Source organism: Ascaphus truei, chromosome 11, assembly GCF_040206685.1.
Source record: "Ascaphus truei isolate aAscTru1 chromosome 11, aAscTru1.hap1, whole genome shotgun sequence".
In the NCBI taxonomy this organism is placed as follows: Eukaryota; Metazoa; Chordata; class Amphibia; order Anura; family Ascaphidae; genus Ascaphus; species Ascaphus truei.
This window is the reverse complement of record NC_134493.1, coordinates 58,124,262-58,268,440: the sequence shown is the minus strand read 5'-3', so window position 1 is coordinate 58,268,440 and position 144,179 is coordinate 58,124,262. Positions and strand designations below refer to the sequence as shown.

General features: G+C 49.0%; 3 protein-coding genes across 4 annotated transcripts; all 3 read left to right on the top strand.

Annotated features, from left to right (window-relative positions):
• Positions 1 to 9,982: 9,982 nt before the first annotated feature.
• LOC142463611 (uncharacterized) lies at positions 9,983 to 26,712 on the top strand. Of its 2 annotated transcripts, none has more exons than XM_075566562.1 (10): positions 9,983 to 10,194; positions 11,678 to 11,936; positions 12,484 to 12,672; positions 15,394 to 15,545; positions 16,144 to 16,411; positions 16,738 to 16,974; positions 17,361 to 17,512; positions 23,057 to 23,323; positions 23,580 to 23,816; positions 26,463 to 26,712. In XM_075566562.1, the coding sequence occupies exons 3-8, from the start codon at positions 12,498 to 12,500 to the stop codon at positions 23,144 to 23,146; spliced, it is 1,074 nt and encodes a 357-aa protein (XP_075422677.1). In that variant the 5' UTR covers positions 9,983 to 10,194; positions 11,678 to 11,936; positions 12,484 to 12,497; the 3' UTR covers positions 23,147 to 23,323; positions 23,580 to 23,816; positions 26,463 to 26,712. The 2 variants fall into 2 exon arrangements, with proteins under 2 accessions (XP_075422677.1, XP_075422676.1); XM_075566561.1 differs by lacking the exon at positions 26,463 to 26,712 and adding an exon at positions 24,635 to 25,097.
• A 3,303-nt stretch (positions 26,713 to 30,015) lies between these two features.
• LOC142463609 (uncharacterized) lies at positions 30,016 to 69,570 on the top strand. The gene is made up of 11 exons (XM_075566560.1): positions 30,016 to 30,173; positions 42,916 to 43,200; positions 43,893 to 44,087; positions 45,716 to 45,753; positions 47,866 to 47,928; positions 49,334 to 49,405; positions 49,923 to 49,994; positions 56,192 to 56,287; positions 59,226 to 59,321; positions 62,266 to 62,337; positions 68,600 to 69,570. The coding sequence occupies exons 2-11, from the start codon at positions 42,939 to 42,941 to the stop codon at positions 68,612 to 68,614; spliced, it is 981 nt and encodes a 326-aa protein (XP_075422675.1). The 5' UTR covers positions 30,016 to 30,173; positions 42,916 to 42,938; the 3' UTR covers positions 68,615 to 69,570.
• Positions 69,571 to 74,630: 5,060 nt separating this feature from the next.
• Positions 74,631 to 127,017, top strand: LOC142463608 (uncharacterized). The gene is made up of 11 exons (XM_075566559.1): positions 74,631 to 74,736; positions 86,418 to 86,463; positions 89,543 to 89,675; positions 90,142 to 90,426; positions 108,826 to 109,020; positions 110,058 to 110,080; positions 118,316 to 118,396; positions 118,687 to 118,740; positions 120,747 to 120,833; positions 125,218 to 125,292; positions 126,555 to 127,017. Exons 4-11 carry the CDS (start codon positions 90,165 to 90,167, stop codon positions 126,678 to 126,680), a joined length of 903 nt encoding a protein of 300 aa, XP_075422674.1. The 5' UTR covers positions 74,631 to 74,736; positions 86,418 to 86,463; positions 89,543 to 89,675; positions 90,142 to 90,164; the 3' UTR covers positions 126,681 to 127,017.
• The last annotated feature ends 17,162 nt before the right edge of the window (positions 127,018 to 144,179 follow it).

The following is a 144,179-nucleotide window of genomic DNA, read 5'->3' as shown; positions in this document are numbered from 1 at the left end:
GGTATATAAATATAGGAACGGTAACTATCAGCACAGCTACAACGATATAGCTATGCATACCCAGCAGTTGTTATACATACCACCAGTTGCCAATAGCAGTAATTAATGTAAGTATGCAGCGGGTCGTCTGCCTGAAAATGACACCTAAGCAAGGCAGGATATTAAAAATCCTGAGTAAAAAACAAGAAAACGAGCGCAAAAAAGATACTGGGAATATAAATAGGATACTTATAGTCCCAATGTAAAGATGTAGCAGAAACTGGTGGGTGCAGCAGAGGGTGATAAGGGGGTTCTTCAACCACTGAGGATGGTGTAGGGTCGGAGGATCCAATGCGCCCTCACATCCAGGGGATGTAGAAAAAAGAGAGAAAACACAATAGTGTAATTCTGTATATATTCGGTATAGATAGAGATGGGAATGCACTCACATTTAGTAAGGTAAAGCAGGCATCTCGGTTAATCAGTTTAACCAGACTGTAGTAGGGAAACGTTGGGAGTCAGGATACTTCTTATATAATCTCTGACGGCAGGATATTCCCAATATCTCACGGGCAGCAGGATATTATGCGGATATAGAGAAATAAACACACATAGTGTAATACTGTATATATTCGGTATAGATAGAGATGGGAATGCACTCACATTTAGTAAGGTAAAGCAGGCATCTCGGTTAATCAGTTTAACCAGACTGTAGTAGGGAAACGTTGGGAGTCAGGATACTTCTTATATAATCTCTGACGGCAGGATATTCCCAATATCTCACGGGCAGCAGGATATTATGCGGATATAGAGAAATAAACACACATAGTGTAATACTGTGTAGCCCTTTTTCTAAACCCTCCCCAAGGAACTACTGGTCGCTGTATAACACCTGCGGCTCCAGGAGATCTGAGCCTCCGCTAGCTGGGAGCCTGGGGTAACACTCATACACTTACTTAGCGCGGCGCCTCCACTTACCCAGGATCCCCGTGATGTGAGATTCCCCTGGGCAAGAAATACATACACACACATGTAATGCAACCAACTTTATGTAATATGATAATGCATGGCAGCCTTATCACTCTAACATGCAATTAGTAATAACACATATCCTAATAACTGGTACTGTCCTTATAACGGTAGTGGCTTAGCCACCCTCTTAATGAGTACTGTATCAGTCCCGCTACCGCCTGCTCCACACCGTGTCCGTGTATGGTACTATATGGTATAGGGTCAGTCTTGTAACCACTCGCTCAGTGTCCCTATAAAGTGTTTAGCCTAAGGCGGGATCAGCGCCTGATGACCGGTGTTGGTGCACTTGATGATATAATACCTGCCGAGCACTCCAGTGCTCGGATCTGCAACTGCTTCACAAAGTATCCGTCGAGTTCCGGCCCGACATCCAGGATCCACCATCCGGGGAGACCCCACCAAGATGGCCTCTGCAACTGCAACGAAGAGCAGCGCCCAACCTTCTGCACGGGTACGCAGCGTCAATGGAGTCCCTATCTGACTCCGTGAACTAACGTGACACTCGCTGTACTATAGGCCGTCCCTACAGCACAGCAACCTTGGATGGCTTTATTGGAAACTCCTAAGGGCCTACGGGGTAGCCTATCCTATGCAGGTGGGTCACTGACCCCTTGCACCCACACTACCTCTCTCTTCACCTCCCGGATCCCCTCTGACTACTCAACCTAAACCTGCAGCAAACACACTGCACTCACACAGTACCTGCAGCAACCGCACTGCACTCAACCGGTACCTGCAGCAACCGCACTGCACACACACTGAACCTGCAGCAACCCACTGCACTCACACGCTGTGCCTACTTGTCAGCGCTCACAGCACTACCAGCCGTGACACTGACAAGACTGCACACTCACACCTAAGGGCAGAGTCCCTAACCTAGGGGCCGTCCCTCAGTACTTACCCACTACCCTGGTGGGGATTGGGGCCTGCCTGGGATCTGGGGAACCTTACCTGGTGTAGGAGCCACTTGCTCCCTACACCCTTCCTTCCCCTTCCTGCTCCCAGCTTTAACTGCCTGCTCCAAAGCCCGCGAAATGTATATGCTCCTCCAGGGAATCCTGGGCCCTCATTGGCCACCATGAGGCACCTGGTGCCTGCCTCCCTATGCCTCCTGGGAGTTGTAGTCCCGTGGAGGCTGCTATAGCATTGGGGCCGCGTGCGCGCTTCTCCTGCGCATGCGCGAGTCTCTAAGGGCCGCCGCAACTCCCTGACTGTCCCTGCGCATGCGCGATCACTCCTACGCTCGCGCAACCTGTCATGGCGGCCCCCGCTAGCCGGGTGCGCCGCCGGGACTCTGAGCGCTCCAAGCGCTCCCTGCACTGGCCCCCACCTTCGTGCTGTGCCGGCGGGTCTGTCGCTGCCTCCGGCGGCACCCGCGATCCCTCGGCACTCTGCAAGGGGGCTCTCAGAGGAGGAAAATAGACCGGGGCTACACTGTATATACAGAGATATATTCTATAACTATATAGTGTATCAACTCACATTGTGTGTATAAGTAATACGCCTTTAGGTTGTTAAAGTAACCAACTTTTGATGTCTTCTGGAATCACAGGGAATATCCCAGGCAAAAAAGAGGAAAAGGATGCAGGAGAAAGTGAAAAAAACTGTATAATGAATAAAAAAAGCACTTATAGAGCTGTAAACATAAACAGCCTAAGGTAGTCCAAAAAGGGGGCTTTCTGAAGAAGTCCATTCGGACGAAACGCGTTGAGGCATTTTTTGGAGCCAACTGCTGACAATCTATAGACCTTGAGGAGCTGTCTGAAGCTCTGTACCCCTCAGTGTGGTATCCTCGGGTGCATGGCCAGCACAAGGTTTTACTGAGAGTGGGGTCACATGTGTTTTGGACTACCTTAGGCTGTTTATGTTTACAGCTCTGTAAGTGAGTAATGTCTCGGTAAGTAATGTCTCGGTGAGTAATGGCTCGGTGAGTAATGGCTCGGTGAGTAATGGCTCGGTGAGTAATGGCTCGGTGAGTAATGGCTCAGTGAGTAATGTCTCAGTGAGTAATGGCTCGGTGAGTAATGGCTCGGTGAGTAATGGCTCGGTGAGTAATGGCTCGGTGAGTAATGGCTCGGTGAGTAATGGCTCGGTGAGTAATGTCTCGGTGAGTAATGGCTCGGTGAGTAATGTCTCGGTGACTAATGGCTCGGTGAGTAATGGCTCGGTGAGTAATGGCTCGGTGAGTAATGGCTCGGTGAGTAATGGCTCAGTGAGTAATGTCTCAGTGAGTAATGGCTCGGTGAGTAATGGCTCGGTGAGTAATGGCTCGGTGAGTAATGTCTCGGTGAGTAATGTCTCTGTGAATAATGGCTCGGTGAGTAATGTCTCGTGAGTAATGTCTCGGTGAATAATGGCTCGGTGAGTAATGGCTCGGTGAGTAATGTCTCGGTGAATAATGGCTCGGTGAGTAATGGCTCGGTGAGTAATGGCTCGGTGAGTAATGGCTCGGTGAGTAATGTCTCGGTGAGTAATGTCTCGGTGAATAATGGCTCGGTGAGTAATGGCTCGGTGAGTAATGTCTCGGTGAGTAATGTCTCGGTGAATAATGGCTCGGTGAATAATGGCTCGGTGAGTAATGGCTCGCTGAGTAATGGCTCGGTGAGTAATGGCTCAGTGAGTAATGGCTCGGTGAGTAAAGGTTCTTATTCTGTAAACGGTGAAACAGAGTAGATCCAAGAAGGATCCAACAGGTTTCCCATATATTTTGCACTCAATGCTGGAAGAAATATGAAGACAACAATGGTCTAACGGATAACATTACTGTCAATCGGTCTACTGACCCATCGGAACCGGAGAAGTGGGAATGCCGCAGTAGTTTGCTCTGTATATGCACAGCCCTTTCATCTGCCATGTTGCCTGAGCATATGATATTCACACATTATTAGGGTATAAGTACACCCTTTGAATCCTGCTATTATCAAGATTTTACATCCCTGAGCAGGAACTATTATAGTAATGCTTCACTGAATGTTCTGAACCCATTGGGGTATATCTACCCTCACTAACAGTATCTCTATTTTCCACCCCACTATGGGGAATTTTTATACTGTACATATGTTTTAATCTTTTGAACGATACTTGATGCAATAAAATGTATTATTTTCCTGAGTTTTCCGGTTCCGATGGGTCATTAGACCGATTGACAGTAATGTTATCTGGTAGACCATTGTCGCCTTCATATTTCTTCCAGCATTGAGTGCAAAATATATGGGGAACCTGTCTGATCCTTCTTGGATCTACTCGGTCTCACTGACATTCATCCCCTACCCACCAGCTTCACCTTTCTACTACACTATTAGGAGATACTTGGTGTGAGCGGGCTGATCTATCTGTTTATTACCTGTACACAGTGACACCGCGTGTGAAGCAGGGGAGCCTGGTTCCATGTGACACTTTATCCCCCTGTGCCGCAGACACCAAAAACATAGATTGTAAGCTCCACGGGGCAGGGACTGTATTAGTAAAACAAATCTATGTGCTGCGTCCCGCTTGTTATACTGTCATTGTGACGCGCTTTGAAGTCCATTGGGAGAAAGGCGCTATATAAAATAAAGTAATTATTATTATTATTCATAACATTATTATGATGATGTGAAGTTTTCCCAGTAATTTAATATTCTATCAGAGAGGAGCCTGAAATACTTTGCATGCAATGAGTTAGGGACCCCTTCGGGCTGGTACCATTGGGCCTCTCCTCCCAGGATAACCAGCTGTAAATGAGACACTTATCTCTGCCTATATCACCCGGTAAACATGTCAATAAATGGTTATCTGCCCAGTGTCCACCACTAGGCGGCGCTGCTTCCCCCGTATGAACGGAAGAGGCTTTTGATGGGTCTCACGCGCAGGAGAGACGGCGAAAACGGACCCGCAGCGGAACGGCCGCGTATTTCAGCGAATCAATCTAAAAAAGGGTGATCCGCGGTTTGCCGATTTTTATTATCAGGATCAATACACTCCGTGGATTCCGCAATCCGTGGACGGGTTTGTAGATTCTTTCTGAATCCACGGATAATATTCTACAAACCCGTCCACGGGTTGTATCCAATGGCGGTTATTGATGAATCCACGGATTTGGGTGGGTTTTCCCATTTCTACCTCTTAGTAATAAACCCTGGATCTGCACTCATAATATAACGGAAAGGAATGGCGGACTCGCGCTTCCGGACTCGCGCTTCCCTTCCGGACTCGCGCTTCCCTTCCGGACTCGCGCTTCCCTTCCGGACTCGTGCTTCCGGACTCGCGCTTCCCTTCCGGACTCGCGCTTCCCTTCCGGACTCGCGCTTCCCTTCCGGGCTCGCGCTTCCCTTCCGGACTCGGGCTTCCCTTCCGGGCTCGCGCTTCCCTTCCGGGCTCGCGCTTCCCTTCCGGGCTCGCGCTTCCCTTCCGGACTCGCGCTTCCCTTCCGGCCTCGCGCTTCCCTTCCGGCCTCGCGCTTCCCTTCCGGCCTCGCGCTTCCCTTCCGGCCTCGCGCTTCCCTTCCGGCCTCGCGCTTCCCTTCCGGGCTCGCGCTTCCCTTCCGGCCTCGCGCTTCCCTTCCGGACTCGCGCTTCCCTTCCGGACTCGCGCTTCCCTTCCGGACTCGCGCTTCCCTTCCGGACTCGCGCTTCCCTACCGGACTCGCGCTTCCCTTCCGGACTCGCGTTTCCCTTCCGGGCTCGCGCTTCCCTTCCGGGCTCGCGCTTCCCTTCCGGACTCGCGCTTCCCTTCCGGACTCGCGCTTCCCTTCCGGACTCGCGCTTCCCTTCCAGACTCGCGCTTCCCTTCCGGACTCGCGCTTCCCTTCCGGGCCCGCGCTTCCCTACCAGACTCGCGCTTTCCTTCCGGACTCGCGTTTCCCTTCCGGACTCGCGCTTCCCTTCCGGGCTCGCGCTTCCCTTCCGGACTCGCAGACTCGCGCTTCCCTTCCGGGTTCGCGCTTCCCTTCCAGACTCGGGCTTCCCTTCCGGACTCGGGCTTCCCTTCCGGGCTCGCGCTTCCCTTCCGGACTCGCAGACTCGCGCTCCCTTCCAGACTCGCGTTTCCCGCTTCCCTTCCGGACTCGCAGACTCGCGCTTCCCTTCCGGACTCGCGCTTCCCTTCCGGACTCGCGCTTCCCTTCCAGACTCGCGCTTCCCTTCCGGACTCGTGCTTCCGGACTCGCGCTTCCCTTCCGGACTCGCGCTTCCCTTCCGGACTCGCGCTTCCCTTCCGGGCTCGCGCTTCCCTTCCGGGCTCGGGCTTCCCTTCCGGGCTCGCGCTTCCCTTCCGGGCTCGCGCTTCCCTTCCGGGCTCGCGCTTCCCTTCCGGCCTCGCGCTTCCCTTCCGGCCTCGCGCTTCCCTTCCGGCCTCGCGCTTCCCTTCCGGCCTCGCGCTTCCCTTCCGGACTCGCGCTTCCCTTCCGGGCTCGCGCTTCCCTTCCGGGCTCGCGCTTCCCTTCCGGGCTCGCGCTTCCCTTCCGGGCTCGCGCTTCCCTTCCGGGCTCGCGCTTCCCTTCCGGACTCGCGCTTCCCTTCCGGACTCGCGCTTCCCTTCCGGACTCGCGCTTCCCTTCCGGACTCGCGCTTCCCTTCCGGACTCGCGCTTCCCTACCGGACTCGCGCTTCCCTTCCGGACTCGCGTTTCCGGACTCGCGTTTCCGGACTCGCGTTTCCCTTCCGGGCTCGCGCTTCCCTTCTGGGCTCGCTCTTCCCTTCCGGACTCGCGCTTCCCTTCCGGACTCGCGCTTCCCTTCCGGGCCCGCGCATCCCTTCCGGACTCGCGCTTCCCTTCCGGACTCGCGCTTTCCTTCCAGACTCGCGCTTCCCTTCCGGACTCGCGCTTCCCTTCCGGGCCCGCGCTTCCCTACCAGACTCGCGCTTTCCTTCCGGACTCGCGTTTCCCTTCCGGACTCGCGCTTCCCTTCCGGGCTCGCGCTTCCCTTCCGGACTCGCAGACTCGCGCTTCCCTTCCGGGTTCGCGCTTCCCTTCCAGACTCGGGCTTCCCTTCCGGACTCGCGCTTCCCTTCCGGACTCGCAGACTCGCGCTCCCTTCCAGACTCGCGTTTCCCGCTTCCCTTCCGGACTCGCAGACTCGCGCTTCCCTTCCGGACTCGCGCTTCCCTTCCGGGCTCGCGCTTCCCTTCCAGACTCGCGCTTCCCTTCCGGACTCGCGCTTCCCTTCCGGACTCGCAGACTCGCGCTTCCCTTCCAGACTCGCGCTTCCCTTCCGGGCTCGCGCTTCCCTTCCGGACTCGTGCTTCCCTTACGGACTCGCAGACGCGCGCTTCCCTTCCGGACTCGCGCTTCCCTTCCGGACTCGCGCTTCCCTTCCGGACTCGCAGACTCGCGCTTCCCTTCCGGACTCGCGCTTCCCTTCCGGACTCGCGCTTCCCTTCCGGCCTCGCGCTTCCCTTCCGGACTCGCGCTTCCCTTCCGGGCTCGCGCTTCCCTTCCGGGCTCGCGCTTCCCTTCCGGGCTCGCGCTTCCCTTCCGGGCTCGCGCTTCCCTTCCGGGCTCGCGCTTCCCTTCCGGACTCGCGCTTCCCTTCCGGACTCGCGCTTCCCTTCCGGACTCGCGCTTCCCTTCCGGACTCGCGCTTCCCTTCCGGACTCGCGCTTCCCTACCGGACTCGCGCTTCCCTTCCGGACTCGCGTTTCCGGACTCGCGTTTCCGGACTCGCGTTTCCCTTCCGGGCTCGCGCTTCCCTTCTGGGCTCGCGCTTCCCTTCCGGACTCGCGCTTCCCTTCCGGACTCGCGCTTCCCTTCCGGGCCCGCGCATCCCTTCCGGACTCGCGCTTCCCTTCCGGACTCGCGCTTTCCTTCCAGACTCGCGCTTCCCTTCCGGACTCGCGCTTCCCTTCCGGGCCCGCGCTTCCCTACCAGACTCGCGCTTTCCTTCCGGACTCGCGTTTCCCTTCCGGACTCGCGCTTCCCTTCCGGGCTCGCGCTTCCCTTCCGGACTCGCAGACTCGCGCTTCCCTTCCGGGTTCGCGCTTCCCTTCCAGACTCGGGCTTCCCTTCCGGACTCGCGCTTCCCTTCCGGACTCGCAGACTCGCGCTCCCTTCCAGACTCGCGTTTCCCGCTTCCCTTCCGGACTCGCAGACTCGCGCTTCCCTTCCGGACTCGCGCTTCCCTTCCGGGCTCGCGCTTCCCTTCCAGACTCGCGCTTCCCTTCCGGACTCGCGCTTCCCTTCCGGACTCGCAGACTCGCGCTTCCCTTCCAGACTCGCGCTTCCCTTCCGGGCTCGCGCTTCCCTTCCGGACTCGTGCTTCCCTTACGGACTCGCAGACGCGCGCTTCCCTTCCGGACTCGCGCTTCCCTTCCGGACTCGCGCTTCCCTTCCGGACTCGCAGACTCGCGCTTCCCTTCCGGACTCGCGCTTCCCTTCCGGACTCGCGCTTCCCTTCCGGACTCGCGCTTCCCTTCCGGACTCGCGCTTCCCTTCCGGACTCGCCAATGTATCCAAAAAATACCCAACAGCGATACAGAAAGATCCGAGCACACAGGGCCGGCGTGGTAGGGTTACCATCGGTGCCACTGCACCGCGCCCGTGGCTACAGAGGCTTTGCGCTCTGTAATTAAATGGATTTCGGGGGCAGAGCGCGGGGCCGCTGTAACGCTCTTACCTTCGCGGTGTCTTCCTGCGCTGTCCCTCATCATGACGCCGTGATGTCAAATGGGATCACGTTGTCATGGTGTCATGATGAGGGACGGCACAGGAAGACACCGCGGAGGAGAAGGTAAGAGACTTACAGCGACCCTGTGCCTCTCGCCCCGCACCGAGCGCCGCCATGTTACCCGCCGGCCCTGGTCAGCAGGCACAGTGTGTGTGTGTGTGTGTGTGTGTGTGTGTGTGTGTGTGTGTGTGTGTGTGTGTGTGTGTGTGTGTGTGTGTGTGTGACTGTGTGTGTGTGTGTGTGTGTGTGTGTGACTGTGTGTGTGTGTCACTGTGTGTGTGTGTGTGTGTGTGTGTCACTGTGTGTGTGTGTGTGTGTGTGTGTCACTGTGTGTGTGTGTGTGTGTCACTGTGTGTGTGTGTGTGTGTGTCACTGTGTGTGTGTGTGTGTGTCACTGTGTGTCACTGTGTGTCACTGTGTGTGTGTGTGTCACTGTGTGTGTGTGTGTGTGTGTGTGTGACTGTGTGTGTGACTGTGTGTGTGTGTGTGTGTGTGTGTGTGTGTGTGTGTGTGTGTGTGTGTGTGTGTACTTCTCCGGCACTTGTGTGTTCTCATTTTTTCTTTAATGTACATACATAATGCATCTCTCTGTTCCTCTCTCACTCCCTCTGCTTCCCACCCCCTCTCCTCCTCTTTCCCACCCTCTCCTCCTCTTTCCCACCCCCTCTCCTCCTCTTTCCCACCCCCTCCTCCTCCTCTTTCCCACCCCCTCTCCTCCTCTTTCCCACCCTCTCCTCCTCTTTCCCACCCCCTCTCCTCCTCTTTCACTCTTTCCCACCCCCTCTCCTCCTCTTTCCTTTCCCCCTCTCCTCCTCTTCCCCCCCCCCCCCCCCCTAGGCTTTCTCTCCCCCCCCTCCCCCGCCTCTATTTCAGGAGGTGTGCCATTATTACCCTGCCAGTTACTATATGCAGAGAGATTGGGGGACTGACAGGACAGCAGCAGGGGAGGGGAGGGGAGGAGAGGGGAGCGTGAAAGAGGGGAGGGGAGAATGAAAGAGGGGAGAGTGAAAGAGAGGAGGGGAGGAGAGAGTGAAAGAGAGGGGAGAGAGAGTGAAAGAGAGGGCAGAGAGAGTGAAAGAGAGGGGAGAGAGAGTGAAAGAGAGGGGAGAGAGAGTGAAAGAGAGGGGAGAGAGAGTGAAAGAGAGGGGAGAGAGAGTGAAAGAGAGGTGAGAGAGAGAGGGGAGAGAGTGAAAGAGAGGGGAGAGAGTGAAAGAGAGGGAGGAGAGAGGGGAGAGAGTGAAAGAGAGGGGAGAGAGTGAAAGAGAGGGGAGAGAGTGAAAGAGAGGGAGAGAGGGGAGAGAGTGAAAGAGAGGGGAGAGAGTGAAAGAGAGGGAGGAGAGAGGCGAGAGAGTGAAAGAGAGGGAGGAGAGAGTGAAAGAGAGTTGGAGAGAGTGAAAGAGAGGGAGGAGAGAGTGAAAGAGAGGGAGGAGAGAGAGGAGGAGAGGGAGAGAGAGGTGATGGAAATAAAGGTGTATTTCTAAGAGGAGAGTCTGCGCGGTGAGTGTGTGCGGGGGGTGAGCCGGCGCCATGGCAGGTAACAGGTGAGCACTTCGGGGGTTATTTCCTGTGTATAGAAGGGGGTTATTTCCTGTGTGTATACGGGGGTTATTTCCTGTGTATAGAGGGGGGTTCTTTCCTGTGTGTATACGGGGTTATTTCCTGTGTATAGAGGGGGGTTATTTCCTGTGTATAGAAGGGGGTTATTTCCTGTGTATAGAAGGGGGTTATTTCCTGTGTATAGAAGGGGGTTATTTCCTGTGTATAGAAGGGGGTTATTTCCTGTGTATAGAAGGGGGTTATTTCCTGTGTATAGAAGGGGGGTATTTCCTGTGTATAGAAGGGGGTTATTTCCTGTGTATAGAAGGGGGTTATTTCCTGTGTATAGAAGGGGGTTATTTCCAGTGTATAGAAGGGGGTTATTTCCTGTGTATAGAAGGGGGTTATTTCCTGTGTATAGAAGGGGGTTATTTCCTGTGCATAGAAGGGGGTTATTTCCTGTGTATAAGGGGGGTTATTTCCTGTGTATAAGGGGGTTAGATGTTGTGTCACAGAAAAGGAGAAGGGACCGATGTACACGAACAAGCACAGGTTCGTGCGCTGGGGACAGCCTGCCGCGACCCCGCCGTGGGGACAGCCTGCCGCGACACTGGGGGCCAGAGTTTGCCTTGGCCATTGTGGCCAGATTGCCCCCCACACCGGCTCACAGCGCCCCCCCCAGCACCGGCTCACAGCGCCCCCCCCCAGCACCGGCTCACAGCGCCCCCCCAGCACCGGCTCGCAGCGCCCCCCCAGCACCGGCTCACAGCGCCCCCCCCCTGCACCGGCTCACAGCACCCACCCCCTCCACCAGCTCACAGCGCCCCCCCGCACTGGCTAACAGTGCCCCCCCCCCCCAGCACCGGCTCCCCCCACAGCGCCCCCCCCTGCACCGGCTCACAGCACCCACCCCCTCCACCAGCTCACAGCGCCCCCCCCCCCCCAGCACCGGCTCACAGCGCCCACCCCCTGTACCGGCTCACAGCGCCCCCCCAGCACCGGCTCGCAGCGCCCCCCCAGCACCGGCTCACAGCGCACCCCCCCCCCCAGCACCGGCTCACAGCGCCCCCCCCCCCAGCACCGGCTCACAGCGCCCCCCCCCCCCCCAGCACCGGTTCACAGCGCCCCCCAGCACCGGCTCACAGCGCCCCCCCAGCACCGGCTCACAGCGCCCCCCCAGCACCGGCTCACAGAGCAGCACGAGGCTCATTGGACAGAGACACGTGACGTCATTCGTTGGCGCGAATAAGTAAGGTACTTTATATGCCAGTTTTAACCATTGTTTGTTACACCTTTAATAAGGGGCGTACGGCCCGAAACGCATAGGGGCATTTTTACTGTATCAGGGGTCTGTTATAATCCAATAAAGTTGTTTTCATTTTTGTAATGTGAGCCTCCTCCGGATTTATTTGGGGCTCTGCTCGGCCCTGTTTTTATTTTTGGCTTGTTCTCTCGGTAACACTGCCGCTTCCTCCGTGTCCCCTGCAGGGACGAGCTGGTTGTGTATATTTTCTATGGCTCTTCGGAAGTCCATCTCCAGTGGCTGTTGCAGCTGCTGAGTACGGCTCCCTTCCAGAGGAAAGTGAAACAAGTGAAGTTCCTTCCCATCGCCAGGAATGCAGGGACGACTATGCAAGCGGTTCAGTCGCCATCTTGTATTACACCTTGCTGGATGGAAGGATCAGAGAGACAGACAACAGATTTACTCTGTATGAATACCTGCTGCGTTCTCTGTCTGAAAAGCTGGGTGAGAATATGACAATAACTCAACGTTATTTCATTAACGCTAAGATTTTTGCAAGCGGAGACCAGACCTAAAAGTGCGTTTGAAACGGCCTTTTCTGTTGTGCCCTATATAATCTGCCCCTCATATTGCAGAGGGACGCTAAGAACAAAGAGACCTGTGTTCTAATGTCAGTGAGAACAGTGCCTTCTTCCCACGGATTTGGGACATAGTGGCAATCAAGACTTGACATATGCCCCATAAAGTCTGGTAATTTATATGCAACCTGACACAGTAACGGAGGCAGAACCCATTGTCCTGGCACAAACAGGTATACATATTGCCTGTTCATCCCGTCCCTCATATTGCCGGGTGGATACAGAAGGGACTTGCTGTATGTCTTATTAAATCTGACCCTGCCACTAAATACAGTCACACGGGGACTCTACGGACCACTATTCGGTGACATCTTTGCGTCTTGCTTTATTTCTCCCCCCCCCCCCATTCCTTAGTGTCAGATACATGTATTCGCCGCATCGCATGTTCTAACATTGCGCTCTATGTTCTGAAGGTCGGGAGAAGGTGATGGTGATGGTGGATGATGCCAACGATGACGACGTTGAGAAGGGCTCACGCTTGCTGGAGTTTCATCCCCCCATCAGAGAATGTTTCTCACAGCTGCTCACCCTCTCCCAGGAGGATAAAAAGAACGCTGCCGCCTCGAGGACTAAATGTGGCCAGATCATGGCGTTTATAGAAGGTGCTACTTTTTACAAATTCTGCCAATGGTATCTGACCCCAATCCTGGCGAGATGTACCCTCTTCGGTACCTTGGTGACTGGTGTCCAAACTCAAGCAATACATTTCTCACCTCCATAACAGCCCTGCAGGGGTTAATCTATTAGAGGTCTAGGTCATGTGGTCACAGCTGTTTTACCATGACCAAATTACCGCCGGCACTTTGCCGTGACTCACCCCACCGCCGAGACTTGTCTCCCCCTCCCGCTTCACCACTAAGGTAAATGTCTACCCCTAGCCCTTACCCTAAAACCCTTACCCTAAGCCCTTCCCTAAACTCTTATCCTATAACCCCTACCCTAAGCCCTTACCCTAAACTCTTATCCTAAAACCCCTACCCCAAGCCCTTACCCTAAACTCTTATCCTATAACCCCAAGCCCTTACCCTAAACTCTTATCCTATAACCCCAAGCCCTTACCCTAAACTCTTATCCTATAACCCTACCCCAAGCCCCTACCCTAAACACTTATCCTAAGACCCCTACCCAAAGCCCCTACCCTAAACTCTTATCCTAAGACCCCTACCCCAAGCCCCTACCCTAAACTCTTATCCTAAAACCCCTACCCCAAGCCCCTACCGTAAACTCTTATCCTAAAACCTCTACCCTAAGCCCTTACCCTAAACTCTTATCCTAAAACCCCTACCCCAAGCCCCTACCCTAAACTCTTATCCTAAAACCCCTACCCCAAGCCCCTACCCTAAACTCTTATCCTAAAACCCCTACCCCAAGCCCCTACCGTAAACTCTTATCCTAAAACCCCTACCCTAAGCCCTTACCCTAAACTCTTATCCTAAAACCCCTACCCCAAGCCCCTACCGTAAACTCTTATCCTAAAACCCCTACCCTAAACTCTTATCCTAAAACCCCTACCCCAAGCCCCTACCGTAAACTCTTATCCTAAAACCCCTACCCTAAGCCCTTACCCTAAACTCTTATCCTAAAACCCCTACCCCAAGCCCCTACCGTAAACTCTTATCCTAAAACCCCTACCCTAAGCCCCTACCCTAAACTCTTATCCTAAAACCCCTACCCTAAGCCCCTACCCTAAACTCTTATCCTAAAACCCCTACCCTAAGCCCTTACCCTAACCTCTTATCCTAAAACCCCTACCCCAAGCCTCTACCCTAAACTCTTATCCTAAAACCCTACCCCAAGCCCTTAGCCTAACCTCTTACCCTAAAACCCCTACCCTAAGCCCTTACCCTAAACTCTTATCCTAAAACCCCTACACCAAGCCCCTACCCTAAACTCTTATCCTAAAACCCCTACCCCAAGCCCTTACCCTAACCTCTTATCCTAAAACCCCTACCCTAAACTCTTATCCTAAAACCCCTACCCTAAACTCTTATCCTAAAACCCCTACCCCCAGCGGAGGGTCCGTCTGCTGTAAAACGCCGGCGGACAGTGCTTTATTTATGGGGCTTAGTTCAAAAGGCACTCTCAATTATTCAATGAAAAAGACATGTATATACTATGTTATACAGAAGCGCTTTCAGCAGAACTAGAGAGAGTGCAGAGAAGAGCCACCAAATTAATAAAGGGGATGGACATTCTAACTTATGAGGAGAGGCTAGCTAAATTAGATTTATTTACATTAGAAAAGAGGCGTCTAAGAGGGGATATGATAACTATATACAAATATATTCAGTGACAATACAAGGAGCTTTCAAAAGAACTATTCATCCCACGGGCAGTACAAAGGACTCGGGCCATCACTTAAGGTTGGAGGAAAGGAAATTTCACCAGCAACAAAGGAAATGGTTCTTTACAATAAGGGCAGTTACAGTGTGGGATTCATTACCCATGGAAACTGTGATGGCAGATACAATAGATTTGTTCAAAAAAAGGTTAGACATCTTTTTAGATGGGAAAAGTATACAGGGATATACCAAATTAGTATACATGGGAAGGATGTTGATCCAGGGAATAATCCGATTGCCAATTCTTGGAGTCAGGAAGGAATTAATTTTTCCCCTAAATGGGGTTTTTTGTTTGCCTTCCTCTGGATCAATAAGTATAGATATAGGATAAAGTATCTGTTGTCTAAATTTAGCATAGGTTCAACTTGATGGACGGAAGTCTTTTTTCAACCTCATCTACTATGTAACTATGTAACTATGTAAGTTACTAACGCCTTTTAATGCTTTCTTCAGACATCGCATCCGTTCCGTTACATGCAGTAATACTGAAGAGATACCGGCCTGTTTTAATAACTAGATTTTTCATGCAGCAATCTTTTTACTTAACTGAATTACGGGGTCTCCGGAGCTGTGCCGGGGGTCTCCGGAGCTGTGCCGGGGGTCTCCGGAGCTGTGCCGGGGTCCCCGGAGCTGTGTCGGGGGTCCCCTGAGCTGTGTCGGGGGTCCCCTGAGCTGTGTCGGGGGTCTCCGGAGCTGTGTCGGGGGTCCCCTGATGCAAGATATTTGTCACTTTTTTTGTGTGTGCCAGTTTTGACACAAGGAAATTACCAATCTGGCTGTCGAATGACAAATATAGATGCTGGGCCACCGACGGTGATCTGCGGTAACCTGGAATCTACCAGCCTGGCTGGCGGGCAGCTGGCCCGCTGCTTGATTAATAGGTGGGTGGAGGATTCTCGGACATTAGCCGACCATGTTCTGTTTTGTAGAAGCAAATGGCCTTAATGGAACTCATAAAAATATCAACTTTTGGTCTTTCAGAAAACTGGCACAAATATAATCTTCATGAAGAGCGACAGACAAATATGACCAAAGACCGGACCCAAAGCCCAGCATTGGGAGGCGATATTAAGGGCCCTGCACCCTCTGGAGCTGCACCCCAACCCATGGAGGTTACACCTCGGATGCCAAAAGTAACACAATATGAATGTTTAGACCATGGCTGTTACACGGGGGAATTACTGGCTAGCATGCGTGTAACATTGTAACGTTATTACTCCAGCACTGACACAATGTTTAGTCGTGGGCATGTTTTTTATTTTTAACCTTACATGTGTGTGCCTGTCATACATGTGTGTGCCTGTCATACATGTGTGTGCCTGTCATACATGTGTGTGCCTGTCATACATGTAACAGGAGAAAACGGATACAAGCAATGTAACTCTTAACCCTAAAAACTCCCAGCTCCATAAAACCCCTTCCCAAATCTCCAAAGTGCAGTCGGGAGACGCGGTTTCTAAAGGATTCTTTAATAGTTTCTCTCTCTAACCCATTTTCGGGTTGTTTATTTTCCAGGTCGTACATTTACTGTTCTGTACATCCTAATGTTTATCGAACAGGCTCTTGCGGGAAATCACTTCTCACAGGAAACCTGGAGCAATGTTTAGAATTGTTATGCATTTGAGAACAATCACTTTTAGTGTGTCTGTGTGGGAGGGGAGAGGTCCCCGTGCCAAAAGCCATGGGGATTAAGGGGGTCATCTGGAATGTGCCGGAATCTTGTCTTTTCAGATACATTTTGGGATCTTCTCGAGGACCACAAAGGATAAATATGGATGGATGACGGAGCTGCTGAAATCGGAAACCTTCAAGGACTCGGTAGCAGATGTCTGTGATATCTACATCTCCAACGCGTTTCTTCAGTTCACAGAGAAGGTGTCCCGCTCCCAGTGCACATTCGCCATCCTGTACCACACAAAGGATCATGGGAGGATCAACATCACAGATGTGACAGATTCTCTGTATGACAAGGAGCTGAGATATTTATCGGATACATTAGGTAAGAGACTAATATCTTATACAGAGTTTATTAGGGTTGGGGGACGAGCACCCCTGCCATCACACAATTAGTGTTTCACCACCAATACTCTGCATAATAGTGAGCATCTCCATGAAATCTCTGGTACCAAAATCTACTGTACTAGATATTTGGGGCAGTAATCCATTATTCCCCATTGTTATTGTCCTGTGTACATGGTTTATAAGTTTTTGTCCTATGCGTTTTATGCCTTGCAGGGAATGTCCTTATGTGAAAGCTCTGTTAAGATCAGTGTGTGCAGTTTCAGCCGAGAAATGTATACTGTAACTTATATGTGCTTTGTGTAGGGAAGGAGAACGTCATTGTGGTGGTTGATGACCTGGAGGACAGCAGCTCCGAGGAGAAGAGACGGATCCTGCAGAATCAGCCCAGTATTGGGAGACTGGCCCAGGAGATGTTCCTCTTCAGTGAGAGAGAGAAGACATTGTGTAAGAGGAATATGATACAATGTGGGCCGTCTGGTTCTGATGGGGACGACACATTGCCAGGAAAACTGAAAAGCATCGAAAGGCTGCTGGCCAGAGGTGAGCTTGGCACGTCCAGGAACAGTTACATTGTTTGTTTGGTTGTGATGGTAATTTCGTTTCCTGGCTAGAGAGCAGAGTCATGGTTATGTATGAAATGTTTCTCTGGCTGGGAGGTCAGGTTTTACGGATATCCCTGCTTCAGCACAGATGGTGCAGTTAACGTCTTTATGTCATGGTTTATGTATTGTTACGATGGTCTGATAACTGGTGCTGCGGCCTTACCACCAGCTTATGTTTGTGTCTGGTGTAAGTTATTTAAATTAATGCAAGTTTTGTTTAAAGTGAATGCATCACACAGTTCCCATGTGCTGTTCTCTCATTCTGTTTGTTGAAGCAAAGAATGTTCCAGAACTCATAATAACCATGAAATGTTGGTCTTTTAGCAAAATCTCCCCAATATAATTTTGATGAAGAGCGACAGACAAATATGACCAAAGACCGGACCCAAAGCCCAGCATTGGGAGGCGATATTAAGGGCCCTGCACCCTCTGGAGCTGATCCCCAACCCATGGAGGTTACACCTCGGATGCCAAAAGTAACACAATATGAATGTTTAGACCATGGCTGTTACATGGGGGAATTACTGGCTAGCATGCGTGTAACATTGTAACGTTATTACTCCAACACTGACTCAGTTTCATGTTTTCATTTTTAACTTTTACATGTGTGTGCCTGTCATACATGTAAAATGACAAAACAGATACATGACCGTATCTTATCTTTGTCATGTAATTCTCACCCTAAACCGCTACATACAATCACTTCCTAAAAGTCCACCTCACGCAGGTGGCAGTGAAGCATCAGCATGCACTATTCGCTTAGACTGGAAGAAATCATTGTGTGACACAGGTGTTAGGAGGCGCATTTCCCAGCATGCACTATTCGCTTAGACTGGAAGAAATCATTGTGTGACACAGGTGTTAGGAGGCGCATTTCCCAGCATGCACTATTCGCTTAGAATGGAAGAAATCATTGTGTGACACAGGTGTTAGGAGGCGCATTTCCCAGCATGCACTATTCGCTTAGACTGGAAGAAATCATTGTGTGACACAGGTGTTAGGAGGCGCATTTCCCAGCATGCACTATTCGCTTAGAATGGAAGAAATCATTGTGTGACACAGGTGTTAGGAGGCGCATTTCCCAGCATGCACTATTCGCTTAGACTGGAAGAAATCATTGTGTGACACAGGTGTTAGGAGGCGCATTTCCCAGCATGCACTATTCGCTTAGAATGGAAGAAATCATTGTGTGACACAGGTGTTAGGAGGCGCATTTCCCAGCATGCACTATTCGCTTAGAATGGAAGAAATCATTGTGTGACACAGGTGTTAGGAGGCGCATTTCCCAGCATGCACTATTCGCTTAGACTGGAAGAAATCATTGTGTGACACAGCTGTTAGGAGGCGCATTTCCCAGCATGCACTATTCGCTTAGACTGGAAGAAATCATTGTGTGACACAGGTGTTAGGAGGCGCATTTCCCAGCATGCACTATTCGCTTAGACTGGAAGAAATCATTGTGTGACACAGGTGTTAGGAGGCGCATTTCCCAGCATGCACTATTCGCTTAGACTGGAAGAAATCATTGTGTGACACAGCTGTTAGGAGGCGCATTTCCCAGCATGCACTATTCGCTTAGACTGGAAGAAATCATTGTGTGACACAGGTGTTAGGAGGCGCATTTCCCAGCATGCACTATTCGCTTAGAATGGAAGAAATCATTGTGTGACACAGGTGTTAGGAGGCGCATTTCCCAGCATGCACTATTCGCTTAGACTGGAAGAAATCATTGTGTGACACAGGTGTTAGGAGGCGCATTTCCCAGCATGCACTATTCGCTTAGACTGGAAGAAATCATTGTGTGACACAGGTGTTAGGAGGCGCATTTCCCAGCATGCACTATTCACTTAGACTGGAAGAAATCATTGTGTGACACAGGTGTTAGGAGGCGCATTTCCCAGCATGCACTATTCACTTAGACTGGAAGAAATCATTGTGTGACACAGGTGTTAGGAGGCACATTTCCCAGCATGCACTATTCGCTTAGACTGGAAGAAATCATTGTGTGACACAGGTGTTAGGAGGCGCATTTCCCAGCATGCACTATTCGCTTAGACTGGAAGAAATCATTGTGTGACACAGCTGTTAGGAGGCGCATTTCCCAGCATGCACTATTCGCTTAGACTGGAAGAAATCATTGTGTGACACAGGTGTTAGGAGGGGCATTTCCCAGCATGCACTATTCGCTTAGACTGGAAGAAATCATTGTGTGACACAGGTGTTAGGAGGCGCATTTCCCAGCATGCACTATTCGCTTAGAATGGAAGAAATCATTGTGTGACACAGGTGTTAGGAGGCGCATTTCCCAGCATGCACTATTCGCTTAGACTGGAAGAAATCATTGTGTGACACAGCTGTTAGGAGGCGCATTTCCCAGCATGCACTATTCGCTTAGACTGGAAGAAATCATTGTGTGACACAGGTGTTAGGAGGCACATTTCCCAGCATGCACTATTCGCTTAGACTGGAAGAAATCATTGTGTGACACAGGTGTTAGGAGGCACATTTCCCAGCATGCACTATTCGCTTAGACTGGAAGAAATCATTGTGTGACACAGGTGTTAGGAGGCGCATTTCCCAGCATGCACTATTCGCTTAGACTGGAAGAAATCATTGTGTGACACAGGTGTTAGGAGGCGCATTTCCCAGCATGCACTATTCGCTTAGACTGGAAGAAATCATTGTGTGACACAGGTGTTAGGAGGCGCATTTCCCAGCATGCACTATTCGCTTAGAATGGAAGAAATCATTGTGTGACACAGGTGTTAGGAGGCGCATTTCCCAGCATGCACTATTCACTTAGACTGGAAGAAATCATTGTGTGACACAGGTGTTAGGAGGCGCATTTCCCAGCATGCACTATTCACTTAGACTGGAAGAAATCATTGTGTGACACAGGTGTTAGGAGGCACATTTCCCAGCATGCACTATTCGCTTAGACTGGAAGAAATCATTGTGTGACACAGGTGTTAGGAGGCGCATTTCCCAGCATGCACTATTCGCTTAGAATGGAAGAAATCATTGTGTGACACAGGTGTTAGGAGGCGCATTTCCCAGCATGCACTATTCACTTAGACTGGAAGAAATCATTGTGTGACACAGGTGTTAGGAGGCGCATTTCCCAGCATGCACTATTCACTTAGACTGGAAGAAATCATTGTGTGACACAGGTGTTAGGAGGCGCATTTCCCAGCATGCACTATTCGCTTAGAATGGAAGAAATCATTGTGTGACACAGCTGTTAGGAGGCGCATTTCCCAGCATGCACTATTCACATAGAATGGAAGAAATCATTGTGTGACACAGCTGTTAGGAGGCGCATTTCCCAGCATGCACTATTCGCTTAGAATGGAAGAAATCATTGTGTGACACAGCTGTTAGGAGGCGCATTTCCCAGCATGCACTATTCGCTTAGAATGGAAGAAATCATTGTGTGACACAGCTGTTAGGAGGCGCATTTCCCAGCATGCACTATTCGCTTAGCATGGAAGAAATCATTGTGTGACACAGCTGTTAGGAGGCGCATTTCCCAGCATGCACTATTCGCTTAGAATGGAAGAAATCATTGTGTGACACAGGTGTTAGGAGGCGCATTTCCCAGCATGCACTATTCGCTTAGAATGGAAGAAATCATTGTGTGACACAGCTGTTAGGAGGCGCATTTCCCAGCATGCACTATTCGCTTAGCATGGAAGAAATCATTGTGTGACACAGCTGTTAGGAGGCGCATTTCCCAGCATGCACTATTCGCTTAGAATGGAAGAAATCATTGTGTGACACAGCTGTTAGGAGGCGCATTTCCCAGCATGCACTATTCACTTAGAATGGAAGAAATCATTGTGTGACACAGCTGTTAGGAGGCGCATTTCCCAGCATGCACTATTCACTTAGAATGGAAGAAATCATTGTGTGACACAGGTGTTAGGAGGCGCATTTCCCAGCATGCACTATTCGCTTAGAATGGGAGAAATCATTGTGTGACACAGGTGTTAGGAGGCGCATTTCCCAGCATGCACTCTTCGCTTAGAATGGGAGAAATCATTGTGTGACACAGCTGTTAGGAGGCGCATTTCCCAGCATGCACTCTTCGCTTAGAATGGAAGAAATCATTGTGTGACACAGGTGTTAGGAGGCGCATTTCCCAGCATGCACTATTCGCTTAGAATGGAAGAAATCATTGTGTGACACAGCTGTTAGGAGGCGCATTTCCCAGCATGCACTATTCGCTTAGAATGGAAGAAATCATTGTGTGACACAGCTGTCAGCAGGCGCATTTCCCAGCATGCACTATTCGCTTAGACTGGAAGAAATCATTGTGTGACACAGGTGTTAGGAGGCGCATTTCCCAGCATGCACTATTCACTTAGACTGGAAGAAATCATTGTGTGACACAGCTGTTAGGAGGCGCATTTCCCAGCATGCACTATTCACTTAGACTGGAAGAAATCATTGTGTGACACAGGTGTTAGGAGGCGCATTTCCCAGCATGCACTTTTCACTTAGCATGGAAGAAATCATTGTGTGACACAGGTGTTAGGAGGCGCATTTCCCAGCATGCACTATTCGCTTAGAATGGAAGAAATCATTGTGTGACACAGCTGTTAGGAGGCGCATTTCCCAGCATGCACTATTCCCTTAGAATGGAAGAAATCATTGTGTGACACAGCTGTTAGGAGGCGCATTTCCCAGCATGCACTATTCGCTTAGAATGGAAGAAATCATTGTGTGACACAGCTGTTAGGAGGCGCATTTCCCAGCATGCACTATTCGCTTAGAATGGAAGAAATCTTTGTGTGACACAGCTGTTAGGAGGCGCATTTCCCAGCATGCACTATTCGCTTAGAATGGAAGAAATCATTGTGTGACACGGGTGTTAGGAGGCGCATTTCCCAGCATGCACTATTCGCTTAGAATGGAAGAAATCATTGTGTGACACAGCTGTCAGCAGGCGCATTTCCCAGCATGCACTATTCGCTTAGAATGGAAGAAATCATTGTGTGACACAGGTGTTAGGAGGCGCATTTCCCAGCATGCACTATTCACTTAGACTGGAAGAAATCATTGTGTGACACAGCTGTTAGGAGGCGCATTTCCCAGCATGCACTATTCACTTAGACTGGAAGAAATCATTGTGTGACACAGGTGTTAGGAGGCGCATTTCCCAGCATGCACTATTCACTTAGCATGGAAGAAATCATTGTGTGACACAGGTGTTAGGAGGCGCATTTCCCAGCATGCACTATTCGCTTAGAATGGAAGAAATCATTGTGTGACACAGCTGTTAGGAGGCGCATTTCCCAGCATGCACTATTCCCTTAGAATGGAAGAAATCATTGTGTGACACAGCTGTTAGGAGGCGCATTTCCCAGCGTGCACTATTCGCTTAGAATGGAAGAAATCATTGTGTGACACAGATGTTAGGAGGCGCATTTCCCAGCATGCACTATTCACTTAGCATGGAAGAAATCATTGTGTGACACAGCTGTTAGGAGGCGCATTTCCCAGCATGCACTATTCGCTTAGAATGGAAGAAATCATTGTGTGACACAGCTGTTAGGAGGCGCATTTCCCAGCATGCACTATTCGCTTAGAATGGAAGAAATCATTGTGTGACACAGCTGTTAGGAGGCGCATTTCCCAGCATGCACTATTCACTTAGACTGGAAGAAATCATTGTGTGACACAGCTGTTAGGAGGCACATTTCCCAATGATTTCAATAAAGATTTTCACTAAAACACATTTCTCAGGTTGTTACACGGTATTTCCCAGTCATACAATTACAGAACTGAAAGGTACGCTTTAAACTCATTCCTTTGTATCGATCCTATCATTTCCTAGTATTTCCCCCATTCTCACAAGCTTTCTGGCTCACAAAGCCCTGCAATACGTCACAGGAATTAATTTATAAGGGAATGTTTACAATAAAAAAAAACTGTGTGTGTGTGTGTGTGTTCTTAGGGTGGGGGGTAGAAGAAGTGGATTATTTGTTGTAATGTTTCAGAATCTGTTGTCTTTTCAGATCAGAGTTGGGATCTTCTCAAGGACCACAAAACATAATTATAGATGGATGGTGTCACTGCTGAGATCGAAACCTTCAATGACTCGGTAGCAGATGTCTGTGATACCTACATCTCCAACGCGTTTCTTCAGTTCACAGAGAAGGTGTCCCGCTCCCAGTGCAGATTCGCCATCCTGTACCACACAAAGAATCATGGGAGGATCAACATCACAGATGTGACAGATTCTCTGTATGACAAGGAGCTGAGATATTTATCGGATACATTAGGTAAGAGACGGTTACTGTATTCTGGAGATTAAGAAAGCGCTGGAACTCCGAAGGTAAAATTGTATCATCTGGAATCAACTGTACTCTGTAAACCTCCAAATGAAAGCACAAGCGTCAGTTTACATGTTTTTGTGCCACACGCCTATTCTGCAATATTGTGATTGTCCTGTAAGGAAGTATTCATTAGATTAGAGTGTGTGCAGTGTGACCAGTACTCAGAATTTTTTTTAGCGATGCCTCTCTGTGCTTTATACAGGGCAGGAGAACGTCATTGTGGTGGTTGATGACCTGGAGGACAGCAGCTCCGAGGAGAAGAGACGGATCCTGCAGAATCAGCCCAGTATTGGGAGACTGGCCCGGGAGCTGATTCTTTTCAGTGAGAAGGATAAGAAATCTCTTTTCATGGATACGTTAGCATGGGGTCATTTTGACTCTGAGAATGAAAACACAATGTCGGGAAAAGTAAGCAGCATCAGAAGACTTCTCACCAATGGTAAGAACGACGTGCAGGGCCATATTTACTAATACAATGGGGTGTAAGGTGTCTAATGGCAGGAGATGGCTTAGTCACTATGCCCCTTAGTCTGTAGCACGAGAGGTTTCTATAATACCTTACCATTACTCTATCTCTTCTTGCCTCAGTTATTATCAAACAAAGAGTAATGCAACGCACCGGGGAAATGACGCTAGAATATAACACTCAGTGTGTGTCAGTGAGTGTGTGTGTGTCAGTGTGTGTGTGTGTGTCAGTGTGTGTGTGTGTGTGTGTCAGTGTATAGAAACATGGAGAGAAGGGGATTCTGATAAACAGTCAGAGCAACTTGTATTCCCCTAGTGTTGATAGAAGACTAATGGGCAGTACAGTCTGCAAAGTGAGCTACTGAGCATTGCTTTGGACATGTTAATTATTGTCTATATCAATTCAGGGGTGCTCAACGCCAAGCCTCAAAAAACCCCAACAAGTCAGGTTTTACGGATATCCCTGCTTCAGCACAGATGGTGCAGTTTTCCACTGAGCCACTGATTGAGCCACCTGTGCTGAAGCTGGGATATCTTTAAAACCTGACCTGTTGGGGGGTCTTGAGGACTGCAGTTGAGCCCCCTGGTCTATTTAATGAGTTTTGTAGTCCCTTAAAATCCCCCCTGAGTTGAAAGCTGATACTGTGCCTCGGAATTATTGTGACTTAGTATCGGAGTTTTACTGACAGGTAAACAGTGCATTTATCTGTATTTGCCCCAATGTGAGCGCACACGTGTCCTGTGTGGGTGTCCAGAGATCAAAACTGGCTTCCATTTATTTAATTCAAACAGCTGCCCTCCAATCTGAGCGACACGATGCTTCCTGACCGCATGGATACCAGCCCCCTCCAGGTGAACGATGTACTGTGGACCGGTCTCCGTACACGCTGGCGCAGCCCGAACCCTCCTTAACGGGAATAGGGGCTTTCAGTCGATCACGGTGTGATTAGCTACTTTGGAGCATATAGCATTATCTCCTATCTGTACTAAGTCTAAACGTCCTTTGTATATACAGTGAATTAATGCAGTGATTAATGTCCTGTACAGAGGGGCCTTTCACATTCAAATATTATTAGTAAATTCTGCAGCTCATCGCATTATATACATTTCCATTTGTTATTGCCACAGATCAGTTAGATAGCGCAGCATTTAATCATTAAGCACTTGTGTCCCAGGACATTCTGGAAAACGAGAGAACTCTGAATGTATTATCTCCTTGTAAAACATTTTATAAATAAATACAAGTATACCTGTATTGTGTTTCCCATTCATCCACCTCTCGCTGTATGCAGAATCCCAAACATTACCAGAGTCTTTGGATAAACAGTATATTATTTGCTGAAGGGAAGATCAATGAACCTGTGTTCCTGTGGTGATTCACAGCTGGCTGTACTGAGCTGCTATCAGTCGCACAGTGTGGCCATGAAAGTGTGGTGGCCAAAAATTGATCACAAATCACCCGAAACCTACAATCACAATTAAAACATATTTCCTGATTCACCATAATAAGGTTTGGTGGGAATAGATTTTTAATCACAAAAAAATGAAGATAATCTACTAATTGGGCGGGTCACTTACTCTATGCAAAAGGTTAAACATTGGCCCATGGAACCACCAATGGTCTTCAAAGACTTTAATGGTGGACCCCGAAGACGCTCTCCCTGCAGCATTCTCAGCACAACCTTATCTGTGCCGAAATACAGTATTTTATCAACAATTCCATTATTATATAAATCCATGTTATATATTATATAATAGTATGTATATGGATCAGCACAGCTACTGTAAGTGTACGGATGCTGGTCCTCCAAACAGTGACCCCTGCAGTGACACAGGGGAGTTATTCGCATTGAGAGACTGCCCATCGCCAGTCACATTGTCCTCTCGGTGAAGAATATAAGAAATTGTGAGACATAAATATTGTAACATGTGGACCATCTGATACTGATACTGAAGGCCCATTGCCAAGACCACAGAAGAGCTGCTGGCCGTAGGTGAGCTTGACATGCAGACCATTGAATGATGGAGCTTTAGATTCATTTCAAACAGCAGTATTCCCATCTTCTCTGGTCACATTCGTTGCCCGGCTCGCCCCAGCAGGGAATGCCCGGCTGGCCCCAGCAGGGAATGCCCGGCTGGCCCCAGCAGGGAATGCCCGGCTGGCCCCAGCAGGGAATGCCCGGCTGGCCCCAGCAGGGAATGCCCGGCTGGCCCCAGCAGGGAATGCCCGGCTGGCCCTAGCAGGGAATGCCCGGCTCGCCCCAGCAGGGAATGCCCGGCTCGCCCCAGCAGGGAATGCCCGGCTCGCCCCAGCAGGGAATGCCCGGCTCGCCCCAGCAGGGAATGCCCGGCTCGCCCCAGCAGGGAATGCCCGGCTCGCCCCAGCAGGGAATGCCCGGCTCACTGTAAAATGTCCATTCCAATGGTTGTTGTTCCAGAATCTTTTCCTCGCGCAGCTTTTCTTCATGTACACGTACAGTTTGGTGTATTATAGACTCATTTCCAGTATTCCATTTCCAATGCTGCAGCATCCGTGTCGTAATACAAAACGTGTACTAGAAATGGCATACACAGGAACATGATAAAAACTGCTCTTTGGTTGTGTGTTCTCTCTCCACAGGCCAAACACGTTTTGTGGGAACCTTTCTGCCGTCCTAACTTACATCTGCGAGAAGTTTCACCGAATCAGTGTGGCCGCCATCTTGGATAAAAAAAAATTTAAGACTTAAAAAATATCAGCACCAGGATTCTTGATACAGAACTGTATAATAAAAATGTATTCTGTTGCAACTTGTACTACATTTTCCAGACAACGTGCTGGAACCTTTTTCAGAGAAATGAAATATTAAAAATGAAAATTAATTTGGTAACCGCGGTAACAAACACTGTAAATGTGTTACATCTGACAGATATTTCACCAAATCAGCAGCACTCATGTAAGTTTGCAAACCACGTCACATTGTGTCGCCTTTTTCTGCAACTTTAACACAATCTCTGTGAACGTTCTCTTTACCTCTCTAATATGAGGTCTTAATAGACAGGTCAGTCACAGCTGCCTTTCAGGACTTGCTATTTAAAGGTGGGCGGGGTGAGCTTGGAAAGGAGGCGGCGCCTGGTCCACAGCGACTTAGAAACGTCGCCCCTTTTGTTTGCTGTGCCTCTACATACACTTTGAGGATAATAAGGAGACCCCTTTATCTCCCTGTGCCTCCCTGCCCTCCCTGTGCTTCCCTGCCCTCCCTGTGCCTCCCTGCCCTCTCTGTGCCTCCCTGCCCTCCCTGTGCCTCCCTGCCCTCCCCACGTATTCTGCTTTCTCTGAATTCAACCAATACCAACGTAGCAATCAAAAACAGTCATTCACATTAGTAAAGAGGAAGGAGAAACCTCACATCATAAATACAATATATGGTGAACAAACACCAGCACATGCTAAGTGACACCTGCAGGATCATGCTACAGGATAAAGCCGCGGCCCCTACTCCCCCAATCCTGAGAAACCCCAAAAAACAGGGGGAAACAAGCACATCAACAAAGCACCAACTCTGAGAATAATCGGTGCTCAAAGCATAATGAGCCCGAGCATCTAATAGCCACTGCACACAAACATTGACCAACGTATAAGGGGGCGCTGTGGCCCTCCTCCAGGCCCGGTCCCACCTAGAAGGGGTACTTCTTCTGTAGATGATTCCTCTAGTTCGGCCAGAAATGTTACACAGCTCCGTTCCCAGACGTGAGGTCACTCAGCACCCACTGATCTTTCCTGGCGCACCGCTCGGCCTCACCTCGTCTCCGAGTCCAATGTTCCTATGGAGGGTCTCACAAAATCCACTACCCTCCGACTTTAAATATCGGCGCTCGTGTCTGACATCACAGTCAGTCACGTTACTGCCTGATGGATCAAGCGGAGGGTATGTATGTATCTGTGTGTGTATGTATGTGTGTGTGTATATGTGTATATGTGTGTATATGTGTATGTGTGTGTGTGTATGTAATGTCTTATTTATATAGCGCCATTAATGTACACAGCGCGTCACAGCAGGAATACACATGGTAATCATATAAATAAATAATACAAATAACACATTATGGGAATAAGTGCTTCAGACTTAAGCATTAACATTTAGGAAGAGGAGTCCCTGCTCTGAAGAGCTTACAATCTAAATGGTAGGTAGGAAGAACGTACAGAGACTGTATGAGGGCATTCTGGTAAGTGCGTCTGCAGGGGGCCAAGCTTTATGTATCGTGTATAGTATTAGCCACAGTGCTATTCATATGCTTCGTTAAGCAGGTGTGTCTTAAGGTGGATACAGAGGGTGCTAGTCGGGTATTGTGGGGAAGGGCATTCCAGAGGTGTGGGGCAGAAAGTGTGGAAGGTGTAAGGCGGGAGAGGGCTTTAGATACAAAGGGGGTAGAGGGAAAACATCCTTGAGCAGAACGCAAGAGTCGGGATGGTGCACAGTAGGGTATTGTAGATCTCCCTAATCACTGCCGGGACGCTCTTCCGGTTACCATGGGGATCCATGTCGCTCCGCCATTGGACATACGCTGTCTCCACGTCACGGAAAAACGGGCTTGAGTACCGTCATGGATTTCCACAGTAGCGCAGCGGGGCTAATGTAGATGCCAGTGTGGTCAGCCACGGCAGCCATCATTCCCTTCGATGACATAAGACCGGGAAAACATAATTATAATATCAGAAAATCTACCCCAAAACCCCGCATTACCAACCTCTCACACCCCTCCAAAACCAGAGGGAACGAAGTATTTCTACTCTAAATAACAGCTGGTATATACTGTATGTGTTACTAAAAAAGACACTAAACAAACAATGTCTAAAACCTCTTATTTCCCCTGACTCTAACATAATAAAAAAACGGGGTGCAGTGTGTTCCACAAAGAAATGTCATACAGAGGAGGGGTCTGTTAATGCCTCCACAGAGGCACACTGCCACCCTCAGGCTCTGGGCACAAGGGGGCAGAAGAAAGCAGCATCACGAGCATTAAGGTTTATTGAGTTGGTGCTGACTCTATTTCTGTATTATCTGAATTCACTTCCACTTTCATTCTGACTCTGCCATACATGGCCTTTGGACACAGAGAGAGATTACAGTTTAGAGAGAAGAGGGGGTCACAGGAGAAAGGAAAGGCGAGAGCAAGGAGAGGGAGGAGAAAACACAGGAAGGAGAGGGAGAGAAGCGAGAGGACCGACCGACCGTGAGAAGGTGAGAAAGAGGAGGCAGTCAGTTGTGGAAGAGAGAGGGGGAGAGAGAGAGGGGGAGAAAGAGAGGGTGGAAAGGGAGAAGGGGAGAGAGAGCAAGAGAGATAGAGTTCGAGAGAGAGTGGGGGTTGGGGAGAGAGGGGGAGCTGGAGAGAGAAAGAAGAGAGAGAGAGAAGACTAATAGAAGACAACTCAGGAAAGCTGAATAAGAGAGAAGACTCCTAAACCGCCCGTCTGTCTCCGGTGTGCCAGGTACAGTACAATAATACCAGGGCGGTTATAGGGAAGTCACAGAGACCGGGGAACCTGGGAACAATATTCTAAGAAAGAAGTTTGCTGCACAAAATAATGGTTTTCTTACAAGACACATTATTGTAAACGGAGGAAAATAGATACAGAATTAGTGAAACGCTGGTGTAGCCGGGTCACCTGATGGCTACTATTCTGCCCTTGTGCTGGCAGAAAACCCTGGTACAATCAGGTTGCCAGTAGTTGATATGGGGTTTGCCGCCTCTGAGGAGCTGCTCTTGAGTGACAGCGGGAGGCGGTGACATCAGCCCTGGGCATGACCAATCATGAGACAGATCTGGTGCCCTCCTCCTGGCTGTACTTGAGGGCAGGGCCGCCCCAAATTCAGTAGTGCCTTTGCCCACTTGAGAAAGGCAGGTCACACAGTGGAGAGGCTGATATGGGGCCTTCTCCAGTCATCTTCCCTCCGGGGGAGAGTGAGTGTGGACCATACCTCTGCCTCTGCTAGGGAGGTGGGGAAGAGTTAGGACGGCTGCGGGTGCCCTTGGCCTGTAGTGGCAGTCCAGGGACCATCCTTCAGTGGTAGCTGAGATGTACTGCAGCGGGCAGCCTGCCTTGTGACTGTGTTGTACAGAAGATAATAAACCGTTCCTGTTTGCATATACCTCCTGCCTGGTGTGTGACCTTATGGGGGAGGGGGGGGAGGTAATAGTTCTACCGTGGGGGATCACCTTCAGTTCCTGCAGCCTACGGCAGATGGAGGCGCTGCACTACTAAAGAGATATGTGGGGTATGAACCCCAGAAGCCTGTTCCTGTGTCCCCACTAGCACCGGCGGACGACTCAGCCCTCCTGTTACCAGCAGGTATATGCACCATACACCCTGTAATGGCCAAATCTCCCACCGGGTGTGGGAAACACCGCTACACTGGTATGATAAATTCCTCATGGGAGCGCTTCCTTAGGCTGAGTCCCGGCTGGCGCTGAGCGCGCTCATGCTTAGGGTGTCCTACAACTTGCGGCCGCGCGAGCGGGGGGTGGAGGGGGGGCTCAATTGTGGGCTATCGAGCAAGCGGGAAAGTTTATAAATTTTATTTACAAGAGCGCCGAGCGTGTGTGCCCACGCATTTGCGCGCATCGCGTGAGCGTGAACTTGCATATATATATATATGCGTGTAACCGCTCCAAGCGCCGCGAGCTCAGCGCCAGCGGGGACTCAGCCTTAGTCTGTTCTGATGATGAGTATAGAAGCTCACACATACAGGGAACGCAGAACCAAGGCCCTAAATGTAGCGCACAAGGAGAACCAGAAGAAAATGTCTCTCTAAGCCTCAATTCCCCACCAAATACAAAGATCCTTCACATCTGACACACCCGGTACGGGCGGAATCACCGCACAGGGGCTGCAGTGCATTGCGCTGCATGTTATTCATATTCCTTTCAGGCACAGAAAGGGTTAAAACAAACGGATTTCTCATTGGTCGAACTGGTCTAAAAAAATATTAGCCATCAAGAAGTTTGTTAGGTAAAAGGCTAAGGGGCCTGTCATGGTAATATAATATTATCCTGACATGGCCTCGCCACTGAAGTTTGGTCAGTTCTGTGCATTACTGATCGGGCCGGCAAGTTCCTTCCCAACGCTATGAAATTTGTGTAAAAACGGTATTCACAAAAATCGCAATTTGTTTTAGCGTTTGTTAAAAAAAAATGTATTTGCTCAGCGAGTGATATTATCTTAAGGTTCTGACTATGCTCCAGCAGTCTCCCTGCACAGAGAGAGCCACAACTCCCTGCACAGCTCTTACAGGAGATCTCCCTGCGCAGAGACGCATCTCCCTGCACAGAGAGAGCCACAACTCCCTGCACAGAGAGACGCTGCACCTCCCTGCACAGCTCTTACAGGCGATCTCCCTGCACAGAGAGAGCTGCATCTCCCTGCACAGAGAGAGCCACAACTCCCTGCACAGCTCTTACAGGCGATCTCCCTGCACAGAGAGAGACGCATCTCCCTGCACAGAGAGAGCCACAACTCCCTGCACAGCTCTTACAGGAGATCTCCCTGCACAGAGAGAGCCACAACTCCCTGCACAGCTCTTACAGGAGATCTCCCTGCACAGAGAGAGCCACAACTCCCTGCACAGCTCTTACAGGATATCTCCCTGCACAGAGAGAGCCGCAACTCCCTGCACAGAGAGCTGCATCTCCCTGCACAGCGCTCACAGGCGATCTCCCTGCACAGAGAGAAGCTGCATCTCCCTGCACAGCGCTCACAGGCGATCTCCCTGCACAGAGAGAAGCTGCATCTCCCTGCAGAGCTCTTACAGGCGATCTCCCTGCACAGAGAGAGCTGCATCTCCCTGCACAGCTCTTACAGGCGATCTCCCTGCACAGAGAGAGCTGCATCTCCCTGCACAGCTCTTACAGGCGATCTCCCTGCACAGAGAGAAGCCGCATCTCCCTGCACAGCTCTTACAGGCGATCTCCCTGCACAGAGAGAGCTGCATCTCCCTGCACAGCTCTTACAGGCGATCTCCCTGCACAGAGAGAAGCTGCATCTCCCTGCACAGCGCTCACAGGCGATCTCCCTGCACAGAGAGCTGCATCTCCCTGCACAGCTCTTACAGGCGATCTCCCTGCACAGAGAGAGCTGCATCTCCCTGCACAGCGCTCACAGGCGATCTCCCTGCACAGAGAGAAGCTGCAGCTCCCTGCACAGCTCTTACAGGCGATCTCCCTGCACAGAGAGAAGCTGCATCTCCCTGCACAGCTCTTACAGGCGATCTCCCTGCACAGAGAGAAGCTGCATCTCCCTGCACAGCTCTTACAGGCGATCTCCCTGCACAGAGAGAAGCTGCATCTCCCTGCACAGCTCTTACAGGCGATCTCCCTGCACAGAGAGAAGCTGCATCTCCCTGCACAGCTCTTACAGGCGATCTCCCTGCACAGAGAGAAGCTGCATCTCCCTGCACAGCTCTTACAGGCGATCTCCCTGCACAGAGAGAAGCTGCATCTCCCTGCACAGCTCTTACAGGCGATCTCCATGCACAGAGAGAAGCTGCATCTCCCTGCACAGCTCTTACAGGAGATCTCCCTGCACAGAAAGAAGCTGCATCTCCCTGCACAGCTCTAAGGCCTCGGTCCCGCTGCGCTCGTTGGCGCGGGCGGCCACACGCGAGTTCCCCACCAGCAGGGGAATCCTGCGGAGCCGGTCCCAGTCCCCCCTGGCTGCACAGCTCACTACACGCTGTGGCGCGTCAGCCGCTATGGGACACAAGAAAATGGTGATCCCTAGCGTTGACGCGTCACGTGGTGTGGCTGTGAGCCAATGGGGAGGGGAGGCTTCGGGAGGAGGAGAGGCTTCGGGGAGCGGGGAGGAGTGTGGGGGGAAAGCAGCGCGAGTGCCTGTCTGTGTGTGTGTATGTGTGTGTGTGTGTCTGAGTGCGTGCGTGCGTGCCTGTGTGTGTGTATGTGTGTGCTTGAGTGCGTGAGTGCCTGCCTCTGTCTGTGTGCGTGCGTGCCTGTCTGTGTGTGTGTATGTGTGTGCCTGAGTGCGTGAGTGCCTGCCTCTGTCTATGTGTGTGTGTGTGTGTGTGTCTGAGTGCGTGAGTGCCTGCCTCTGTGTGTGTGTGTGTGTGTGTGTGTGTGCCTGTCTGTGTGTGTGTCTGAGTGCGTGCGTGCCTGTCTGTGTGTGTGTATGTGTGTGCCTGAGTGCGTGAGTGCCTCTGTCTGTGTGTGTGTGTGTGTGTGTGTGTGTGTGTCTGAGTGCGTGTGTGCCTGTATGTGTGTGTGTATGTGTGTGCCTGAGTGCGTGAGTGCCTGCCTCTGTCTGTGTGTGTGTCTGAGTGCGTGCGTGCCTGTCTGTGTGTGTGTCTGAGTGTGTGTGTGTGTCTGAGTGCGTGCGTGCCTGTCTGTGTGTGTGTGTGTGTGTGTGTGTCTGAGTGCGTGTGTGCCTGCCTCTGTCTGTGTGTGTGTGTGTGTGTGTGTATGTGTGTGTCTGAGTGCGTGCGTGCCTGTATGTGTGTGTATGTGTGTGCCTGAGTGCGTGAGTGCCTGCCTCTGTCTGTGTGTGTGTCTGAGTGCGTGCGTGCCTGTCTGTGTGTGTGTCTGAGTGCGTGCGTGCCTGTCTGTGTGTGTGTATGTGTGTGCCTGAGTGCCTGCCTCTGTCTGTGTGTGTGTCTGAGTGCGTGCGTGCCTGTATGTGTGTGTGTATGTGTGTGCCTGAGTGCGTGAGTGCCTGCCTCTGTCTGTGTGTGTGTCTGAGTGCGTGCGTGCCTGTCTGTGTATGTGTGTGCCTGAGTGCGTGAGTGCCTGCCTCTGTCTGTGTGTGTGTGTGTGTGTCTGAGTGCGTGAGTGCCTGCCTCTGTGTGTGTGTGTGTGCCTGTCTGTGTGTGTGTCTGAGTGCGTGCGTGCCTGTCTGTGTGTGTGTCTGAGTGCGTGCGTGCCTGTCTGTGTGTGTTTATGTGTGTGCCTGAGTGCGTGAGTGCCTGCCTCTGTCTGTGTGTGTGTGTGTGTGTGAGTGCGTGAGTGCCTGCCTCTGTCTGTGTGTGTGTGTGTGTGTGTGTGTGTGTGTGTGTGTGTGTGTGTGTGTGTATGTGTGTGCGTGTGTGCGTGTGTGCGTGTGTGCGCGTGTGCGCATGTGTGTGTGTGTTAGGGTGACCATTCGTACCGGTTTTACCGGTACAGTCCCGGTTTTTTGAGGCCTGTACCGGTTTAAGTCTGTCCCGGTTTTTGTCCCTGGTCCCGGTATTGCGGTGCAGCGGCGGTGAGGAGAATGCGGCGGCCGGTAAGTATTGTCTATGTGTGTGTGTGAATGCTGCCGGGGGGACTGAGTGATGGAGAATGCCGGGGGCGGGACTTAGAATGCCGGCCGGCCCGCAGGGGATTGGATGAATGATGATGCCGGGGGCGGGACTTAGAATGCCGGCCGGCCCACAGGGGATTGGATGAATGATGATGCCGGGGGCGGGACTTAGAATGCCGGCCGGCCCGCAGGGGATTGGTTGCAGGCAGGTCAGAGGAAGCCGGGGGCGGGACTTCAGCTTTGTGCAGAGCACACGTGTCTTCCCAGCTTCCTCTGTGCACGTGAGTGTCACCCTTCTGTCCCGGGTCCCAGCCGGGGGGGGACGGGGGTAATAGGAAGTGTTAGCGGGGGTGCGCCTGCCTTTTTACCACCTTGTACCTTTGCCCCCCCCGGCGCTCCCAGCATTGCCCCCCCCGGCGCTCCCAGCATTGCCTCCCCCCCCCCCCCGGTGCTCCCACTATTGCCCCCCCGGCGCTCCCACTATTGCCCCCCCGGCGCTCCTACTATTGCACCCCCGGCGCTCCCACCATTGCCCATCGGCGCTCCCAGCTTTGCCCCCCCGGCGCTCACAGCTTTGCCCCCCGGCGCTCACAGCTTTGCCCCCCGGCGCTCACTTCCCCCCGTCCCCTTGGTGTGGGAGATGGGCTCGGGGGCGGGCAGTGGTTGCTGCGCGGTCACGGGCGGTGCAGGGGCTGGCGGGCGGTGCAGGGGGAGGCGGGGTGTATCTGTGTGTGTATCAGTGTGTGTGTGTGTGTGTGTGTGTGTGTGTGTGTGTGTGTGTGTGTCTGTGTATGTGTGTGTATCCCTCCCTCGCCCTCCCTCCCTGTCTCCCTCCCTCGCCCTCCCTCCCTGTCTCCCTCCCTCGCCCTCCATCCCTGTCTCCCTCACCCTCTGTCTTATCTTAACTGCTGTATACCTACACCGAAGTAACCTACTCTGCTTTCTTCCAGATCTGACTCAAATTTCACGTGGGAGACATCGGAAGACAGGTAAGGAACATCTCCCCTCTAGTATAGTACCTTGAGGGACTGCGGATCAGGTAAGATCCCAGGCGGGGTTGCTGCTTTTAGAAATTGTGAAGAGGGGGCATCCTGACACTGGTTAATGGGTTCAGAATCATTCACATCTGTTTTTTTTTTTGTTTGTTCGATTATTGAGGTGTACACACACACACACACACACACACACACACACACACACACACACACACACACACACACTCTCTCTAATGGTAGTAAAGTATAAGTGTACTACAATAAATAAACTGTTATATATATATATATAGATATATATATCTATATATATATATATATATATCTATATATATATATAGATATATATATATAAAAAAAATGTGTCCCGGTTTTTCATTTTCAAAATCTGGTCACCCTAGTGTGTGTGTGTGTGTGTATGTGTATGTGTGTGCCTGCCTCTGTCTGTGTGTGTGTGTGTTGCTTTACTTACCCGAGCCGTGGAGGGAGGGGGGGGAAAGTAGCGGGTCCCTCCGCTCAAGCCACGCCCCCCCTCCCGCTCCGACACCCGCTCCATACAGACCGCATATCGCGGTCTGTGTATGTCAGCGCCCCGCCTGTATGCAGTGCGGGCGCGCTGACTCTGGGAGCGGGGACTTAGCCTTACAGGAGATCTCCCTGCGCAGAGAGACGCTGCATCTGCCTGCACAGCTCTTACAGGCGATCTCCCTGCACAGAGAGAGCTGCATCTCCCTGCACAGCTCTTACAGGCGATCTCCTTGCATAGAGAGAGCTGCATCTCCCTGCACAGCTCTTACAGGCGATCTCCCTGCATAGAGAGAGCCGCATCTCCCTGCAAAGCTCTCATAGGCGATCTCCCTGCGCAGAGAGAGCCGCAACTCCCTGCACAGCTCTTACAGGAGATCTCCCTGCGCAGAGAACTGCATCTCCCTGCACAGCTCTTACAGGCGATCTCCCTGCACAGAGAGAGCTGCATCTCCCTGCACAGCTCTTACAGGCGGTCTCCCTGCACAGAGAGAGCTGCATCTCCCTGCACAGCTCTTACAGGCAATCTCCCTGCACAGAGAGAGCTGCATCTCCCTGCTCAGAGAGAACTGCATCTCCCTGCACAGCTCTTACAGGGGATCTCCCTGCACAGAGAGCTGCAACTCCCTGTACAGCTCTCACAGGCGATCTCCCTGCACAGAGAGAGCCGCAACTCCCTGCATAGAACTTACAGGCGATCTCCCTGCACAGAGAGAGCTGCATCTCCCTGCACAGAGAGAGCCGCAACTCCCTGCATAGATCTTACAGGCGATCTCCCTGCACAGAGAGAGCTGCATCTCCCTGCACAGCTCTTATAGGCGATCTCCCTGCAGAGAGAGCAGCATCTCCCTGCACAGCTCTTATAGGCGATCTCCCTGCACAGAGAGAGCTGCATCTCCCTGCACAGAGAGAGCTGCATCTCCCTGCACAGCTCTTACAGGGGATCTCCCTGCACAGAGAGAGCTGCATCTCCCTGCACAGCTCTTATAGGCGATCTCCCTGCACAGAGAGAAGTTGCATCTCCCTGCACAGCTCTTACAGGCGATCTCCCTGCACAGAGAGAAGCTGCATCTCCCTGCACAGAGAGAGCTGCATCTCCCTGCACAGCTCTTACAGGGGATCTCCCTGCACAGAGAGAGCTGCATCTCCCTGCACAGCTCTTACAGGTGATCTCCCTGCACAGAGAGAGCTGCATCTCCCTGCACAGCTCTTATAGGCGATCTCCCTGCACAGAGAGAAGCTGCATCTCCCTGCACAGAGAGAGCTGCATCTCTATGCACAGCTCTTACAGGGGATCTCCCTGCACAGAGAGAGCTGCATCTCCCTGCAGAGCTCTTACAGGGGATCTCCCTGCACAGAGAGAGCTGCATCTCCCTGCACAGCTCTTACAGGCGATCTCCCTGCACAGAGAGAGCTGCATCTCCCTGCACAGCTCTTACAGGCGATCTCCCTGCACAGAGAGAAGCTGCATCTCCCTGCACAGCTCTTACAGGCGATCTCCCTGCACAGAGAGAGCTGCATCTCCCTGCACAGCTCTTACAGGCAATCTCCCTGCACAGAGAGAAGCTGCATCTCTCTGCACAGCTCTTACAGGCGATCTCCCTGCACAGAGAGAGCAGCATCTCCCTGCACAGCTCTTACAGGCGATCTCCCTGCACAGAGAGAGCAGCATCTCCCTGCACAGCTCTTACAGGCGATCTCCCTGCACAGAGAGCTGCATCTCCCTGCACAGATCTTACAGGCGATCTCCCTGCACAGAGAGAGCTGCATCTCTATGCACAGCTCTTACAGGGGATCTCCCTGCACAGAGAGAGCTGCATCTCCCTGCAGAGCTCTTACAGGGGATCTCCCTGCACAGAGAGAGCTGCATCTCCCTGCACAGGTCTTACAGGCGATCTCCCTGCACAGAGAGAGCTGCATCTCCCTGCACAGCTCTTACAGGCGATCTCCCTGCACAGAGAGAAGCTGCATCTCCCTGCACAGCTCTTACAGGCGATCTCCCTGCACAGAGAGAAGCTGCATCTCCCTGCGCAGAGAGATCTGAGAGCTGCATCTCCCTGCACAGCTCTTACAGGCGATCTCCTTGCATAGAGAGAGCTGCATCTCCCTGCACAGCTCTTAAAGGCGATCTCCCTGCATAGAGAGAGCCGCATCTCCCTGCAAAGCTCTCATAGGCGATCTGGAAAGGAAACGGCGCTACTGCGCATGTCCGAAAAAACGCTCCAAGGATAATCTTCAAAAAACTTTATTGAACACACACGGGGCTACACCAGCATCTCCCCCTCTACGCGTTTCACCCTTTCACAGAGGGCTTCGTCTCGGAGTGGGGAGAGGTGGTGACAGCCTCTTAAATAGCCTAAAAGCCCGCGAAAGCGGATTAAAAGATTTTAACCACTTCAGTCCTAAACAGTTTTTAACAAGAGTCTCGTTACAAATAAATCTTCATATATGCATTGTTCCCTTAAGACATCTCTAGGTATATTACATACCAACCCAGGGGATATTCAGATAATAAACATGCATAAAGATAAGACTGTTTGACTGCATACTGAAGGTGTATAAATGCACTTAAAATGCTAGAAACAACACTGCAAGGAAAAGACAAAACAAGACATATATTGAGTATAAGATCCAATCAGATATTTTCAGGAAAGAGAATGCCAGGAATTCATTACTTCATGCAAAAAGCTGTCATGCACGCCCTCTGGTCAGGGGCATTCCAAGGGGGCAGTTCCTGCGTTTACGCCGGAACTGCTCGACGTTGGAGGCCTATGTCCACAGGGCGGAGGAAATGAGAGAGAGGTTCCTGTCGAGGGGATATGACGATACGAATCTTGAGCAGGCATACCAGCATGCACTACATACGGATAGGAATACTCTTATCAACACGTCATTAGGGGGTAGTGCCAAAGAGATACCTGTCATGAACACAGAAGCGCCATTCTTTATCACTAACTTTAGCGAACAAGCGAACTCTATCAAAGCCATAATACACAAACATTGGGCCACACTGTCCCTAGATCCATTATTGAGTAAAATGATATGTGTAGGCCCAAAGATAGTGTTTCGTAGAGCCCCTACATTAGGGAACATGCTGGCACCCAGTATGTTGAAAACAACTAATGATAGCAAAACCAAACGTTCCTTTTTTCCAAGATTGATTGGATCTTATAAATGTGGACATTGCAAAATTTGCCCCAGAATGATTAAGACTACACATTTCTCTAACAAAGAGGATAGACACAAATATCAAATTAAATCGTTCATGTCATGTCAAACTAATTTTGTGGTTTACCTGTTACAATGCGGATGTAAAAAGCAATATGTGGGCCTAACGAGTAGAGCCCTGAAAGTCCGCATTCTAGAACATCTTAGGTTAATAAAAAACAAAGACATGACACATCCGGTACCAGTTCACTTTAATAACTGTCCGTTGGGTACAGTAGATAATTTCCATTGTTGTGCAATTGAACACATAGCCATCCCCCCACGGGGAGGGGATAGGAAGAAGCTCTTACATCAACGAGAGGCACACTGGATACATACACTAAATACACTACAACCCAACGGACTTAATGTGGATTGGGATCTGCGATGTTTCCTTTAGAATTACTTAATGAACTTTGACCTGAGATTTGCATGCCCATAGACATGTATGTACATGTATTTAATTATGAAATCATGTGAACTGTGAATCTACTGTTATCCTTCGCTTTGTCTTATATGTCTGTCTGGTTTCCCGCCCCCCCTCCCCCCCCCCCTCCTTTCCCCACACCCTTCCCTCCCCACACCCCGCTTTCCCCTCCCCCCCCCCCTCCACATATCCCTTTCCCTCCCCCTCTCCCTCCCCTCTCCCCTCTCCCCCTTCCCCCTTCTCCCTCCCCTCCCTCCCCCCCCTCCCCTTTCCCCCTTTCCCCCCCATCCCCCCCATTCCTTGCTTGCTTACAAACCATTCCCAGCACTCCGTGGCCAAACAGCATAGGGTTGAATAACTATGGCTTATGAGATTATGAAATCCTTATATGTTTAATTAATGGATTTATACTAGTTTGGTTCAATGTAGGAGGAATGTGGTTAATGTCTTGTTTTGTCTTTTCCTTGCAGTGTTGTTTCTAGCATTTTAAGTGCATTTATACACCTTCAGTATGCAGTCAAACAGTCTTATCTTTATGCATGTTTATTATCTGAATATCCCCTGGGTTGGTATGTAATATACCTAGAGATGTCTTAAGGGAACAATGCATATATGAAGATTTATTTGTAACGAGACTCTTGTTAAAAACTGTTTAGGACTGAAGTGGTTAAAATCTTTTAATCCGCTTTCGCGGGCTTTTAGGCTATTTAAGAGGCTGTCACCACCTCTCCCCACTCCGAGACGAAGCCCTCTGTGAAAGGGTGAAACGCGTAGAGGGGGAGATGCTGGTGTAGCCCCGTGTGTGTTCAATAAAGTTTTTTGAAGATTATCCTGGGAGCGTTTTTTTCGGACATGCGCAGTAGCGCCGTTTCCTTTCCAGTTTCCTGATACCTTTCGACGGCGGCACGCAGGAGCCAACGAGGAGAGTGGGCCCCAAACCGGAGGACAGCAGGTGAAGTATCATACCCCTCTCCCTGCACCGGTTACTTCTGTGGCCTGGCATAACTCCCTCGTATGGCTCCAGTGTCTGAAGCATCCAGACCTGGTTAACTACACTGATGCGCACGACAGACCCATTGGTACTCATAGGCGATCTCCCTGCGCAGAGAGAGCCGCAACTCCCTGCACAGCTCTTACAGGAGATCTCCCTGCGCAGAGAACTGCATCTCCCTGCACAGCTCTTACAGGCGATCTCCCTGCACAGAGAGAGCTGCATCTCCCTGCACAGCTCTTACAGGCGGTCTCCCTGCACAGAGAGAGCTGCATCTCCCTGCACAGCTCTTACAGGCAATCTCCCTGCACAGAGAGAGCTGCATCTCCCTGCTCAGAGAGAACTGCATCTCCCTGCACAGCTCTTACAGGGGATCTCCCTGCACAGAGAGCTGCAACTCCCTGCACAGCTCTCACAGGCGATCTCCCTGCACAGAGAGAGCCGCAACTCCCTGCATAGAACTTACAGGCGATCTTCCTGCACAGAGAGAGCTGCATCTCCCTGCACAGAGAGAGCCGCAACTCCCTGCATAGATCTTACAGGCGATCTCCCTGCACAGAGAGAGCTGCATCTCCCTGCACAGCTCTTATAGGCGATCTCCCTGCAGAGAGAGCAGCATCTCCCTGCACAGCTCTTATAGGCGATCTCCCTGCACAGAGAGAAGCTGCATCTCCCTGCACAGAGAGAGCTGCATCTCCCTGCACAGCTCTTACAGGGGATCTCCCTGCACAGAGAGAGCTGCATCTCCCTGCACAGCTCTTATAGGCGATCTCCCTGCACAGAGAGAAGTTGCATCTCCCTGCACAGAGAGAGCTGCATCTCCCTGCACAGCTCTTACAGGCGATCTCCCTGCACAGAGCGCTGCATCTCCCTGCACAGATCTTACAGGCGACCTCCCTGCACAGAAAGATGCTGCATCTCCCTGCACAGCTCTTACAGGCGATCTCCCTGCACAGAGAGACACTGCATCTCCCTGCACAGCTCTTACAGGCGATCTCCCTGCACAGAGAGAAGCTGCATCTCCCTGCACAGCTCTTACAGGTGATCTCCCTGCACAGAGAGAGCTCCATCTCCCTGCACAGCTCTTACAGGCAATCTCCCTGCACAGAGAGAAGCTGCATCTCTCTGCACAGCTCTTACAGGCGATCTCCCTGCACAGAGAGAGCAGCATCTCCCTGCACAGCTCTTACAGGCGATCTCCCTGCACAGAGAGCTGCATCTCCCTGCACAGATCTTACAGGCGATCTCCCTGCACAGAGAGAGCTGCATCTCTATGCACAGCTCTTACAGGGGATCTCCCTGCACAGAGAGAGCTGCATCTCCCTGCAGAGCTCTTACAGGGGATCTCCCTGCACAGAGAGAGCTGCATCTCCCTGCACAGCTCTTACAGGCGATCTCCCTGCACAGAGAGAGCTGCATCTCCCTGCACAGCTCTTACAGGCGATCTCCCTGCACAGAGAGAAGCTGCATCTCCCTGCACAGCTCTTACAGGCGATCTCCCTGCACAGAGAGAGCTGCATCTCCCTGCACAGCTCTTACAGGCAATCTCCCTGCACAGAGAGAAGCTGCATCTCCCTGCACAGCTCTTACAGGCAATCTCCCTGCACAGAGAGACGCAGCATCTCCCTGCACAGCTCTTACAGGCGATCTCCCTGCACAGAGAGAGCAGCATCTCCCTGCACAGCTCTTACAGGCGACCTCCCTGCACAGAGAGCTGCATCTCCCTGCACAGATCTTACAGGCGATCTCCCTGCACAGAGAGAGCTGCATCTCCCTGCACAGTTCTTACAGGCGATCTCCCTGCACAGAGAGACACTGCATCTCCCTGCACAGCTCTTACAGGCGATCTCCCTGCACAGAGAGAAGCTGCATCTCCCTGCACAGCTCTTACAGGCGATCTCCCTGCACAGAGAGCGAATATCCAGGATGTGGAAAACCAGTGCACCACCGTAAAGCAAGAGCTGGACAATTGACCATTTGAAAATGTATTAGTAAAACAGCATCACAGTAGAGTCCTGGTGGATCCTCTAACGCGTTTCACGCCGAAGCGCTTTGTCAAAGAGTGATCCGTCAGGCACAGCATCAAACTGATATAGGGTGTCGGGAAATCAACACAGGTGTGGTATAATCACGACCTCGATTGTAAGCGGCTGCAATAGTATTTTGATTGCGACCCTCCCACAATCAGTGATAGACATATATAGACATATACAAACATTGAATATCACCATCACATACATACAATAAAAACTTTTATATAAGTGAACCTTTAGAGACGTGAAACATGTATACAAAAATTGGTGGTGAAATATATTAAAAAATATATAGTAAGCCAGGATCTACATTAATGCTTAATAATATATAATGAACTCCATCGTAAACAAGAGGAGACCAAACATGAACCCCCCAACATGGAACATTCGGGAGGTCTGGTTCTTGTTAGGACAGGAGCTTCACAGTGAAAAAAAATCATAATCCATATTTTACTGGAATATACAGAAAAATATTCCACTACAAATTAAATAGAATAGTAGCACAGAGATCAGTGTAAACCTCCAGCATATAGCAAACTACAGCAGTGAGTCAATATCAGATATAGTGGCCTACATACTTTAGATTGTTGTTATTCCATTAGTGATGTTTCCTATTTCTTTTTAATATCAGGGACCATTCATTGGGCTGAAAAGATGAGTCCGACTATTGGAATATTCTCCAGGGCCGGAGAGGAGGAATATAAGTGGTTAATCTCCTGGCTGCGCTCGGTATCCTCGGGTATTGTTGTCCGTCCCTTCTACGTCTCCAACACCAATGGGCAGAGGTTCAGAGAAGAGGTCTCCAAATGCACAGTCGCCATTTTGTATCACTCCAAGAAGAGAGGAAGGGTGAACCTCACCGACGTGACCGATTCTCTGTATGACGAAGAGCTGGAATATCTCTCAGCTGTACGTGGTAAGGACAATATCTGTCGAGTTTGTCTCTTGAGATGATGGCACAGGGAGAAGGGATCTTTATCCTGACCCTCCAACTATATAGAGGTAATATATGATCCATTGTGTATCGCTACATCCTATTGCCCAATTAATCCCAAAAAGATAACAATGAGAAAGATGAAACCTGTGGCCTGTCAAGTCTTTTGTCCCACCATTAAAGGGACAGAGGTGCTGATTCTATATGTGCCAAAGCGACAGATCGGCCCGCTTTCAGACAAAATTCCCTAATTAAATCACATACAGTATAGAGTCAGCCCCATAGGATTTCCGAAGCCACGATGACGTGAATGGCAGATAAGTCCAGATTCAGTTGCAATATCCATTTCAGGAGACCCAAGGCTGGTCCTAGAATATATTATAATATTATATGGGCATGTCTGTCCAAGGGCATGCATGACTTTAGTTTTTTGTGAACATCTGGCTAGGTGGACGGCCGACGTGATATGGAGTTTGTCATGATAGGCGGGATCATGAACTCTATGAAGAGCTGTTTGGTGAGAATGGGTGGACTTTCCTGTATGTATATTTAATAAAGCTCTGGCCATGTTTATCTCATCTTTGGTGCCATAGAGTTTTTTGGTGGGGAGTGTGACGGCTCCACTGGTCATGTTGGGAAGGATAATCTGGGTTTGATGCTTCTCTGTCCTGCAGGGAACGCGAATGTCTTCGTGGTTATTGATGATCTGGACGACAGTGGCTCGGAGTCAAAGGACAGAATCCTCACACAACAGCCAAAGATTAGGAATCTGGCCAGCGATGTCTTCCTCTTCACCCGGGAAGAGAAGGAGTCCTCTGACCTGCACAACTCGCCAAAACTGAATGCCATGAGAGAGCTCATAAACAAAGGTATTGGTAAAACTTAACCATTTTCTAAGGCCCAGATTCACAAAGCTCAATTAATTACTTAACGAGACATACTTACGGGGATCTTCAGAGCTCACTGATGCTGCGCTAAGTGCGGCTTTCAACGATAACGAGCTCCTGCGTTGCTGTAACGAACGTTAGTGCTAATGATATGCAAAAGAGGCGTTACCTCTAACAGCGCAGATCCTCAGAGCTCGTTATGGTTACCACAGGGATTTAATGAGTCGTTTGTTGTCAGAGCTGAAGACGGTGTTACATCCAGAACCTGAAAAATAGGTCTGTTAGAACCTGGATAAGTGTAAGACCATATTGTCTATTCAGTGCCTGGATGGGAGTAACGCCACTTTGGGATGAGACCGGCTGGACGGAATGTTATGTAAAGCTAACGCAAGACAGCGCTAACTTCACATGGCGTTCAGCCTATGATAATGAGATCACCAACGGCTGTTGTTTTTGCATGTATTTTACCTTAGGGGGTTGGCGGTAACCTCAGGGAACAGAACGTCCATTACTGATTTTGATAACATGATGTTATGAGCCCGGACTTAACAAAGCTTTGTGGATGTGGGTGGAAGTGTTCAGAACCACAGCACAATGTAGCAAATACTGGAAGACATAAAAGTACTAATTATCGCAGGCCTTGGTAACATCGACAGGAGAAAATGTTGATGTGTAATTTAGCGGTAAGATCAGAACATTTGATGATGACGATGAATCCGATTCAAATTCCAATGTCTGCTTCTTGTGAGCTCTGTGGCACCCGGCTCAGGGTACTTGAAAAAGGACGTATTGTCATCACTATACAAAATATATACTGCGTATTATAATATAAGGTGAAAGTATTATGATAATGATTTAAGGAAACAGTTTTGCACACAATATTACCGTCTGAAATGTATTCAGTCAAACTCAGGGTTAGTAAGACAAGATGACAGATGTAAGTACGGTGACAAACGCCCCTCTTTTGTAGCGCTGACGTCTGTCTGGGGTCTTCACGACACAGTCTTCTAGGGTTATTTAGAGAAACACAAGGATAACATGTAGCATTATAGTGCGTAACTCAGGCTTCTGCCTGTTTTATTTCGTCTCATTAGGGGACTGCAGCTTTAACAAATACACATTGGAGGCACTCAGCCATGAAACCTTCAGCAGTTTACTCGTATCAGTGACACTCAATATTTCTGACACGCCGTCACTTTAAGAAACAAAATCATAAAATGAATGCCTACTCCTGTCAGGAGACTGACTAAACATTGTTCCAGCCCTTTCTAACTGGTTGCTGCCAGCTAAGCTGGCTATCAGCTTTACATAACATTCATGTATAGCGAAATAACATTGAGTCTTATCTGTTAGATGGGGACAGCGTCCCAAGAGGTTCTGTGCAATCCTTCCAGATACGGTAATATGTGAAGGGGGGGAACTAGACCCATTATAAACTCTGGTCTGGACTTTCCATCCCCCAGCCTCAGTAACTGTGAAGCTGTGGAATGGATCCTTTTACCCTATTTTGGCACTTTATGACCTAAATCGGGCATAAAGCTGCCTAATATCCTGGGACTATGTCACAGTACATTTAATGATAATCGTGTTTTCATATCCTATGCTTCTAGGGGCCAAAGGGAGAAGTGATTACTTTCCAGGACCTTATGTAAGTATCTGGCAGTGTTAAAGGTTTGTTTAGTTAATCACATGTATTCAGATAAACATATAAACATTCAGTAACAACAGATGTCACACTTTAAATTATTTCATAGTAGAGCTGAATGAAAGTAATATGCAGTTGTATACCATATTCTTCATGTCATAGAATCCGTGGGTATCCCCGTGCAGCAGAGCTGACGCCTGGTTTAGTGGTTAAGGTGATGGTCTGGAAGCCACATGCTTATACACTGTGTAACTTCATGCAAATCCCTTTATCTCACTGTGCATCCGACACCCACACATGAATGATTCAAATGAATAATAACAGTGTACCTTTCGCCACTCCCCCTCTATTGGAGGATAAAGATAAGAGCACCAAAAATGTGCTTTGTATGTTCAATTATCAAGGTGGCTGCATGTATGCCTTGGACCTGTGTGTATGTATATATATATATTTATATAGCTGTGTTTAAAACAGCATGCATTGGCTTGAGGATTTGCTTGTGTAATACAAGCTTGAGACAAAAAGTGGCACTGTGTGCTCATTTGCATGTCATTTCCCAGAATACCTTGCTGCAGTGGAAGCGCTGTATGCTGGGCGACAATGGGGAAAGACAGGGTTGCAGACCTGTCTAAGACATGTGAATGAACATACAGTAATATTTACAGTTGCTATATATATATCTCAAGTTCTAATAGTTCCACTCATTCAGTAAAGGGTAGGATTAATTGTTTATCCACATTCATTGCCTATATTATTTGTTGCCCTTCTGGCTTCCAACATGTAGGGCGTAAGGCGCGTACTTTGAATACGCGTTTCTTGGAACACCGCCGAAATATTATACACGGTTTACAGTCACACGGCTTATCCAGACATTACATGGATAAGCATAATACAGATCCACGAGTTTACAGTTTGCACGAGTGCTATTTGCACTTATTATTTCACCATAATACAGATCCAGCCTCATTATTGGTAATGGGTGTTGAAGCTATTGGGTCCTCCTTACTCAGCGGAGATAGGCACAAAAGATTGAATCTTAGAGAGACATATTGGATCTATGTACTAGATACATTGTTTCCCAGAGGTCTAAATGAGTGTAAAGACATCAGTTCTGTGTAGTATGATTGTTTCTCCTTCATCTGCTCATCACTTTGTTTCAGAGGTCTGGTTCTGAACACGCTTGGGATGTTCCCTTTGATTCTTGTTTGTGAGAAGTCCTTGGTAGAAGTTACAAGCCATACTTTATTTATTAGGAACCACATATTTAATTTGCACATTTATATAATGAGTTATGAGCACACAATAGCACAGTGACCAATATTTACATTCATATTGTCACGTAGCCCAGGGCTTTTAACACCATTTATATTTAAGGGATCAGTAAATAGGCAACACACAATAATGAAATAATATGAGGTTTATTTGGATAAGACCTCGGAAACACATAGAAATACAAAATACAGAGAATATACTCACTTACTTTGTGTCTGGGGTTAAAAACTAGGCTTTCCTAGGTGCAAGGCGCCTGCTTCAGCAAAGGCTTACCTTGTTCACTCCACGGAGCTGGAATACGCCTGGAACAGGTACCTTTTTTTAAATGGTATCACACTGGGATCGGGCGCTTTTTCTTCTCTTTTTCTGTGTGTGTATATGTATATATATATATATATATATATATATATATATATATATATATATTTATATATACATGCAATTGAAAGGTAAGAATCTAAGAATCATGCAAAGCTACATGTAATACCAATTACTGCTATTAAACGTCTATTTTTGATTATTCTAGGTCTTAGATATCGTTTTTCATTGGCAGCCATCTAATTTCAAAACCAAACAAGTTACTCTGAGCAGTATACTGTTAGAAGGTGTCATAGGACAGGAGTAACCAACAGGTCAGGCTTTCAGGCTATCCCTGCTTCAGCACAGGTGGCTCAATCAGTGGTGCATTCAAAGACTGAGCCGCCTGTGCTGAAGCCGGGATATCTGGAAAACCTGACCTGTTGGTAGCTCTTGAGGCCTGGCATTGGCTATCCCCGGGGTAGGACCTTTCGCAGCAGCGGCTTCGCTTCACTGCAGGTAATTTGTTGTCTGCTCCTTTTTCAGCCTCCCGGCCCGTCTCCGTCTCCTGTAACCCCACGCAACCCACGGAAAGGTCTGTACTGGCTGGTGAGTTTCGTTATTTGTTTCTCAAGGTTCTGCACCATCATTCCCCGCAGGTGGGAACGTTTCCACCCAGGAGACACCACCCCGCCGGCCCCACACACCCGCTGCCCCAATGCCCTGACTTTCAGGGCTATATTCACACCTTAACGTTGCAAAGGGCATTCATGCTAATGGCTGTCTGTCAATGATAATGGCCATCACACTTTAGATAATAATATGCACTCTTGAGTCAAAGTCAAATTCGTTACTCTGAGGGATTTGCATTTGGATGGGAAAGCACTTAGTCATTCACTAATGCGATAACCAAAGAAGTAATCTTTTATCTTGTTAGTCGCATTAATGAAACTTGATTTGCCACCCGGATTGTGACTGTAACAATGGGAGAAGCTGGTGCTGCATTGTGGACCATCTATCACCCTGGTGATAAAAGCAAAGACCTCTCTAAAATAATACACACAGATAAAGCCAGATTCACGGTCCCCGGAGCTGCGTGAAGAGAAGCAAAACACGGCAGCTTCGGGGACAGTAAAGGCAGCGGCTTCCCGTGAGGGGTCCGTTCTCATGAATTGGGACCCCCCCCAACATAAAGATGTCCCTCAGCCATGTGATGCCTTGGTCAGGATTCCACATCTTTCCCAAACAGCACCAACATTTAGTCTGGTTACATCTTTACTTCAATAAAAGAGAAGGTTGGGGCACTCACAATTATGATGAAGAGCTGCCACAGGTGCTCACAAAGCCCCAGTGAGGTGGGGTATAGCAGATGTCGGGCAGATAGAAGATGGCTCTCCAGTGGTCTTGGCAAACAATGTTTTAGTAGTGCAAAAGAATCAACGTTTTGGTCCTAGTGTGGACCTTTGCCAAGACCACCCCTCCCCCTTTCAAAATCCAAAATGGCGGATTGGCCTTTTTGTGACTAATCCGTGGAAAGGAACCGGACAGTTCTGTGGAATATCCTGAAAAGGAGCAGGTTGGGTAGTGAAAGTATCGCGGATCCATGATATGGATGGAGGGAGTGAGGTGGATGTAACAACGAAGATTCCTCAATGCAGGTTGAATTGTCTTCTGAGGAAGTTGAACTACAATGAGGTGTGTTTGCCTCTCTCATACTGACACGATTTCCTGAGCAGAAGGTGCAAGGAGCCAGCTTCATTAGGGGGTCTTTGGGAGTCGTTAAGTGGCTGGATGTTTTTATGTAAGGTGATATGTTTTATAGTGAATCTGACTTTGGTTTTGCACACTTTTGCACACTTTTGCACACATTTGCACACATTTGCACAATGTGTATAATCGTGTTTCTGAAGCCCTCAGCGGAGAATGAAATGCGGCAAGTGATTAAGAGAAGACAATGACCTCTACGGTACTTTTAATATTATAAAATATCTTATCTTGCTCTTTAATTCCGCAGATTCCCCTGTTAATCACATGTGCAGCAGCGTGGTACTATATCCTGAACCCCGACGCACGCGGCATACGCTCTGTGAGTATATATCGTATCTGTTCAGTCTCTCCATGGTTCAGATGATGTTTTTGGGAAAGAACTTGTTTTGGAGGACCTTAGAGTCCTAATTCATCTAAAGAGATATTTGTTTTTAAAATGTCTACAAATTATTTGTGAAATGCATCCATACCTCCAGTCTCAGAGCGTGGGCTGGGTATCTCGCATTGAGCTTTTCACGTGTTAGCAAACCTTGTGAATCTCACATTTTTTACCTTTGCGATTAAGTTTGCTTCAATCCGGCAACAAGTTTGTGTGACGCTGAAAGTCCATCGTCATTGCATGTTCCATTCATTTTGATTCCTTTCACTTTTTAAATTCGATCAAACTAATCGAATTTTGACAGTTTCGCACTTCCCTGCTCCTGGTCACATGTCTGGTTGCTACTGAGAAGGCTTCATTGTGAAACGCGTCAGGGAGTGAAAGCAAATGTGGAAGAAAATGAATTGTAATGGCAATAAAGGTTAACGAATAATAACTTATTTCTTCCATTGTTTAGATGGTTCTGGTCATCGCAGTTAATCTGATTGGATCATCTGTTATTTATTACGTGGTGTTTTCGCCCAACACTGTGAGTACTATGTGATGTACAAACCATGACAGGAGGTATCATGTCAGCGAGTAGTACAACTGGGTGCAGATAGCACCTCTATTAGCATAATACCAAACGTATATAGTACATGAGCCCAACAAATTTTTTAGTGCATAGAGCTCTAGGACAGGGGGGCGCAAACTTTTTTCCCTGCGCCCCCCTGACGGCTGTCCCCTCGCTCCCGCGCCCCCCCCAACCCCAACTTACCCGCGCTCCGGCGTAATGACGTCACGTTGCCATAGCAACGTGACGTCACATGACCTCGCAGCGTCATTTTGATGCCGCGTTGCCATGGCGCCGCAGGGAGGAAGCCGCCGGAGCCACGGTAAGTTAGGTTTACAGAGGCCCTGCAGCTCCCCCGGCACTTAATTTAAGTGCCTTCGGGAAGCGCGCGGGGCCTCTGTAAACCCCGCGCCCCCCGTCGGCAGTGTCGCGCCCCCCCTGGGGGTCGCGCCCCACAGTTTGCGCACCGCTGCTCTAGGAGATAAATTGGCTGGCCCACGGTGACATGAAACTGGAATCGAATCTCAGCATATTTATCAGGGTTTTGATCTCCTGCATTCAAACATTCTTCCTGCCTTACAGAAACAATCCCCCCCAAATATTCTATTTATTTCTCTACAACATTAGGAATGGGGTGTTTTCCGTTACTGAACCACCCTATTTTCAGTGTTGGGGACCTCTTCGTTCCTGAGATAAGTACTGTTGTAGACACCGGTGTTCCTTACGTAGAATCCAACATGACGCCAATCATGGACCAGTATTAAGCCAACGCCAATGATACTGTGGCTCCCAACTGGCATGTGTATCACCCAGTGTTTATTTGGCCACATTGCTTCCCACGTTAGGAGCCCCGGTTCTTGTGGTAATTATATTGGCAAATGGGGGACCCCCTGATTCCAATTTAAAAAACATCCCAGACAGGATTGGGGCTTTTTTGGTGCGGGACACCATCGAATGAAGTGGAAATATAATTTTATGTCTTCATGTAAAATAATATTAAAAAGGCCTACATATCAATAAAGTAATAACCAACCTCTTACTGATGAGGAGGTGTCTGTGAGTAGGTTTACTGGCTTTGCTCTTCTACAATCCACTCTGTGCAGACAAAGCTGTGTAATGAGGCAGGCAGAAGCTTTTAGGGGTCCATGTTGAAATGGACAGGAAGCAAAAAGTGACACACTCTGAGTGCTCATCTGCATATCATTGCCCAGAATCCCTGGCTGCAGTGGAACTATTATATGCTAAGAGATAATGGGAAAAGGCAGGTTTGTGGACCTATCTGAGACACGTGAATGTGCTCACGTGGTATTCTTATTTGCAATAAAATAATACAAATAATCAATGTAAATTATCAAAGGAATGGACTTCACGTTTTCCCACTGTGTGTCGCCATGTTCCCTGATCGGCACTCTCTGCGGTTCCACCGCTACATTCTGTGTGTCGCCATGTTCCCTGATCGGCACTCTCTGCGGATCCACCATTACATTCTGTGTGTCGCCATGTTCCCTGATCGGCACTCTCTGCGGTTCCACCGCTACATTCTGTGTGTCGCCATGTTCCCTGATCGGCACTCTCTGCGGTTCCACCATTACATTCTGTGTGTCGCCATGTTCACTGATCGGCACTCTCTGCGGTTACACCGTTACATTCTGTGTGTCGCCATGTTCACTGATCGGCACTCTCTGCGGTTACACCGTTACATTCTGTGTGTCGCCATGTTCACTGATCTGCACTCTCTGCGGTTCCACCGTTACATTCTGTGTGTCGCCATGTTCACTGATCGGCACTCTCTGCGGTTCCACCGTTACATTCTGTGTGTCGCCATGTTCACTGATCGGCACTCTCTGCGGTTCCACCGTTACATTCTGTGTGTCGCCAGGTTCACTGATCGGCACTCTCTGCGGTTACACCGTCATATTCTGTGTGTCGCCATGTTCACTGATCGGCACTCTCTGCGGTTACACCGTTACATTCTGTGTGTCGCCATGTTCACTGATCTGCACTCTCTGCGGTTCCACCGTTACATTCTGTGTGTCGCCATGTTCACTGATCGGCACTCTCTGCGGTTCCACCGTTACATTCTGTGTGTCGCCAGGTTCACTGATCGGCACTCTCTGCGGTTCCACCGTTACATTCTGTGTGTCGCCATGTTCACTGATCGGCACTCTCTGCGGTTCCACCGTCACATTCTGTGTGTCGCCATGTTCACTGATCTGCACTCTCTGCGGTTCCACCGTCACATTCTGTGTGTCGCCATGGTCACTGATCGGCACTCTCTGCGGTTCCACCGTTACATTCTGTGTGTCGCCATGTTCACTGATCGGCACTCTCTGCGGTTCCACCGTCACATTCTGTGTGTCGCCATGTTCCCTGATCGGCACTCTCTGCGGTTCCACCGTCACATTCTGTGTGTCGCCATGTTCCCTGATCGGCACTCTCTGCGGTTCCACCGTCACATTCTGTGTGTCGCCATGTTCCCTGATCGGCACTCTCTGCGGTTCCACCGTCACATTCTGTGTGTCGCCATGTTCCATGATCAGCACTCTCTGCGGTTCCACCGTTACATTCTGTGTGTCGCCATGTTCCATGATCGGCACTCTCTGCGGTTCCACCGTTACATTCTGTGTGTCGCCATGTTCACTGATCGGCACTCTCTGCGGTTCCACCGTTACATTCTGTGTGTCGCCATGTTCACTGATCGGCACTCTCTGCGGTTCCACCGTCACATTCTGTGTGTCGCCATGTTCCCTGATCGGCACTCTCTGCGGTTCCACCGTCACATTCTGTGTGTCGCCATGTTCCATGATCAGCACTCTCTGCGGTTCCACCGTTACATTCTGTGTGTCGCCATGTTCCATGATCGGCACTCTCTGCGGTTCCACCGTTACATTCTGTGTGTCGCCATGTTCACTGATCGGCACTCTCTGCGGTTCCACCGTTACATTCTGTGTGTCGCCATGTTCCATGATCGGCACTCTCTGCGGTTACACCGTTACATTCTGTGTGTCGCCATGTTCACTGATCTGCACTCTCTGCGGTTCCACCGTTACATTCTGTGTGTCGCCATGTTCACTGATCGGCACTCTCTGCGGTTCCACCGTTACATTCTGTGTGTCGCCATGTTCCATGATCGGCACTCTCTGCGGTTCCACCGTTACATTCTGTGTGTCGCCATGTTCACTGATCGGCACTCTCTGCGGTTCCACCGTTACATTCTGTGTGTCGCCATGTTCCATGATCGGCACTCTCTGCGGTTCCACCGTTACATTCTGTGTGTCGCCATGTTCACTGATCGGCACTCTCTGCGGTTCCACCGTCACATTCTGTGTGTCGCCATGTTCACTGATCGGCACTCTCTGCGGTTACACCGTTACATTCTGTGTGTCGCCATGTTCACTGATCGGCACTCTCTGCGGTTACACCGTTACATTCTGTGTGTCGCCATGTTCACTGATCTGCACTCTCTGCGGTTCCACCGTCACATTCTGTGTGTCGCCATGTTCACTGATCGGCACTCTCTGCGGTTCCACCGTTACATTCTGTGTGTCGCCATGTTCACTGATCGGCACTCTCTGCGGTTCCACCGTTACATTCTGTGTGTCGCCATGTTCACTGATCGGCACTCTCTGCGGTTCCACCGTCACATTCTGTGTGTCGCCATGTTCACTGATCGGCACTCTCTGCGGTTCCACCGTTACATTCTGTGTGTCGCCATGTTCCCTGATCGGCACTCTCTGCGGTTACACCGTTACATTCTGTGTGTCGCCATGTTCACTGATCGGCACTCTCTGCGGTTCCACCGTCACATTCTGTGTGTCGCCATGTTCACTGATCGGCACTCTCTGCGGTTACACCGTTACATTCTGTGTGTCGCCATGTTCACTGATCGGCAATCTCTGCGGTTCCACCGTCACATTCTGTGTGTCGCCATGTTCACTGATCGGCACTCTCTGCGGTTCCACCGTCACATTCTGTGTGTCGCCATGTTCACTGATCGGCACTCTCTGCGGTTACACCGTTACATTCTGTGTGTCGCCATGTTCACTGATCGGCACTCTCTGCGGTTCCACCGTTACATTCTGTGTGTCGCCATGTTCACTGATCGGCACTCTCTGCGATTCCACCGTCACATTCTGTGTGTCGCCATGTTCACTGATCGGTACTCTATGCGGTTCCACCGTTACATTCTGTGTGTCGCCATGTTCCCTGATCGGCACTCTCTGCGGTTACACCGTTACATTCTGTGTGTCGCCATGTTCCCTGATCGGCACTCTCTGCGGTTCCACCGTTACATTCTGTGTGTCGCCATGTTCACTGATCGGCACTCTCTGCGGTTCCACCGTTACATTCTGTGTGTCGCCATGTTCCCTGATCGGCACTCTCTGCGGTTCCACCGTCACATTCTGTGTGTCGCCATGTTCACTGATCTGCACTCTCTGCGGTTACACCGTTACATTCTGTGTGTCGCCATGTTCACTGATCGGCACTCTCTGCGGTTCCACCGTTACATTCTGTGTGTCGCCATGTTCACTGATCGGCACTCTCTGCGGTTCCACCGTCACATTCTGTGTGTCGCCATGTTCACTGATCGGCACTCTCTGCGGTTCCACCGTCACATTCTGTGTGTCGCCAGGTTCACTGATCGTCACTCTCTGCGATTCCACCGTCACATTCTGTGTGTCGCCATGTTCACTGATCGGCACTCTCTGCGGTTCCACCGTCACATTCTGTGTGTCGCCATGTTCACTGATCGGCACTCTCTGCGGTTCCACCGTCACATTCTGTGTGTCGCCATGTTCACTGATCTGCACTCTCTGCGGTTCCACCGTTACATTCTGTGTGTCGCCATGTTCACTGATCGGCACTCTCTGCGGTTACACCGTTACATTCTGTGTGTCGCCATGTTCACTGATCGGCACTCTCTGCGGTTACACCGTTACATTCTGTGTGTCGCCATGTTCACTGATCGGCACTCTCTGCGGTTACACCGTTACATTCTGTGTGTCGCCATGTTCACTGATCGGCACTCTCTGCGGTTACACCGTTACATTCTGTGTGTCGCCATGTTCACTGATCGGCACTCTCTGCGGTTACACCGTTACATTCTGTGTGTCGCCATGTTCACTGATCGGCACTCTCTGCGGTTACACCGTTACATTCTGTGTGTCGCCATGTTCACTGATCGGCACTCTCTGCGGTTACACCGTTACATTCTGTGTGTCGCCATGTTCACTGATCGGCACTCTCTGCGGTTACACCGTTACATTCTGTGTGTCGCCATGTTCACTGATCGGCACTCTCTGCGGTTCCACCGTTACATTCTGTGTGTCGCCATGTTCACTGATCGGCACTCTCTGCGGTTACACCGTTACATTCTGTGTGTCGCCATGTTCACTGATCGGCACTCATATATATAACATTCTCATTCAGTGGTCAGTGCCTTCTTAAGGCATGGGCTAACTGGGCTACAGTTCTCTGCCCTCCCCCCGGCGAATACTATTGCCCAAAATGTCATTAAAAATGTCGGAGTTCTAACTGAATGCAGCCAACATTAGTTAATTATCATTTTTAATCATATTTTTTCTGGGGAGGGGGTGATTACAACAGTACAGTGCTTTTTATTTTATATAGCCTAACTTTTTATTGGAAAAAAAAAAGAATGTATTCATTGATAACGTTGCTACATTTTTTTTACGGAATAAGTATTGAAATGTATTTCAAGAGTAAGACACAACAAAAACGAAAGTAGATGTACTGTATCTTTAATGCAGTGACAGGGAGGTTTGCTAAGTATGCCTATATCTTGTTACCCTATGCATGGATTTAGGAGAGGCTACTTTGTGGGGGGACCCCCAATATACACATAGCCCAGGGTTCCCAAAAATTGTTAAGCCGGCCCTGGCACGGGTGCGGTCCAAGTATTAGAAGTTTCCCTGCTGCTAGATATTTCGTTAGCATTGTATCATTCTTTCCCCTGTGCAAACATTCTGTAATAACATCAACAATGAGGCAACATGGCCGCCACCAGTTCTACTACTGTATACTTCCAATATAAATGAGAAGGAGATAAAGACAGCCAATAATCAACCGTTCTCTTTTTCGAAGGAACACTTTGTAATGAGCGTGTAGTGGGGTTTCTGAGGGTGACAGAATTTTTTTATATTTTATCTCAGTCTGGTTTTGACTCCCAGTTCTGTTCATTGCTTCCTGTATATGCCCATCGTCCGTCACGGCAGAGGTACCCAACCCACTCAAGGTCGATGAGGCAGGTAGGCACTTGGAGGCTGGGGAGGATCAAAATAGATGGGTGAGGAGGGGAGGGGGGGGAGGAAGATTAAGGCCACGTCCATAGAGGGGTTGTCAGTGCTGAACCACGCTGACGCTGAGGCTCGATCGGGAGTCGGGGGGGAGACTGAGGGAGGCGGGGCAGTGACGTCGCTGGGCCTATCGCCCGCGACGCGTCAACGTCACGGCATCGTGACGTTGACGCCGCTTCACGCTGATTGGAGGTTTTCAGCCGACAGCGCTCTGAAAAACAGCTTGGCGCTCGGCTGAAACCTCCAAAGCCTCAGCACGCCTGCGGACGCTCGCGTGAGCCCCCTCTAAAGACATCCTCATGGAGGATGCAGGGGCTCAGCGCGGAGCGTCAGCACGGCTCAGCGCGGCCTCCCCTGCGATGGACTCGGGCCTAAGATTAAGACATGACCAAGGGAAAGAGAGAAGGATATCTTAACATGACAGACACGTATAATTAATTAATTTACTTGGGAGGCAATGTGCTGTTATACAACAAAAACATTAAATAGGAGAAGTCCCGGTCCTTATAGAACATACACACTAAGGGCCGGATACATCAAACTGCGGTACCCTGAAAATGCGGTCTGATCGCCAAAGTGCGTTACTTTTATCATGCAATACATCAGCGTTGCAGCGCCGAAAAACTGTTTTCAAATCCATTAAAAATATCGGATCCGATAAAACTGAGGCCTAATAGCGTATTTTGGGGTGTTAACGGCCATTCATCACATTCCGATATTTACAGTATTGGAACAGGATTAAACAGCTGATATATCTCAGATACTTTATCCCCTACTCCAGGCTGGGGTTAACCCCGTCATTCCTATATAATGCCCAAGATAAGCTCTAACAACCTGAAATATAACTTACAACACATTACAGTCAATTTTAACCCCAACGGGTTAACTGGTCATAGGTTTCCATGCCATAAAAATACTCTACCTACACCCCATGGCCACCTTACTGGCAAGTAAAACATCACCATGCAATGCTTTATTAACCTCTAAAGCAACAAAGGGGTTAACCCCCCACCCATCCCCCCCAAATATATACATGTAAAAAGACATACAAAACTACATTAAAGATACTCTAAAAATATCTTCGAACCATAAACCCATAGATTATCACTGTAGCTACATAGGCCCTCTCAATGGGCACTAGATAGCCACATTGGCAATCAATGGCAAGCTGTATTACAAAAAAATGTAACAATTTGAAAATACATTACTTGTCTCTCTTGCTTACCTTATTGGCTAGTAAAGCATTGATAAGCAATGTTTTTCAAACCACTAAGGTAATAAAGGGGTTAAACCTCTTCTCCCCTCCGCCAGAAGGCAAAACCGCCCACCCCGGGGCAACTACCCCCATGACCACCCCCTACAGTAATGGGAAATAACCCCATTAGCCAAATGTGACTGTGGGCTTTTTCCCATTGAAAAGCATTAAAAAAAAAAAAAACAATTATGAAATACATTTAAAATGCAGTAAATAAAAATACCACGTGTGGTGCATTTGCGTGTCTCAGACGGGTCTGAAAAATGATTGCTTAGAAAACGGTGCTTTCACTGCAGCCAGGGATTCTGGGTAATGACATGTAACTGTGCACAGTGTTTCACTCTTGACTTACAAACACCTATTTAAAATATAGCCATTAAATCTGAATTGATTGCCACTGTGGCTACCAAGACCATCAATGGGAACCTAGATAGCCACATTGGCAATCAATGTCCTCCTCATCTTATTGGCTGAAGCCACCAGGAACCAATCAAAAAAAGAAATAGTGCCAAATCATTAAAAAAAACATTAAAAATAAGCCAATCCCAAGTCTGAATTGCGTTAAAACTGCAGACACAGCCATATCCTACATGTGTGTTTTTTTTAATAAATAAATACATTTAATCGTTCTGTACTATGAGAAAATACTTGTAGCATTTTTGTTTTGTAAAAAAACACTGAATGAGATTTTTTATGTATTATAATGTAATAAGCACTTTTTGTTTTTATAACAACCATTTGCAAAGTCACACCCCCTTCCTCTTCTGAAACAGGCTCTGGCACACCCCTTTTTGAGCCCCGCCCTCTCTCTAGCAGTGCCTCAATTGTATCTAGTAACTGACTGGTCACATGATCTTCCCCACAGAACTTTGCATCTTTGGTCCTCTTCTGATGCACTGACAGCCATTTAGTGAACCCCCGAGCTGAATCTTCACCGATCGATCACATGAGAACGGATCGATCGGCAACTTAGCTAATTACTTATCATTGTGTGGATTGTATTGATGCGCATATTAAAGGGGAAATATATATATATATTTTACAAATATGGCAGCTTGGACGGCTGCTTTTAAAACCCCCATAAAACCACAACAGCCATTAAATTAATCCAAAACCTGATGGCAACAAGACCAAAACCTTACAAAAACCATAAAAGGTTGTCAAAAAGGATAAGCAATGTATTTGAATATTGTTTTTATTTTTTATTTTTGTAGTACACATTACCATTGATTGCCAATGTGGCTAACGAGGCCCCATTGAGAAGGGGTAAGTAGTCACAGTGACAATCAATGATTTTATGATAAAAAATTGTTTTTCATATATTTTTAATGTAGTGGAATATTTTCCTAACGTGTATTTTTCTAACGTAGTAATAAGACCCATTGTTTATTTATATATATACTGTATACTGGGTGCGATATTAACACCACTTTAACGGAGCTTGATGGATCTGGGCCCAAGAGATGATAAGAGATATTCACAAGGCCCCGGGAAGAGTCACCGTATGCTGAAGCGTTATGCTGAAGCAGTCGGTGTGGGAATTGGATTTGTTCCCAGTACGTTAAAGGATCCAACCGTAATCTGAATGTAAAAGCGAGTAGTAATACAGCCAGGTAACACCAATTTCTATTTCAGGGCCCCCGCCGGCTGCAAATACTGTGTGTTTCTGTAGTGACTGTCATTGAAGTGGGCGTGATTTCTGGGGCACTTTCAGTCTCGGTTTTACCCTCTGTAAGTATCTTCCATTTCTCCCTCCCCTCCTATAAGTGACCGGAAGTCACATTGTACCGTATGCGGAGATGCAGTGACCGTGTCTCCCACCCCTCCTATAAGTGACCTGAAGTCACATTGTACCGTATGCGGAGATGCAGTGACCGTGTCTCCCACCCCTCCTATAAGTGACCGGAAGTCACATTGTACCGTATGCGGAGATGCAGTGACCGTGTCTCCCTCCTCTCCTATAAGTGACCGGAAGTCACATTGTGCCGTATGCGGAGATGCAGTGACCGTGTCTCCCTCCTCTCCTATAAGTGACCGGAAGTCACATTGTACCATATGCGGAGATGCAGTGACCGTGTCTCCCACCCCTCCTATAAGTGACCTGAAGTCACATTGTACCGTATGCGGAGATTCAGTGACCGTGTCTCCCTCCCCTTCTATAAGTGACCGGAAGTCACATTGTGCCGTATGCGGAGATGCAGTGACCGTGTCTCCCACCCCTCCTATAAGTGACCTGAAGTCACATTGTGCCGTATACGGAGATGCAGTGACAGTGTCTCCCACCCCTCCTATAAGTGACCGGAAATCACATTGTACCGTATGCGGAGATGCAGTGACCGTGTCTCCCACCCCTCCTATAAGTGACCTGAAGTCACATTGTGCCGTATGCGGAGATGCAGTTACCGTGTCTCCCTCCCCTTCTATAAGTGACCTGAAGTCACATTGTACCGTATGCGGAGATGCAGTGACAGTGTCTCCCACTCCTCCTATAAGTGACCGGAAGTCACATTGTGCCGTATGCGGAGATGCAGTGACCGTGTCTCCCACCCCTCCTATAAGTGACCGGAAGTCACATTGTGCCGTATGCGGAGATGCAGTTACCGTGTCTCCCTCCCCTTCTATAAGTGACCTGAAGTCACATTGTGCCGTATACGGAGATGCAGTGACAGTGTCTCCCACTCCTCCTATAAGTGACCGGAAGTCACATTGTGCCGTATGCGGAGATGCAGTGACCGTGTCTCCCACCCCTCCTATAAGTGACCTGAAGTCACATTGTACCGTATGCGGAGATGCAGTGACCGTGTCTCCCACCCCTCCTATAAGTGACCTGAAGTCACATTGTGCCGTATGCGGAGATGCAGTGACCGTATCTCCCCACCCCTCCTATAAGTGACCTGAAGTCACATTGTACCGTATGCGGAGATGCAGTGACCGTGTCTCCCACCCCTCCTATAAGTGACCGGAAGTCACATTGTGCCGTATGCGGAGATGCAGTGACCGTGTCTCCCACCCCTCCTATAAGTGACCGGAAGTCACATTGTACCGTATGCGGAGATGCAGTGACCGTGTCTCCCACCCCTCCTATAAGTGACCTGAAGTCACATTGTACCGTATGCGGAGATGCAGTGACCGTGTCTCCCACCCCTCCTATAAGTGACCTGAAGTCACATTGTACCGTATGCGGAGATGCAGTGACCGTGTCTCCCACCCCTCCTATAAGTGACCTGAAGTCACACTGTACCGTATGCGGAGATGCAGTTACCGTGTCTCCCACCCCTCCTATAAGTGACCGGAAGTCACATTGTACCGTATGCGGAGATGCAGTGACCGTGTCTCCCACCCCTCCTATAAGTGACCTGAAGTCACATTGTACCGTATGCAGAGATGCAGTTACCGTGTCTCCCACCCCTCCTATAAGTGACCGGAAGTCACATTGTACCGTATGCGGAGATGTAGTGACCGTGTCTCCCACCCCTCCTATAAGTGACCGGAAGTCACATTGTACCGTATGCGGAGATGCAGTGACCGTGTCTCCCACCCCTCCTATAAGTGACCGGAAGTCACATTGTGCCGTATGCGGAGATGCAGTGACCGTGTCTCCCACCCCTCCTATAAGTGACCGGAAGTCACATTGTGCCGTATGCGGAGATGCAGTGACCGTGTCTCCCACCCCTCCTATAAGTGACCAGAAGTCACATTGTACCGTATGCGGAGATGCAGTGACCGTGTCTCCCACCCCTCCTATAAGTGACCGGAAGTCACATTGTACCGTATGCGGAGATGCAGTGACCGTGTCTCCCACCCCTCCTATAAGTGACCTGAAGTCACATTGTACCGTATGCGGAGATGCAGTGACCGTGTCTCCCACCCCTCCTATAAGTGACCTGAAGTCACATTGTACCGTATGCGGAGATGCAGTGACCGTGTCTCCCACCCCTCCTATAAGTGACCTGAAGTCACATTGTGCCGTATGCGGAGATGCAGTGACCGTGTCTCCCTCCCCTCCTATAAGTGACCTGAAGTCACATTGTACCGTATGCGGAGATGCAGTGACCGTGTCTCCCACCCCTCCTATAAGTGACCTAAAGTCACATTGTACCGTATGCGGAGATGCAGTGACCGTGTCTCCCACCCCTCCTATAAGTGACCGGAAGTCACATTGTACCGTATGCGGAGATGCAGTGACCGTGTCTCCCTCCCCTCCTATAAGTGACCTGAAGTCACATTGTACCGTATGCGGAGATGCAGTGACCGTGTCTCCCACCCCTCCTATAAGTGACCTGAAGTCACATTGTACCGTATGCGGAGATGCAGTGACCGTGTCTCCCCCCCTCCTATAAGTGACCGGAAGTCACATTGTGCCGTATGCGGAGATGCAGTGACCGTGTCTCCCACCCCTCCTATAAGTGACCGGAAGTCACATTGTGCCGTATGCGGAGATGCAGTGACCGTGTCTCCCACCCCTCCTATAAGTGACCTGAAGTCACATTGTGCCGTATGCGGAGATGCAGTGACCGTGTCTCCCTCCCCTCCTATAAGTGACCTGAAGTCACATTGTGCCGTATGCGGAGATGCAGTGACCGTGTCTCCCACCTCTCCTATAAGTGACCGGAAGTCACATTGTACCGTATGCGGAGATGCAGTGACCGTGTCTTCCTCTCGTCTGACTGTTAAGGTCGCGCTGACGATTCTGACGTCTGGGACCGGAGTATGGATCATTATTCTGTACCTACCAGGCAGACCCAATGTGAGTATCTCGTGCTATTTGTAAACAGGGAGCATCAGCCGTGGGGAACGTGCAGTAATGTAAGGAAGGCTCCGGTTCTGTTAGTGTAAGTGGCTGCAGCTTTCAATCCCCTTCGGAAAGTATATGTATAATCAGTAGTAAGACATCGTACACGCAGAATTGCCTTTACAGTTATAAATGCCTATGCACAATTTGGGGGATACTCTTTAAAAAAGCACCAAAGAAACAATTCCACCAATCTGGCCAAAACACAACCTTCTGAAAAAACAAATGTAACAATCTAACGGCTTTCCTTAAACAAATGTAACCATGCTAAAAGCAAGATTGGGTGGATATAGGAAGTTTACGTAAAATGTTCGCTTATATATAAACCAATTCTAACATGTAACATTCTCACTTACACAACAGAAGACAAAAAGACCCAAATGCTACGTCCAATGTGACAAGACACAGTTAAATACTTCAATGTCAGTATTCTCAAGAGTAAGGGTCATTTAGTTAAACCCGTTGGCCAAAGCGTTATAAGCCTGAAGCCACGTCCCAGCATGACCAGTATGCAGCCACGTCACGGCATAACCAGTATGCAGCCACGTCACGGCATGACCAGTATGCAGCCACGTCACGGCATGACCAGCATGCAGCCGCGTCACAGCATGACCAGTATGCAGCCGCGTCACAGCATGACCAGTATGCAGCCGCGTCACGGCGTGACCAGTATGCAGCCGCGTCACGGCATGACCAGTATGCAGCCGCGTCACAGCATGACCAGTATGCAGCCACGTCACGGCATGACCAGTATGCAGCCACGTCACAGCATGACCAGTATGCAGCCGCGTCACAGCATGACCAGTATGCAGCCACGTCACGGCATGACCAGTATGCAGCCATGTCACGGCATGACCAGTATGCAGCCACGTCACGGCATGACCAGTATGCAGCCACGTCACGGCGTGACCAGTATGCAGCCACGTCACGGCATGACCAGTATGCAGCCGCGTCACAGCATGACCAGTATGCAGCCACGTCACAGCGTGACCAGTATGCAGCCGCGTCACAGCATGACCAGTATGCAGCCACGTCACGGCATGACCAGTATGCAGCCACGTCACGGCATGACCAGTATGCAGCCACGTCACGGCATGACCAGTATGCAGCCACGTCACGGCATGACCAGTATGCAGCCACGTCACGGCATGACTAGTATGCAGCCACGTCACGGCATGACCAGTATGCAGCCACGTCACGGCGTGACCAGTATGCAGCCACGTCACGGCGTGAGCAGTATGCAGCCACGTCACGGCGTGAGCAGTATGCAGCCACGTCACAGCATGACCAGTATGCAGCCACGTCACAGCATGACCAGTATGCAGACACGTCACGGCATGACCAGTATGCAGCCACGTCACGGCATGCCCAGTATGCAGCCACGTCACGGCGTGACCAGTATGCAGCCACGTCACGGCGTGACCTGTATGCAGCCACGTCACGGCGTGACCAGTATGCAGCCGCGTCACAGCATGACCAGTGTGCAGCCGCGTCACAGCATGACCAGTATGCAGCCACGTCACGGCATGACCAGTATGCAGCCACGTCACGGCATGACCAGTATGCAGCCACGTCACGGCATGACCAGTATGCAGCCACGTCACGGCATGACCAGTATGCAGCCACGTCACGGCATGACCAGTATGCAGCCACGTCACGGCATGACCAGTATGCAGCCACGTCACGGCGTGAGCAGTATGCAGCCACGTCACGGCGTGAGCAGTATGCAGCCACGTCACGGCATGACCAGTATGCAGCCACGTCACGGCATGACCAGTATGCAGCCACGTCACGGCATGACCAGTATGCAGCCACGTCACGGCGTGACCAGTATGCAGCCACGTCACGGCGTGAGCAGCCACGTCACGGCGTGACCAGTATGCAGCCACGTCACGGCGTGAGCAGTATGCAGCCACGTCACGGCGTGAGCAGTATGCAGCCACGTCACAGCATGACCAGTATGCAGCCACGTCACAGCATGACCAGTATGCAGACACGTCACGGCATGACCAGTATGCAGCCACGTCACGGCATGCCCAGTATGCAGCCACGTCACGGCGTGACCAGTATGCAGCCACGTCACGGCGTGACCAGTATGCAGCCACGTCACGGCCAGTACGCAGCCACGTCACGGCGTGACCAGTATGCAGCCACGTCACGGCGTTACCAGTATGCAGCCACGTCACGGCATGACCTGTATGCAGCCACGTCACGGCGTGACCTGTATGCAGCCACGTCACGGCGTGACCAGTATGCAGCCGCGTCACAGCATGACCAGTGTGCAGCCACGTCACGGCATGACCAGTATGCAGCCACGTCACGGCGTGACCTGTATGCAGCCACGTCACGGCGTGACCAGTATGCAGCCGCGTCACGGCATGACCAGTGTGCAGCCACGTCACGACATGACCAGTATGCAGCCACGTCACGGCATGACCAGTATGCAGCCACGTCACAGCATGACCAGCATGCAGCCATATCACGGCGTGACCAGTATGCAGCCACGTCACGGCGTGACCAGTATGCAGCCACGTCACAGCCTGACCAGTGTGCAGCCACGTCACAGCCTGACCAGTATGCAGCCACGTCACAGCATGACCAGTATGCAGCCACGTCAAGGTATGACCAGTATGCAGCCACGTCACGGCATGACCAGTATCCAGCCACGTCACAGCATGACCAGTATGCAGCCACGTCACGGCCAGTACGCAGCCACGTCACGGCATGACCAGTATGCAGCCGCGTCACAGCATGACCAGTGTGCAGCCATGTCACGGCATGACCAGTATGCAGCCACGTCACGGCATGACCAGTATGCAGCCACGTCACAGCATGACCAGTATCCAGCCACGTCACAGCATGACCAGTATGCAGCCACGTCACGGCCAGTACGCAGCCACGTCACGGCATGACCAGTATGAAGCCACGTCACGGCGTGACCAGTATGCAGCCACGTCACGGCGTGACCAGTATGCAGCCACATCACGGCATGACCAGTGTGCAGCCACGTCACAGCCTGACCAGTATGCAGCCACGTCACAGCATGACCAGTATGCAGCCACGTCACGGTATGACCAGTATGCAGCCACGTCACAGCATGACCAGTATCCAGCCACGTCACAGCATGACCAGTATCCAGCCACGTCACAGCATGACCAGTATCCAGCCACGTCACAGCATGACCAGTATGCAGCCACGTCACGGCCAGTACGCAGCCACGTCACGGCATGACCAGTATGCAGCCGCGTCACGGCATGACCAGTGTGCAGCCATGTCACGGCATGACCAGTATGCAGCCACATCATGGCATGTCCAGTATGCAGCCACGTCACGGCATGACCAGTATGCAGCCACGTCACGGCATGACCAGTATGCAGCCACGTCACGGCATGACCAGTATGCAGCCATGTCACGGCATGACCAGTATGCAGCCATGTCACGGCATGACCAGTATGCAGCCACGTCACGGCATGACCACTATGCAGCCACGTCATGGCGTGACCAGTATGCAGCCACGTCACGACATGACCAGTATGCAGCCGCGTCACGGCATGACCAGTATGCAGCCACGTCACGACATGACCAGTATGCAGCCACGTCACGGCATGACCAGTATGCAGCCACGTCATGGCGTGAGCAGTATGTGGCCACGTCACAGCATGACCAGTATGCAGCCACGTCACGGCATGCCCAGTATGCAGCCGCGTCACGGCATGACCAGTATGCAGCCATGTCACGGCATGACCAGTGTGCAGCCACGTCACGGCATGACCAGTATGCAGCCACGTCACGGCATGACCAGTATGCAGCCACGTCACGGCATGACCAGTGTGCAGCCACGTCACAGCCTGACCAGTATGCAACCACGTCACAGCATGACCAGTATGCAGCCACGTCACGGTATGACCAGTATGCAGCCACGTCACAGCATGACCAGTATCCAGCCACGTCACAGCATGACCAGTATGCAGCCACGTCACAGCATGACCAGTATGCAGCCACGTCACGGCATGACCAGTATGCAGCCACGTCACGGCATGCCCAGTATGCAGCCACGTCACGGCGTGACCAGTATGCAGCCACGTCACGGCCAGTACGCAGCCACATCACGGCATGACCAGTATGCAGCCGCGTCACGACATGACCAGTGTGCAGCCACGTCACGGCATGTCCAGTATGCAGCCACGTCACGGCATGACCAGTATGCAGCCATGTCACGGCATGACCAGTATGCAGCCACGTCACGGCATGACCACTATGCAGCCACGTCACGGCATGACCAGTATGCAGCCACGTCACGGCATGACCAGTATGCAGCCACGTCACGGCATGACCAGTGTGCAGCCACGTCACGGCCTGACCAGTATGCAGCCACGTCACGACATGACCAGTATGCAGCCACGTCACGGCATGACCAGTATGCAGCCAAGTCACGGCGTGACCAGTATGCAGCCACGGCGTGAGCAGTATGCACCCACGTCACGGCATGACCAGTATGCAGCCACGTCACGGCATGCCCAGTATGCAGCCACGTCACGGCGTGACCAGTATGCAGCCACGTCACGACATGACCAGTATGCAGCCGCGTCACGGCATGACCAGTATGCAGCCACGTCACGGCATGACCAGTATGCAGCCACGTCACGACATGACCAGTATGCAGCCACGTCACGGCGTGACCAGTATGCAGCCACGTCACGACATGACCAGTATGCAGCCACATCACGACATGACCAGTATGCAGCCACGTCACGGCATGACCAGTATGCAGCCACGTCACGGCGTGAGCAGTATGCAGCCATGTCACGGCGTGACCAGTATGCAGCCACGTCACGGCGTGACCAGTATGCAGCCACGTCACGGCGTGACCTGTATGCAGCCACGTCACGGCGTGACCTGTATGCAGCCACGTCACGGCGTGACCAGTATGCAGCCACGTCACGGCGTGACCTGTATGCAGCCACGTCACGGCGTGACCTGTATGCAGCCACGTCACGGCGTGACCTGTATGCAGGTCCTAACACTACCTGTGAAAATTCTCTATGAGAACTATTACTGTTACTACTAACTAAATGACCCTTACTCACGAGAATACTAACATTGAAGTATTTTACTACAGTATGTATTTTGTCCCATTGGATGTAGCACTGGGTATTTTGGTCTTTTATTGTATACATTTGGCCACGCTCAGTTGCACTCCTTTTGATACAAATGTATATAGGATGAGGTGGGTTCTGGGGTTAGAGCTTGATGGGATTGTGTGTTTATTAACGTTCTCACGTATACAGTAACCCATTCTAATGTTACATTGTCACTTATAGAGTAACCCAGTCTAATGTTACATTGTCACTTATAGAGTAACCCAGTCTAATGTTACATTGTCACTTATAGAGTAACCCATTCTAATGTTACATTGTCACTTATAGAGTAACCCATTCTAATGTTACATTGTCACTTATAGAGTAACCCATTCTAATGTTACATTGTCACTTATAGAGTAACCCATTCTAATGTTACATTGTCACTTATAGAGTAACCCATTCTAATGTTACATTGTCACTTATAGAGTAACCCAGTCTAACATGGTCTCATAGTTTCAGTTCAGAACAATCATTCATTGTGTTTAAGTTCTATTCTATGCTGAGGAATCCACCTGTGCTGCCTCATGGCAGGTACCTGTACAGTGCTACCAATACAGGCATTCCTCGTTTTACAACGCTTCGCGTTACAACGAATGGCTTCTCCAACGCTGTGCAATGAATACCTATGTTCATTTTTACAACGCCAAAATGGCTTATCCAACGCTCTTACAACGCTTTGCAACGTTGTGTATATATATATACACATTCACATAAACAACGTTGCAAAGCGTCGTAAGAGCGTATATATATAATATTATACTATATAATATTATATTATACTATATAATATATTATTTATTATGTTATATTATATATATATAATACAGTATATACACTATATAATTTATGTGTGTGCTGCATATCTAATTGCCGGCATAAAATATTTGGTGTATTTTAGTGTTAAAAATGCCTTCAGGAACGGAACCTTTCATTTAAACAGTGTTCCTATGGGAAAACGTGTTTCGCTTTACAACGTTTCGCTTTACAACGCCATTTTGAGTAACGCATTGTGTCGGATAACCGAGGACTGCCTGTACTGTAACTTCTAAAGCTATGACTTTGCTTCTTATTTACAGACACTGTCGCACTGAAGTTCTTCAGGAAACCTGTAGCACTGGAAACACAGCAGTGTAACAGAACAAACATCTGTAAGCAGCCTTCCATAAACATAGACACACGGTCCTACTGATGTACAAGCACTTATCCCAAATCTGTGCCAATCCCAGACATTACTTTGAGCAATGACTTGTACATTTCTGATTCATCTGTGTTTCATATCTGTGTGAGAGTTTTTATTTCTTTGAAGATCTCCAATGGTTCTGTAGACTATCTACGAGTTTACAGAACATTCCAGGATTATTTCCTCTCTTCTTCTCTTTCTGACGCCATTAAATAGTTTACATTCTTCCCCGGGTACTTACCACTGTCCCTTGTAATGAAATGAGCATAGTGCTTAGATAGTGGGGGTATTTATGATTCATGTTAGCTATCTCAATATCAGAGCTCAGCAGCTGGAAGCCAAAACTCGGCTCATATCTCCAGTCCCATGTTGTATACAACTAGCTGTTGTAATAATATGAGGGACCAACTTACTGCCACTTTTGGACAGTTTTGGAGGTTGTTTATTAAGAACAATGGACCAAGGGTTTGGATAGAACGATATACCTAACATATTATTGATAAATCTGAAAATATTAGGTAAAGGCGGGTAATGTACTGGCTAGGCCCCCAAATATAGGACTTTGAGCCATTCTTATTGCAACGCCTACAACATTTATGGGAGACAATTCAAATGTGTTCAAGTAGGAACGGGTGAAGTACCAACGGTGTGAACATTTATAAGAATTCTCCTTAACATGAGTGCAAATAAACTCTTAGCCGAAGCTATGCGTATATTCTTCCAATCCTTATTATCAAGTGATTCACCAAACTGCCATGGTGCATAAATGAACATTTATTCTGTGTATCAGGGAGAAGAATAATCTCTGTATAAGATCTCAGTATGTAGTAGAGACTAGGGAGTAATAGAGAGCATTTTAAGTGACAACATTGTTATTTCATTTATTAACAGGTAAGTAAGTATAACTTACATATAAAATAAATCACGCTCGTCACAGGGTATTGTGGGGGGTTAAAGCGTCGCAGTCCGTTGGTGTTATACAGAAAGGGGCTCTGGAAATTGGATCACCCCGGAATAGCAGGACACTGCTCGGAATTACACCGGACTGCCAACAAGGTCTTGTAATGGTGGGGTCACGGTAACGCGGCGACGCGAGAAAATGCCAGGGCACAATATCAGATGCTTCTGGTGATGTGTTTCAGACATTAATATGTTCCTTCATATATATGATAAAAACATGCGAACAGCGCAGCAGGGCACAGTGCAAATATAATATTAATATTTATTGCAGCTTCTCTGAGCCTGACAGGTAAAGTAACCGATCTAAAACAAAATATATTCTAAACACAGTCACCTAGGAGACAAGTGACGCTCGTGAAGCCCACGCTGCTACACCTGCCGTATAAATGATAGTTATTTGACTATGTGGGACAAAAAATAAAAGATAAAAGATGTACCACAGAGGGGGGTAGACACTGACCATGGGATAGGCATATCGGGATGCCAAGGGCGGCGCTGGCGTATCTGTCTGGACGGCACCATGACGGAGCACACTGTTCTGAAACACGTTGAGGTCACTTGAGGCTGTTCCACCGCGCACACACATTGGCTGGGGCAGTGACCAGGAAGTGGCAGCGGAGGGTCCACACTACCAAGCGAAGGTGCAGTCCGGACAGATATACAGATATGCCAGCGCCGCACTTGGCATCCCGCTATTCCAATTCCATGGTCAGTGTCCATGGTCAGTGTCTGCCTCTCCCCCCCGCCCAGTGGTACATTTTTTATTTTTTGTCCCATATTGTTATTTGACTATCATTTAACATTCACAGGTACGGGGGGAGGTCAGAGGACCTGTGTTATTACGTAAGCTGCTTATTACCATATGATTAGCTATTTTTCAGATGACCGCATGCACATCGTAACCTGAAGCCCCTTTGGGGGGACACATCTCGGATGCACGGCCTGTCACGTAGCCCAGGACGTTTAACACCATTTATATTTAAGTCAAGAAGCAAAACACAATATAAATTACACTTCATTACAGAATATACTTTGGGGGACCTTATACTTATGAGGGAAATAACTTGGGGATAATTGGGCTCGAAATCCAGGCGTCTGGGGGACACAGGGAAGCCCCAGTGTAATTCACCCTGCGTACCATGCTCGCTGGGGAGAATTAAACTGTTACCAGCAACTTTGGCCCCCCCCAACTCATGCAACCAAAATAATTGTATTTCCACCCAAATATCCCCCCTAAAACTGACACACAAGAAATGTCACAGTTCTAGGGCTAAGGGAACATGAAATAGGAAAAAACAGGGTCATTTTATTTTCCAGCATGTATTATCCCGGGTCCCTGGCTTATGGAGGTACCAGGGACCCCACGGGTTCAGGGGTAACCAGCGGGCTTAACCTTTATTAGATAGCCTGGTTACCCCCTACCGTCACAAACTACAACACCCAGCAGCCCCTGGGGCTGCTAACCACCTGATGCCAGGGAGCCAATGGAGTGGCCAGATCTCCAGAGGGAGAGAGATACATTTGGCGGGCAGAGGAAGGAAGGTCAGTAGGAGCTGGGACACAGAGAGGGGAGGGTGTGTGTGTGCGCGCGTGTGCGTGCGCAGGGAGGGTGTGTGTGCGCGTGGAGGGTGTGTGTGTGCGCGGGGAGGGTGTGTGTGTGCGGGGAGGGTGTGTGTGTGCAGGGAAGGTGTGTGTGCAGGGAGGGTCTGTGTGCAGGGAGGGTGTGTGTGTAGGGAGGGTATGTGTGTAGGGAGGGTGTGTGTGTGCAGGGAGGGTGTGTGTGTAGGGAGGGTGTGTGTGTGTGCAGGAAGGGTGTGTGTGTGTGCAGGGAGGGTGTGTGTGTGTGTGGGGAGGGTGTGTGTGTGTGCGGGGAGGGTGTGTGTGTGTGCGGGGAGGGTGTGTGTGTGCGCAGGGAGGGTGTATTTGTGCAGGGAGGGTGTGTGTGTGCAGGGAGGGTGTGTGTGTGCAGGGAGGGTGTGTGTGTGCAGGGAGATTATGTGTGTGTGTGTGTGTGTGTGTGTGTGTGTGTGCGCGCGAGGAGGGTGTGTTTGTGTTCGCAGGGAGGGTGTGTATGTGCAGGGAGGCAGTGTATGTGCAGGGAGGGTGTGTGTGTGTGTGTGTGTGTGCAGGGAGGCAGTGTGTGTGTGTGTAAAGGAAGGGTGTGTCTGTGTGTGTGCAGGTAGGGTGTGTGTGTGCAGGGAGGGTGTGTGCGCGCGGGGAGGGTGTGTGTGCGTGGGGAGGGTGTGTGTGCGTGGAGGGTGTGTGTGTGTGTGTGCGGGGAGGGTGTGTGTGTGTGTGTGCGTGGAGGGTGTGTGTGTGTGTGTGTGTGTGTGTGTGTGTGTGTGCGGGGAGGGTGTGTGTGTGCGGGGAGGGTGTGTGTGTGCAGGTAAATGTGTGTGTGTGAAGGGAGGGTGTGTGTGTGTGTGTGTGTGCAGGGAGGGTGTGTGTGCAGGGAGGGTGTGTGTTTGTGTGCGCAGGGAGGGTGTATTTGTGCAGGGAGGGTGTGTGTGTGTGTGTAGGGAGGGTGTGTGTGTGCAGGGAGGCAGTGTGTGTGTGTGTGTGTGTGTGTGTGTGTGCAGGGAGGGTGTGTGTGTGTGTGCAGGGAGGGTGTGTGTGTGCAGGGAGGGTGTGTGTGTGTGTGTGTGCAGGGAGGGTGTGTGTGTGTGTGCGCAGGGAGGGTGTGTGTGTGTGTGTGCGCAGGGAGGGTGTATTTGTGCAGGGAGGGTGTGTGTGTGCAGGGAGGGTGTGTGTGTGAAGGGAGGTAGTGTGTGTGTGTGTGTGTGAGTGTGAAGGGAGGTAGTGTGTGTGTGTGTGTGCAGGGAGGGTGTGTGTGTGTGTGTGTGCGCGTGCAGGGAGGGTGTGTGTGTGTGTGTGTGTGTGTGTGTGTAGGGAGGGTGTGTGTGTGCAGGGAGGGTGTGTGTATGTGTGTGCAGGAAGGGTGTGTGTGCAGGGAGGGTGTGTGTGTGCAGGGAGGGTGTGGGTGTGTGTGTGTGTGCGCAGGGAGGGTGTGTGTGTGTGTGTGCAGGGAGGGTGTGTGTGTGCAGGGAGGCAGTGTGTGTGCGCAGGGAGGCAGTGTGTGTGTGTGTGTGTGTGTGTGTGTGTGTGTGTGTGTGTGTGTGTGTGTGCAGGGAAGCAGAGTGTGTGTATGTGTGCAGGGAGGGTGTGTGTGTGCAGGTAAATGTGTGTGTGTGTGAAGGGAGGGTGTGTGTGTGCAGGGAGGGTGTGTGTGTGTGCAGGGAGGGTGTGTGTGTGTGTGTGCAGGGAGGGTGTGTGTGTGCGCAGGGAGGGTGTATTTGTGCAGGGAGGGTGTGTGTGTAGGGAGGGTGTGTGTGTGCAGGGAGGCAGTGTGTGTGTGTGTGTGTGTGTGTGCAGGGAGGGTGTGTGTGTGTGCAGGGAGGGTGTGTGTGTGCAGGGAGGGGGTGTGTGTGTGTGTGTGTGTGTGTGCAGGGAGGGTGTGTGTGTGTGTGCGCAGGGAGGGTGTGTGTGTGTGTGTGCGCAGGGAGGGTGTGTGTGTGTGTGTGCGCAGGGAGGGTGTATTTGTGCAGGGAGGGTGTGTGTGTGCGGGGAGGGTGTGTGTGTGCAGGGAGGTAGTGTGTGTGTGTGTGTGTGTGTGTGTGTGTGTGTGTGTGTGTGTGTGTGTGCAGGGAGGGTGTGTGTGTGCAGGGAGGGTGTGTGTATGTGTGTGCAGGGAGGGTGTGTGTGTGTAGGGAGGGTGTGTGTGCAGGGAGGGTGTGTGTGTGCAGGGAGGGTGTGTGTGTGTGTGTGTGCGCAGGGAGGGTGTGTGTGTGTGCAGGGAGGGAGTGTGTGTGCAGGGAGGGTGTGTGTGTGTGTGCAGGGAGGCAGTGTGTGTGTGCAGGGAGGCAGTGTGTGTGTGTGTGTGTGTGTGTGTGTGTGTGTGTGTGTGTGTGTGTGTGTGTGTGTGTGTGTGTGTGTGTGTGTGTGCAGGGAAGCAGAGTGTGTGTGTGTGTGTGTGTGCAGGGAGGGTGTGTGTGTGCAGGGAGGGTGTGTGTGTGTGTGTGCGCAGGGAGGGTGTGTGTGTGTGTGTGTGCGCAGGGAGGGTGTGTGTGTGTGTGTGTGCGCAGGGAGGGTGTATTTGTGCAGGGAGGGTGTGTGTGTGCGGGGAGGGTGTGTGTGTGCAGGGAGGTAGTGTGTGTGTGTGTGTGTGTGTGTGCAGGGAGGGTGTGTGTGTGTGTGTGTGTGTGTGTGTGTGTGTGTGTGCAGGGAGGGTGTGTGTGTGTGCAGGGAGGGTGTGTGTATGTGTGTGCAGGGAGGGTGTGTGTGTGTAGGGAGGGTGTGTGTGCAGGGAGGGTGTGTGTGTGCAGGGAGGCAGTGTGTGTGTGCAGGGAGGCAGTGTGTGTGTGTGTGTGTGTGTGTGTGTGTGTGTGTGTGTGTGTGTGTGTGTGTGTGTGTGTGTGTGTAGGGAGGAAGTGTGTGTGTGCAGGGAAGCAGAGTGTGTGTGTGTGTTTGTGTGTGTGTGTGTGTGTGTGTGCAGGGAGGGTGTGTGTGTACAGGGAGGCAGTGTGTGTGTGCAGGGAGGCAGTGTGTGTGTGTGTGTGTGTGTGTGTGTGTGTGTGTGTGTGTGTGTGTGTGTGTGTGTGTGGGGAGGAAGTGTGTGTGTGCAGGGAAGCAGAGAGTGTGTGTGTGTGTGTGTGTGTGTGTGTACAGGGAGGGTGTGTGTGTGTACAGGGAGGGTGTGTTTGTGCTGGGAGGAAAGTAGCCTCCTGCACTAGGTCAGAGATCTCCCCTTAGGCCCCAGCTAGGCCCCGCTCCCCCTCAGCTTGTGGCTGCTACAGGGACTCCCCCAAGGATAGGGACAGGGTGACATGTTACAGCTGCAGCCTCTGATTCTGGTTCCACTTTCATTCTGACAGAGGAGGAGAGGGGAGAGGGGGGAGGAGGAGTTAGGAGTAGGAGGGACAGTTTGTGCAGACTCACAGCGGAGGGGATAAGGGGAGGGGACAAGGGGAGAGGACAAGGGGAGGGGACGGGAGAGGACAGACTCCAGAAGGAAGCAGAGAACGAGTGTAAAGTTGAAGAGTTTACTGTATATAATCAAGAGAAGCAGAGAGAGAGGTGAGAGGCTGATAGAGGGAGGAGAGAGGCTGATAGAGGGAGGAGAGAGGCTGATAGAGGGAGGAGAGAAGCAGAGAGAGGGGAGAGAAGCAGAGAGAGGCGGGGAAGCAGAGACAGGAGGGAAGAAGCAGAGAGAGGTGAGGCTGATAGAGGGAGGAGAGAAGCAAGCAGAGAGAGTGGGGGAAGAAGCAGAGAGGGGGGGGAAGAAGCAGAGAGAGTGGGGGAAGAAGCAGAGAGGGGGGAAGAAGCAGAGAGGGGGGGAAGAAGCAGAGAGGGGGGAAGAAGCAGAGAGGGGGGGAAGCAGAGAGAGCGGGGGGAAGAAGCAGAGAGCGGGGGGGAGAAGCAGAGAGCGGGGGGAAGAAGCAGAGAGCGGGGGGGGAAGAAGCAGAGGGGGGGAGAAGCAGAGAGGGGGGGAAGAAGCAGAGAGCGGAGGGTAGAAGCAGAGAGGGGGGGAAGAAGCAGAGAGGGGGGGGGGAAGCAGAGAGAGCGGGGGAAGAAGCAAAGGGGGGGGGAGAAGCAGAGAGAGGGGGGGGAAGAAGCAGAGAGGGGGGAGGCTGATAGAGGGAGGAGAGAAGCAAGCAGAGAGAGTGGGGGAAGAAGCAGAGAGGGGGGGAAGAAGCAGAGAGAGTGGGGGGAAAGCAGAGAGGGGGGGGGAAGAAGCAGAGAGGGGGGGAGAAGCAGAGATGGGGGGGAAGAAGCAGAGAGGGTGGGGAAGCAGAGAGGGTGGGGAAGCAGCAGAGAGCGGGGGAAGAAGCAGAGGGGGGGAGAAGCAGAGAGGGGGGGAAGAAGCAGAGAGCGGAGGGTAGAAGCAGAGAGGGGGGGAAGAAGCAGAGAGAGCGGGGGAAGAAGCAGAGGGGGGGGGAGAAGCAGAGAGAGGGGGGGAAGAAACAGAGAGGGGGGATAGATGCACAGAGATGGGGGGAGACGCAGAGAGGGGGGATAGATGCAGAGAGGGGGGGAAGAAGCAGAGAGAGGGGGGATAGATGCAGAGAGAGGGGGATAGATGCAGAGAGAGGGGGGATAGATGCAGAGAGGGGGGGAAGAAGCAGAGAGAGGGGATAGATGCAGAGAGAGGGGGGATAGATGCAGAGAGAGGGGGGATAGATGCAGAGAGAGGGGGGATAGATGCAGAGAGAGTGGGGATAGATGCAGAGAGAGGGGGATAGATGCAGAGAGAGTGGGGATAGATGCAGAGAGAGTGGGGATAGATGCAGAGAGAGTGGGGATAGATGCAGAGAGAGTGGGGATAGATGCAGAGAGAGTGGGGATAGATGCAGAGAGAGTGGGGATAGATGCAGAGAGAGTGGGGATAGATGCAGAGAGAGTGGGGATAGATGCAGAGAGAGTGGGGATAGATGCAGAGAGAGTGAGGATAGATGCAGAGAGAGTGGGGATAGATGAAGAGAGAGAGGGGATAGATGCAGAGAGGGGGGATAGAAGCAGAGAGAGGGGGGATAGAAGCAGAGAGAGGGAGGATAGAAGCAGAGAGGGGGGATAGAAGCAGAGAGGGGGGGATAGAAGCAGAGAGGGGGGATAGATGCAGAGAGAGTGGGGATAGATGCAGAGAGAGTGGGGATAGATGCAGAGAGAGGGGGATAGATGCAGAGAGAGGGGGGATAGATGCAGAGAGAGGGGGGATAGATGCAGAGAGAGGGGGGATAGATGCAGAGAGAGGGGGGATAGATGCAGAGAGAGGGGGGATAGATGCAGAGAGAGTGGGGATAGATGCAGAGAGAGTGGGGATAGATGCAGAGAGAGTGGGGATAGATGCAGAGAGAGTGGGGATAGATGCAGAGAGAGTGGGGATAGATGCAGAGAGTGGGGATAGATGCAGAGAGAGTGGGGATAGATGCAGAGAGAGTGGGGATAGATGCAGAGAGAGTGGGGATAGATGCAGAGAGAGTGGGGATAGATGCAGAGAGAGTGGGGATAGATGCAGAGAGAGTGGGGATAGATGCAGAGAGAGTGGGGATAGATGCAGAGAGAGTGGGGATAGATGCAGAGAGAGTGGGGATAGATGCAGAGAGAGTGGGGATAGATGCAGAGAGAGTGGGGATAGATGCAGAGAGAGTGGGGATAGATGCAGAGAGAGTGGGGATAGATGCAGAGAGAGTGGGGATAGATGCAGAGAGAGTGAGGATAGATGCAGAGAGAGTGGGGATAGATGCAGAGAGAGTGGGGATAGATGCAGAGAGAGTGGGGATAGATGCAGAGAGAGTGGGGATAGATGCAGAGAGAGTGGGGATAGTGGGGATAGATGCAGAGAGAGGGGGGAAAGAAGCAGAGAGAGGGGGGTAGAAGCAGAGAGAGGGGATAGAAGCAGAGAGAGGGGATAGAAGCAGAGAGAGGGGATAGATGCAGAGAGAGTGGGGATAGATGCAGAGAGAGTGGGGATAGATGCAGAGAGAGTGGGGATAGATGCAGAGAGAGTGGGGATAGATGCAGAGAGAGTGGGGATAGATGCAGAGAGAGTGGGGATAGATGCAGAGAGAGTGGGGATAGATGCAGAGAGAGTGGGGATAGATGCAGAGAGAGTGGGGATAGATGCAGAGAGTGGGGATAGATGCAGAGAGTGGGGATAGATGCAGAGAGAGTGGGGATAGATGCAGAGAGAGTGGGGATAGATGCAGAGAGAGTGGGGATAGATGCAGAGAAAGTGGGGATAGATGCAGAGAGAGTGGGGATAGATGCAGAGAGAGTGAGGATAGATGCAGAGAGAGTGGGGATAGATGCAGAGAGAGTGGGGATAGATGCAGAGAGAGTGGGGATAGATGCAGAGAGAGTGGGGATAGATGCAGAGAGAGTGGGGATAGATGCAGAGAGAGTGGGGATAGATGCAGAGAGAGTGGGGATAGTGGGGATAGATGCAGAGAGAGGGGGGATAGATGCAGAGAGAGGGGGGATAGAAGCAGAGAGAGGGGGGTAGAAGCAGAGAGAGGGGATAGAAGCAGAGAGAGGGGATAGATGCAGAGAGAGTGGGGATAGATGCAGAGAGAGTGGGGATAGATGCAGAGAGAGTGGGGATAGATGCAGAGAGAGTGGGGATAGATGCAGAGAGAGGGGGGATAGATGCAGAGAGAGGGGGGATAGATGCAGAGAGAGGGGGGATAGATGCAGAGAGAGTGGGGATAGATGCAGAGAGAGGGGGGATAGATGCAGAGAGAGGGGGATAGATGCAGAGAGAGGGGATAGATGCAGAGAGAGGGGGGATAGATGCAGAGATAGGGGGGATAGATGCAGAGATAGGGGGGATAGATGCAGAGAGAGGGGGATAGATGAAGAGAGAGAGGGGGATAGATGAAGAGAGAGAGGGGATAGATGCAGAGAGGGGGGATAGATGCAGAGAGAGGGGGATAGAAGCAGAGAGAGGGAGGATAGAAGCAGAGAGGGGGGATAGAAGCAGAGAGGGGGGGATAGAAGCAGAGAGGGGGGGATAGAAGCAGAGAGAGGGGGGATTATTCTGAAGCCAGGGTCACGTTGGTATGAATGGCTCCCGATAGCATTAACACAGTTCCCTTTTAAATCACTCCAACTCCTGTAATATTTCCTCCACTTTATTGGGAAAAGGCAGCAGGATACAGATACTTGTGGATGGTGTGTAGTGGTGATTATTAGTTAGGAACCGGTAAAAAGAGATGGCCTCACCAAGGGGGATAAACAGAGAAAGGGTTCTTTACTCACTGTCTCCAGGGTGGAAAAAGGAAGTGAGGTGCAGTGTGGGTAAAGGAATAGTCTAGGGGCAGACCATGTCTGAACAAACAGGAGGGGGGGCAGACTAGCCCATTCTGGTGAGGATCTCAGAAACTGCTGTAGCAGCTCACTGATGTCATGCTCGCAGGCAAGGAATGCAACATTATTGCGAGCCACACAGGCACAGTATGTGTCTGCAGACTCCATGCAGCTGGGAATAAGATCTGACAGGCAGAAACTGCAAAGGAGAGAGGGGGGTGAGTCAGAAATGTGGCTCTTGTTCAATAACACTCCCCGTCTGGTATCTGTAGATACCACTATATGGCAGGCTATGTGGAACATATGTGCAATACATACAACATAACAATATACTGCAAAGGTCCATATTTCCATAGCAATGTGATACCGGCCGGTACCACTGGCATCAAAGTCCTTTGGCCAGGCCTTCCAGTAAGGGAAGCCAGGTGGGTGCGCAGCTCTTGGTTAGCTTGACGCACCACAATGTCTTTGTATAAAAGTCTCTGGCACTGTTTCCTTTTAGTCTTGTAAGAGAACAGTCCTTTTGTCTCTGTAGTTTCACCCACAGAGTGTATCCCCTTGTAGGTATACCAGCCGTGGCAGCCTGTTGCTCTATCACCTGGCGTTTGGCAGAAGGAGAGGGCTTTTGGCTCATTGTGGGAGCGGATTACTGTCCCCGGAAAACTGGTTGTCGAACGTAATCCAGTAAAGGGGGCGTCGTTTAGGGAGACTCCCTGAAGCTGAGCTCTGGGGTTGAACATTACCCGGATTTGATCGGGTTCCTGAGGGTGGTAGGCCCCAGGTGATTGGAGGTACCGACATTCTTCGCCTTCCTCCATTAGAGGTGCTGGCTTTGCGTGGCCGGTAAAGAATATCTTCTGGATGAAGACCACAAAGTTGTTTTTGGTCTCTGGTTCCCTTTGTAGGCCGCAGAGGTGCGAGGTGAACCTAGAGATGGCATGTTCTCCATTGTTTGGGAAGCGCCTCCTTGGTGAACGGAATGGTAGCGGAATCACCCGACTGCTTAGTCCGTCTTTAGAGAGCTCCTTGGCTGTTAACTTCGGGAATCCTCTATCTTCCCTTGATGGTGTTTGCTTGTCATCGTTCCTCGTTGTCTGGAACGCTATGCACCGTAGTTCATCGGTACATTTCTCTTGCACGAGAACATCTCCGCATAGTTTGGTGAAACGCTTTTGTGTTTCTTTGTTGACTGCCATCGGGAGGTTGTTTTCTCCCTGGACATGACGAAGAACAGTCTCTTTTGTCCTTGTAAATCCTTTTGGGAAATGTCTCAGCAACTGTCCCCTCTTACGTGTTTGAACGAACAGTCCTTTTGACACTGTGGCTTCGCCTGTGGGGCGCAATCTTTTGCGGCTATGCCAGCCGTGGCAATTGGTTGCTCTGTTGCTTGATACTCTGTGGAGAGGAACAACTGTACGTCTTAATTGTGCCCTTGCTCGCGGGAGTATTGTCTGATTGTTTGTTGTTTTTAGGATGATCCCTTTGTCGGTCACCTTTGGGAGGTTACTCTCTTCCTTCGGTGGAGTCGACTCATCATCCTTGGCTGTCTGGACTGCTGAGCATCCTAAGCCATTGTCGCATCCCATCGGCGTGAGGATGTCTTTGTTGGTCTCAGGGGTGTGACCTTGTCTTTTCTCTTCACTTGGCCCTTCGGTCACTTGGAGATGGCCAAGACATGGTTCAGAGAGATATGTGTGTCCAGATTCTGTCACCTCCGTTCTGCGGGCATCAACGTAGTCTTGCCCGTGCTCTTTGTTAGTGCACGAGTTGCCCACTATCACCCATCCTAGGTCGAGTCTTTGGGCGTATGGCGCGTTGTGGGGTCCGTTATGCTGTTTACGGACTTTATGTACCCTCATGATGTCCCTACCGAGCAGCAGCAGGATCTTGGCGTCTTGTTCCACCGGTCGGATGTGGTTGGCTATTCCTTTGAGGTGGGGGTAATGGAGTGCCACGTCTGGTGTGGGTATCTCGTCCCTGTTTGTGGCCATGTGGTTGCACTCGATGAGTGTGAGAAGGGGTATGTTCACTTTGCCGTCTATTGAGCATATGGTGTAGCCATTCACTCTTCTCCCTGTGGTCTCCATTTGCCCTGCGCACGTTCTGAGAGTGTAAGGAGAAGCACCATCTTGTATGTTAAACATGTCGAAGAACTCTGACCTGACCAGTGATCGGTTGCTCTGGTCGTCGAGGATTGCGTACATCCGAATAGCCTTCTCAGGTTGTCCCTGGGGGTGCACTGCGACAAGGTATATTTTGGAGCAGGACATTTTGTCACCTTCTTTTCCGCAAACCTCAGTGCGCTGAGATGTGACGGATGTTGACTCTCCTTCTTTCTCCCCGCCATGCTCCGCTATGGAGGATGGGTTCTTGAGTTGGTGGAGTGTCAGCGCCTCTGGGTGTAACGCTGTCACGTGCTTGTCACTTTCACACACTGTGCATTTGATCTCTTCCTTACAGTCCCTGGCTAGGTGAGTCGTGGAACCGCAGCACTTGAAGCAAACTCCGAATTCTCCAAGTAACCTCTTGCGTTCTTCCAGGGACTTCATCCTGAACCCAAAGCACTTGTTGAGTGGGTGTGGCTTCTTGTGTATGGGACATTCCCTGTTTGGGTCCCTTGGTTCCTTGTCTCCGGCGACCGACTGATCGGGAGTAGTTTGGGTCGTGGGAGGCACATCCGTCCTGTGGACCGAGATGGGTGTTTGAGTGTTACCGTATCTCGCTACGGGTCTCTCATTCCTCAGGCTGCTTGCACTGTGTGTGGTTTGCGCACCTAAGATGAAACTGGGATCGTTCCTTGTCCTTGCCGCTTCGCGGATGAAGCTCACGAAGAATGAGAATGGGGGGAAGACGACTTGCTTCTCCCTTTTGTATTTGGAGCCTTGTGAAAGCCACCTTTCTTGGAGGTTGAAGGGTAGCTTCTCCAGGATGGGTCTCACTCCACGAGCTGAATCTAGGGCGTTGAGACCTATTAAAGAATGGTCTTTCCTTGCGAACTCCAGTTCTTGCAGCAGGTCTCCAAGATCTCGTAACTTCGAGTAATCTTTAGTTGTGATCTTGGGGAAGCTCTCGATTCTTTTGAAGAGTGAATCCTCGACTGCTTCGGGGCTGCCATAGGCCTCTTCTAGCCTTTCCCACACTAGGTCAAGACCTACTTGGGGTTGATGCGCGTTTACCGTCCGAAGTCTCTGCGCTTGCTCCCTGGATACGTTCCCCAGGAACTTAACTAACAGGTTGAGCTCTTCCCTTGCTGAGAAGTCCAAGCTGTCGATTGCGTCTTTGAACGTGAACTTCCACATCCGGTAGTTCTCAGGGCGGTCGTCGAAGCTGATGAGTCCTGCGTGCACCAAGTCGCACCGGATCATGTACTTGGCTATGTCTGTCAGACCTGAGACATCGGCGCGTTTGTCCCGTTCTGAGGTAGTTGCTGGGAGGGTCCGTGCGGTCGCCTCTTCCTTGGCATGGACGCGTGATGACTGCTGGCCAGTGTGAAGGGCTGTTTTCTCCCGCGTGGGTGTACCTGGATTGCGAGCCTGTTGTGGTGCATCCGTGTGCGCGCTGGCGTGTGGATCACTGTTGCGGCTGTGGCTATCCCAGGCAGCATGTGCCATTGATGGAGCAGCGTCTTCTCCTCGTGGTCCTAGCGAGTCTTCGGTATCTGTGGAGTCGCTCCATCCGTGTTGAGATGGTGCGCTGGTGTTCACACTGAAGAGGCTCCTGACGTAGTCTTCAGTGCGTTGGACTGGATCCTCTGAGGCTATCCGTCTGTACGGTAGCTCCCCGCCGTCCTGTCTCGCAGCTGCTTCTAGGACTTCGGCTTGGGCTATGGCGGCAGCGGCGTCCTCTTCTTTGCTTAGAGCCTCTAGATCCGCGTCTAATTCGGCCTTTCTACGCGCATTGGCAGCGGCGGTGGTAGCCGCGGCGGCATTGGCAGCGGCGGTGGTAGCAGCGGCGGCGGCATTGGCAGCGGCGGCGGTAGCAGCGGCGGCGGCGGTAGCAGCGGCGGCATTGGCAGCGGCGGCGGTAGCAGTGGCGGCATTGGCAGCGGAGGCGGCCTGCTCCTCCTCTTCTATGCGCGCCTTTTCTGCCCTTACCTCAGCCTCTCTCCGACCATATTCGGCCCTGGCACGTGCGGCCTCTGCGGTGGCTTGCGCCTTGGTAGCGTTCGCGCTTGCGCTGGACGCGTTGGATTGTGCTGATCTTGCTGACCTGGATGAGTGTCTGGATGTGCTGGAGCGCTGTGATGCAGTTTCCAGCAAAAGGTCTTTCCTCTTACTCTCGGCTTCCGTGATAGAGGTTCGCACGCGGCTGTCACGTGTCAAGTCAATATTGAGCTGTAAGTCCCTTTCTTGCAGGCTTTCGCCGGTGTTAGCCCTGGCCAGGTAAGTGCCGTATGCCTCTGACAGCTCTTGGTAGCGTGCGTGATCTATCTTTAATTGAGTTATTGCCTGCTCGAGCTGTTGTACAGAATTGCCAGCGCCGGCGACATTGCGTATCCCAAGTGCGGTTGTTTCCCAGGCCAACTCTAATTTGGCGCGGTGCGCTTCAATGTCAGTCTCATATTTTTCGCGGGCCTTTTGTGTCAGTGTGACTGTCCGTTTGGGCCTTGCGCCTGCCTGCGCCTGTTGCAGTTGCGCAGCGGTCTCTGTGTCTGAGAGATCGCTTTCCTGCGTGATGTCTGGTGAGGCTCTGAGTTCTGCCATGCTGTAGGTGTGCGTAGGCCTTTTGCCAGTGCGTGTGGCGTGCGGTCTTTTACCTTGTCAGCGATGGGCGTCTGTCTCAGATGATGCCGAGCGGTGTCCTGCAGCGTGCAGTGTTGGGGTAGCTGTACTTACAGGTGTCCGTAGGCTCCTCACTGTGGGGCTGAGCAGCGGGTGGACTCAGACAGAGAAAAAGGCAGTTAGGTATTGTGAGAGAAGCACTGTTTGTTGCAAGGCTGCTGTGCAGTTTGAGCTACTGGTTGTCTGTGAAAGCTGCAGACTGTGCAGTTGCAGAGGCTGCTCTGTGTAGTCATGGAGTCTGGAGTAGCAGCTTCTGTAAGTGTCTGTAAGGCACAGATATCTTTTCACTCTGCAGGGAGTGCTCTGTGTAGTATTAGCAAAGTAAGGCTGCTCACTGTCTTTGCATAAAGCTGTGGTAGTTTGCTGTGTAGAGGCTTGTGGCTCTGTGTAGCAACGTGCTTGTGCAATGTGGTGAGAGACTGCTGTTTATTTGCTATGTAAGCTGCTTGCTTGTTTCTTTAGCATAAAGGCTGTGGGTAGCAGCTCCTCTGTGTGTATTTCCCAAGGCACACGGTCCTCTTTTTACTATTCTGAAGCCAGGGCACGTTGGTGTGAATGGCTCCCGATAGCATTAACACAGTTCCCTTTTAAATCACTCCAAGTCCTGTAATATTTCCTCCACTTTATTGGGAAAAGGCAGCAGGATACAGATACTTGTGGATGGTGTGTAGTGGTGATTATTAGTTAGGAACCGGTAAAAAGAGATGGCCTCACCAAGGGGGATAAACAGAGAAGGGTTCTTTACTCACTGTCTCCAGGGTGGAAAAAGGAAGTGAGGTGCAGTGTGGGTAAAGGAATAGTCTAGGGGCAGACCATGTCTGAACAAACAGGAGGGGGGGCAGACTAGCCAATTCTGGTGAGGATCTCAGAAACTGTTGTAGCAGCTCACTGATGTCATGCTCGCAGGCAAGGAGTGCAACATTGTAGCAAGCCACGCAGGCACAGTATGTGTCTGCAGACTCCATGCAGCTGGGAATAAAATCTGACAGGCAGAAACTGCAAAGGAGAGAGGGGGGTGAGTCAGAAATGTGGCTCTTGTTCCATAACAGGGATAGATGCAGAGAGAGGGGGGATAGAAGCAGAGAGAGGGGGGATAGATGCAGAGAGAGGGAGGATAGAAGCAGAGAGGGGGGATAGAAGCAGAGAGAGGGGGGATAGATGCAGAGAGAGGAGGGATAGAAGCAGAGAGGGGGGGATAGAAGCAGAGAGGGGGATAGGAGCAGAGAGAGAGGGGATAGAAGCAGAGAGGGGGGATAGATGCAGAGAGGGGATAGAAGCAGAGAGAGGGGGGATAGAAGCAGAGAGAGGGGGGATAGAAGCAGAGAGAGGGGGGATAGAAGCAGAGAGAGGGGGGATAGAAGCAGAGAGAGGGGGGATAGAAGCAGAGAGAGGGGGGATAGATGCAGAGAGAGGGGGGATAGATGCAGAGAGAGGGGGGATAGATGCAGAGAGAGGGGGGATAGAAGCAGAGAGAGGGGGGATAGAAGCAGAGAGAGGGGGGATAGAAGCAGAGAGATGGGGGATAGAAGCAGAGAGACGGGGGATAGAAGCAGAGAGACGGGGGATAGATGCAGAGAGAGGGGGGATAGATGCAGAGAGAGTGGGGATAGATGCAGAGAGAGGGGGGATAGATGCAGAGAGAAGGGGGATAGATGCACAGAGAGGGGATAGAAGCAGAGAGAGGGGTATAGATGCAGAGAGAGGGGGGATAGATGCAGAGAGAGGGGGGATAGATGATAGGAGGCAGATCTGCAGCTATTAAAGTTTTACAGAGTGAGAGAGAATAGGAGAAAAATTAAGTACGAAATTGAGAAGGGAGGGATGGGAGAGAAAGCAGGCACGAAGAGAGAAAGCGGAGGGAGAGGGGGGTAGAGTACGAGAGAGAATAGGAGAAAGCGGAGGGTGGGAGGAGAGGGGGTGAGAGTACGAGAGAGAAGAGAGGAGGGAGGGGGGTGAGAGTACGAGGGAGAGGAGACCGGAGTGACACGTGAGAGGATATTGGGAGCTCAGGGAAGACCCCCGCAGTGCGGGGAGGTAACACACGATACTCTGAGGGGTCAGTTCTATATACACCAGAGTGGCAGCTCCGCCCACTTTGTGCCCACAATCCCTTTTGATTTCAATACGGTATTTACACCAACATATAGAATGTGCCCCTTAGGGGGGACCGACTATTAGGCATCGGATTTAGTACAGGAGCGCATGACGTAACGCGCGCCTGGACTAGAAGCGATCCGAGGTCTGTAGGACTGGGGGGCGAGGCGGGCGCGTGCCCGTGACGTGAGTGGTTTGGCTGAAACGCGCACGTGAAACAAATTTGCCTCGCGAAGTGTCGGGCGCACACGCGCTCTGTGGCTGAGCGCATTGCCTTCCGGCATTTTAATTTTGACGCGATGTAGATCGCGCCGTCACTAAGGACGCGGCCTTATGGGCAACACTGCCAATCCGGCGTCAACTCCCATTCCAGCCATCTGCGAGTTAGAAAGCCCCTGGGCACACACGTACATCTGCACATTTATACACAAATAAACGTCACCACTGGCGCGCACAGAGATAAACGTCACCACTGGCGCGCACAGAGATAAACGTCACCACTGGCGCGCACAGAGATAAACGTCACCACTGGCGCGCACAGAGATAAAGTCACCACTGGCGCGCACAGAGATAAACGTCACCACTGGCGCGCACAGAGATAAACGTCTCCACTGGCGCGCACAGAGATAAACGTCTCCACTGGCGCGCACAGAGATAAACGTCACCACTGGCGCGCACAGAGATAAACGTCACCACTGGCGCGCACAGAGATAAACGTCACCACTGGCGCGCACAGAGATAAATGTCACCACTGGCGCGCACAGAGATAAACGTCTCCACTGGCGCGCACAGAGATAAACGTCACCACTGGCGCGCACAGAGATAAACGTCACCACTGGCGCGCACAGAGATAAACGTCACCACTGGCGCGCACAGAGATAAACGTCACCACTGGCGCGCACAGAGATAAACGTCACCACTGGCGCGCACAGAGATAAACGTCACCACTGGCGCGCACAGAGATAAACGTCCGCAGTGACGGGAACAGGAATATTTCTATTTACAGATTATAGATAACGACAAAAGCAGAACGGTTGGGCTCATTACCTCATTATTACCTCATTATTACCTCATTAGAGACCGGAGAGTCCCAGCACAAGAGGCGGCAATAAGAGAATTTGAGGTTGGTTGCTGGTTGTGTGTGGACAAGGAGATCTGGGTTCAAGAAACAGGTTCATGTGATCTAGAGTCACTTATAGCTCACATTTCCATGGGATATGAAATGTAAGCTCTTCAGGCGAGGACTCGTTAATCAGAATTCCATTTCACTAGATTTGTTACCAGATTTACTAAGGGATATAATGTTACGCCTGTTATAGAATAATAATAATAATAATAAAAAGCGTGTGTGTGGCGAGCACACACATTTTAAGTGAAATTTCTTTGTGTTTTGTCACGGAAATTATAATTATACTCTCAAAAGTCCTTACTTCAATAAAAAACATCACAATACAAATCAGTGACAAAACAAAACTCGTTCACTTGTAACGCGCGTGCTCGCCACACACCCTTTATTAAAATAATCTTTACAGTTACTATAATATAATCTATATAGAATTCATGTTATGTTTACATACCTTGCATCTTTTGCACTTAATTTTTTTTAATTATAAATGGTATATTTCTACAATTTTTTCTATTTGCATGTCTATATTTTTAGTCACCAGTAATTCGTCTATCGTGTGTGTCTCTTTTCAGTCTGTGTGCATCTCTCTGTGTGTGTGTGTGTGTGTGTCTCTGTCTGTCTGTGTCTCTGTGTTTGCGTCTGTCTGTGTCTGTGTGCGTCTGTCTGTCTGTGCGTCTGTCTGTGCGCGTCTCTGTCTATCTGTGTGTCTCTGTCAGTCTGTGTCCATCTCTGTCTGTCTGTGCATCTCTGTGTGCGTCTGTCTGTGTCTGTGCGTCTGTCTGTCTGTGTGCGTCTCTGTCTGTCTCTGTCTGTGTGTCTCTGTCTGTCGGTGTGCATCTCTGTCTGTGCATCTCTCTGTGTCTGTGCGTCTGTGTGTGTCTCTGTCTGTCTGTGTGCATCTCTGTCTGTCTGTGCATCTCTGTGTGCGTCTGTCTGTGTCTGTGCATCTCTCTGTGTGCGTCTGTCTGTGTCTGTGCGTCTGTCTGTCTGTGTGTCTCTGTCTGTGTGTCTCTGTGTGTCTGTGTGCGTCTCTGTCTGTCTGTGTGTCTCTGTGTTTGCGTCTGTCGGTCTGTGTGTCTCTGTCTATCTGTGTGTCTCAGTGTGTCTGTGTGCGTCTCTGTCTGTGTGTGTCTCTGTCTGTCTGTGTGTGTCTCTGTCTGTCTGTGTGCGTCTGTCTGTGCATCTCTGTGTGCGTCTGTCTGTCTATGCGTCTGTCTGTGTGTCTCTGTCTGTGTGTCTCTGTGTGTCTGTGTGTGTCTCTGTCTGTGTGCGTCTCTGTCTGTCTGTGTGCGTCTCTGTCTGTGCATCTCTGTGTGCGTCTGTCTGTCTATGCGTCTGTCTGTGTGTCTCTGTCTGTGTGTCTCTGTGTGTCTGTGTGCGTCTCTGTCTGTCTGTGTGTCTCTGTGTTTGCGTCTGTCTGTCTGTGTGTCTCTGTGTGTCTGTGTGCGTCTCTGTCTGTCTGTGTGTCTCTGTGTTTGCGTCTGTCGGTCTGTGTGTCTCAGTCTGTCTGTGTGCGTCTCTGTCTGTGCATCTCACTGTGTCTGTGCGTCTGTGTGTGTCTCTGTCTGTCTGTGTGCATCTCTGTCTGTCTGTGCATCTCTGTGTGCGTCTGTCTGTGTCTGTGCATCTCTCTGTGTGCGTCTGTCTGTGTCTGTGTGTCTCTGTCTGTGTGTCTCAGTGTGTCTGTGTGCGTCTCTGTCTGTGTGTGTCTCTGTCTGTCTGTGTGTGTCTCTGTCTGTCTGTCTGTGTGCATCTGTCTGTGCATCTCTGTGTCTGTGCGTCTGTGTGTGTCTCTGTCTGTGTGCGTCTCTGTCTGTCTGTGTGCGTCTCTGTCTGTGCATCTCTCTGTGTGCGTCTGTCTGTCTATGCGTCTGTCTGTCTGTGTGTCTCTGTCTGTGTGTCTCTGTCTGTCTGTGTGCGTCTCTGTCTGTCTGTGTGTCTCTGTGTTTGCGTCTGTCTTTCTGTGTGTCTCTGTCTGTCTGTGTGCGTCTCTGTCTGTGCATCTCTCTGTGTGCGTCTGTCTGTCTATGCGTCTGTCTGTCTGTGTGTCTCTGTCTGTGTGTCTCTGTCTGTCTGTGTGCGTCTCTGTCTGTCTGTGTGTCTCTGTGTTTGCGTCTGTCTTTCTGTGTGTCTCAGTCTGTCTGTGTGCATCTCTGTCTGTGCATCTCTCTGTGTCTGTGCGTCTGTGTGTGTCTCTGTCTGTCTGTGTGTGTCTCTGTCTGTCTGTGTGCGTCTGTCTGTGCATCTCTGTGTCTCTGTGTGTGCGTCTGTGTGTGTGTCTGTCTGTGTGCGTCTCTGTCTGTCTGTGTGCATCTCTGTCTGTGCATCTCTCTGTGTCTGTGCGTCTGTGTGTGTCTCTGTCTGTCTGTGTGTGTCTCTGTCTGTCTGTGTGCGTCTGTCTGTGCATCTCTGTGTCTCTGTGTGTGCGTCTGTGTGTGTGTCTGTCTGTGTGCGTCTCTGTCTGTCTGTGTGCGTCTCTGTCTGTGCATCTCTCTGTGTGCGTCTGTCTGTCTATGCGTCTGTCTGTCTGTGTGTCTCTGTCTGTGTGTCTCTGTCTGTCTGTGTGCGTCTCTGTCTGTCTGTGTGTCTCTGTGTTTGCGTCTGTCTTTCTGTGTGTCTCTGTCTGTCTGTGTGCGTCTCTGTCTGTGCATCTCTCTGTGTGCGTCTGTGTAAGGAAAATGAGCGCAAACCTTAATCATATAATAAAAATAAATAAACAATGTAAACAAATTGATATCCCCAAGAGGAGATGCAGCTGGTGTGAGAGATTTCTCAATCTCTCAAAGTAACATCTGGGGGAGGACACAAAGCGCGAAACTTCCTCTCCAGGGTGGAAAAAATCATGTGGAATCAGATAACGATGTAAACAGCACATGTGGGAAAGAAGAAGAAAAATATAGTGCAACAGTTTTAATTGATAAAAAATACTAGAGCAAGGAGCTCCAATACACTCCCATGCTCCAGAACAAATGAGGGCAGTTTAACCACTGGGTTCAGACGCAGCTCTGTAAGACTCTAATCAGTTTCCCACGTCCTCTGCTTCCGCACTCGGGCGGCGTCTGACGTCACGGACCAGTTCCTCCAATCATCCGCCGGTAGGGGAAGGATCATCTGGCTCCGTTATAGTCAGCAGCAGCGCAGGCCGCGTGGGCGGGAAGACGCGAAAGAAACAGCTGATGTCACGGCAGAGAGTCCACACTGCTTCACAGGTCAGAGCACACAGGTTACCTGTGAGACGTCACTTTCGTGGCACGCTGACGTCACCATGAAGGCGATTTGTGCAAGCGAAATGTCTGTAGGTGCCAGCAAAGAAGTTTCACTTCAAAAACTTTTTTTCATATAGTGCTTTTCTCCCAGTAGAACGCAAAGTGCGTCACAATTACAGCGTATTGCGCTGTACGAAGCACTTAGGATATTTTTATCATTATAGTATAATAAATGGAAATGTCCTTAATTAGAAATGGAGAGTATGTAACTAGAATATTTCCAGTAAAAACCCGGTGATTTCAGGATGTTTTACAGGTACTGTGTCCTCCCAGCACTGAGTGTAAGCTCTGCGGGTTTGGCTTTATTGATATAGTTTATCCTGACTTTCAGTAAGAAGATAATAAAGAACATTATTATTATTATTATTATTATTCCATGAGTGATGAGGCCGTTTCCATCTCCCATCAGGGACCATTCATTGGGCTGAAAAGATGAATCCGACTATTGGAATATTCTCCAGGGCCGGAGAGGAGGAATATAAGTGGTTAATCTTCTGGCTGCGCTCTGAATCCTCGGGTATTGTTGTCCGTCCCTTCTACGTCTCCAACACCAATTGGCAGAGGTTCCGAGAAGAGGTCTCCCAATGCACAGTCGCCATTTTGTATCACTCCAAGAAGAGAGGAAGGGTGAACCTCACCGACGTGACCGATTCTCTGTATGACGAAGAGCTGGAATATCTCTCAGCTGTACGGGGTAAGGACAATATCTGTTGTGTTTGTCTCCTGAAATGATATAATTGTTATATTGTGCTTCTCCTTCCTATCACATGGTTACATAGTGACATAGTGTCTCCTTCCAATCACATGGTTACATAGTGACACAGAGGCATAGTGTCTCCTTCCAATCACATGGTTACATAGTGACACAGAGGCATAGTGTCTCCTTCCAATCACATGGTTACATAGTGACACAGGGACATAGTGTGACCTTCCAATCACATGGTTACATAGTGACACAGAAACATAGTGTCTCCTTCCAATCACATGGTTACATAGTGACACAGGGACATAGTGTGACCTTCCAATCACATGGTTACATAGTGACACAGAAACATAGTGTCTCCTTCCAATCACATGGTTACATAGTGACACAGGGACATAGTGTGACCTTCCAATCACATGGTTACATAGTGACACAGAGACATAGTGTGTCCTTCCAATCACATGGTTACATGGTGACACAGGACATAGTGTGCCCTTCCAATCACATGGTTACATGGTGACACAGAGACATAGTGTGTCCTTCCAATCACATGGTTACATAGTGACACAGAGACATAGTGTGTCCTTCCAATCACATGGTTACATGGTGACACAGAGACATAGTGTGTCCTTCCAATCACATGGTTACATAGTGACACAGGACATAGTGTGTCCTTCCAACCACATGGTTACATGGTGACACAGAGACATAGTGTGTCCTTCCAATCACATGGTGACACAGAGACATAGTGTGTCCTTCCAATCACATGGTTACATGGTGACACAGAGACATAGTGTGCCCTTCCAATCACATGGTTACATAGTGACACAGAGACATAGTGTGTCCTTCCAATCACATAGTTACATAGTGACACAGAGACATAGTGTGTCCTTCCAATCACATGGTTACATAGTGACACAGAGACATAGTGTGTCCTTCCAATCACATGGTTACATAGTGACACAGGACATAGTGTGTCCCTCCAATCACATGGTGACACAGAGACATAGTGTGTCCTTCCAATCACATAGTTACATAGTGACACAGGACATAGTGTGCCCTTCCAATCACATGGTTACATAGTGACACAGAGACATAGTGTGTCCTTCCAATCACATAGTTACATAGTGACACAGAGACATAGTGTGTCCTTCCAATCACATAGTGACACAGAGACATAGTGTGTTCTTCCAATCACATGGTGACACAGAGACATAGTGTGTCCTTCCAATCACATAGTTACATAGTGACACAGAGACATAGTGTGTCCTTCCAATCACATAGTGACACAGAGACATATTGTGTCCTTCCAATCACATAGTGACACAGAGACATAGTGTGTCCTTCCAATCACATGGTGACACAGAGACATAGTGTGTCCTTCCAATCACATGGTTACATAGTGACACAGGACATAGTGTGTCCCTCCAATCACATGGTGACACAGAGACATAGTGTGTCCTTCCAATCACATGGTTACATAGTGACACAGGACATAGTGTGCCCTTCCAATCACATGGTTACATAGTGACACAGGACATAGTGTACCCTTCCAATCACATGGTTACATAGTGACACAGAGACATAGTGTGTCCTTCCAATCACATGGTTACATAGTGACACAGGACATAGTGTGCCCTTCCAATCACATGGTTACATAGTGACACAGAGACATAGTGTGTCCTTCCAATCACATGGTTACATAGTGACACAGAGGCATAGTGTGTCCTTCCAATCACATGGTGACACAGAGACATAGTGTGTCCTTCCAATCACATGGTTACATAGTGACACAGAGACATAGTGTGTCCTTCCAATCACATGGTTACATAGTGACACAGAGACATAGTGTGTCCTTCCAATCACATGGTTACATAGTGACACAGAGACATAGTGTGTCCTTCCAATCACATGGTTACATAGTGACACAGGGACATAGTGTGACCTTCCAATCACATGGTTACATAGTGACACAGAGACATAGTGTGTCCTTCCAATCACATAGTTACATAGTGACACAGAGACATAGTGTGTCCTTCCAATCACATAGTTACATAGTGACACAGAGACGTAGTGTGTTCTTCCAATCAACAGTAGAAGAACAAAGTTCATCAATAGTGCTCTAAATGACTACGGAGTGATGACGCTGCGATCTCCATGACTACAAGCTTAGCTTGTAAATAAACCATCCATGCATGGAGCCCGTCGCGTCACATCCGGTTCCTGACTTCCGGTGTCGTCACTTCCGGCCAATTGAGCCGCGGATGTGAGCAATTTGAAACGCAATGAGAGGCACTATATCAAGGGGGTCCCAGCATTACTTTTTCACTCTCTGACGAAGCGCCAACGAGGCGTGAAACGCGTAAGAGCTCCCTCCATTTCCCTGACTGCACCATGATGTCCGAATAAAGAAAAACTTTTTAAACCACAAGCTGCTTTCCTGATTATTCATGGCTGTGCTCTGACACACTGCCTCCAGCAGAATACCCAATGTTCTTCCAATCACATGGTTACATAGTGACACAGAGACATAGTGTGACCTTCCAATCACATGGTTACATAGTGACACAGAGACATAGTGTGACCTTCCAATCACATGGTTACATAGGGACACAGAGACATAGTGTGTCCTTCCAATCACATGGTTACATGGTGACACAGAGACATAGTGTGACCTTCCAATCACATGGTTACATAGTGACACAGAGACATAGTGTGTCCTTCCAATCACATAGTGACACAGAGACACAGTGTGTCCTTCCAATCACATGGTGACACCGAGACATAGTGTGTCCTTCCAATCACATGGTTACATAGTGACACAGAGACATAGTGTGCCCTTCCAATCACATGGTTACATGGTGACACAGAGACATAGTGTGTCCTTCCAATCACATGGTGACACAGAGACATAGTGTGTCCTTCCAATCACATGGTTACATGGTGACACAGAGACATAGTGTGACCTTCCAATCACATGGTTACATGGTGACACAGAGACATAGTGTGACCTTCCAATCACATGGTTACATGGTGACACAGAGACATAGTGTGACCTTCCAATCACATGGTTACATGGTGACACAGAGACATAGTGTGACCTTCCAATCACATGGTTACATAGTGACACAGAGACATAGTGTGTCCTTCCAATCACATAGTGACACAGAGACATAGTGTGTCCTTCCAATCACATGGTGACACCGAGACATAGTGTGTCCTTCCAATCACATGGTTACATAGTGACACAGGGACATAGTGTGCCCTTCCAATCACATGGTTACATGGTGACACAGAGACATAGTGTGTCCTTCCAATCACATGGTTACATAGTGACACAGGGACATAGTGTGACCTTCCAATCACATGGTTACATAGTGACACAGGGACATAGTGTGTCCTTACAATCACATGGTTACATAGTGACACAGAGGCATAGTGTGTCCTTCCAATCACATGGTTACATAGTGACACAGGACATAGTGTGTCCTTACAATCACATGGTTACCTAGTGACACAGGACATAGTGTGTCCTTCCAATCACATGGTTACATGGTGACACAGGACATAGTGTGTCCTTCCAATCACATGGTTACATGGTGACACAGAGACATAGTGTGTCCTTCCAATTACATGGTGACACAGAGACATAGTGTGTCCTTCCAATCACATGGTTACATAGTGACACAGAGACATAGTGTGTCCTTCCAATCACATGGTTACATAGTGACACAGAGACATAGTGTGACCTTCCAATCACATGGTTACATAGTGACACAGAGACATAGTGTGTCCTTCCAATCACATGGTTACATAGTGACACAGAGACATAGTGTGACCTTCCAATCACATGGTTACATGGTGACACAGAGACACAGTGTGTCCTTCCATTCACATGGTTACATAGTGACACAGAGACATAGTGTGTCTTTCCAATCACATGGTTACATAGTGACACAGAGACATAGTGTGTCCTTCCAATCACATGGTTACATAGTGACACAGGACATCATGTGTCCTTCCAATCACATGGTTACATAGTGACACAGAGACATAGTGTGACCTTCCAATCACATGGTTACATGGTGACACAGAGACATAGTGTGTCCTTCCAATCACATGGTTACATAGTGACACAGAGACATAGTGTGTCCTTCCAATCACATGGTTACATAGTGACACAGGGACATAGTGTGTCCTTCCAATCACATGGTTACATAGTGACACAGAGGCATAGTGTGTCCTTCCAATCACATGGTTACATAGTGACAAAGAGGCATAGTGTGTCCTTCCAATCACATGGTGACACAGAGACATAGTGTGTCCTTCCAATCACATGGTTACATGGTGACACAGAGACATAGTGTGACCTTCCAATCACATGGTTACATGGTGACACAGAGACATAGTGTGTCCTTCCAATCACACGGTGACACAGAGACATAGTGTGTCCTTCCAATTACATGGTTACATAGTGACACAGAGACATAGTGTGTCCTTCCAATCACATGGTTACATAGTGACACAGAGGCATAGTGTGTCCTTCCAATCACATGGTGACACAGAGACATAGTGTGTCCTTCCAATCACATGGTTACATGGTGACACAGAGACATAGTGTGACCTTCCAATCACATGGTTACATGGTGACACAGAGACATAGTGTGTCCTTCCAATCACATAGTTACATAGTGACACAGAGACATAGTGTGTCCTTCCAATCACATGGTTACATAGTGACACAGGACATAGTGTGTCCTTCCAATCACATAGTTACATAGTGACACAGAGACATAGTGTGTCCTTCCAATCACATGGTTACATGGTGACACAGAGACATAGTGTGACCTTCCAATCACATGGTTACATGGTGACACAGAGACATAGTGTGTCCTTCCAATCACATGGTTACATAGTGACACAGAGACATAGTGTGTCCTTCCAATCACATGGTTACATAGTGACACAGGACATAGTGTGTCCTTACAATCACATGGTTACCTAGTGACACAGGACATAGTGTGTCCTTCCAATCACATGGTTACATGGTGACACAGAGGCATAGTGTGTCCTTCCAATCACATAGTTACATAGTGACATAGTGTGTCCTTCGAATCACATGGTTACATAGTGACACAGGACATAGTGTGTCCTTCCAATCACATGGTTACATGGTGACACAGAGACATAGTGTGTCCTTCCAATCACATGGTTACATAGTGACACAGAGACATAGTGTGTCCTTCCAATTACATGGTGACACAGAGACATAGTGTGTCCTTCCAATCACATGGTTACATAGTGACAGAGACATAGTGTGTCCTTCCAATCACATGGTTACATAGTGACACAGAGACATAGTGTGACCTTCCAATCACATGGTTACATAGTGACACAGAGACATAGTGTGTCCTTCCAATCACATGGTTACATAGTGACACAGAGACATAGTGTGACCTTCCAATCACATGGTTACATGGTGACACAGAGACACAGTGTGTCCTTCCATTCACATGGTTACATAGTGACACAGAGACATAGTGTGTCTTTCCAATCACATGGTTACATAGTGACACAGAGACATAGTGTGTCCTTCCAATCACATGGTTACATAGTGACACAGGACATCATGTGTCCTTCCAATCACATGGTTACATAGTGACACAGAGACATAGTGTGACCTTCCAATCACATGGTTACATGGTGACACAGAGACATAGTGTGTCCTTCCAATCACATGGTTTCATAGTGACACAGAGACATAGTGTGTCCTTCCAATCACATGGTTACATAGTGACACAGAGGCATAGTGTGTCCTTCCAATCACATGGTGACACAGAGACATAGTGTGTCCTTCCAATCACATGGTTACATGGTGACACAGAGACATAGTGTGACCTTCCAATCACATGGTTACATGGTGACACAGAGACATAGTGTGTCCTTCCAATCACATAGTTACATAGTGACACAGAGACATAGTGTGTCCTTCCAATCACATGGTTACATAGTGACACAGGACATAGTGTGTCCTTCCAATCACATAGTTACATAGTGACACAGAGACATAGTGTGTCCTTCCAATCACATGGTTACATGGTGACACAGAGACATAGTGTGACCTTCCAATCACATGGTTACATGGTGACACAGAGACATAGTGTGTCCTTCCAATCACATGGTTACATAGTGACACAGAGACATAGTGTGTCCTTCCAATCACATGGTTACATAGTGACACAGGGACATAGTGTGACCTTCCAATCACATGGTTACATAGTGACACAGAGGCATAGTGTGTCCTTCCAATCACATGGTGACACAGAGACATAGTGTGACCTTCCAATCACATGGTTACATGGTGACACAGAGACCTAGTGTGACCTTCCAATCACATGGTTACATGGTGACACAGGACATAGTGTGTCCTTCCAATCACATGGTTACATGGTGACACAGAGACATAGTGTGACCTTCCAATCACATGGTTACATGGTGACACAGAGACATTGTGCCTCCTTCCAATCACATGGTTACATAGTGACACAGAGACATAGTGTGTCCTTCCAATCACATGGTTACATAGTGACACAGAGACATAGTGTGTCCTTCCAATCACATGGTTACATAGTGACACAGAGACATAGTGTGTCCTTCCAATCACATGGTTACATAGTGACACAGAGGCATAGTGTGTCCTTCCAATCACATGGTTACATAGTGACACAGAGACATAGTGTGTCCTTCCAATCACATGGTTACATAGTGATACAGGACATAGTGTGTCTTTAAAATCACATGGTTACGGTGCAGCTCAAGAGCTCCGGGCCCCAAAGCCCCGTAAAGCAGCCTTTCCCCTGCAAACCCACAGGGAATTACCCCCAAATATACCAGCGGAAGGCGCGGGCGGCGGAGCTACTAAATAAATAATAAAATTTAAAAAAAAAAACACCAACCAGCCGGCGGAGAGCACGTAGGGGCCGGGAGACGCGGTGCGACAGCCATTTTCCCCAGGGGACGGCCCGGACGCGGCTGAGAGCGGCGCTCCTCCTTGACCCCACAGTGCGTGGGTGGCCGGGTAAGAAGCGGGACGAGAGGCTGTCTGCCGTTAGTCCCCGCGCGGCTGCAAGTGTGCGTCTGGAGGTTGGTGGGGCTGCAGCAGAGAGTTGAGAGGAGCGGGGGCGGCCATTTTGACCCGGCACTCTGCAGAAGCACCAACAGAGTGTGCGGACTACCCCGGCCCCCTCCACCCCCCCCCCCCCCACTCCCCACTCCCCAAAAACCACAGACCAGGGACTCCAGGAGATTGGGAAGACCCAGAAGTGACATCCCCTGGGGAAAGAGCACTTTTGCAGAAGTGCACAAAGAGCCTACAGAGGAGAGGGCTTTAACAAATGTACACAGCCCACCCCCCATAATTAAAGGGGACATGCATGATTTAAAATAAAACCTAATGGGGGGACTTCCGGTGACGTCACCCGGTATGGACGGGTAGAAGAGGAGCTCCATAGACCCGCGCATTAAAAGACGCAAAAACCCACATTTTTCCCCAAAATTGCCGGGTAACACTTACACCCCCGGATAGCTAAAGAACTAGGCGATGTCAAAAGCCAAAAAAGCGAGCAATCAGGGAGTTGCCAAATACTTTTCTCCGTCGCAACGGGCCAGGGACAGCACGATGGAGCCTCAAGATGGCGGCGGACCGCATGGCGCCACGGCGCTTTCAGGGAAAAAAACCCAGCCAAAAGATCGCACCCCAGCAAGCCCTGATCAACCCATACTTGGAAGAACTCCTGGGGGCTATGGCAACGACGCTCCAATCCTCCTTTCAAACTGAGCTCAGAACCGCAGTGAGCGACATAAGGAAGGAAATCTCAGGGCTGACAGAGAAAACAACTACCCTGGAGAAAAAACTCACCGAGTCTCAACAAAGACAGAGTGAAGCGGAGGAAGAGATAGGCCGTCTAGGAGAAGAGATCACCCTCCTTAAAGAAGGTATGGAGGAGCAAGAAAATCGTGACCGGCGCCAAAACATCCGCGTCCGGAACGTACCGGAGTCGGTCGCACAGAACCAACTCCGACCATACCTCATGGAGCTCTTTAACCTAGTATGCGGGGAGCTGGAGGAGAAAGAGCTCGAAATGGATAGGGCTCATCGTGCCCTAGGACCTAAATCAGACGACCCGAGGCGGCGTAGGGACATTATAATAAAGATGCATAAATACACATCAAAAGAAAAAATAATTGCGGCCTGCCGGGACCTGGGGGAAATAACCTTTCAAAATGAAACTCTCCAAGTCTATAACGACTTGTCAAAGGCAACGAGAGACCGCAGACGTGAATTAAAACCTTTAACCAATCTACTCCGCGAGAAAGGAATCCAATACAGATGGGGATTCCCTTTCAGACTCACAGTTAACAGGAATGGAAAGTTCCTGTCCATGAAATACCCCGTGGACATGGCCCCCTTCGCAAAAGCATTAGGTCTAACTCCACCTCAAACGTGGATAACGACCAATCCTACCGCTGAAAATACATCAGGAGACCCCCCCCGAACATCGGAGAGAATTGCGGCCCAACATCCTAGAGAAAAATGACAACCGCCGCGGCACTCAGATAAATCCCCCCGGACAGACCCGGAGGGGGAAGAGTGCCCCCACTTACCTTGTTGGTCCGGGGCCGCACTGGAACGCGGGCTGCGGACCCCCATGGTAATCCGGCGCCAACCTCCACTTCCAATGTGAAGTCACGAGGCGCCTGTTCTCAGGATGGCTCTGAGGAGACTTCGAGGAGGGGGGGCGCCTCTGCTCACCGTTAAAATCATCTTACCAGACCGGAACAGCACCAAGAAGTAAGCCGCCAATTTCTAGGATGAGCTGACACAGAACACCGCCCTCCAAGTTGGTTCACGAGTCGCCTACTCCCGCGATGACTCCGAAGAGGATCCCGTCCGCCGACGGTAAGACCGGGAAATCGACCGACTCAACCCGGAGCAGCAGGATCGCTGATCTTCTAACTCCGGAGCATAAGAGGAATTTAGATCCCGGTTTTGCCCCCACCAGCCTCAATCTCCGGCTTTTCGGTCCTGCTTTAAATGTGATCTCCCTCCCCCTCCTTTTCCCTCCCCCCCTTCCCCTCCCCCCCTCCCCCTCCGCCCTTCCCCCCTCCCCCTCCTCCCCTTCCCCCCCCTCCCCCCTTCCCCCCCTCCCCCCCTCCCTTCCCCTCCTCCCCCCTTCCCCCCCCTCCCCCCTTCCCCCCCATCCCTCCCCCCCCTTCCCCCCCCTTCCCTCCCCTCTCCCCCCCTTCTCCCCCCTCTCCCCTTCCCTCCCTCCCCCCCTCCCCCCCTCCCTCCCCTCCCCCCCCTCTCCTTCCCCCCCCCTCTCCCCCTCCCTCCCCCCCCTCCCCCCTTCCCCCCCCCTCCCCCCCTCCCTCCCCCCCCCCTCCCCCCTCCCCCCCCCCTCCCTCCCCTCCTCCCCCCCCCCCCTCCCTCCCCTCCTCCCCCCCCCCTCCCCCTATCCCTCCCACCCAAGGGTAGCGAGCATACAAAAGAAAACGGAAACTGTTTTAGTTAGATATTTAAGAGGTTACTCCACTCTCACAACGCATAGTTACAATATGGTTGTCTTTTTGAGATGTGAAATGTTTGAATTACTTGAAATGTTCCCATGCCTTCTTTGATTCCCCTCACACATGGACTGGGGGTCTATACTAAATGGGTTAAGTAAATTCTATAGAGGGTCTGGACCCCTCTGACCTCCAACGGTTGACGAACCCGGAATCACCCCCAAGGGACCCACCTGGTCCAAATGCCGGCCGTTCTTAAGGCTGGTGAAAATATGTTAAGGCCTTTTGTGGGCCTTGCTACAATCTATCTCTATCTGCTGACCCTGTCCCAGCAGATCTCCGCCCCACCCCCACCTACCCCTTCCCACGCCCCCCTTCCTCAGCTTAAGATATCTATTCTAACCGAAAAAAACACACAACCTCTATACCCTCAGAAATTTAAACCAGACTGAGTTACTGGATCATGGCCTCTCAAGTGGGAAAGAGAAGGCCTTATGGTATTATCCAAAAAAAAAAGAACCCAAATGGCTAGCCAAGCCACAATTAAATTAACCTCACTCAACGTAAAAGGCCTCCAAAATAACCGAAAAAGGAGAGTAGCACTTCAAGATATGAAAAGATCAGGGGGAGACATCATATTCCTACAGGAGACCCATTTCACATCACAAGACCCCCCAAATTTATTCAAAAAAGTGTTCCCAATGTGTTTTTGCGCATCATTTACTAGTAAAAAGAGGGGTGTAGCTGTCCTGATCAGACAGGGCACCCCATTTAATCATATCAAAACAACTGCGGACCCAGAGGGTAGATTTCTAGTGGTATATGGCTCCTTAGCGGGCTCAGCAATCGCTCTGGTCAATGTATATGCCCCGAACGAGAACCAAACAGAATTCTTAAAGAAAGTTCTCGAGGGCATAGACCCGGGATATCTGTCATCGATGATAGTGGGAGGAGACCTAAACATGGTCCTTAACCCTACCGAGGACAGATCAACCACAATGGGTCCCCCCCGCACAACCCCCTCCCAGATCATAGGGAAAAGGTTTAGGGGAATCTTAAGCGAGTTCTCACTGGTGGACATATGGAGGGCCCAACATCAGGGCCAGAGAGACTATACTTTTTACTCAGCACCTCACCAGACCTACTCTCGAATAGACCACTTTCTGGCCACAAAAAATGTGGTGGCGGCGACATCCGACTCCGACATAGGACCAATCACATGGTCTGATCATGCCCCGATTACCTTAACCTTGGCGACCCCCTTTGAAAAAACAATAAATTACTCATGGAGACTAAATGATTCATTACTCAATCATCCTGAGATAGAAAGAGAGATCAGAGCCGCTATTCGGGACTATTTCTTTTTTAACTCAGGATCCGTCTCCTCACCAGCAATCCTGTGGGAGGCCCATAAGGCAACCATTAGAGGGAAATTCATTTCTATCGCATCCCACAGGAAAAAAGCCCGCCAAAAACTAATAAAGGAGCTTACGGATAATATCAAAATAATAGAACAAACTCATAAAGCCAACCCCTCAAAAAAAATATATAAAACATTGACAACAGCCAGAGTAAAACTTAGACAAATCCAGCTGGAGGATGTTGAGAAGGCCCTCAAATGGACTAATCAACAATATTATGACAAGGGGAACAAGGCAGACAGACTTTTGGCGACTAAATTAAGAGGGGTACATAAACGGTCCCAAATCACGGCAATCAAGAGTAGATCTGGTGAGATACAACATAGTGATAGCAAAATAGCAGCCGAATTTACAAAATTTTACACCGAACTGTATAATCTAAGATCAAAAAATGGCCGGCCTGAATCAATAGCATCCGAATTAATAGCGCAATACTTAGATAAATGTAAGCTCCCCACACTAACGGAGGAGGAAAACACAGTCCTCAACGCTGAGATCTCAAAAGAGGAACTGGAAGAGGCGGTCAAATCACTAAAAATTACTAAGTCTCCTGGCCCCGACGGGTTCACTAATGTCTACTATAAGAGATTCTTGCCAGTACTATCCACGCATCTTCTAAAGATATTTAACGATTTCATGGAAGGAAATCAAATCCCCACGTCAATGTCCCTGGCCACCCTGGCCATTATACATAAAGAAGGCAGGGACCCGATGCAATGTGGAAGCTATCGTCCAATCTCCCTGCTTAATTGTGATCTCAAGCTATATAGCAAAATACTCGCAAATAGATTAAACCCCATCTTACCGAGATTAATAGATAGTGATCAAGTAGGATTCGTAGCAGGCAGACAGGCCTCGGACAATACTCGGAAGATAATAGACATTATTGAACATGTCCATCTCACAGAGACCAAAGCACTACTCCTAAGCCTAGATGCAGAGAAGGCGTTCGATAGAATAGACTGGCTATTCATGGACCAAGTTATGTGTAAATTCGGATTCAAAGACGCATACCTAGAAGGAGTCCGTAGATTATATCAAAACCCGTCTGCAACAGTAAAACTACCAGGGGGCAGTAACCAGAGATTTGAGATCACTAATGGAACTCGACAGGGATGCCCCCTATCTCCTCTCCTCTTTGCATTAACCATAGAACCCCTAGCATCTGCAATTAGAGCCAATAGAGACATCAAAGGAATAGAAATTGGACACAGGCAGCACAAAATATCGCTATTCGCAGATGATGTCATCCTAACCCTTACACAACCCCAAACATCCCTACCTAACCTCCAAAAAGAGCTCCGGGACTTTGGAGATATTTCAGGCTATAAAATCAATAATGACAAATCGGAAGCACTAAATTTAAGCCTGCCAGAGCCAGAGGTGAAACTCCTCAAACTAAACTTTAACTATCATTGGAGCTCCTCGAGTATCAAATATTTGGGAGTAAAGATAACGAGGAACTACCAATCCCTATATCAACAAAATTATCCGACTCTGTTCCGGAAAATCAAACAAGATCTAGAGAAATGGGGAGGATATCAGATATCATGGATCGGGAGGATGATATCAGTTAAAATGAACATACTCCCTAGATTATTATATTATTTTCAGACTCTCCCGGTCCACATCCCTGGCTCAGAATTAAAGAACATTCAAAAACTAATCTTCCACTTTATTTGGCAGGGTAAGAAACCCAGAATCACCAGGACAGTTCTTTTGGCATCAAGGGGGAGAGGAGGACTTGGTGTTCCAGACATCACAAAATACTACCAAGCCGCCCAATTGCGACAGGTAGTAGTCTGGAACGCCAACCCAAACCAATACTGTTGGCTAGATATAGAATCATACTACGCCGGGACGCCTTCACTGCCGGCTTGCCTTTGGTCCCTGAGCAGGGAAGACATGCAGAACAGTAAATTTAAGTTAGGCCCAATGAGACACACATGGGAGATTTGGACGAAATGCAAATTTAAATTTAAGCTCACCACACCTCAATCCCAACTCATACCAATTTATAAAAATCCGAAATTCCCCCCTGGCTGTGAGCCCAGACAATGGGACCAATTTAAAACAAAAAATATTAGAGCGGTTGCTGACCTCCTGAGCTTTGAGGAGTTCCTGAGTTATCAACGCCTAAAAACCAAATATGAAATAGCAAGATTGGATGTCTTCAAGTATCTACAAATTTGGCATTTTATTCAAACTTTATCCCCAACGTTGAAATTTCCCCCTCTCACCAGTTTCGAGCGGCTCTGTAGAGAAACAGGCCACCAGAAAGGTCTTATAACACAAATCTACGGTGAATTGGAAAGGGCCATAGAAGCCCCTACACATGACTATATGCTGCATTGGGCAGCAGAATTGGAAATAGTTATAGACCGAGAGGACTGGGAAAGAATTTGGGAAAATGCCTCAGGAACTTCCATATGTACCACAATCAAAGAAAATATATATAAAATACTGTTTCGCTGGTATCTTACCCCAGTTAGAATAAATCAAATTTACCCCCAGGCGTCCGATTTATGCTGGAGAGGTTGCGGTCAGAAGGGGGACATGGCCCATATTTGGTGGACATGTCCGGAAATTCAAAAATATTGGGGAACAATACAAAAATTAATAGAGGAGGTCACAGACCTCAAAATCCCTATTGACCCGTTGACCTACCTGTTGGCCAGGCCCTTAGAAAATTTGGACCGACCAACAAGTAAATTAATCTCTTTCATTCTTACAGCGGCTAGATGTGCGGTGGCGGCCGCCTGGAAGAAGGTGTCTCCCCCCTCAAAACAAACGGTAAAAAATAGGGTGCAAGAGGTGATGAATATGGAGAAACTATCTGCCTTCTTGAAAAGATCCACTGACTTCTTTAACAAAACATGGGATCCGTGGCTATCCCATATGGCACCCCTACGCCACTAATCCACATATGAAAAGTAAAAAAAAAAAAAAAAAAAGAGAGAGAGAAAGGAAATCCAGGTCAGGGGCACCAATGAAAATAGACTGAGGACACGGGAAGCAATGGGTATCCCCCCCCCACCCACCCTCCCTTCCTATTCCCACTCTTACTCTCTGTTTCCATACTCGCGCTCCCCACATAGCCCCTGGTGGGCCAGGGGAGCGGTGAGCTTTCCTCTTCTATTTCCGGTTTCTCTAACCAACAAAAGGAGAAAATCTGTATTAGGCTGTATTATCGTTTGTTTCTTGCATACTGTGAATTATCTAAATGCCTAATAAAAATTTTTTGAAAAAAAAAAAAAAATCACATGGTTACATAGTGACACAGAGACATAGTGTGACCTTCCAATCACATGGTTACATAGTGACACAGAAACATAGTGTCTCCTTCCAATCACATGGTTACATAGTGACACAGGGACATAGTGTGACCTTCCAATCACATGGTTACATAGTGACACAGAGACATAGTGTGACCTTCCAATCACATGGTTACATAGTGACACAGAGACATAGTGTGCCCTTCCAATCACATGGTTACATAGTGACACAGAGACATGGTGTGACCTTCCAATCACATAGTTACATAGTGACACAGAGACACAGTGTGACCTTCCAATCACATGGTTACATAGTGACACAGGACATAGTGTGACCTTACAATCACATGGTTACATAGTGACACAGAGACATAGTGTGTCCTTCCAATCACATGGTTACATAGTTACACAGGACATAGTGTGTCCTTCCAACCACATGGTTACATGGTGACACAGGACATAGTGTGTCCTTCCAATCACATGGTTACATAGTGACACAGAGACATAGTGTGTCCTTCCAATCACATGGTTACATAGTGACACAGAGACATAGTGTGTCCTTCCAATCACATGGTTCCATAGTGACACAGAAACATAGTGTGTCCCTCCAATCACATGGTTACATGGTGACACAGAGACATAGTGTGTCCTTCCAATCACATGGTTACATAGTGACACAGAGACATAGTGTGTCCTTCCAATTACATGGTGACACAGAGACATAGTGTGTCGTTCCAATCACATGGTTACATAGTGACACAGAAACATAGTGTGTCCTTCCAATCACATGGTTACATGGTGACACAGAGACATGGTGTGCCCTTCCAATCACATGGTTACATAGTGACACAGCGACATAGTGTGTCCTTCCAATCACATGGTTACATAGTGACACAGAGACATAGTGTGACCTTCCAATCACATGGTTACATAGTGACACAGAGACATAGTGTGTCCTTCCAATCACATGGTTACATAGTGACACAGAGACATAGTGTGACCTTCCAATCACATGGTTACATAGTGACACAGAGACATAGTGTGTCCTTCCAATCACATGGTTACATAGTGACACAGAGACATAGTGTGTCCTTCCAATCACATAGTTACATAGTGACACAGAGACATAGTGTGTCCTTCCAATCACATGGTTACATAGTGACACAGAGACATAGTGTGACCTTCCAATCACATGGTTACATAGTGACACAGAGACATAGTGTGTCCTTCCAATCACATAGTGACACAGAGACATAGTGTGTCCTTCCAATCACATGGTGACACAGAGACATAGTGTGCCCTTCCAATCACATGGTTACATGGTGACACAGAGACATAGTGTGTCCTTCCAATCACATGGTTACATAGTGACACAGGGACATAGTGTGACCTTCCAATCACATGGTTACATAGTGACACAGGGACATAGTGTGTCCTTACAATCACATGGTTACATAGTGACACAGAGGCATAGTGTGTCCTTCCAATCACATGTTTACATAGTGACACAGGACATAGTGTGTCCTTACAATCACATGGTTACCTAGTGACACAGGACATAGTGTGTCCTTCCAATCACATGGTTACATGGTGACACAGAGGCATAGTGTGTCCTTCCAATCACATAGTTACATAGTGACATAGTGTGTCCTTCCAATCACATGGTTACATAGTGACACAGGACATAGTGTGTCCTTCCAATCACATGGTTACATGGTGACACAGAGACATAGTGTGTCCTTCCAATCACATGGTTACATAGTGACACAGAGACATAGTGTGTCCTTCCAATTACATGGTGACACAGAGACATAGTGTGTCCTTCCAATCACATGGTTACATAGTGACACAGAGACATAGTGTGTCCTTCCAATCACATGGTTACATAGTGACACAGAGACATAGTGTGACCTTCCAATCACATAGTTACATAGTGACACAGAGACATAGTGTGTCCTTCCAATCACATGGTTACATAGTGACACAGAGACATAGTGTGACCTTCCAATCACATGGTTACATGGTGACACAGAGACACAGTGTGTCCTTCCATTCACATGGTTACATAGTGACACAGAGACATAGTGTGTCTTTCCAATCACATGGTTACATAGTGACACAGAGACATAGTGTGTCCTTCCAATCACATGGTTACATAGTGACACAGGACATCGTGTGTCCTTCCAATCACATGGTTAGATAGTGACACAGAGACATAGTGTGACCTTCCAATCACATGGTTACATGGTGACACAGAGACATAGTGTGTCCTTCCAATCACATGGTTACATAGTGACATAGTGTGTCCTTCCAATCACATGGTTACATAGTGACACAGGGACATAGTGTGTCCTTCCAATCACATGGTTACATAGTGACACAGAGGCATAGTGTGTCCTTCCAATCACATGGTTACATAGTGACACAGAGGCATAGTGTGTCCTTCCAATCACATGGTGACACAGAGACATAGTGTGTCCTTCCAATCACATGGTTACATGGTGACACAGAGACATAGTGTGAGCTTCCAATCACATGGTTACATGGTGACACAGAGACATAGTGTGTCCTTCCAATCACACGGTGACACAGAGACATAGTGTGTCCTTCCAATCACATGGTTACATAGTGACACAGAGACATAGTGTGTCCTTCCAATCACATGGTTACATAGTGACACAGAGGCATAGTGTGTCCTTCCAATCACATGGTGACACAGAGACATAGTGTGTCCTTCCAATCACATGGTTACATGGTGACACAGAGACATAGTGTGACCTTCCAATCACATGGTTACATGGTGACACAGAGACATAGTGTGTCCTTCCAATCACATAGTTACATAGTGACACAGAGACATAGTGTGTCCTTCCAATCACATGGTTACATGGTGACACAGAGACATAGTGTGACCTTCCAATGTCATGGTTACATGGTGACACAGAGACATAGTGTGTCCTTCCAATCACATGGTTACATAGTGACACAGAGACATAGTGTGTCCTTCCAATCACATGGTTACATAGTGACACAGGGACATAGTGTGACCTTCCATTCACATAGTTACATAGTGACACAGAGGCATAGTGTGTCCTTCCAATCACATGGTGACACAGAGACATAGTGTGACCTTCCAATCACATGGTTACATGGTGACACAGAGACCTAGTGTGTCCTTCCAATCACATGGTTACATAGTGACACAGAACATAGTGTGTCCTTCCAATCACATGGTTACATAGTGACACAGAGACATAGTGTGTCCTTCCAATCACATGGTTACATAGTGACACAGGACATAGTGTGTCCTTCCAATCACATGGTTACATAGTGACACAGAACATAGTGTGTCCTTCCAATCACATGGTTACATAGTGACACAGGACATAGTGTGTCCTTCCAATCACATGGTTACATAGTGACAGAGAGACATAGTGTGTCCTTCCAATCACAAGGTTACATAGTGACACAGAGACATAGTGTGACCTTCCAATCACATGGTTACATAGTGACACAGAGACATAGTGTCTCCTTCCAATCACATGGTTACATAGTGACACAGGACATTGTGTGTCCTTCCAATCACATGGTTACATAGTGACACAGGACATAGTGTGTCCTTCCAATCACATGGTTACATGGTGACAGAGAGACATAGTGTGTCCTTCCAATCACATGGTTACATAGTGACAAAGAGACAAAGTGACACATTATTCCCAATGTATTCTATTCCTTTTACTGCAGGATAACATGTTATATTTCTCCTGGGAAGAAAGTACCCTGTCGCCCTGAGAATCCCTCTCATCCTCATTTCATTGTGACACAGAGAGAATATGTGATCTTGTTTACTGGGTGACAAAGACACACACAGTACAGCCCACCCAGTCTGCCCCTCACCGTGCAGGGATAGTGCCAAGAGGGGGTCTAACGTCCAGCTAGTCTGCCCCTCCCCTGGCTGGATGTCATACAGATGGTCACAGGGAGTTTGGCCAATAGCGTGTATCCATCTCACAACATGGTGACACAATCACGATGTAATGAGCACGTGTGTGTGGTGTCAGATAGTGTCCCACTCATATAAATATCCCCCGGGAAGGATAATCTGGGTTTGATACTTCTCTGTCCTGCAGGGAAAGCGAATGTCTTCGTGGTTATTGATGATCTGGACGACAGCGATTCGGAGGCAAAGAACAGAATCCTCACACATCAGCCGAAGATTCGGAATCTGGCCAGCGATGTCTTCCTCTTCACCCGGGAAGAGAAGGATTCCTCTGACATGCACAACTCGCCAAAACTGAATGCCATGAGAGAGCTCGTTAACAAAGGTATTGTCCAAACGTGTCCACGTCTTTTCTAAGTGTGTGGGCTCACGTCCAGCCAGAGCCACTTATACTCCATCTGTGAGATACCCAGCAAGTGTCAGGGTCTCCCTGTGCCTCCGATTGTAAGCTCTTGCGGCTGTGCAAATCTATGATAAAAGCTTAGGGAACGGGACGTTCTATATAGGAATACAGTACAGTAATAGGGTTTGTAAATCATTTATGCAACGCCACTCTTCTCAGATACCATGTATCATGTTTTCTGAGTATCTCACCTTGGCGTACACGCCCTATACTCACTGTTGTGACTTTCTCCATACGACGGTGTTTGGGTCCAGTTAGCACACTTTCTAACTGCACACTTTCTAACTGCACACTTTCTAACTGCACACTTTCTAACTGCACACTTTCTAACTGCACACTTTCTAACTGCACACTTTCTAACTGCACACTTTCTAACTGCACACTTTCTAACTGCACACTTTCTAACCGCACACTTTCTAACCGCACACTTTCTAACCGCACACTTTCTAACCGCACACTTTCTAACGTATTTTTACTGGGATTGTTGTTCTTTGTGGAATTTTGGGGTTTAAGGTACATTTTAGTTGGATTAAAGAACATTAAGATTTTCCCAAATTCTGACAGACGCCAGAGCTACGAGTTTGCTCTAATTCCACGTCACCGTGTCACCTTACAGTGGGAGGGGGGCAGATTTAGTGGGCCCCGATATCCTCCTGTCACGAAAACTCAACATCACTCTCACCTTACAATGGTGGGGCACATTCAGTAAGACACAGATACACTCTGACCTATATCACTGTCCCCTGTCAGTGGGAGAGACGCAATGGGCGCCATGTTTTTTACTTGTTCTGTCACACAGTAGCGGCTCTCACAGAAGGGATCATGCAGACGGGTCACAGCTCTGTTGGGTTTGATTACAATCACTTTAGGATCCATCAAGAGCTTCTGTAAATCTTAATGCCAGCCCCATGGGAAGTGAGGGGATGATTGAGAAAGTAACAATGTTTTTATTCTTGTAGGGTTACGTGGTGACGCCCATTGGGTAAGTATACCAAATAAGTACACATGGGAGGGATGTTGATCCAGGGAGTAATCTGATGGCCATTACTGGGGTCTGGAAGGAGTTTATTTTCCCCCATATGAGATGTCCTTGGATAAGGCTGAGGCCCCGGTCTCGGCGGTGCATGCGCTCCTGCCAGGCTGGTGGCGCATGCAGCTGAGATCCGCGGAATGCGGTGAGCTGCAGGGGGAAAGGTGGGGGGAGCGTGGTGGGGGACGCAACCATGACTTCACCCGGCAGGTTCGCCCTCGTTGGCTGAATCGCTGGGAGGGTGGGGGAAAGGGGCGAGGCGGGCGTGGCCAGCGCTCCGTTGCAAGTTCTGAGCACACATTTCCTGTCTTCAGAGAGATCTGTCCGTGCAACGCGGCGGGCAATGTGGGTAGCGGGCCTGGCCCCATTGAGGGGCGGCTCTTGCCGTAGCGGGCGCTGCAGCAATCAATAAATTCATCGCGGCCATATTTTATTTTCTCAATACCCTAGAGCACCGGTGCGTAAACTGGGGGGCGCGAGACTGCCAGCGGGGGGCGCGGGGTTCCCCGCGCGCTTCCCGAAGGCACTTAAATTACGTGCCGGGGGTGCTGCAGGGCCTCTGTAAACCTAACTTACCTTGGCTCCGGCAGCTTCTTACACGTGTCGCCATGGCATCGTGGCGGAGGTCATGTGACGTGACGTCATGGCGCCTGAGCCGAGGTAAGTGGGGGTGAGGAGGGGGTGAGGGGACTTCCGGCAGAGGAGAGCACGGAAAAAAGTTTGCGCCCCCCTGCCCTAGACAACCAGCCCTCCTCCCTCCGTCAGCCCCTGTGCCTGCATTATTGTGCGGGATGGAAATGTGTCGGATAAAGACTTCTTCTGACCCGGCAGAATGTCCAACCGCAGCGCTGATTCCTCCTCTCCCCTCATGACATTGCGCCTCTATAACCGCGTCTCTGGATACTTGTACTGTTCCTAGTAACGTGCGGCCTCCTCACGGCACACGCACGTCTTCTCTCAGCAGTAATACGACATTCCCCCTCTTCCTCTTACTATGTGTGTATGTAACGCACGCGGCAATGTGTAATCCTACAGTCTTACCTAAGCCGACACTCGTATGCTGCTCCTGTTATAAATCTGTCACAATCCTGACTGTGCTCAGGACATGCGTGAGAACGAGAGGTAACTCTCACTGTATTACTGCCTGTAACACGTTATATCTCTGTGCCCAGGACATGCGTAAGAACGAGAGGTAACTCTCACTGTATTACTTCCTGTAACACATGTTATAACTCTGTGCCCAAGACATACGTGAGAACGAGAGGTAACTCTCACTGTATTACTGCCTGTAACACATGTTATAACTCTGTGCCCAGGACATGCGTGAGAACGAGAGGTAACTCTCACTGTATTACTGCCTGTAACACGTTATAACTCTGTGCCCAGGACATGCGTGAGAACGAGAGGTAACTCTCACTGTATTACTGCCTGTAACACATCTTATAACTCTGTGCCCAGGACATGCGTGAGAGCGAGACGTAACTCTCACTGTATTACTGCCTGTAACACGTTATAACTCTGTGCCCAGGACATGCGTTAGAACGAGAGGTAACTCTCACTGTATTACTGCCTGTAACACACGTTATAACTCTGTGCCCAGGACATGCGTGAGAACGAGAGGTAACTCTCACTGTATTACTGCCTGTAACACGTTATAACTCTGTGCCCAGGACATGCGTGAGAACGAGAGATAACTCTCACTGTATTACTGCCTGTAACACGTTATAACTCTGTGCCCAGGACATGCGTGAGAACGAGAGATAACTCTCACTGTATTACTGCCTGTAACACGTTATAACTCTGTGCCCAGGACATGCGTGAGAACGAGAGGTAACTCTCACTGTATTACTGCCTGTAACACATGTTATAACTCTGTGCTCAGGACATGCGTGAGAACGAGAGGCAACTCTCACTGTATTACTGCCTGTAACACGTTATAACTCTGTGCCCAGGACATGCGTGAGAACGAGAGGTAACTCTCACTGTATTACTGCCTGTAACACACGTTATAACTCTGTGCCCAGGACATGCGTGAGAACGAGAGGTAACTCTCACTGTATTACTGCCTGTAACACGTTATAACTCTGTGCCCAGGACATGCGTGAGAACGAGAGGTAACTCTCACTGTATTACTGCCTGTAACACATGTTATAACTCTGTGCCCAGGACATGCGTGAGAACAAGAGGTAACTCTCACTGTATTACTGCCTGTAACACATGTTATAACTCTGTGCCCAGGACATGCGTGAGAATGAGAGGTAACTCTCACTGTATTACTTCCTGTAACACGTTATAACTCTGTGCCCAGGACATGCGTGAGAACGAGAGGTAACTCTCACTGTATTACTGCCTGTAACACATGTTATAACTCTGTGCCCAGGACATGCGTGAGAACGAGAGGTAACTCTCACTGTATTACTTCCTGTAACACATGTTATAACTCTGTGCCCAGGACATGCGTGAGAACGAGCGGTAACTCTCATTGTATTACTTACTGTAACACGTTATAACTCTGTGCCCAGGACATGCGTGAGAGCGAGAGGTAACTCTCACTGTATTACTTCCTGTAACACATTATATCTCTGTGCCCAGAACATGCGTGAGAACGAGAGGTAACTCTCACTGTATTACTTCCTGTAACACACGTTATAACTCTGTGCCCAGAACATGCGTGAGAACGAGAGGTAACGCTCAGTGTATTACTGCCTGTAACACGTTATAACTCTGTGCCCAGGACATGCGTGAGAGCGAGCGGTAACTCTCACTGTATTACTGCCTGTAACACATGTTATAACTCTGTGCCCGGGACATGCGTGAGAACGAGAGGTAACTCTCACTGTATTACTGCCTGTAACACATGTTATAATTCTGTGCCCAGGACATGCGTGAGAACGAGCGGTAACTCTCACTGTATTACTGCCTGTAACACACGTTATAACTCTGTGCCCAGGACATGCGTGAGAACGAGCGGTAACTCTCACTGTATTACTTCCTGTAACACACGTTATAACTTTGCCCAGGACATGCGTGAGAGCGAGAGGTAACTCTCACTGTATTACTTCCTGTAACACACGTTATAACTCTGTGCCCAGGACATGCGTGAGAGCGAGCGGTAACTCTCACTGTATTCCTGCCTGTAACACATGTTATAACTCTGTGCCCAGGACATGTGTGAGAACGAGAGGTAACTCTCACTGTATTACTGCCTGTAACACGTTATAACTCTGTGCCCAGGACATGCGTGAGAGCGAGAGGTAACTCTCACTGTATTACTGCCTGTAACACGTTATAACTCTGTGCCCAGGACATGCGTGAGAGCGAGAGGTAACTCTCACTGTATTACTGCCTGTAACACGTTATAACTCTGTGCCCAGGACATGCGTGAGAGCGAGAGGTAACTCTCACTGTATTACTACCTGTAACACACGTTATAACTCTGTGCCCAGGACATGCGTGAGAGCGAGAGGTAACTCTCACTGTATTACTGCCTGTAACACGTTATATCTCTGTACCCAGGACATGCGTGAGAGCGAGAGGTAACTCTCACTGTATTCCTGCCTGTAACACGTTATAACTCTGTGCCCAGGACATGCGTGAGAACGAGAGGTAACTCTCACTGTATTACTGCCTGTAACACACGTTATAACTCTGTGCCCAGGACATGCGTGAGAACGAGAGGTAACTCTCACTGTATTACTGCCTGTAACACGTTATAACTCTGTGCCCAGGACATGCGTGAGAACGAGAGGTAACTCTCACTGTATTACTGCCTGTAACACACGTTATATCTCTGTGCCCAGGACATGCGTGAGAGCGAGAGGTAACTCTCACTGTATTACTGCCTGTAACACATATTTATAAATAAATAAAACAGATCATGTCTGTGTGGCCTGAACAGGACAGGGACAAAAAGATCACGACAGGGTAACTCCCATAAAAATAGTATTTATTCCGCTTACCTAAGCATTAACAGGTAAAACCCCACCTACGCGTTTCACGCTCTTGCGCTTTACCAAGGTGTGAGGTTAATGAATAAAACTTACATATTTATAAATGCCGGAGGCTCGGGAGTTACGTCATCGACCTGCGACCCCACGATGCATCTCTCCTGAGCTGTAGTGAAAAACGTCCCTCCCTATTGGCTGCCTAGGTCAGCTGACCTCAAACATGAAAATCAAAACTTTATTTTTAGCAACCATATGCACAAAATAACAGTCCCATAGAGAGGCGTGCACGGCAGCTGTACAAGCGTCGTAACTGTAGCAACAACCAACACACAATAGTAAACCGGCTATCAAAATGTAAAGAGCTCCCACAGATCTTACCACAAGCTAAACATTATAATAACTTAGAAATGCTAGAAAGATAATAAACAATTATAAAAAGAGCACACTCATATGTCTTAGGTCTGGAACCCTGCTTTTTGCCATTATCCCTTAGCATACAGTGCTTCCACTGCAGCAAGGGATTCTGGGAAATGACATGTAAATGTGTGTATATGTATCTCAACAACAAATATATTGTTGAAGAGAAAACTATATACATGTATTCTGTACTGAAGACCCACAGATTATAGTGTCAATGTTCCAAACTGACAAACAGGGTTCAGTTGATAATAAGTAGTTTATTGTATAGTATGATCATACTCATTCAAAAGTCTACAAGACTCTCTCTGCCAGGGAGTGTCCAGGCAGCAACCTTTATACATATTTGGTTCCTTTGTTTAAACTGTTACTAGGCAGATTACACTAACCTCTCCTTAATTCTTAAACCAATCATTTTACAGATCATTAAACTTGGTTTAAACTGGCCTCAAACAGCCACGAATAGATACCTGGTACTCACTATCGCAAGAATGTGGGCGTTACTTTAGGCACAGTCGTAAATCTATTTAGCAAAATCCTCTCATCTATACCAGACACATTCTTACTCACAAAATGAATAGATGAAACAATTAGATTTTACAAAATGGAAACTGAACATCACTTTCAATCCTTCTCCAGAGACCCCCCTGTCCGTTTCTGTAATATATCAACAGTATCTTCATTTAAACAATATTATTTCGTCATTCTAATCCAAGATGAATGATATATGCCAAGAGGTTCATTATGATCACAAACGTGGATTATGGCAGGTGATGCCACAGCTGTGGGTCATGGGAAGATTAAAACCTCCATAAACCTGTAAATTGTCCTCAACTTGTGTATATGCATACATTAATAAATATTACTAGAAAATAATACCAGATATTGAATGATAATCAGTTAGACATATATCGTTAAATCGGTTCAGTTGGCACGCCTGTAGGTGCTGGTAAAATGTAGGTTCGTGTCCCATTATAAATAATATATCAATACGATACCGTTCCGCAGTCTGGTAATAAGGAGGCAGCACTCAGTAAGTAGTTCGTCAAAATGAGTATATTAGTAACAAAGGTGATACATTAAGAAACCCAACGATTCCAAAACGTTGGGTTTCCAAAACGTTGGGTTTCCAAAACGTTGGGTTTCCAAAACATTGGGTTTCTTGATATATCACCTTTATTACTAATATACTCATTTTGACGAACTACTTACCGAGTGCTGCCTCCTGATTACGAGACTGCGGAACGGTATCGTATCTATATATATAATTCTGAAAATCTTGGTTGTGAGTGTCTGTAGACCATTTGATTGGTCCGTCGGTCCGCCCGCCCTCCCACGGCTCTCATTGGCCAGTGTGTCTCGCCCCCCCCACGGCTCTCATTGGCCGGTGCGTTCTAACCCAGGGCTCCCCAACCCCCGGCCACACTGCTGCTGCTGCCACCTGCGGTGAGGAAATGCTCACTGGTGGTGGCGATGTCGGCTGTTGCTGCTGGGGGAGGCTTAACTGAGACTGTGAGTTTCCCCCCCCACCCAGCTCCGTTTTTGCCCCCCACTCTGTTTTTGCCCCCCCCCCCCCCCAGCTCCTGTTTTGACCCCCAGCTCCTTTTTTGACCCCCCAGCTCCTTTTTTGACCCCGCTCCGTTTTTGACCCCCCCCAGCTCCGTTTTTGACCCCCCGCTCCGTTCTTGACCCCTCCCAGCTCAGTTCTTGACCCCTCCCAACTCCGTTTTTGACCCCCCCCCAGCTCCATTTTTGACCCCCCCAACACACACAGTGACAGACACACACAGTCTGACAGACACACACAGTCTGACAGACACACACAGTCTGACACACACACACAGTCTGACAGACACACACAGTCTGACAGACACACACAGTCTGACAGACACACACACACACTGACATACACGCACATGCACACACACACACACACACACACACACAGTGACACACACACAGTGACACCTCCCTCCCCCCCTTGCCTGCCTGCCTTCCCCATAGGCCGCCTCCCGTCTCCCGCCTCTGCCTTTCACCCCCCGCCGCCTCACACCCCTGCACCCCACAGCCGCCGACCGCACTCAACAGACACCTGCCGCCTCTCACCCACTCGACACACACCGCCGCCTCTCACCCACCTGACACACTCGACAGCCAGCACTCACTACCCACCCGCCACCCGTACTGAACACCCACCTGCCACCTCACACCCGCTCACACCCTAGCAGGACACCCACCCACAGCCAGCACTCACTACCCACCCGCCACCCGTACTGAACACCCACCCGCCGCCTCACACCCGCTCACACCCTAGCGGGACACCCACCCACAGCCAGCACTCACTACCCACCCGCCACCCGTACTGAACACCCACCCGCCGCCTCACACCCGCTCACACCCTAGCGGGACACACACCCACAGCCAGCACTCACTACCCACCCGCCACCCGTACTGAACACCCACCTGCCACCTCACACCCGCTCACACCCTAGCGGGACACCCACCCACAGCCAGCACTCACTACCCACCCGCCACCCGTACTGAACACCCACCCGCCGCCTCACACCCGCTCACACCCTAGCAGGACACCCACCCACAGCCAGCACTCACTACCCACCCGCCACCCGTACTGAACACCCACCCGCCGCCTCACACCCGCTCACACCCTAGCAGGACACCCACCCACAGCCAGCACTCACTACCCACCCGCCACCCGTACTGAACACCCACCTGCCACCTCACACCCGCTCACACCCTAGCAGGACACCCACCCACAGCCAGCACTCACTACCCACCCGCCACCCGTACTGAACACCCACCCGATGCCTCACACCCGCTCACACCATAGCGGGACACACACCCACTGCCAGCACTCCACTACCCACCCGCCACCCGTACTGAACACCCACCCGATGCCTCACACCCGCTCACACCATAGCGGGACACCCACCCACAGCCAGCACTCACTACCCACCCGCCACCCGTACTGAACACCCACCCGCCGCTTCACACACGCTCACACCATAGCGGGACACACACCTCACATTTTACATCATTTATGTCACCTAAATATACATTGTACTGTGGTGTCTTTACAATAAACCATTTTTAAACAACAACATCGTATTACATTTTCTTCCATGTTTCTTTTCAACATTATTATACAACCTTTCCACCAAATAGTCACCTATTGTTCCATGATTTATACATAATACTACCTATTACAGATTTACATCCCGGGCAACGCCGGGTATATCATCTAGTTGATATATATATATATATATATATATATATATATATATATATATATATATATATATATATATATATATATATATATATATATATATATATATATATATATATATATAGAGATAGATATAGATATATAGATAGATAGATAAAGATAGATCAAAAAACTAAACTATATTTGGTGCAAAGATTTCTCATTAAGTGTAAATACAAAATCTATATTATATGAAACATATACATAAAGGAGGACCTATAGAAATCAGGTCCAAATATGCTCTTCGTGTTTGGGGTCAGCTGACCTAGGCAGCTAATAGGGAGACACGTTATCCACTACAGCTCAGGAGCGACGCGTTGTGGGGTCGCAGGTCGATGACGTAACTCCCGAGGCATCGGCATGTATAAAAATGTGTACGTTTTATTAATAAACCTCACGCCTTGATAAAGCGCGAAACGCGTAGGTGGGTTGTTTACCTGTTAATGCTTATGGGAGCTGAATAAATGATATTTTTATGGACGTTACCCTGTCGTGATCATTTTGCCCCTAATGGAGGCTGTGCCCCGTTCCACACAGACACCGTTTGGACACCTTTTTACAACGGATTCTGCACACCGTTTGGATTTGCCAGATTCACGGAGAGGGCTTCATATAAAGGTAACTGCATTGGCCCCGTGCTTGTTACCCTCCTCATAAATAGTCCCCTAAGTTTGCAGAGGTGAGATTTATAGATTGCGCCACAAACTGTGGTGGGGGCGCCACGGGGCGGGACTTCTCCCGAGCAGCTAATACCTGGCCTGTTTCTGTGGACAGGTGAAGGCATTTCCGGACATTATTGATTGTATATTAGGAATACTCCATAGAGTACATTGACTGAGCACCATTTCACCACTGGACTGCACTATCAAACAGACCCTAAAATACCTGTGTTTGCTCTTCTCCGACAGTCACCTACATCACACATGAAAATACCCGACAAGGAGGAAAAACCCAAAAGAAAGGTAATTTCTGCGGGTCCCGGGTTTAACACGCACACTTTAATATTTGCCTTTTTGCTGCAGTTTTCTGTTCTGCTGTGATTCTGTCCCATGGATAATAACCGCTAGATCCCGTGTACCTCCTCCCTGCTACAAGGAGATCCCGTGTACCTCCTCTCTATGCAACACCGGGATCCCGTGTACCTCCTCTCTATGCAACACGGGGATCCTGTGTACCTCCTCTCTATGCAACACGGGGATCCCGTGTACCTCCTCTCTATGCAACACGGGGATCCTGTGTACCTCCTCTCTATGCAACACGGGGATCCCGTGTACCTCCTCTCTATGCAACATGGGGATCCCGTGTACCTCCTCTCTATGCAACACGGGGATCCCGTGTACATCCTCTCTATGCAACACGGGGATCCCGTGTACCTCCTCTCTATGCAACACAGGGATCCCGTGTACTTCCTCTCTATGCAACACGAGGATCCCGTGTACATCCTCTCTATGCAACACGGGGATCCCGTGTACATCCTCTCTATGCAACATGGGGATCCCGTGTACCTCCTAACTATGCAACACGGGGATCCCGTGTACCTCCTCTCTATGCAACACGGGTATCCCGTGAACCTCCTCTCTATGCAACACGGGGATCCCGTGTACCTCCTCTCTATGCAACACGGGGATCCCGTGTACCTCCTCTTTATGCAACACGGGGATCCCATGTACCTCCTCTCTATGCAACATGGGGATCCCGTGTACCTCCTCTCTATGCAACACGGGGATCCCGTGTACCTCCTCTCTATGCAACACAGGGATCCCGTGTACTTCCTCTCTATGCAACACGGGGATCCCGTGTACCTCCTCGCTATGCAACACGGGGATCCCGTGTACCTCCTCTCTATGCAACACAGGGATCCCGTGTACCTCCTCTCTGCTACACAGGTGTTATGTGTCCCAGTCTCTGCACCCATTTAATGCAAGAAAAAGGTCCCATAAGATGATGTCGTTACCCGGCAGGTTCGCCCTCATTGGCTGAGCCGCCAGGGGGGCGTGGCCAGCGCTGCGTCACAAGTTGTGAGCCCAGATTTCCTGTTTTCAGAGAAATCTGGTCTCACGATGCGGCGGCCCCATTTAGCGGCGGTTCTTGTCCCTGCAGCGTACGCCATAGCGGGAACAACAGCAGGCAGCGGGGACCTAGCCTTATAGATGCATCATCTCCTTCAAAGTCACGTAGGAGAACGCTTGCCATTATAATCTGCTGGTATGTAATACACTCATTATACCAGTGCAGCTCAGGAATGGACCGGGGGGACACGAGCGGCGAAGACCCTTCCCTTGGGTATTATTGATGCCCTTCCCTTGGGTATTATTGATGCCCTTCCCTTGGGTATTATTGATGCCCTTCCCTTGGGTATTATTGATGCCCTTCCCTTGGGTATTATTGATGCCCTTTCCTTGGGTATTATTGATGCCCTTCCCTTGGGTATTATTGATGCCCTTCCCTTGGGTATTATTGATGCCCTTTCCTTGGGTATTATTGATGCCCTTCCCTTGGGTATTATTGATGCCCTTTCCTTGGGTATTATTGATGCCCTTCCCTTGGGTATTATTGATGCCCTTTCCTTGGGTATTATTGATGCCCTTTCCTTGGGTATTATTGATGCCCTTTCCTTGGGTATTATTGATGCCCTTTCCTTGGGTATTATTGATGCCCTTTCCTTGGGTATTATTGATGCCCTTTCCTTGGGTATTATTGATGCCCTTTCCTTGGGTATTATTGATGCCCTTTCCTTGGGTATTATTGATGCCCTTCCCTTGGGTATTATTGATGCCCTTCCCTTGGGTATTATTGATGCCCTTCCCTTGGGTATTATTGATGCCCTTTCCTTGGGTATTATTGATGCCCTTTCCTTGGGTATTATTGATGCCCTTTCCTTGGGTATTATTGATGCCCTTTCCTTGGGTATTATTGATGCCCTTTCCTTGGGTATTTATCAGTAGATTAACTGCTTACTGTGTTTTAGGCATATCGCAATATGGGATCGATGGTGAGATATGGAATAACTGCGTTCACATGGTGGAATACCTACCGCAATCCAGATGTTGCAGCAGTGAGTATCTGCAGATGCGTATCTGTTAGGAATAGGTACATATATTAGCAGAAAAGGATTCTTCCATATAGGATGATGTGGGCGCGCACTGCGTTCGTGGACGTGCCAGAAACAGGCCGATACTGCCGGGTCACTTAAAAACTACGTTTTTTGATGTCGACAAACCATACCGCAGCTACGGTACCTCGACAAGAAGCTCTGAGGCGCTTCGTGCCGACGGGCACTGTGTCCAAGAGTAGCGTTCTCCTCGAGTGTACCGGCATATGTAGTGATTGGTCGCCTGATGCTACGCCCCCAACGTCATTCAACAGGTCCCCCACGAATCACAGATGGTCCATGATGACGCAGCGGTGGAGGTAACCATGGCAGCCAGGACACACACAAATGCCGGGACACATAATATGATCGTTAAAATAACAACAAAGATGAAATAGATCAAAAAGGTGCATAAAAAGAGGTGAATGATACAATGACCTAATGCAAAAAACATAACCATGAAACATAAAGAAAAATAATAATAATACAGAATAAATACCTAAATACCTAAAACCAAATAACCAATTGTTGCATCAAAAAAGAAATCTCTGAATACAAAAACGTGTATATACTGTATATATATATATATATATATATATATATATATATATATATATATATATATCAACCATATGTACATATCATAAAACACAAATAGAGGTACCTGATTATCATAATATTCTTAATTTTGATGTCCCCCTATACATCTATATCTTAATTGAAAACTTCAATTTATATAACAGATATCAATCATGGAAATAGAACTAATGGATGGATGTAGGCATAACAAAAATTGGACTTTGTCAAATTTTATATAGTTGGAGAAAAGATTGTAATTGAATGCTTTCATGGAACCATACCCTTAGCATGACAAGACCACTGGACATAATTCTAGATGAAAAATACATTATTCGTTCACTTTTAAACTCTCAATAAAATATATGAGAGTAACTTAAATTGAAACACTTAGCAAGAAACTCTGAATAATCTTTGCAATAAGTCCTTGGTCATTAGAATTCCCTGAACAAACATAGTTTGAGAAGAAGATAAATCGCTCAATAATATATTTTGTTTGGAACTATGAAAGTATCCACTAGAGATAACTAAGTGAGGAATCTAGTTCACCCACCCTTAGCTCTGAGTGAGATTTTTTTTGAGATATATCTGAACTTGAAATACAAGATAGAAGGCCTTGAATCTTCTTTTTATTAAGGCCGTCCTAATTGAAATTACTTGAATAAACATAATTTGAGAAAGACCTACATCGTACAATGGTTTACTCTTCTGAGGACTAAAGAGTTGTCTATAAAGGATCATACACAAACCTCAAGTAAATCATATTCACAAGAGAAAATGTGGCTACCACGAGAGAGAAAATTATAGCAATGTATATATGAGTCAATCATAAAGAAATGTTTCAATTCCCATTCTGTATTTATCCCAGAGGGAGTTAGTGGTGAGGGTAAATATCCAGAACATATCTCATTTGTTGAGGACGTTCTTTCTATTCCCCCTTCTGATAGATAATGGAATGTGTTCCAGACCGCTGAATTGAAAGTTGTCTATACTTCCATGTGACTTGCATGTGGACAATTGGAGAAATTTCTTGACACCGGGAGATCTAGATCTCTCTTCTTTATAGACCTCAGATGCTCCATAATTCTTATCTTTTAATGGTCTAATTGTACGACCAACATAATTCTTTCCACGTCCACAATAGAGAATATAGACAACGTGATACATATAGATGAACGTGAATATAGATAACAGTGTTACAAGTTATACATTTATTGATTCTATATCTATCCTTTGTCGCTGTAGATGAAATAGATCTGATTGACTTAACATGTTTACATATGCTACAAAGACCCATTTATGAAATCCTTTGGGTGAGAGAAAGCCTTGGGTTCATTTTTCAGGGGCTCAGGGATGAGTACTACATCTATTATTCAAATGCTTATACGTTGTGTGGATCCAGCTCCAGGGATTGGTTCATCCATCCTTTGGGGGACTTGTTGATTGTTATCAGGGTCTCCCTAGACATCCCCGTAGTATGTGTTGGTGACATACCTTTATACCTTTTATAGGAGCACATGGGGTCTCATTGACATGGAACCACATTGGACAGGCGATACCTTTTTGTGCATTTAAACATATATGCATTTTTTTCACTTGCCTAATATTGCGCTTTTGAGCCCTGCATCGGGAGGGGCTTCCTCACTTCTTGCTTAACACATATATACTAGCAGCTGTATTAGTAGTAAGTAGATTGTAAGCTCTTCGGGGCAGAGACTCCTTCGCCTAATGTGCACTTTTATGTCGAAGTGTTTATTCCTATTATATCACGCCTGTAAGGTGCTGTGTACATGGATGGCAATATATAAATAATGGTATGTATGTATGTATGTATGTCTTTATTTGTATAGCGCCATAAAATGTACATAGCGCTTCACAGTAGTAATACATGTCATATAAATAACAAATATAAATAACAGATCATGGGAATAAGTGCTTCAGACATACTGTAAAAGTAACATTAAGGAAGGAGTCCCTGCTCCGAGGAGCTTACAATCTAATTGGTAGGTAGGGAGAACGTAGAGAGACAGTAGGAGGGAATACTAGTAAGTGCGTCTGCAGGAGGCCAAGCTTTGTGTCATGTGTCCATGATTATCCAGTGCTACTCATATGCTTCTTTAAGCAGATGTGTCTTAAGGTGGGTCTTAAAGGTGGATACATACATACATACACACATACACACATGTATACATACATACATACATATACATACATACACACATACACACATGTATACATACATACATGTATACATACATACATACATACACACATGTATACATACATACACACATACACACATGTATACATACATACATACATACACACATACACACATGTATACATACATACACACGTATACATACATACATACATGTATACATACATACACACATGTATACATACATACATGTATACATACATACATACACACATGTATACATACATACATACATGTATACATACCTACATACACACATGTATACATACATACATGTATACATACATACATGCATACACACACACATGTATACATACATACACACATGTATACATACATACATACACACATACACACATGTATACATACATACATACACACATACACACATGTATACATACATACATACACACATACATACATGTATACATACATACATATATTACATACACACATGTATACACACATACACACATGTATACATACATACATACACATGTATACATACATACACACATACACACATGTATACATACATACATACATGTATACATACACCCAGTAACCCAAGCACTCTGCTTAGGGGTCACACTCGACTCCTCCCTCACATTCGCCCCTCACATTCAAAACATTTCTAAAACCTGTCGCTTTTTCCTCCGCAATATAACAAAGATACTCCCTTTCCTCTGTTGCTCGACTGCTAAAACTCTGACTCAGGCCCTCATTCTCTCCCGTCTTGATTACTGTAACCTCCTGCTGTCCGGCCTTACTGCCTCTCACCTGTCTCCCCTACACTCTATCCTAAACGCTGCTGCCAGAATCACTCTACTCTTTCCTAGATCTGTCTCAGCGTCTCCCCTCCTGAAATCCCTCTCCTGGCTTCCAATCAAATCCCGCATCTCACACTCCATTCTTCTCCTCACTTTTAAAGCTTTACACTTCTGCCCCTCCTTACATCTCATCCCTAATTTCTCGTTATGCACCATCCCGACTTGTGCGTTCTTCTCAAGGATGTCTTCTCTCTACCTCCTTTGTATCTAAAGACCTCTCCCGCCTTAAACCTTTTTCACTGACTGCCCCACACCCCTGGAATGCCTTCCCCTCAGTACCCGACTAGCACCCTCTCTATCCACCTTTAAGACCCACCTTAAGACACATTTGCTTAAAGAAGCATATGAATAGCACTGTGGATATTCTGAACACATGATACATAATGCTTGGCCCCCTGCAGACTCACTTACCAGAACTCCCTCCTACTGTCTCTGTACGTTCTCCCTGCCTACCAATTAGATTGTAAGCTCCTCGGAGCAGGGACTCCTCTTCCTTAATGTTACTTTTATGTCTAAAGCACTTATTCCCATGATCTGTTATTTATATTATCTGTTATTTATTTGATTACCACATGTATTACTGCTGTGAAGCGCTATGTACATTAATGGCGCTATATAAATAAAGACATACAATACAATACAATACATGCATGTAAATGTGAGGTCTGAGTAATACATAGAAATCATGTGACTGACCGTGACTTTTCCATGTGATATTCAGGCTTTTCTGACCTTATTTTGGACTGCAGCCGCTTGGAAAATCTATTGTTACCCATCTAAGCCCCTTATACCTGATGTAAGTATTTACACTGCTTCATATCATGTGGCTTCATCCCGTGGTGTGTGTATTGGTGGCTGCAGCGTGTTCATAGCCAGGAAAGAACCAGGAAATATGTGTAACACGCAGAGTGGCGTGTGTCTGTGTGTAACACGCAAAGCAGTGTGTATGTGTAACACGCAGAGCGGCGTGTGTCTGTGTAACACGCAGAGCAGCGTGTGTCTGTGTAACACGCAGAGTGGCGTGTGTCGGTGTGTAACACGCAGAGCGGCGTGTGTCTGTGTGTAACACGCAGAGCGGCGTGTGTCTGTGTGTAACACGCAGAGTGGCGTGTGGGCGTGTGTCTGTGTGTAACACGCAGAGCGCCGTGTGTCTGTGTGTAACACGCAGAGCGGCGTGTGTCTGTGTAACACGCAGAGCGGCGTGTGTGTGCAACACGCAGAGCAGCGTGTGTCTCTGAGTAACACGCAGAGCGGCGTGTGTTTGTGTGTAACACGCAGAGCGGCGTGTGTCTGTGTGTAACACGCAGAGCGGCGTGTGTCTGTGTAACACGCAGAGCGGCGTGTGTCTGTGTGTAACACGCAGAGCGACGTGTGTCGGTGTAACACGCAGTGGCGTGTGTCTGTGTAACACGCATTGACGTATGTCTGTGTAACACGCAGAGCGGCGTGTGTCTGTGTAACACGCAGAGCGGCGTGTGTCTGTGTAACACGCAGAGCGGCGTGTGTCTGTGTAACACGCAGTGTGATGAAGCTAACTGTACAGAATAAAATAAACAAGTGACACAAATAAGAACACGAGTTACTAACTTCATATAGTGGTTATATACAGCATATTAGGGGTATGCACAGCATATTGGTGTTATACTCAGCATATTAGGGGTATACACAGCATATTAGGGGTATAAACAGCATATTAGGGGTATACAAAGCATATTAGGGGTATACACAGCATATTAGGGGTATACACAGCATATTAAGGGGAAACAGAGAATATTATGGGTATACACAGCATATTATGGGTATACACAGCATATTGGTGTTATACACAGCATATTGGTGTTATACACAGCATATTAGGGTTATACACAGCATATTAGGGTTATACACAGCATATTAGGGTTATACACAGCATATTAGGGGTATACACAGCATATTGGTGTTATACACAGCATATTAGGGGTATACTCAGCATATTAGTGTTATACACAGCATATTAGTGTTATACACAGCTTATTAGTGTTATACACAGCAACCTTTCTTTCTTTTTCTTTCTTTCAGAAGCCAATGTTAAGCCAAATCGTACTGACATTTGCAGGGATAATGACTGTGAGACGGATCTATAACATACGGCTCTATCCCATTGTAGCTCATGTGCGAGCCGCTCTGAGAACAGCTGCATCCTAATCAGTCTGATAAGAATCCGCCCCACAGCCACCAGCTCCCGTCTCGTCCTCCTGACGTCGGGACTCCTCCTTCCTTTCGGCAGCAGTGAGACGGAGAAGAGGACACGGTCGCGGATTCATTCTTTCTTAATTATTAATCAGCTGCTTCCTTGGGTGCGACACTTACCTCCCGCTAGGGGTTGGGTAGGGACTGTCCCACGCAGTGCGAGTAAAGGCTCGGGGGTAAAAGACCAACGTAGGACTTTATTTCTGTACCGAAGACACCGAGATTACCACAGGGAGGAAACACTGTTAGTTCTAAAAAATAAAAACACCGATAATCATTAATATACAATGTATACAGACTGACCACTGATCATTAATATACAATGTACACAGACTGACCACTGATCATTAATATACAATGTATACAGACTGACCACTGATCATTAATATACAATGTATACAGACTGACCACTGATCATTAATATACAATGTATACAGACTGACCACTGATCATTAATATACAATGTACACAGACTGACCACTGATCATTAATATACAATGTATACAGACTGACCACTGATCATTAATATACAATGTATACAGACTGACCACTGATCATTAATATACAATGTACACAGACTGACCACTGATCATTAATATACAATGTATACAGACTGACCACTGATCATTAATATACAATGTACACAGACTGACCACTGATCATTAATATACAATGTATACAGACTGACCACTGATCATTAATATACAATGTATACAGACTGACCACTGATCATTAATATACAATGTATACAGACTGACCACTGATCATTAATATACAATGTACACAGACTGACCACTGATCATTAATATACAATGTATACAGACTGACCACTGATCATTAATATACAATGTACACAGACTGACCACTGATCATTAATATACAATGTATACAGACTGACCACTGATCATTAATATACAATGTATACAGACTGACCACTGATCATTAATATACAATGTATACAGACTGACCACTGATCATTAATATACAATGTATACAGACTGACCACTGATCATTAATATACAATGTATACAGACTGACCACTGATCATTAATATACAATGTACACAGACTGACCACTGATCATTAATATACAATGTACACAGACTGACCACTGATCATTAATATACAATGTATACAGACTGACCACTGATCATTAATATACAATGTATACAGACTGACCACTGATCATTAATATACAATGTACACAGACTGACCACTGATCATTAATATACAATGTATACAGACTGACCACTGATCATTAATATACAATGTACACAGACTGACCACTGATCATTAATATACAATGTATACAGACTGACCACTGATCATTAATATACAATGTATACAGACTGACCACTGATCATTAATATACAATGTATACAGACTGACCACTGATCATTAATATACAATGTACACAGACTGACCACTGATCATTAATATACAATGTATACAGACTGACCACTGATCATTAATATACAATGTACACAGACTGACCACTGATCATTAATATACAATGTATACAGACTGACCACTGATCATTAATATACAATGTATACAGACTGACCACTGATCATTAATATACAATGTATACAGACTGACCACTGATCATTAATATACAATGTATACAGACTGACCACTGATCATTAATATACAATGTATACAGACTGACCACTGATCATTAATATACAATGTACACAGACTGACCACTGATCATTAATATACAATGTACACAGACTGACCACTGATCATTAATATACAATGTACACAGACTGACCACTGATCATTAATATACAATGTACACAGACTGACCACTGATCATTAATATACAATGTACACAGACTGACCACTGATCATTAATATACAATGTACACAGACTGACCACTGATCATTAATATACAATGTACACAGACTGACCACTGATCATTAATATACAATGTATACAGACTGACCACTGATCATTAATATACAATGTACACAGACTGACCACTGATCATTAATATACAATGTACACAGACTGACCACTGATCATTAATATACAATGTACACAGACTGACCACTGATCATTAATATACAATGTACACAGACTGACCACTGATCATTAATATACAATGTACACAGACTGACCACTGATCATTAATATACAATGTACACAGACTGACCACTGATCATTAATATACAATGTACACAGACTGACCACTGATCATTAATATACAATGTACACAGACTGACCACTGATCATTAATATACAATGTACACAGACTGACCACTGATCATTAATATACAATGTACACAGACTGACCACTGATCATTAATATACAATGTATACAGACTGACCACTGATCATTAATATACAATGTACACAGACTGACCACTGATCATTAATATACAATGTATACAGACTGACCACTGATCATTAATATACAATGTACACAGACTGACCACTGATCATTAATATACAATGTATACAGACTGACCACTAGACATGGGCGGATTATTTTGGCGGATTTGGATCGGCCGGTTCCTTTGGTCTGCTGATTTCTGTGGATCAATCTCCAAAAGGGTGATTTGCGTTTTGCTGATTTTTATAAATGATTATTACCGACACACTCCGCAGTTTCTGCGATCCGCTGCCGGATACTTCAGGACTCCATCTTGTGTGAACCACCTCTCGGTTCTGTGTATAAACCCGTAACGTAAACCTGTTACATCAGGCAGCAAGAAGTCTGCATCCGATTCACCCAGGAAAACATTTCCATTGGGACAAACGGGCTTCATTGTCTCTGATTAATGCTAGTGCTGTATTTCTACCTGTTTTTGTCCCAGTTTCGCAGCTGGGAGACTTTGATAAATGTACCCCAAGTTCTGTCACTGGTACTAGGACCGATCTCAATAAGTCCTAAGCCTGTTAAACATTGGGGCAGAGATGCTGCGGCCGTCTATATTACTTATCCTGGTAACGCAGAATTGTAGAAGGGATACAAGGGGGGAGAGGAGAACCGGGAAATAATGGGGGGAGATGATGAGGTTAGATTGGGGGAGGGGAGATTGGGGGGTGGAGGGATAGAAAGTGTTTGAGAGGTTAAAGAGAAGGAATACGTTTCTCTTTGAGAAGAAAGAACAGTTGCTATATGTAACCCCCTGTGTCTGCTATCAGCATGGGACATGGCCCCTTTAAGAATTACATTCCACTGGATCATGTGACTGTGCTTAGCCAGTGGAATGACCGTTGGAAAGAGATTGCTGAGGGGACTGGGGTGGTAGTTTGTTTTGATATGGTGAGGCTGCTGCAGAACACTCTGCAAGGGCCTGCCTGATCCATGGAGTCAGGAGACTGGTGCATGTTGCTGGCCAGTACAAAGTACAGAGACACCTCAGGGAGCCCTGCAACAGCTAAGGGGAGAAATATCAGGATGTAACAGCCAGAGGAAAGAAAGAGATCCCCCTGCATTGTAACAGACAGAGGAAAGAAGGAGATCCCCCTGCATTGGAACAGCAGAGGAAAGAGATCCCCCTGCATTGGAACAACAGAGGAAAGAGATCCCCCTGCATTGGAACAGCAGAGGAAAGAAAGAGATCCCCCTGTATTGTAACAGTCAGAGGAAAGAAGGAGATCCGCCTGCATTGTAACAGCCAGAGGAAAGAGATCCCCCTGCATTGTAACAGTCAGAGGAAAGAAAGAGATCCCCCTGCATTGTAACAGCCAGAGGAAAGAAAGAGATCCTTCTGCATTGTAACAGCGAGAGGAAAGAAAGAGATCCCCCTGCACTGTAACAGCCAAAGGAAAGAAAGAGATCCCCCTGCATTGTAACAGCCAGAGGAAAGAAAGAGATCCCCCTGCATTGTAACAGCCAGAGAAAAGAAAGATCCCCCTGCATTGTAACAGCCAGAGGCAAGAAGGAGATCCCCCTGCATTGTAACAGCCAGAGGAAAGAAAGAGATCCCCCTGCACTGTAACAGCCAGAAGAAAGAAGGAGATCCCCCTGCATTGTAACAGCCAGAGGAAAGAAGGAGATCCCCCTGCATTGTAACAGCCAGAGGAAAGAAGGAGATCCCCCTGCATTGTAACAGCAGAGGAAAGAAAGAGATCCCCCTGCATTGTAACAGCCAGAGTAAAGAAAGAGATCCCCCTGCATTGTAACAGCCAGAGGAAAGAAAGAGATCCCCCTGCATTGTAACAGCGAGAGGAAAGAAAGAGATCCCCCTGCATTGTAACAGTCAGAGGAAAGAAAGAGATCCCCCTGCTTTGTAACAGCCAGAGGAAAGAAAGAGACCCCCCTGCATTGTAACAGCCAGAGGAAAGAAAGAGATCCCCCTGCATTGTAACAGCCAGAGGAAAGAAAGAGATCCCCCTGCATTGTAACAGCCAGAGTAAAGAAAGAGATCCCCCTGCATTGTAACAGCCAGAGGAAAGAAAGAGATCCCCCTGCATTGTAACAGCCCGAGGAAAGAAAGCGATCCCCCTGCATTGTAACAGCCAGAGGAAAGAAGGAGATCCCCCTGCATTGTAACAGCCAGAGGAAAGAAAGAGATCCCCCTGCATTGTAACAGCCAGAGGAAAGAAGGAGATCCCCCTGCATTGTAACAGCCAGAGGAAAGAAGGAGATCCCCCTGCATTGTAACAGCCAGAGGAAAGAAGGAGATCCCCCTGCATTGTAACAGCCAGAGGAAAGAAGGAGATCCCCCTGCATTGTAACAGCCAGAGGAAAGAAAGAGATCCCCCTGCATTGTAACAGCAGAGGAAAGAAAGAGATCCCCCTGCATTGTAACAGCAGAGGAAAGAAAGAGATCCCCCTGCATTGTAACAGCAGAGGAAAGAAAGAGATCCACCTGCATTGTAACAGCAGAGGAAAGAAGGAGATCCCCCTGCATTGTAACAGCCAGAGGAAAGAAAGAGATCCCCCTGCATTATAACAGCAGAGGAAAGAAAGAGATCCCCCTGCATTGTAACAGCCAGAGGAAAGAAAGCGATTCCCCTGCATTGTAACAGCCAGAGGAAAGAAAGAGATCCCCCTGCATTGTAACAGCAGAGGAAAGAAAGAGATCCACCTGCATTGTAACAGCAGAGGAAAGAAAGAGATCCCCCTGCATTGTAACAGCCAGAGGAAAGAAAGAGATCCCCCTGCATTGTAACAGCAGAGGAAAGAAAGAGATCCCCCTGCATTGGGACAGCAGAGGAAAGAAAGAGATCCCCCTGCATTGTAACAGCCAGAGGAAAGAAAGAGATCCTTCTGCATTGTAACAGCGAGAGGAAAGAAAGAGATCCCCCTGCACTGTAACAGCCAGAGGAAAGAAAGAGATCCCCCTGCATTGTAACAGCCAGAGGAAAGAAAGAGATCCCCCTGCATTGTAACAGCCAGAGAAAAGAAAGATCCCCCTGCATTGTAACAGCCAGAGGAAAGAAGGAGACCCCCCTGCATTGTAACAGCCAGAGGAAAGAAAGAGATCCCCCTGCACTGTAACAGCCAGAAGAAAGAAGGAGATCCCCCTGCATTGTAACAGCCAGAGGAAAGAAGGAGATCCCCCTGCATTGTAACAGCCAGAGGAAAGAAGGAGATCCCCCTGCATTGTAACAGCAGAGGAAAGAAAGAGATCCCCCTGCATTGTAACAGCCAGAGTAAAGAAAGAGATCCCCCTGCATTGTAACAGCAGAGGAAAGAAAGAGATCCCCCTGCATTGTAACAGCGACAGGAAAGAAAGAGATCCCCCTGCATTGTAACAGTCAGAGGAAAGAAAGAGATCCCCCTGCATTGTAACAGCCAGAGGAAAGAAAGAGACCCCCCTGCATTGTAACAGCCAGAGGAAAGAAAGAGATCCCCCTGCATTGTAACAGCCAGAGGAAAGAAAGAGATCCCCCTGCATTGTAACAGCCAGAGTAAAGAAAGAGATCCCCCTGCATTGTAACAGCCAGAGGAAAGAAAGAGATCCCCCTGCATTGTAACAGCCAGAGGAAAGAAAGCGATCCCCCTGCATTGTAACAGCCAGAGGAAAGAAGGAGATCCCCCTGCATTGTAACAGCCAGAGGAAAGAAGGAAATCCCCCTGCATTGTAACAGCCAGAGGAAAGAAGGAGATCCCCCTGCATTGTAACAGCCAGAGGAAAGAAGGAGATCCCCCTGCATTGTAACAGCCAGAGGAAAGAAAGAGATCCCCCTGCATTGTAACAGCCAGAGGAAAGAAGGAGATCCCCCTGCATTGTAACAGCCAGAGGAAAGAAGGAGATCCCCCTGCATTGTAACAGCCAGAGGAAAGAAGGAGATCCCCCTGCATTGTAACAGCCAGAGGAAAGAAGGAGATCCCCCTGCATTGTAACAGCCAGAGGAAAGAAAGAGATCCCCCTGCATTGTAACAGCAGAGGAAAGAAAGAGATCCCCCTGCATTGTAACAGCAGAGGAAAGAAAGAGATCCCCCTGCATTGTAACAGCAGAGGAAAGAAAGAGATCCACCTGCATTGTAACAGCAGAGGAAAGAAGGAGATCCCCCTGCATTGTAACAGCCAGAGGAAAGAAAGAGATCCCCCTGCATTATAACAGCAGAGGAAAGAAAGAGATCCCCCAGCATTGTAACAGCCAGAGGAAAGAAAGCGATTCCCCTGCATTGTAACAGCCAGAGGAAAGAAAGAGATCCCCCTGCATTGTAACAGCAGAGGAAAGAAAGAGATCCACCTGCATTGTAACAGCAGAGGAAAGAAAGAGATCCCCCTGCATTGTAACAGCCAGAGGAAAGAAAGAGATCCCCCTGCATTGTAACAGCAGAGGAAAGAAAGAGATCCCCCTGCATTGGGACAGCAGAGGAAAGAAAGAGATCCCCCTGCATTGTAACAGCAGAGGAAAGAAAGAGATCCCCCTGCATTGTAACAGCCAGAGGAAAGAAAGAGATCCCCCTGCATTGTAACAGCCAGAGGAAAGAAAGAGACCCCCCTGCATTGTAACAGCCAGAGGAAAGAAAGAGATCCCCCTGCATTGTAACAGCCAGAGTAAAGAAAGAGACCCCCCTGCATTGTAACAGCCAGAGGAAAGAAAGAGATCCCCCTGCATTGTAACAGCCAGAGGAAAGAAAGAGATCCCCCTGCATTGTAACAGCCAGAGGAAAGAAGGAGATCCCCCTGCATTGTAACAGCCAGAGGAAAGAAAGAGATCCCCCTGCATTATAACAGCAGAGGAAAGAAAGAGATCCCCCTGCATTGTAACAGCAGAAGAAAGAAAGATCCCCCTGCATTGTAACAGCAGAGGAAAGAAAGAGATCCACCTGCATTGTAACAGCAGAGGAAAGAAGGAAATCCCCCTGCATTGTAACAGCCAGAGGAAAGAAGGAGATCCCCCTGCATTGTAACAGCCAGAGGAAAGAAGGAGATCCCCCTGCATTGTAACAGCCAGAGGAAAGAAAGAGATCCCCCTGCATTGTAACAGCCAGAGGAAAGAAGGAGATCCCCCTGCATTGTAACAGCCAGAGGAAAGAAGGAGATCCCCCTGCATTGTAACAGCCAGAGGAAAGAAGGAGATCCCCCTGCATTGTAACAGCCAGAGGAAAGAAGGAGATCCCCCTGCATTGTAACAGCCAGAGGAAAGAAAGAGATCCCCCTGCATTGTAACAGCAGAGGAAAGAAAGAGATCCCCCTGCATTGTAACAGCAGAGGAAAGAAAGAGATCCCCCTGCATTGTAACAGCAGAGGAAAGAAAGAGATCCACCTGCATTGTAACAGCAGAGGAAAGAAGGAGATCCCCCTGCATTGTAACAGCCAGAGGAAAGAAAGAGATCCCCCTGCATTATAACAGCAGAGGAAAGAAAGAGATCCCCCTGCATTGTAACAGCCAGAGGAAAGAAAGCGATTCCCCTGCATTGTAACAGCCAGAGGAAAGAAAGAGATCCCCCTGCATTGTAACAGCAGAGGAAAGAAAGAGATCCACCTGCATTGTAACAGCAGAGGAAAGAAAGAGATCCCCCTGCATTGTAACAGCCAGAGGAAAGAAAGAGATCCCCCTGCATTGTAACAGCAGAGGAAAGAAAGAGATCCCCCTGCATTGGGACAGCAGAGGAAAGAAAGAGATCCCCCTGCATTGTAACAGCAGAGGAAAGAAAGAGATCCCCCTGCATTGTAACAGCCAGAGGAAAGAAAGAGATCCCCCTGCATTGTAACAGCCAGAGGAAAGAAAGAGACCCCCCTGCATTGTAACAGCCAGAGGAAAGAAAGAGATCCCCCTGCATTGTAACAGCCAGAGTAAAGAAAGAGACCCCCCTGCATTGCAACAGCCAGAGGAAAGAAAGAGATCCCCCTGCATTGTAACAGCCAGAGGAAAGAAAGAGATCCCCCTGCATTGTAACAGCCAGAGGAAAGAAGGAGATCCCCCTGCATTGTAACAGCCAGAGGAAAGAAAGAGATCCCCCTGCATTATAACAGCAGAGGAAAGAAAGAGATCCCCCTGCATTGTAACAGCAGAAGAAAGAAAGATCCCCCTGCATTGTAACAGCAGAGGAAAGAAAGAGATCCACCTGCATTGTAACAGCAGAGGAAAGAAGGAGATCCCCCTGCATTGTAACAGCCAGAGGAAAGAAAGAGATCCCCCTGCATTATAACAGCAGAGGAAAGAAAGAGATCCCCCTGCATTGTAACAGCCAGAGGAAAGAAAGCGATTCCCCTGCATTGTAACAGCCAGAGGAAAGAAAGAGATCCCCCTGCATTGTAACAGCAGAGGAAAGAAAGAGATCCACCTGCATTGTAACAGCAAAGGAAAGAAAGAGATCCCCCTGCATTGTAACAGCCAGAGGAAAGAAAGAGATCCCCCTGCATTGTAACAGCAGAGGAAAGAAAGAGATCCCCCTGCATTGGGACAGCAGAGGAAAGAAAGAGATCCCCCTGCATTGTAACAGCAGAGGAAAGAAAGAGATCCCCCTGCATTGTAACAGCCAGAGGAAAGAAAGAGATCCCCCTGCATTGTAACAGCCAGAGGAAAGAAAGAGACCCCCCTGCATTGTAACAGCCAGAGGAAAGAAAGAGATCCCCCTGCATTGTAACAGCCAGAGTAAAGAAAGAGATCCCCCTGCATTGTAACAGCCAGAGGAAAGAAAGAGATCCCCCTGCATTGTAACAGCCAGAGGAAATAAGGAGATCCCCCTGCATTGTAACAGCCAGAGGAAAGAAGGAGATCCCCCTGCATTGTAACAGCCAGAGGAAAGAAAGAGATCCCCCTGCATTGTAACAGCAGAGGAAAGAAAGAGATCCCCCTGCATTGTAACAGCAGAGGAAAGAAAGAGATCCCCCTGCATTGTAACAGCCAGAGGAAAGAAAGCGATTCCCCTGCATTGTAACAGCCAGAGGAAAGAAAGAGATCCCCCTGCATTGTAACAGCAGAGGAAAGAAAGAGATCCACCTGCATTGTAACAGCAGAGGAAAGAAAGAGATCCCCCTGCATTGTAACAGCCAGAGGAAAGAAATAGATCCCCCTGCATTGTAACAGCAGAGGAAAGAAAGAGATCCCCCTGCATTGGGACAGCAGAGGAAAGAAAGAGATCCCCCTGCATTGTAACAGCAGAGGAAAGAAAGAGATCCCCCTGCATTGGGACACAGGATATGTTTCACAGTAACTGTAGGAAGCAGCAGCTGCATCTGTTTGACCCCAGATCTCCAACACATGGTGGTTATTGTACAATCACCCCGTCTGATCACAGGGCCTGGGAACTAATATGCAGTGACTGTGACATATAGAAAGACAGAGGTGCAGCGTTAGTGATTTGTTTTAGTAGGATTGCAGAAATACTGTGTGGTTATGTGGAAGCCCTGTGTGTGTATCCCTGTGTGTGTATCCCTGTGTGTGTAGCCCTGTGTGTGTCTCCCTGTGTGTCTCCCTGCTCACAATGATAGATAAAGTAATATAAAGTTAGTTATAATTCCTTACAGTGTTGTTGTGTCTAATGACCCCTGCTTCCCACTCTGTGTACCCCCACTATAAGAGTTACACCCCAAGTTACAGGACTCCGACCCCCACCTCCGTGAGGGAAAGCAATGAGGGGTTACATATAGTTTGCAGACATTGAGAAATGGCAACATGGAGGTCCTCCTTCCACTGCCGAGTGACATTAACAACAGAGAGCAGCAGATATTTCCGTGCTGTGATCAGTAGGCGCGGCTTACTGTCCCATGTTTATTTTGGAGATCAATAAAAGTCAGTTTTAGCTACTTGTATTATTGTCTTTATTTTCATATAACTATTCTTAATATTTTGTTGTATTACCAGGGAGTATTACTAAGGGGTGGGCACAGATCCAGGGAATGTTACTACGGTGTGGGCACAGACCCAGGGAGTATTACTAAGGGGCGGGCACAGACCCAGGGAGTGTTACTATGGGGTGGGCACAGACCCAGGGAGTATTACTAAGGGGTGGGCACAGACCCAGGGAGTGTTTCTATGGGGTGGGCACAGACCCAGGGAGTATTACTAAAGGGTGGGCACAGACCCAGGGAGTATTACTAAGGGGTGGGCACAGACCCAGGGAATGTTACTACGGTGTGGGCACAGACCCAGGGAGTATTACAAAGGGGTGGGCACAGACCCAGGGAGTATTACAAAGGGGTGGGCACAGACCCAGGGAGTATTACTAAGGGGTGGGCACAGACCCAGGGAGTGTTTCTATGGGGTGGGCACAGACCCAGGGAGTATTACTAAGGGGTGGGCACAGACCCAGGGAGTGTTACTAAGGGGTGGGCACAGACCCAGGAAGTATTACTAAGGGGTGGGCACAGACTCGGAGTATTACTAAGGGGTGGGCACAGACCCAATGAGTATTACTAAGGGGTGGGCACAGACCCAAGGAGTATTACTAAGGGGTGGGCACAGACCCAGAGAGTATTATGAAGGTGTGGGCACAGACCCAGAGAGTATTTCTAAGGGGTGGGCACAGACCCAGAGAGTATTACAAAGGGGCGGGCACAGACCCAGAGAGTATTACTAAGGGGCGGGCACAGACCCAGAGAGTATTACTAAGGGGTGGGCACAGACCCAGAGATTATTACTAAGGGGTGGGCACAGACCCAGAGAGTATTACTAAGGGGTGGGCACAGACCCAAGGAGTGTTACTAAGGGGTGGGCACAGACCCAGGGAGTGTTACTAAGGTATAGGCACAGACCCAGGAGTGTTACTATGGGGTGGGCACAGACCCAGGGAGTATTATTAAGGGGTGGGCACAGACCCTGGGAGTATTATCAAGGGGTTGGCACAGACCCAGGGAATATTACTAAGTGGTGGGCACAGACTCAGGGAATGTTACTATGGGGTGGGCACAGACTCAGGGAGTGTTACTAAGGGGTGGGCACAGACTCAGGGAGTGTTACTAAGGGGTGGGCACAGACTCAGGGAGTGTTACTATGGGGTGGGCACAGACCCAGGGAGTATTACTATGGGGTGGGCACAGACCCAGGGAGTGTTACTAAGAGGTGGGCACAGACCCAGGGAGTGTTACTAAGGGGTGGGCACAGACTCAGGGAGTGTTACTATGGGGTGGGCACAGACCCAGGGAGTGTTACTATGGGGTGGGCACAGACTCAGGGAGTATTACTAAGGGGTGGGCGCAGACCCAGGGAATGTTACTACGGTGTGGGCACAGACCCAGGGAGTATTACTAAAGGGTGGGCACAGACCCAAGGAGTATTACTAAGGGGTGGGCACAGATCCAGTGAGTGTTACTACGGTGTGGGCACAGACCCAGGGAGTATTACTAAGGGGTGGGCACAGACCCAGGGAGTGTTGCTAAGGGGTGAGCACAGACCCAGAGAGTATTATGAAGGGGTGGGCACAGACCCAGAGAGTATTACTAAGGGGTGGGTGTCACAGTGACTTTATGGCAGGCTGTAATTTACACCAAAATATATATAAAATATAATATATATATATAACTGGGTCTGAACTGGGACGAGACTTAGATATGATAAAATATAATTTATTCCTTGATAAAGGTGAACACACGAAATGTACAAATAACAGGCATAATATAGACACTTACTTAAAATGGAAATGATGAAGCAGTCACATCTGGACTGGCAGTTCATACAGCACTCTTCATAGTCATCAAGACACCAAAGGCATGAAAAGACCTCTGGCAGGAAGACAGTGCATAGCGTTTCTCTCAGCAATCAAGATGGTATAGAAATGACCAAGGATAAAGGGTTGACCACAGATTATATACCTTTTGTGGTCCTATCCTTAACCTTAAGTACAGGTGATTGGTTTTCAATTACCTCCAGCCACTCACTAACATGGGAACACATTTTGATCCCTGCCCCCCTGCTAGTTGGCACATGCGCAGTAGCACTCTGGGGTCTCATTTCTGTAACCCCACATTTGCATCAGGAATGCCAGCCAGTCTACCCCACGGAATATCTGGCAGGAAACCCTTTGTTGTGAGGTGTGAAATGGAACACTTGAAGACTGCTCTGGTTTGAGTAATCTCCGCCCTCATACAAACAGTGGAGGTGACAGAATCCTTTGAAACATAATCAAGCCCTAGACATTGGGTCACCTTTCTGGCCATATGCTACCCTGGTATGCAAAGGAATCTCCTCTGGGTTTTACCCATACCTTGAAACACAGTATGATAGATAAAACATGAACATATCAAAATATCCGGTTCCATTAGGTCCAGCAGGTCCAAACTTCCCAGTTCTCAATGCCGGAACTGGGACACCCTATGGTCCAATTTGCGACGTGCTACGACCTTCGGAACCGGAGATACACAAATACACTTAAAACCGTTTCACATTTTAATACACAAATCTCCGCTGTAAATTAAATCACGTTTTTTCACTAAATCCCCATTGAAAACAACGGGCTTCGCCGCCATAGACTTTCAATGGCAAACCGCTGCTGTTGGCGGCTATGGGAATCCCCGCCATAGACTTTCAACGGGGCGACGCCGCCGTTGAAGTCAATGGGGTTTGGCCGCCATTGGAGTCTATGGGAAAAGTCCTGACCCTTCAAGGGGGTCCATACTCCGTCGGGTTGGTCCAAGCGGGTCAAGGATGGTTCTGCAGCGATGCCGGAGCAGTGGCTACAGATACCCCAAACCCTGATCCGCTGGGCCCTCCGGAACCGGAGCTATGGATTACCAAATTTCAGCTTTTGACACTTAGCCGTTTTCCTGAGCTGTTTCTGCCGCCGCCATTGGAACCTATGGCGCGGCCCGCTCTTCCCGGTTCGACCCTTATCGGGGGTCCAGGATATGGGGATCCGGTTGTGGTCGAGTGGGGGGAGGTCTAGGAAATAGGGACAGAAAGAATTTTATTTCTAGTTGCCCTAGAACTGTTTATTCCCATGCCACTTGTCGTTGAACTTGACTTGTAAGTGATCAAAGCTCTCCTATTGAAAATGTATCCGCTTTGCGGTTAAGCGGTTTGGACGGCAGCCAACTCATTCCTGGAAAGCTCTCTCGAGGATTTCTCCGTTGAAGTCAATGAGCCCATTGACTTACAATGGGAAACCGACGCTCTCCCTCTCGGACGCCATCTGCTGGTCTTCTCAGGAACAGGACTCAACAGCAGGATTCGCCATTGAAATACATGGAGCTCAATGGCGGCCTATGGGAGCCTGCAAAATGGTGCCTGAAAAGGTGGGAAAATTACACAAAGGGCTCTAATCACTATACAACCATTAACCCTTGTGCTCCCGGATGGATCCCAGTGGGTGTGTGATGCAGACACTGCTATAACAATAAAACAGGGGAACAGTGGAATATACATTTTCAGGTTATGACAAGGGTTAAATCACATGTCTGGGCCTCAGCCCAGTTAACCCCTTGTCTCCCTGGTGAGGTTAGAGGGTGGCCAATTGGGGTGTAACCACTTTAATCCCGGGCCAAATCCTCCGCACCGTCACAGTGGGCACAGACCCAGAGTATTACTAAAGGGTGGGCACAGACCTGGAGAGTATTACTAAGGGCCGGGCACAAACCCAGAGAGTATTACTAAGGGGTGGGCACAGACCCAAGGAGTATTACTAAGGGGTGGGCACAGACACGGAGAGTATTACTAAGGAGTGGGCACAGACCCAGAGAGTATTACTAAGGGGTGTGCACAGACCCAGGGAGTGTTACTAAGGTATAGGCACAGACCCTGGGAGTATTACAAAGGGGTGGGCACAGACCCAGGGAGTATTACTAAGAGGTGGGCACAGACCCAGGGAGTATTACTAAGGGGTGGGCACAGACCCAGAGAGTATTACTTAGGGGTGGGCACAGACCCAGGGAGTGTTACTAAGGGGTGGGCACAGACCCAGGGAGTATTACTAATGGGTGGGCACAGACCCAGGGAGTATTACCAAGGGGTGGGCACAGACTCAGGGAGTGTTATTAAGGGGTGGGCACAGACCCAGGGAATATTACTAAGTGGTGGGCACAGACTCAGGGAGTGTTATTAAGGGGTGGGCACAGACCCAGGGAGTATTACTAAGTGGTGGGCACAGACCCAGGGAGTGTTACTAAGGGGTGGGCACAGACTCAGGGAGTGTTACTATGGGATGGGCACAGACTCAGGGAGTGTTACTAAGGGGTGGGAATAGACTCAGGGAGTGTTACTAAGGGGTGGGCACAGACTCAGGGAGTGTTACTATGGGGTGGGCACAGACCCAGGGAGTATTACTAAGGGGTGGGCACAGACTCAGGGAGTGTTACTATGGGGTGGGCACAGACCCCGGGAATATTACTAATGGTTGGGCATACATCTACTTCATAGTGACTGTTTTTCCCCCTTTACTATCTTTATTTTGTATCTTTACTTTGTGGTTTCCAGTTAGCCATAGTCTGCCTTTATTACCCCTGTTCTGTCTCGCCCTCAGTGTGTCGCAGTAACTCAGTTACACTCACAACCCTCCTATAGTCACCTGGTGTGGCACAATATATGGAATTTGACTCGGTTTTCTCTGCTCAGACAGGAACATGTTTCTTTTATGACGGGTTCTCTCTAGGGAATATATATAACAAAGGTCACTCTGACCTTGATATATACCCACCCCTTAGTAACACTCCCTGGGACTGTGAGTACCTGCCTCTCCTTAGTATTAGCCATGGTGATGACATTCTCATCTGATCTTTACCCCTGGTGAGTGGATGAATATCTATATATAATCAAAAATCTTGTTTGAGAGTGTCTGGAGACCATTTGATTGGTCTGTCGGTCCGCCCGCCCTCCCACGGCTCTCATTGGCCGGTGTGTCTGCCCCCCCCCCCTGTGTCCCGCACCCCCCACGGCTCTCATTGGCCCCCCAGAGCACACTCTCTCCTGCTCTCACCTCCCACAGGCCGCTCTCACCCTCCCGACTCTCTCACCCTCCCGGCTCTCACCCTCCCGACTCTCACCTCCCCACGGCTCTCGCCCTCACCCGGCGCTCTCCCTCACCCGGCGCTATCCCACACCCGATGCTCTCCCTCATGCTCTCCCTCACCCGGCGCTCTCCTTCACCCGGCGCTCTCCCTCACCCGACGCTCTCCCTCACGCTCTCCCTCACCCGGTGCTCTCCTTCACCCGGCGCTCTCCTTCACCCGGCGCTCTCCCTCACCCGGTGCTCTCCTTCACCCGGCACTCTCCCTCACCCGGCGCTCTCCATCACCCAAGAAATATACAGATAACAAAATACAGACAATGGACAAAACAGATATTCCTTGGCGCACTATCAGATATTTAAACCTGACAAGATGATTGAAGTCCCAGAATCTTGATGATGGAGATATTATGTCCAAAGTCCAATGCACTTAGATCCTTTGAAATAGCAGAACCAGATCTGAAAACATAAAAAACAGAACAACCATTGCGCAGTACCCTCTGGTCAGTCCTGCTCTCACCCACCGTTGCAAGCTACTTACTTAAAAGTAGATAATAGCGGGCCTCAAAAGGTATCTTTCACTTGCTTCGCGGCTGGCTCCAACTCAGCGTGCTGGCAGGCGATGTGACCTCTCTCCAGAGATACGTTCGCAGCACCACAAACCGTTGTTATACCCTGTAGTTTTTATATATTAAATGCATGGTATCACACTATTGGTGCCTTATCTTTCCTTACCTTACGGTTTGTGGTGCTGCGAACGTATCTCTGGAGAGAGGTTACATCGCCTGCCAGCACGCTGAGTTGGAGCCAGCCGCGAAGCAAGTGAAAGATACCTTTTGAGGCCCGCTATTATCTACTTTTAAGTAAGTAGCTTGCAACGGTGGGTGAGAGCAGGACTGACCAGAGGGTACTGCGCAAGGGTTGTTCTGTTTTTTATGTTTTCAGATCTGGTTCTGCTATTTCAAAGGATCTAAGTGCATTGGACTTTGGACATAATATCTCCATCATCAAGATTCTGGAACTTCAATCATCTTGTCAGGTTTAAATATCTGATAGTGCGCCAAGGAATATCTGTTTTGTCCATTGTCTGCATTTTGTTATCTGTATATTTCTTGCTATTGTTATACATGCCTTGTGGATAGGTTTGTTTCCCCATTCCTGAGGCAGCCATTCCCCAGTCTGCTAAGTGAGTCTGTGGGGATTCACACATTGGTTTTTTCCTTAATAGGGAATTCCCATACTTTCTCAGAGCACTTATATATCACTACTGTCGTTTATAAGTTAGGTTAATAGGTTGAGCGCTTAGTATATGTTTAGTTACATTTTGTTTTCGCTCTCCCTCACCCGGCGCTCTCCCTCACACACACCGCTCCCTTCCCCGGCGCTCTCCCTCACACACACCACTCCCTTCCCCGGCGCTCTCCCTCACACACACCACTCCCTTCCCCGGCGCTCTCCCTCACACACACCACTCCCTCCCCCCGGCGCTCTCCCTCACACACACCACTCCCTCCTCCCCCCCCCCCCCCACACACAGAGCACGCTCTCTGCGGCTCTCACCTCACACACCACTCCCTCCTCCCCCCCCCCCCCCACACAGAGCACACTCTCTGCGGCTCTCACCTCACACTCACCACTCCCTCCCCCCGGCGCTCTCCCTCACACACACCACTCCCTCCTCCCCCCCCCCACACAGAGCACACTCTCTGCGGCTCTCACCTCACACACACCACTCCCTCCTCCCCCCCCCCTCCACACAGAGCACACTCTCTGCGGCTCTCACCTCACACACACCACTCCCTCCTCCCCCCCCCCCCCCCCCCACACAGAGCACACTCTCTGCGGCTCTCACCTCACACACACCACTCCCTCCTCCCCCCCCCCACACAGAGCACACTCTCTGCGGCTCTCACCTCACACACACCACTCCCTTCCCCGGCGCTCTCCCTCACACACACCGCTCCCTTCCCCGGCGCTCTCCTTCACACACACCACTCCCTCTCCCCACCCCCCCACCCCCACACACAGAGCACGCTCTCTGCAGCTCTCCCCTCACACAGGCCGCTCCCCATCCCCGAGAGCGCTCCTCCTGCTCTCTCTGCCTCTCCCGTGAAGGGCACAGCACCTCCTCACCGGAGCGTCTCAGCCTCGCCGGG

Excerpts from the sequence above, each read along its gene's own strand:
- LOC142463611 (XM_075566562.1), top strand. The coding sequence starts at position 12,498 with ATGGTGATGGTGGATGATGCCAACGATGACGACGTTGAGAAGGGCTCA. Across the intron at positions 15,546-16,143 it reads TTACACCTCGGATGCCAAAA|ATACATTTTGGGATCTTCTC; the intron begins GTAACACAATAT and ends TTGTCTTTTCAG. Across the intron at positions 17,513-23,056 it reads TTACACCTCGGATGCCAAAA|ATCAGAGTTGGGATCTTCTC; the intron begins GTAACACAATAT and ends TTGTCTTTTCAG.
- LOC142463609 (XM_075566560.1), top strand. The coding sequence starts at position 42,939 with ATGAGTCCGACTATTGGAATATTCTCCAGGGCCGGAGAGGAGGAATAT. Across the intron at positions 43,201-43,892 it reads ATATCTCTCAGCTGTACGTG|GGAACGCGAATGTCTTCGTG; the intron begins GTAAGGACAATA and ends TCTGTCCTGCAG. Across the intron at positions 47,929-49,333 it reads GGAAAGGTCTGTACTGGCTG|ATTCCCCTGTTAATCACATG; the intron begins GTGAGTTTCGTT and ends TTAATTCCGCAG.
- LOC142463608 (XM_075566559.1), top strand. The coding sequence starts at position 90,165 with ATGAATCCGACTATTGGAATATTCTCCAGGGCCGGAGAGGAGGAATAT. Across the intron at positions 109,021-110,057 it reads GAGAGAGCTCGTTAACAAAG|GGTTACGTGGTGACGCCCAT; the intron begins GTATTGTCCAAA and ends TTATTCTTGTAG. Across the intron at positions 120,834-125,217 it reads GCAATCCAGATGTTGCAGCA|GCTTTTCTGACCTTATTTTG; the intron begins GTGAGTATCTGC and ends TGTGATATTCAG.